The 121,896-nt window shown below is 35.4% G+C and overlaps 2 protein-coding genes, 1 non-coding gene and 1 pseudogene across 10 annotated transcripts; 2 read left to right on the top strand and 2 right to left on the bottom strand.

Annotated features, from left to right (window-relative positions):
- Positions 1-7,830: 7,830 nt before the first annotated feature.
- Positions 7,831-67,819, bottom strand: ARL14 (ARF like GTPase 14). Of its 5 annotated transcripts, none has more exons than XM_039857433.1 (2): positions 67,222-67,819; positions 7,831-8,985 (listed from the first exon to the last, which is right to left on the bottom strand). In XM_039857433.1, exon 2 carries the CDS (start codon positions 8,920-8,922, stop codon positions 8,344-8,346), a length of 579 nt encoding a protein of 192 aa, XP_039713367.1. In that variant the 5' UTR covers positions 8,923-8,985; positions 67,222-67,819; the 3' UTR covers positions 7,831-8,343. The 5 variants fall into 5 exon arrangements, 2 of the variants coding, with proteins under 2 accessions (XP_039713367.1, XP_039713368.1); XM_039857434.1 differs by lacking the exon at positions 67,222-67,819 and adding an exon at positions 31,747-34,808; XR_005651609.1 differs by lacking the exon at positions 7,831-8,985 and adding an exon at positions 51,137-51,222.
- LOC120598564 (40S ribosomal protein S2-like) lies at positions 39,174-40,103 on the bottom strand (annotated as a pseudogene). Its single transcript, XR_005651607.1, has one exon. The product of XR_005651607.1 is annotated as a 40S ribosomal protein S2-like (transcript).
- A 155-nt stretch (positions 67,820-67,974) lies between the features above and the next one.
- Positions 67,975-121,538, top strand: KPNA4 (karyopherin subunit alpha 4). Of its 3 annotated transcripts, none has more exons than XM_039857428.1 (18): positions 68,032-68,218; positions 68,793-68,930; positions 93,433-93,477; positions 94,302-94,391; positions 94,502-94,531; positions 94,624-94,676; positions 97,156-97,251; positions 97,775-97,860; positions 99,409-99,495; positions 101,280-101,449; positions 101,552-101,596; positions 104,486-104,617; positions 108,730-108,858; positions 110,204-110,308; positions 113,715-113,786; positions 114,915-115,077; positions 117,521-117,615; positions 119,519-121,538. In XM_039857428.1, the coding sequence occupies exons 2-18, from the start codon at positions 68,847-68,849 to the stop codon at positions 119,615-119,617; spliced, it is 1,581 nt and encodes a 526-aa protein (XP_039713362.1). In that variant the 5' UTR covers positions 68,032-68,218; positions 68,793-68,846; the 3' UTR covers positions 119,618-121,538. The 3 variants fall into 3 exon arrangements, with proteins under 3 accessions (XP_039713363.1, XP_039713362.1, XP_039713364.1); XM_039857430.1 differs by having other exon boundaries at positions 68,033-68,218; positions 68,793-68,914; XM_039857429.1 differs by lacking the exon at positions 68,793-68,930 and having other exon boundaries at positions 67,975-68,218.
- Positions 109,066-109,392, top strand: LOC120599223 (small Cajal body-specific RNA 7). Its single transcript, XR_005651833.1, has one exon.
- Positions 121,539-121,896: the final 358 nt, after the last annotated feature.

Genomic DNA, 121,896 nt, shown 5'->3' on the forward strand with positions numbered 1-121,896 from the left:
GGAGGATTACATGAAGGTGGGAGAAAGCAAGTCAAGGGTTGCATTATAGGATAATTAATAAGATTATATCCTTTCTTCAGGGTGGTTACCCTTCTTTCAGTGGTGTGTTAACCTAAGTGCACAAAAACCATGGACAGAGTTTGCTTAAGGCTAAGATAAACCTTTTACTAAAAAAGTTATATGCCTGGGATGTGATTATTTATCATGACTTGACCATTTAGGAATTTATGATCAGATCACCCCGTGAGGATACTTTTCATAAAACCCCTTTTTCATCCACAATAAGGTAGCAAATCTCTATTTTAAAATTATTTATTCTGTGCATATAAAATGTGGCCTTTTGTGTTAAGAAATAGGGGAAAAAATAAAATTATAAGTATTTTCTTATTTTTGCTATGAGAAAACAAAAGAAGTATAAACAAGAAACTAACAAAAATGGTTACAGGTTGGGGATAAATGGGAATGGCTAGCATGTGAGCAAGACTTCTCCGAATACACCTTTTTATGTAGTTTTAACTTTTAAGGCATGTAAATATTCTATGAATTCAAAGATTAATATTAACTCAAAAAGAGAAGAGTCAAACCTTAAAACTGAATACAAATAGCAGAAATCAACTTAAAATCAACATCATATTTATAACATAACCGCAGAAAAATAAATTCAGGTAACTTTCAAATACAGAAGAACCCTGAATAAGGACAGAACTAAAAAGAAAGAAATCTTGAACATTCCCGAGTGGGTTTATTAGAGGTAGGGGTATTGGTATAGTGATTCTGAAAATATTTTGTGTTGTAGCAAAGGGCAAATGAATACATATTGTTGACGTAAGAACATCCGAACCTGTAGAGAATTTTTGTAAAAATTTACTTGCGCCAAATAGAGGATATGCCTGACAGGAAAGTCTCAACAGACTGAGATAAATGCTTTCAAAAAAATGACAGTTTGCATCCTCTTTTACGTATTTGGAATTTAGGGGGGACTTGATCACATGAAAATTACATGAAGGTGGGAGAAAGCAAGAGGGATCGGACTCTAGGACAGTTTTAACAAGACTATATGCTCCCTTGAGGATGGTCTAGCTTTAGAGAGAGGGGCCTAAAAGGAGGCATTTCAAAGGTATGTTTACCTAGATGCGCAGAAACAATGGACAGGACCGTTTAAGGCAAAGATAAGCCTTTTACTAAAGAAGTTATATGCCTGAGGAGTAACTACCCACTATGACCTGCCCGGTTAGGAATTTATGAGCAGATTACCCTGTCAGGTTACTTTCTATGGAACCCAGTTTTCATCCACAATATATTGATGCTTTTTGGAACCAAAGTTCTTTGTAGGAGAAGAAGGATACAAATCAGGAATGGCAAAGATAAGGGGAAATCCTATGGTGTGGGTTCAGTTTGGAAGAATCAGTATTTAAAAAATTTATATTTCCTTGCTTTTTATACTGAATGGGCCTGTAAACAGGGACATACCGGTAACAGTGAGCACAGCTAGCATCATTATTTGTTTTCTAAATGTCATTCTCCAGTGAAAGGAGCCCGAGACCCTTGGAGAAATAGTTAACTCCAGGCCTGAGGCAGCCAAGTAGGGAAAGTACGAGGTGACTCAGTGTCTCTCAAACAAGGAAATACTCAAAGACTAATAGGGACATATTAACCAAACACAGTAGCTGGCTGAAGGGGCTTCACCTGGGAAAATTTGGGACAGTTTGAGCATCAGAAAGAATAACGACAGAAATTATAATAGCGTCAGTAACAACACAGATTTCAGGAATTTTCCCCACCCCTCCGCCCCTCAGATATAATATTCTGGTTAATAGATCTGAGGTGGTGGTTGAGAATTGACGTTTTTAAGCAGCTTGCAGGGGATACTGATGCTGGTGATCCATGGATCTCACTTTTAGTAATACTGGGTTATAAAACTTAGAATTTAAAAAGGGAGGGAAAGAGAAAGAAAGGAGAAAAGAAATAAAAGAGAAAGCTCTTCTTTACAAAAGAATGCCAGCTAATATATGTACAAGAAAAGACAGATTTAGAAAAAAAAAATCACCATTTTGTAGTTCCCAGTATAACTAGTTCAGGAAAAGATCATCAATGGATGCTAAAATCAGTAAGAAGAAAGGCTTTTGGGAAACAGGATATTCACACAATATCAAAACATCATACTTATTATATTAAATTATTTATTAAGAACAGAGGAGACAGTTGCATTTTTAACATGGGAGAAACATAGTGGACACTGCCATAAAGGAAGTGATCAAATTTAGCATCATCAATAACAAGATAAACTGACCCTAAGTGCCTCATAATGGATGCAGTGGAAAGTACGATATCACCTGTGGAATATTCTGGCCAAAAATGTTTAACCTAAATTCAGCCATGAAGAAATAATCAGACAAATTCAGACAGTGGGACAGGTTTTAAATTATCTGACATGGACTCTTCAAAATTTCTAGGTCATTAAAAAAAAAAAAAAACCAGGAAAAGGCAGGGAAGATATTCTAAATTAAAAGTGACATAACCAAATGTAATAGATTTGGGATCAAATAAATTCTATAAATAAATTCTGTTTGAGGGAATTTGATTATGGACTATTAAATGATATTTAATTAATGCTTAAAATTTTATGTGTAATAATGGTACTCTGGTATATAAGAGAATGTCCATTCTAAGGAAATGGATGATAAAGTAATTAGATGTGAAGTGTCAGGATAATTGTAATTGTGTGTATTTGTGTGTGTGTGTGTATGTGTGTGGAGAGAGGAGTGTGGGCAAATATTGCAAAATTGTTATAATTGGTGAATTTAAGTGTAAAACACACCAGTGTTAATTTGACTATTCTTTCAAGTTTTTTTTTCATGGGTTTGAACATTTTAAAAATAAAAAATTGAGAAAAAAATTTTTTTTTGTTCTGGGATGAATCAAATGAGGATACTAAAATGGGTATAGGGGGATATGGAAGAAGAGGGTTGTGAGAAGAAGAAGACTGAGAAAAGAAGAATTTTAGGACACACTGGAGGAGCAAGGAACATGATCCTAGTTTATTAGAGTAATTAACAGTGGTGGCTGCAACAACCTCCAAATCTCCATGGCTTAACACAGTAAAAGTTTATTTCTCGTTCTAGTAGAGAAAACTGAGACAGAGAGGTGAAGTAACCTGCCTAAAAGCAACAGCAAGTGACAAACCATAATTCCCATGCAGTTCGGTCTCTAAAGCCTATGTTCATTTCAGTCCCTACTCCTGAGGGAGGGAGGGACTCGCTGATGGTCCCTGAAGTTAGAATGAGACTGTCCTAGGCTCAAATCTGCCACTGTTTTTATTCTCCATTATTGGATCCATAGTCCATCCTGAGAGAGAGCCTGGGGCCCTAAAGAGACCTCCCGTTAGGGTTCAGACCATTCACTGGTGTTGTACGTATCCTTTAAATACCTTTTACATTCTCAGCGCTATTCCAGAATCCAACAGTGAATAAAGCTTCTGTTCCCAAGTTGCTAACCCTCTCAGGAGGGAAAGAAACGAGTAAACGAGTAAGTAATAAACTCCGAAGCCATGATAAATTATATGAAAAATAATAAAGCAAGGTAAGAGGTATTAGATGGCAAGGATGAGGAGATCTATTTAGATAAGGATTCAGGGAACACCTCTGAATATTTGGTTGGAACTTCGAAAGAGATGAAGCCATGAATGATTTGAAGGCCTGAAAAAAGTATTTTCTAAACTGGGGAAACAGCAAGTTTAAGGGCCCTGAGGTTATAATAAATTAGGAGCGAAATATGGACATTAAAGCAAGAGTGGCTGGAAGCAGGAGAGGTTGGAGATCTAGGAGACAGGTACCAGATAGGGTAAGAAGGGAATAAAGAATTTGGTTTATAGAAACAAAGAAACCTAATGGAAAATCTGTATGTGCCATATTATTGTTAAATTCATTGTATGATAATTACATTTTTTAAAAATCTTAGATATCAGAAGACTAGGTTCAGTAACTGCTTAATCAGCAACTCATATCATTAAAATAGTGTTGATAATATTTGTTATGTGTCCCCATGAGATTTGGTGAAAACAAAACATGGTAACATTTATGAAAATACTACTCATGGTTAAGTCATCTAATAACCGACTTTAATATTTGCATAGCGCTTTTGAGGTAAAATGTGCTCATGCTTAAGGTAATTCAATCCGTTAACAGTCAACAGTATGCTAAAAACCTGGTGCAATGAAACCACAGCAGCACCATATCACAAATTATGTTAGTCATTAGCACTACCAACGGAAAAGTCTCTCTGTTTTCTATTTCTCTGCCTCTCTGGAGAGAGAGCTCATGCAACCAGGAACAGGCAAACCCCAGAGTTCACAAGAGCCCTCCAGATGCTATCCTTTGGCTGTCCCTTCACACACTGAATGTACTGCAGCGTCCGTGTATTGTCCCTCTGTGCCACCCATAAGGGACAAGAACTTCAGGATTCTCCACGTGAAATTCCCGGTCTTCATTGGTTTGGCAGAACCCACTTTGTTCATCATCAGCAAACATCAGCTTTTTAAACTGACAAATTAATTTTAACCTATCCGTCACTGCTGCTGCTTTATTTATTTGCTGTTCTTTATTCTTATGCCCTATAGGGATTTTTTTTTTCACCTGGGAATACTTAGAAAATCAGATAGAAATATTTAACTGATATTTACCTTTCAAACTCTGTAAATCTTTGACCAAGGAACATTTCAAAAGTGTTCTGCTTTTCGTTGCTATAGATCTATGGCAGCATGCTATTTTTGATAAGTTAAAAGTTTTGCTTCATTACATATAGATAACAATAAATAAAATGCATGACAATAATAAATATCAAGGCCTCTTTCTTCTCACATGTTAAGGAATATTTTGCTATTGCCCACCTAACCTATTTCCCTTCCCTCACTTTTGGTCTTTATTAGTAGATCAAAGTGAAGAGTGCACAGATGTGTGTGTGTGTGTGTGTGTGTGTGTGTGTGTGTGTGTGTGTGTGAGGACATCAAGGAACATGCTAGCGAGAGAAGAAAGAAAATGCCAAAGAAAGATTGGTAAAATATACATTGAAAAGAAAGCAAGTGACTGATGGAAGAAAAAAATTAGACCCCAGGGAAGGAAGGAGGAAAGCATGAGAGTGTTCCAGTTTTTCAGAGAATATTAGTAGAGATTTTGAGGAATAGCTATTGTATGAAGGAGAGAAATTGAAAAGCTACTTTATAAGATTTGCTCTACATTAAGAGTGTATCTGTCCACTATGCCCATTACACACATCAGAGCTTTCTGAAGGGAAGATTTTAATTGCTTTCAATATTTTTTAGGGACTGTTTCTCTGAATTTTGCATTGTGCTTAGACTGAGCCACAAAGGACTTGACTTAATTCAAACTACCAAAATACTCAGGATACTGGGGGACATTTTTTATCCAGATATTTTCTATAGACATAGATTAGTGACTCCTAATTTTAAAATTAGAAAGATTAGTGCTTACAGCTCTCTTTGAATTTGTCTAATAGGTCCTCTAGTTTTTACACACACAAAAAAAACCCAGCCAGAAAAAAAAAAAAAGAGAGAGAGAGAGATTAGGAAGATTTAAAAAGGGAAAATGGCAAGGGATGATGCATTTTTTAAAGATGAATATTTGAGGTTTTAATCATCTTGTGAAACTTTGAAAAAACTCTGCTATGAAGCCTTTAACGTTGCCACTGCCCTGAGGTCTTCTTTTTGCCAGTCTTTCAGCATTTTTCTTATACCTCTGTTATTACACTCAATTTACGCTGTCTGGCTTGTCTTTTCTAAGAAACTTCGTATTATAAAAGTAATATATGTTGGCCTGGGTTTATTCTTCCCCTCCTCCCCCCACATCTTTATTAAAGTATAATTGACAAGTAAAATATATTTTATATTACATAGTAATAATATATTAAAGCATACAACTTGAGGATTTGATATACATTGTAAAAGGATTCCCACAATTGAATTAATTAACATCACTTCACATAGTTACTTTTTTTGGGGGGAGGGTGGAAATGCTTACCATGTACTCTCTTAGCAAATTTCAAGTATACAATACAGTGTTGTTATTGAAGGTCGCCGTGCTGTACATTAGATCCTCAGAACTTAATTCATCTCATGGAAAGTTTGTACCCTTTGCACAATCTCTCCCCATTTCCCCCAGCCCCTAGAAATCATCACTCCACTCTCTGTTTCTATGAATTTGGCTCTTTTAGATTCTGCATATAAGTGAGATCATACAGTATTTGTCTTTCTCTTTCTGGCTTATTTCATTTAGCATAATGCCCCTCAGTTTCATTCATGTCATTGCAAATGGCAGAGTTTCCTTCTTTCTGTGGCTAGATAATATTCCATTGTGTATATATATATACTATATCTTCTTCATTCATTTGTCAATGGACACTTAGGTTGTTTCCATGTCTTAGCTATGGTAAGCAATACTATAATGAACATGGGAGTGTAGGTGTCTCTTCGAGACAGACAGTGATTTCGTTCCCTTTGGATATATATCCAAAAGTGAGATTGCTGGATTATATGGTAGTTCTAGTCTTAATTTAACATGGATTTATTTTTAATTGTATGTTGTGAGCTCATGGAAGGCAGAGACCATATCTTATTTATAAAACAATATCATGGCAATTACCAGCACAGGCTTTGAAATCACCTAAGTTTGAATCTTGGCTCTGCCATTCCCCTCAGTTAAAATACCAAGTCCTTTTGTGTGTGTGTGTGTGTGTGTGTGTGTGTGTGGTTGTTATTGTTGTTTAACTGGAAGACCTACTAGTCAAATACAAAAACAGCTGTCAGCACTAATCTTCCTGATCTTTTGTCTCACTACTCTCATCTGTAAAATTGAGAAAATAATACCTATTTCTTTTGGGGCAGTTGTGAACTTTAAATGAGAAGACATATGAAAGTGTTTAGTGCAACACCTGGCACACACAAATAGTCAACCAATGGTAACTATTACTATATGTCTGCTTTATTATCTGAATCCTTACAACGTAGCACAGAAGTAGCTACTCAGATCTTTGCTGAACAAATCATGGCTAAGATGAGAGAAGAAAACCATGAAAGGAATCCAGGGGCTGGCACCCCTGGTTTATTGTACCTTTATTTTCCTGTGACCTTAAGATTTAAAGTCTCAGGGCCTGCTGCGGAGGCTTGAAACCTGCTTCTAGCCCAAATGAGCCTCGTTGGAGGTGGGGTAGGAGGAAAGGCCTCCCTGGGAGTTATGAGCCTCTAGGGGAATTCCGATTCAATCTCTAGTTCCTTGTCTCTTCCTGCCCTCCCCCACAGAGTCTCTAGAGAGTCTCCTAATGATAGTAACTTCCAGTGCCTAACCTGTACCTTTGTGGGATTCCCCAGGGGCGGAGCAGGGGGGGCGGGGGTTGGGGGACTTCTTAAATACTACCTCCTGCATAAAGCACTTTCTGTTTTTCCAGCTTAGAAAGAGTCTCTCCTGTTATAGCACAGCATTGATTGCCATATTCTAGCTTTCTGGTACTAGCTTTATGTTGTTTCCCTTTGTGGATTGTAAGGTCTCTGAGAGCAAAGTCTAGCTCTGGTTCCTGTTTGATCGGTACAGTGAGCTACACATAGTTCCCAAGTAATGACTGTTATATTGAATTCTACTGAAGCCAGTCTTGGGACTGCAGCCTCAAGATGAGCAGTAAGCCCGGGCCTTGCCTTGATCCCAAGAGCTTTAAGATGCAAACTTCTGCTCCCATGGGAGAACACAGCCTCTGGGCAACTAACAGCCTAGAGATCATTGTTTGAGTCATTGTAGGAAGTTCCAAGCAATAGATTTCAAAAAGCTGTCAGGAATCCAGAAGAAAATCTTTATATAGCGGGTAGATAGGGATTTACAAAATGGTAACATCAAAATTTTTCCTCTCTATAATTTAAAGTTCATTTTTTATACTACCCAGATATTACATAGGCGCGTGGTGGAAATTTAATACCTGTAACAGCTGAAAACAATCTGAAAGAATTCTGACTCTATTAGCAGACAGTTTACTTAAAATTTGTTCTAGTAGTCATATAAAAATAATAAAGCAATAATTTATTTGATCCCAAATATAATTATTCTGAACCATCTAACAAGCACAAAATAGTAAATTTTTCATTCTCAATTATCATTACCACACAGTTAGCTAACATGCCTGGCCAAAAATAATATTTTATAGATATTATTCTGAGTTGTTTAACTTAATTAGGTGAGATAATGTCTCAGGAAAAGTTTGCCACCTCGGTAACTTGCTTTTCTCATTTGGTGTGGGGGGAAAAATTACTCTTTCATCTTCATCAATGTCTCTTTCACTGCTTGGACCTCACTTCTGCTTGAAGAATGCTAACGTGTCTCCTCTTGTTTTCATGTGGCTTTTCACAAATTCGGTTAATTTCCTGAACCCCTCAGTCAGTCCGTCCCCAGTGATGGCACAGCAGGGCTGCACACACCAGTTCCGGTTACAGCAGAGCTTCTTCACTTTGAAAATTCTAGTGATGTCCTCGGCAGTCAGAGCTCCAGGCACATCCTGTTTGTTGGCTAATAGGACCACAGGCACATTTTCTATGTGTTCATTCTTCAAAATGTGCTCGAATTCTCTCCTGGAGTCTTCCAGTCGCTGTTTGTCGGTACTATCCACAACATACACCAGCCCATCGGTATGCTCACAGTAACAGCCCCACAAGGTTCTCATTTTCTCCTGTCCTCCAACATCCCAGACGGTGAGTGAAATACCCTTTCCCAGCTCAATCATCTCCACGTTGAAACCGATTGTTGGGATGGTCACAATATCCTTAGCAAGCTTTAATTTATAAAGGAGAGTAGATTTCCCGGCAGAGTCAAGTCCCAGAAGAAGAATATGGGCTTGCTTGGCTTTAGGGTTTTTAGAACTCAACAGACCCATTTTAAAGCTCCTTTTCCTTAAAGACTTTTCCTTTTGGCCAAAGATGATGTTTCCTCTCCAGGTCTTGCATAAAAATGTTAGGAGGAAAGAAGAGAGCAAATGCTTCATATTATAGTCTAAAAAGAGGAACTTACATGCATTTATGTAGTAGCTTATCGGCTCGATTATGGGCAGTGTTTTATTTGCAGTCCCAGCCAATCCTGAGGAATCTGTGGTGTAACCAGCCAAAGTCATAGTAGCTCAAAGGGGAAATTCTTTGTGAGTGAGTAGGACTTGGGAGAGGCCTGCCTGGGTGACGCTGCAGCTTGTTCTCTTCCAGCTGTGGGAAATCTAGGGTAACCGAACGTTCAGACATGCACAGGAGCGTGATTTGGTAGCAGAATAAAAACTTTACCAGTGGTTTGTAGAACTTCTCTAGTTATTTGACCATTTATCTTATTCCAGTTGTAAATAAGTAACCAGACTTCTGAAGTCATAAAGAGAGAGTTTATCTCACACTTCCCTAAGCAGTATCTTTAGCACTTTCCCCATGTCTAGATTACTCAGTGGGAAACTTTAAACCACCCAAGGTTGTCTGAACCTTACTCTCATAATCACATAGAAAATCACTTCTTGAATCTTCTAAGCAGAAAATTTACACTATTCACAAGACCAAATTTACAGAGAAGGAAGTTGGTAACATAAAAACTTTTCAAATCAAGCAGAAAGTCTGATTAAAGATTGCAAATTGATTTTTGGGGGGAGGGAGGAATTAATATTTTGGAAAATATTTTCATGTATTTATCTCCTCTCTTTCTCAAGATTCCACCAAAATGATGGTAAAGGGGAAAAAAGAAAATATAAACCCATATCAAGAAGACGTGGGAGGCCGTCAGAGGGTGAGAGATTTTAACAGAATTCTACCAAATAGAGTATATATGGAAGATGAGTGGTAACTGATACAGCAGGATAAAGCTGAGTCTTGGGATGCTGATACACAGGACACAGAGGGAAGGGGTGAAATGAAGGACTGGAAACAGAGAGGTCAACTAAAAGTCTGAATAGGAAACAGAAAAGACACACACATACACACCCACCCACCCACCCACACACACCCCTCTGCTGGGTGACATTTCAGCAATGAGAAGTTACAGGCAAAAAAATTGGGTTATTTTCTAAAGAAATTAAATGATGTCAGGGAAAAAAAAAAAACCTCCATGTTTTGGTATTTGGGAGTTTACACATCATAATACCTAACTCGACATTTAATTGACCTATAGTCAACCTGGCAGTTGGCAAACATTGCTCATGTACACAGAGTTCATAATCGGCTTTTCAGCACACAGAGGTTTCTATACTTAATGTATAAAATGCCTTCAATATGAATGAGAGAAAGATCAAAATAAAAATAAGAAGAATTTAAGAAAGTTTAAGTAGAGATAGTTCAGGGAACAGAAGAAAATTTTCAGTAAGTTCTAATTAATATTTTCTTAGAGATTTGAAAAGATATTGCTTCCATAAAACAAGAAATGGATGCTATTAAAAAGATGAAACAAAACTCTTAAAAAATGAAAACATGATTTCCTAAATTTAAAAAGATCAATAGTAGGTTGGACGGAAATCTTTCAGAAAGTAAATGATGGAAAATATGAAAGAAAAGATAAGAGATATAGAGAATCAATCCAGAAGTTTCAACATCCGACTTACAGGACTTTATTCCAGAGGAGCAGAAAATATGCAAAAGAGGAAATTATCAAAAAAATAATAGTATAAGGGTATTTTCCAAAGTTAAAGAATGAACTGTCCAGATTGCAAAGCTTCCTTCAGTTCTTAACAAGTTGATTTTAAAACAGCTATACCAAGGCATAGAATATACGTAGTTTATTTTTATTAAAACTAAAATTTTATTTTTAAAAAATTAAATAGACTATTCTGGGTGCAGAAAGTACACTCATAAAAAATTATTTGAAACTTTTAAAGAAACATTAAGTTCTTAACCAACTCACTGTATCTCAGAATCCAAAGATAAGATTTTTATTCATTTATTCATCCATCTATTCATTTATTCAACAAATATATATACATTGATTACCTACTTTGTGAACCACCATGTGCTAGATTCCAGGGAGGTCAAAGATAAATTAGGCCTGCCCTTAGGAGGCTTTCATTGGAAAGAAAGTAAAAAAAAAAAAAAAAAAAAAAAAAAAAGTGAACAAATAAAAATGATAATACAAAGTAAAAAAAAATTGTAAATACTATAAGAAAAGAAAAGCTAAAGTATTCTGATATTCAAAGATTATATCAGGATGAAGGGCATTAGACAAATCATCTAGAGAAGGTTAAACATTGAACTTGACCTTGTAAATTATAAAATGGAAGAAGGGCATTAATTAAAAAGATGGTCTGTGTGAGTGAAGTCTCAGAAATGGGAAAACATAGATGTATATGGAAAAGCAACAGGAATGTACAATCTATGCATGTGTATTTTTTTCCATATACATGTTTAACTGTCATGAGATACTACCTGTCACTATCACACAAGTCTAGATTGTAGGACATGCTACAAGACAACAGACCTAGACTCTTCAAATTATGTCCATGTCATGAAAGACAAAAAAAAAAAAAAAAAAAAGGAGGGAAAGAAGCAGGGGGAAGAATGTTCTAAATTAAAAGACACATGATTTCTAAATGCACTGTATGGCCTTTGATTGGATCCTTTGTCAAAAAAAATTGATTAAAGAAATTATTATAACAATTGGGGATATTTGATTAAGAATTACATATTAGATGGTATTTTTATCAATGTAAAATATCATTTTAAAAAACGTTTTAACCCATTTGCTTTATTTACTTATGCTTTAAATGATTTTTTATTTTTCAGGTTGACATACAGTATTATATTAGTTTCAGATGTATGACAGTGATTAGACATTTATATAATTTAAGACTTGCTAAATGTCTTGAGTACAATGATGGTATCATGGTTATGTAGGAGGGTGTCCTTATTCTAAAGCGATACATACTAAAGTACTTAGGGGTGATACTAGCAAGTTAATTTCAATTGATTTAGCAAACACACACACATGCATAAAGAGAGAGCACACACACAGAAATATAGCAAAAGTTAACAATTGGTGGAGTTGGGTATGGGGTGTTGTGTGTTCATTGTACTATTTTTTTTAACTCTCCCATAGGTTGGAAATTTTTAAAAATAATATGTTGAAGAAAAGACTGTACTTGAAATAAGGTAATTAAATTAAGATGCACTCTGGAGTAATGCAGAAAAAAAATTCAGCTTTACACATGTGGTAAGACTAAATTTCCAAAGACGAATTTAGGAACTCTGACTGCACTAGCACTTGAGCATACTTTCAGTAAAATATGCTCTGTATTTTCAATTAATAAATATTTTAAAGGTTTAACATTTACTTCATATTAAACTTGGTATGTGCTTTATGACATCCACTGTCGGTACTGGGGTAGTACTTTAATTGACTATAATGAGGATTATCATACATTTTTACCTTCACTCTGTTTCCTCTATGACCAATTATACCTTGTTTTCAGGGTAGCCAAGCAAAAGAGGGGTTAAATTCAGTATGACTATTATGTCCAAATGAAAAGATGACTTCTGTGAAAGGAAGTAAAATAACTATTTTCTCTCTGGTAATTTTCATGAAAAAGCCTACAAATGTTTCAACATCCTTTCCTATTGTCCCACAACATTTATGGATTCATTTGTCCCAGCCAAACCTGAGGGAAGGCAAAGTATTTGTTTTCTGTAAATCATTCTGAGATTATGCAAAAAAAAAAAAAAAAAAAAAAAAGGTAGGATTGTGAAAGTTACTGGCAGGCTCTGAGTATCACAGGAAATTTGTTTTAAAATATAGGAATAAAAAAAGGTTTTCTTTAATTTCTTACCATGGAGGCAGGAGGCAAAAAGCCCTAAGTTAGAAACTCAACCATGTACTGACCAAGTAAAGATAAAGAAAGTTATCTCTTGGAAGAAAGTGGCAACTTATTCCATTATCTTTATTATTCATAGATAAAGAAGAAAGAATCAGGATGTGGTTGTGTGACTTGCTTAGCTTATGCAGACTTAGAACATATCCTGTTTCTCCTACAATAACTTTTTTATTAGTCTTTTAAAAAAACAAACTTTTAGAAAATTAAAGAATCCCATACATACAGAAAAACACAAAAATCATAAATGTGCAGCTCAATGAGTTATCATAAATTAAAAATACCCATGTGACCACCACTGAGGCTAACCTTAATTTTTCATTTTTCATTTTTGTTGTGAGTAAAAATTCCAGACTTCAAGTGTTTCTACACCAGTTGTCAGAAATATGGTCTATTCCCGAACATGTAACATGAACAACAGGCACTCATTATCCTAATTGAGATTCTTTGATGCTGTGAAGAATGATATATTCCAATCTATAAAGCCATTTTTCCAGGACAGAACCAATATTTTATCCTTATCACCAAAAAGCTTTTTTGATACATGGGTAGACCATGGATCTGCATTCAAATGTAGCCTCTGGCACTCAGTGTTGAATGGTGATAAAATCAAGATTGTTGTGATAATTACTAATATACATAAAATAAATGTGAAAACACATATTGTAGAACCCGGTGCTAGATTAATGATAATTTTTTTCCTCTCCTCTTTCAAGTTTTGTATATTAGCTAACATTTAAAAATACCTGTGATTTTTGACCTTTTCCAGAAAAGGAACGATTTGATGATTACCATCAGAGTACTCCCTTGGCAGAATAAATTACTATGTGCTGAACTTCTTTCCCAACACCCCAACATTTTTATTCCCCACTCCCTCAAATAAGATTAACATGAACGAGAGACAATACAGTAACAAAGGGGCAGTCTGAGGGCTGCCTGGAACTTGGAAGGGGCAGTCACGCTCTTTTGCCTTGGCAAAGACGGGGATTCATATTATAATTGACATATGGTATTCTCTGAGTGTCTGCCCAGCCAGCAGCAAGGGCTCCAAAGAACTAGGGGGTGCAGCCTGACCACCCTTAACTTAATTGGTTCCCTTTTCACTTTGGAGATATAATGATCCAAATCACAGGTTTGCATAGGTCTCCATTCTTTATAGCTTCTCATGTCTCCTCTAACTTGTGGTAAATCTGTGATTATTCCTTCAACACTTGCTGAGTACACATTAAGTGGCTGGTGTTGTCTGTCTATTGTGTTCAAAATGACTGAGAGTCACCCTCTCAGAAGTAACTGAGGGTTTGTTTTTTAAAATCTTTCAAAAAGATGCTATACACAACCTTACTACTTTAAAAAATGTTTTTTACTTTAAAAATAATATTTAAAAAAATTTAAATCATCTGAGACATTTAAAAATCTAAAGCGATTATGAATTTCACTTTTATCTGTTTACTTCCTGTCTTCTTTTATGTACATATATAATTTTGACATACTTTATTCATTCACCAAACACAATTGAGCATGTAATATGCCTGAATATAATAAAGACACTGGTGATAGTGATATAATCAAAACAGTCTCCATTTTCAAGGAATAATAAGCTACTAAGGAGACAGATACCAACATGGCATGGATATTGCTATAAGTAAGGTAACAAGGAAGCACAGGAGTCGTCAAAAAGAAGAGTGAAATAGCAAGTCGTGTCCAGGAAACTGGGAGCAGTTTCATAACTCAGGGATTGAGAAGTGTGATGGCAAAGGAATAAGGAGAGAGGAGGCTATAGGTCTGTGTCAAGTAAGCATGGCTCATGCATGGGGCGCTCACATCATTTATCGTCCCAACTTGGACAGTTTTGAAAGTGGAAGGTGTACTTATAATCAGTATGTCAGAAAACAGGACTGTTCTGGGAAAACTAGGCTATGTGGTCACCCTAATATAAGCCACATGATACTTGCCTGGCTTCATGAGAAGAAGCTCGAGCTAATTTCAGGATGAAAGATTAGAGTGCTAGGTCTGCATAGCTTCTCAAATATGTCCAGTCACTCACTGATATTCTCCTTTTTAGTCTTTCTGAAGGATAAACTAAGAAATCAAAGTTGTAAGAGAACATGATGGGATGATAACACCTACTTGATATAGTTATTATTACTTCGTGCTGCCTCCAAGAATGAGCAGTAATGGGGAGGAGGTGGTTAAGGTTAAGGACATTTCATTTCTCTCTTTTCACCCTCCTAACCTCCTTCTAACTCCTTGTACTCTCCTTTTTCCTCTACCTTTTCAATTGATTTATTTCCCCTTTCTTCTTTTCTATCTGGTTAGGTTAGGTGAGTAAAGCGCTAGAATAGTGACCAGGAACAATTACCATTATTTTAAAAAGTGTTGAACTATTACTATATATTATAGCCTCGGTAAACAACTTTCTCATTTTACAAACTGGATTTTGTTTTTGTTTTACATTATTTATATAACATAAGCCAGCAGTAGATCCTTTCTTGAGGGCAATCAAGTTCCCTTCGAGCTAGACCTTATTGTTTCTGTCTCCAGCTCCAACCACAAGGCTATGGAAGGAAAGAGTGTCAACATTCCCTGGGTGTTTGCACCAATTAACTTTAAGTAAAAAAATTCTGCCCAAATTTGTAACATGGCTAAAAGGCATCAAGATAGAAGTTGAGGTCCGTCTCAGTTTCAAAATTCCATTTTGAAATAAAATGGTCCTTAATACAGTCATAATGGAAAAGCTCATCTTGTGCCATTTTTAATGTGTTACATTTGTTAAAAGTATGTAAGTAAAATAATTATGTTTGAGTGAAAGCTAAAACTCATATAAGCAATGAACTTTAGTATTGCCTTAGTCTTTCTTTCTTACCTTAAAAAAATAATCCCTTCCTCCTCTAATAAACATGAAAGTAAAAATGATGACCATAAAAAATTACTTAATGTGATTCAGTTCTCACCTCTATAAAAGATATGACAAGTATATGACCAAGTTAAATCCTTGTGTAAATAATTATCCATGTACTAATATATCCAGATAACAGTTTTTGATAAGAAAGTCCAAAGGAAATTTGAGTAAGAAGAGATAAAAGGAATGGTAGAGTAAGAAAGAAGAAAAATGTTATCACACTTAAAGTGACAAGTGACATAATAAGTCAGACCACCAAGAGATGGGGCAGACCCTGAATGTTCCCCAGGTCCTGTCCCATTGCTGCATGTTCTCAGGCTTGGCTTTCCAGGAATGCCAATCAAAGATCAGATGAGACGAAATCTTTTTCATCAAAGATTCCACCCTTGCACTTTTACTCTCCATTGGTAGCCCTCTTACCTCAAAAAGTGCAACTTGGGGCACACAATTTGCTCAAGTACATAGCTAAAAGTAACTCCAGTATGAGAAATTTCAGGGTACAGATTAAATACTCTAGGAGTAAATTAGAGTATTTAGCTTGGTACAGGCTTGAAGCATTAAACTTCCCAAGTTTAATTAGTCAAGCACAGACTAAAATCAGACAGACCTGGTTTCCAATCACAATTGCATCTGTTTTATTTTTTCTGTATGAAACTGAGCAAGTTACCTCTCACTTTAATTTCTTCTCTCTCGGGGTTATTGTAAGGAATAAATGAGGTATAACACAGCCTAGATGACACATGATACACACTCAGTAAATGGTAGCTGTTATGATTTTATTATTGGTCGTAGGATGAGCAGTTGAGTTTATATTTGCTGGCCAAATGAGATTTATTGTTATTGTTGAAGAGAGAACATAAAGTTTTATTTTGGCTTCATGAGAAAGTACTGTTACCAGTGTCTGTGTGTTAGTTTTGTGTGCCAACTTGACTGAATTAAGGGAAGCCCCGATAAATGGCAAAACATTACTTCTGGGTGTGTTTGTTGGAGTATTTCTGGAAGACATTAACACTTGAATCAGTAAACTGAGTAAAGAAGACCATCCTTACCAATCCACTGAGGGCCTGGTAGAACAAAAGGGTAGAGGAAGAATGAACTTGCTCTCTGCTTAAACCAAGATACCCATCTCCTCCTGCTTTCGGACATCGGTGCTCCTGGTTCTTGGGCCTTCAGACTCAGACTGGGTCATACGCCATTGATTCCCTTGGTGGTCAAGCTTTTAGGTTTGGTCTGAAATGACAGCCCCAGTTTCCCTGGGCTTCCAGCTTGCAGACAGCAGATCAAGGGACTTCTCAGCCTCCATAATTGCACGAGTCAATTCCTGATAATAGATCTCTTCCTATATATCTATATTTATATTTGTTATGTTTCTCTGGAGAAACCTGACTAATATAGTCTATTATGACTGTAGGAAGGGCATAGTACCATATTTGCCATTCTCAATTGCTAGTATCAGACACAGCATTATTCTCAAGCCCGTAATCCTTCCTCCCCACAGCTAAGGCCTTAGCTGTGGGGAGGAAGGATCCTCTTTTAGAAGTTAAATGTAGCCTCAATCCTGACCTGAGACATCAAGTTCTTAAGCAGCTCCAATTCTCCTTTCTATGACCCAATGCAGAGTCATCCTAACTGCTAACCTAGTCATAATGTGGTCTCCAAATTTTAACAACTAAGCAACTGCCTTTTAAAATTTAACTTTTTTATTTTTTACCTTTTTTAATAAGTCCTAGTCCCAACTGTTAAACCCAAGTCTGGTAACTAGATTTCTTGCACTCCAGTCCCTTCCTAAAATAGGTACTCTGACTCACATTTGCCATACTCTTTCTAAAACTAGCATCCCTAACCCTTGAAATCTAATTTTCGGGATAAAGCCTTTTCTTAGCCATTGAAAACTTCTCTCTTGTTGAATATGGGCTTTTCATTATGGCCCACTCTGTATTCTCCATCAATTTTCTATCCAACTATGTGTTGGGACATCTTGCTCCACCAAGCCTTTACTGAGTACTTACCAAGTCAAAAATATACACATAAGTTTGCATGAAAATTTTTATAGAAATCTCAGTACGAAATGTAAACACTCAGAAGTAAGGAAGATCTAAAGTTCACAGAAAGATGATAGAATGTAGCTTTCTCTTGACTTCAGTATACCAAATAAGTAAATTTGTAGTATAGAAATGTCATGAAATATTAATTTAAATAACATCCAGGGAGCCCCAAAATATAAGACAGTTATAAGACAGTCATCCAAGTCAGAGGGAAAGACAATAAAATTTATAGATGACATAACTGTTTACCTAGAAAAGCCAGAGAATTGGATGACAAACCAAGACTTACATTGTAGCCAGACACAAGATCAACCTGCAAAGATAAATAGCATTCCTCTTAGCCAGCAATAACTGAGAAGATTCCATTCTCAATAGCAATAAAAACTGTAAAATATCTAGGAATACACTCAATAATATATATGCATGGCCTGTATGAAGAAAATATTAAATCTTTACTGCTGATATTAAAAAAATAACCAAGTAAAGGAAGAGATATAGCATTGTAAAAATGCCAGTTCACGCCTAATTTAATCAGTAAGTTAAATTCTGTGTCAAGCAAAGTCAATCAGTAACAGATATTTATAGAACATTTAACTATGAACCAGTTACTACTTTAAACATTTGAGATGTGCTGGCAAATGCCACAGACAGTCTCTACTCTCAAGTTTACATTGTAATGCAGGGTAGGAGGGGGAGATAAACGTATAAACGAACAAGGTGCAGAGCTTCTTTTGTCATTCTGGGCCTAGACTAAAGGAGCAGTCACTACCATGAGCCCTGCTGGTCACCGTGGTATAGGGGAGAGATCTGAAGGCCCTTACATGGTTAATTAAATGCTCTGGGCCAGAAGTGCACTTACCACTTCCACTCACAACTCATTGGCTAGGACCAGTTTCATGCCCCATGTAACCACGAGGAGGCAGGAAGTGTCGTCCCACTGTACACCCAGAAAGGAAGCAAACCAGATCTGTTTGACAAGTAGTATGAATACCTGCTTCCGTCTATTGATGGTCTGGTATTTTTATCATTCTGCTTTTTAGGTTTAGATCTTAAATCTGTCTAAAGAGTTTTGTCAATTAGAGTTGACATTCAATACTATTTTATACTAGTTTCAGGTGTACAGCAGAGTGGTTAGACATTTATATAATTTATGGAGTGATCTTCTGGATTAGTCTAGTACCCACCTGGCACTATACATAGTGATTACAATATGATTGACTATATTCTCTATGCTGTACTTCACATCCCTATGACTGTTTTGTAACTACCAATGTATACTTCTTAATCTCTTTACCTTTTTCACCCAACCCCCCAACCCCCTCCCATCTGGCAATCCCCAGTTTGTTCTCTGTATCTATGAGTCTGTTTCCATTTTGTTTGTTCATTTATTTTGTTCTTTAGGTTCCATATATAAGTGAAATCATATGAAATTTCTTTATGAACAGTATATCTGGTTTCCAAATGTATAGCACATTTCCCCAATATTATTGATTTAAAAGCCCCCAATTTGTTAAGAAATGTTTTTGGTTTCAAGCAATAGATACCAAAAAACACCTAGTGGATTAAACAAATTAGAGGTCTTATTTTGTTCACACATTAAAAATCTAGAGGGAGGCAGTCCAGAGATGGTTCCTCTGATGTCCTCAGACACTCGGCCTTCTCCTGGGCACTTATATCTACAAAGAAGGGTGGGATATATAGGGAGTTTTTTAATGAGTTTATATCACCATTACCAGCAAATACATTTGTCTGTGTGATCAGATTTAACTGATAGCTTAAAGGCAACAGCCACCAGACTTACTAATGGATTAGATGTAAGAGAGAGCCCAAGATAACTCACAGGTTTCTGACTAAACCACTAGGAGGATAGTGATGCCATTCACTGAAAAGAGGGAAAAGAGGGCTTTAAGGAGAAAACCATACTTAAAATGTGAGTTCTTAAATGAAACATAACAAGCTAATTTAAAATTGATATGGAAGAAAAAATTGGGAAAAAAAAAAGCCAAAAATAATCATGAGTAATAAACAATTTTTAAAATGGAGATTAGGAAGTACAGACATAAGAGTGTATACACATACACACACAGAGACACACACACAATGAAAAGCTTTCCGTTAACTCCCAATGGACAGGTAGCATGAGCATGAAAATAAACAGATTTTTAAATAAACTACCAAGATTATATGTATGTTAGTGTTGCACAGCATGGTATATTCTGGTCAATACAAGGAGACAGGGTAAATAAAGAATGTCCCCAAACCATGGAATACTGTGCAGCATACACACACACACACACACACACACACACACAATAACACACACACATAATGAAAAAAACGGTGTCCATTTATAGGGAAAGTTTCTTAAGAGGTATTATTGGCGGGGGGGACAAATTCTAAAATAGTACAGTTAGTATAATATCACTTATATTAGCCCCACTCCCTCATCCTGCATGTGTCTAGTGGCTATTACATTGGACAGTATTGTGCCAGATTCTCCAAGCTGAAGAGAGAGAAGGTCACATCAGAGAAAGTGGCTCAAGGTATGGCAGAGGCTGACGCAGAACAAGGCAATTTCCCCGGAGCTAGGAGAGCTCAAGCCCTGCTAAGCATGAGAAAGATATTCAAGCACACACCAAAGTTAGAGTCAAAAGAAAAGTTTATCAGAGAAGGGGTAACACTCTATCAACAGAGTGTGGTCTCCTCTCTGAGTCAGAGAGTGAGAGATTCAGAGAGACAGAAACAATAGAGAGAGACAGGGACTGTGAGAGAGACAGAGTAGAGGGACTGAGAGAAAGATATTGTGAGAGGGACACCAGAGTGTTTGGAGAATTCAGTTTATATATCACTCTTTAGTTCCTGTGAATTGCAGCTTAAAGACCTTATTTGCACATTTTCTTTTGATATGGGCCTACAATGGGGAAAGATGAGTATGTAGCCCATAAAGTTAAGAATGTGTAGCATAAAAGGCCTGCTGACAATTCCCAGACTTTGATCCATAGGTTCCCTGTGGTTTTAGCCATAGGGAATGAATGATTTTATTTCGTGTAGGGCCCTGTTTTTAAAGACTCCGTTTTTCCTGTTTCCCTTCACTGTGTGGGAAATGGGTTGTTAGCAGATCCCAGCAGAAATCTTCCTTTGTTCTGCAGGTTTCCTCATGGTCTGGCTGCAGGGCTGATCAGCATATTGCAGTCTCTGAATACAGCTTGATTTAACATTTTAGTTCTCTTGCCTCCTCCCTACATTAAGGCCCTAGGGATTGTGAGTAGAGGAGGAATCATGATAACTGATAGAAACCTCAGGTAGGTTTGGGAATTTGAGAACAGAGGGACCTGTGCTCACTTCTCAGGCAGGGCCAGAGGAAAGAGGAAAGGGTGGAAGTGGTAACCAGATGTGCCTCAGACAGCCCCCAAGTCTTTCACATCCCCTCCAAGTCTCCAGAGTGGCACAGGAGGGCAACAGTTTCCCAGTCTCTAAGAAGGGTGAGGATGAAGCTCAGGTAGAATCACCAGTCAAAAGAAGGTTGCTGCAAGTGCTGGACTGATAACTGAAGACAATGGGAATGTGCCTGTCAGCCTGGAGGGGTATTGGTGGCTGAGAACCCAACACTTCACTCCATGTCCCCTAGAACGTAGATGCCACTCGGGGGAGATGGAGGGGAAAGGGGAAATTCTGAATTCATGGACTTGACCAGTAATAATGAAAAAACCCAGAAGTAAGCTTATCTACCATCTACTGACTATTTCTGATATCAGGCACAATGGAAGTTGGAAATAGAAATTCAAGTTCAGTTATAGATTTTTAAGTTCAGTTTTGTGAAATGCAAACATAGGTCTGGCTACCCTGGCCTCCATGCAAAGGGGAGCAATAACTACCAAGAGGATGAAAGGGTTTCTCAAAGCACAGGCAGGGCTTGAAAGCCATCTGGCAGGGGGGCCTCCATCAAAGACTCATGCCCAGGCCAGCAGAGAAAATGTTGACTTAGGAGGAGCCCCATAGCCATATATAATTCATTCTGATCTTGTCCCCCTCCCCCCGCCCTGCGCGCGCACACACACACACACACACAACACACACACACTCTTATTTCTACTCTACTGTCTCCATATTGATCCTAGAATTAATTGTTCCTTCCTCTTTGTGGGTGCCCTTGAGAGAGAGCAGAAGATTAGTGGGGGGACATTAGAAGTGAGCAACTGCTGGAATTTAGTGCCCTGAGGTTAGAGACAGTACAAAACAGGAAAAAAAAAAAAAAGAACTCCGCTTAGCTTTTCGTTTGATTTGATTGGCTTCTCCAACCCACATTGGCGGCTTGGAGATTCCCAGGTTTGTGGCTGGTTGTTTTTCTTCCTGGCACAGACCTTGTTAAGAACGTTTTCCAGGGCCCAGCTCCTGGGATACCAAAGTTGAGGAGGCATTCACTCTCAGCCTGCTCCTGAGAGCAGATGCCTCTTTAAATTTTGCACCCCAGGTGCCTCATTGCCTCACCCTAGACTAGACCCTGCGGCTTTCTCCTACCTGGAAATAAAACTTCCTGCCTTGGCCTCTCCTGTGATCTGTCTTTGTGGGCAGTCTATTTGTTTGCACCTCAGTGTCCCAGGTCTCTCTTCTATACCTCATGGAACAATGAAGAGATCACAAGGCAACAGCAGGTAAACTTTGTGTCATCCACTGGGTGGGACAAGTAGAAACTGGCCAGAGAGCTTTTCGTTTCCTTTAAATTGCATAATTGCAGCATTTGAGGCTTAGAAGAGACTTTAACGATCATATAATTTTATGTGCCTGCTAATATTAAAGATTCTGAGGCTTTATGTTTATTTATTTGTTTGTTTTACTCTGGAGTTCAGAAGGGCTATTAACAAAGGTGTTTCTGTAACAGGTGGTTTAGAGAGGAAAAGTCATTCCCAGGACTGTCACTTGTTGAGAAGACAGTAGAATCCATATAACCAAATCAGCTAAAAACTGGAGCTCCCAGCGATCAGAGCAAAGGTAATAAAAGAGTCAATTGCAGCTAAACCAATGTGCAGTGGAACTCTACATTTCTGCAATTGGGTTCAAGCAGATATCTCCCTGCCCTTAAGGATTAGATGGGACCAAAAGTTTAATACTAAAATAAATAATTTGAAGTTAAAATTATGAGATCTCTGTAGGACCAGTTTGAAAGACACCACAATAAATAAAGTCAAGTAGAGGATGTAATTCTATATCTATGCTACATTAGACTCTGACATACTATTGCAGTGAGTCTAAGATAGCAGCTTTCCTCCGAATGCCAGCAACTGGGCTCTATATTTAGCTAAGTAAGTTTCTCAATCCTAAGAAATCCATTCAAGCATGACAGTAACGAATGAGCAGTTTTTTAATATGTATCTGCTCCGTGTATTGTGATCTAATAACATTCAGGACTTGTAACCTTCAAAGCATTTTATTTGTACTTGATAAAATATTTTTCACCGCTCCATCTAAGTCTAAAAAATGTCATTGTAATATTTTATGGGGGAGGATCCGATATCAGACATTAGTGACTCAGTGTCAACATAGCCAGCTTTGGACCTAATCCTTCTGGGTCTCCAGTCCAGTAACTACTTCATATGGACAGCTCACTCCCTCTGCCAAGAAATGAGTCAATTAACTAATCTGGTAGCAGAAACATCATTCTACTAATTGAATTTTTTTGTCCAATTAATACTACAAAAACTAAAGTTCATCACACTGGAGCCATCAAACAGAAATGCTTCAATTTATGTTTATGTACATTTCCAATATACATGTTAAGTTTCTCAACTGCATGAATTTATTTCTACTTTTTCTGGATTTCCCAAGAATCCTGACCTTACATAAATATTTTTAAAGAGGTAAATTAATTCAAAAGATTAGATAAGATGGTTAAAATACCATCATAATTAATTTTAATTAAATATCCACAAAGGACAATTCAGAGAAAAATCAGTTGTGAAAGAGGCTGCCAGTATTTGTCAAGTAATGAAATGATCTGTCTTCTAAAATTTCTAATTATACTTCAGAGAATTAGTAAATATCCCACCTGTAAAATTACCAATAAATCAAGCTACAGATTATTGTTCAGATTTTACCTAATAGAATATACTAGTGCTTCTCTTATTAGAGTTTTATTTTTATGATTCTAAATGTACAGGATGACACAACTTCTTAAATAATTTCTTCTGATGTTTCATTTCCTTTGTAGCTATCAAAATTATTGTCCAATTATCATATAACCTAACATAAAATTTTCAACAAAGTTGGCATTTCATTTATAATGTGATGCTAGCAAGTCTACTTATTAACTACAAATTCAAAACATCATGAAATCGAATATAAAATACCACAGTCTTATTTATTAGCCATATAGCAAAGATTTACTGCCTTCTCTTAACTGTATAATTTTTCATCCAAACCAAAGACACTTTCATCCAAACCAAAGACACTTTCAGCTTTTTCATCCAAACCAAAGACACTTTCAGTCATCAGACAGGTTCAAAGATGAAACTCCTCTTTCTAAGAATGAACAGTAAAATGAATCAGAAAATATTGATTTAATAAGGGACCTATGTTCAGGTGAATCGGGCTAGAAGTCAAGTACGGGAGGACTTCTGTTTATGGGGAGAGCAGCAACTTCTCTCTCACACTTATTTTAGCATCAAGCCGTATGTTAATATAAGAATTTAAAAGAGCAGGCCAAAATGGTGGCAAGGAAGCCTACCATACAAAAAAATGGCCTTGTCTCTCATTTTGAAATCAAAAATTGAAGGTACGAATGAAGAGCTAAAGCAGCCTTTTACCAATTAACTCAAGGGCAAACACTTGAGAGGAAACTGGAACATAAGTTAAATCAGTTTGGGGTAGTAAATTGGGAACTCTAGATTTTTTCTTTTAAGGTACCTCTACCACCGATTCATTTGCAAAGTGGGCTTTCTGCAATTACAGGATCAGTGCAAAGTGTTAAATGTTATCATTCAAGAAGCAGAGTTTCTGTCCTAATAATCCAAGATTGCTTCGGCAATTTCGTAGAAAGTCACTGTCACTGTGGCCAAGTAAATTAACATATCTACATATTTTGCTTTTTTGTAAAATACTGGTCTCTATAGAAGCTGTTGGGAGCATTTACTAGACAATAATTGTAAAAAGCTTTACGAGCCTGATAGAGCAGTTGTGCTCTAAGTAATAATGATTATAAATGAGGCATCCTTCAAAAAGAAACTACTCAGGTCCATCTGAGAACGATTGAGACTCAGAAAGAAACTTTGACTCAAATATTCTTGAGCAGTTAGGGTGTAAGGGGGGAAAGTCTTTCTTTACCTCACTTTTGGAAAGATACATGGGAAAGACAGAATATGAAGGAAATTGTTTATGTCCTAAGTAATGATGCTTTCTACTAATGCCAGTGTGTGTGTATGTGTGTGTTTAAATAAGACTAGATTTTAACTGAGACTGTATTTTAAACTTTATGTGGAAAATTTGCTGGTTTTGACCACATCAGGATGTGAGAAATTAGTTCAGATAAGATATAGTTATTGTCATAAGGAGAATATCAGTATTAATTAAGTCCAGTGAGAGAGATCTACAAAATAGGTTGGGATGGAAGGAGCATGGACTTTGGAGTCAGACAGGCCTGAGCTTGAAAAATGGCTCTGCCACTTGCTGGCTGGATGGCTTTGGACAAATTACTTAACCTTCTGAGTCTCAGTTTCTTTGTCTGCAAAACAAATAATGCCTCTCTCATATGGCTTCTGTGAGGATTAAATGAGATTTCCTATGAAAAGTACCTTATTCAGAGGCTAGCTGTCCATTCGGCACTTAAAAATAGTAACTATTCTCTTTTAACTGAATCCTTTACCTAAGTGATCTTGTCTGAGAGAATCTTGTCCAGCGATTCGTTAGCACTTTTACATAATTGGAGCAGTTCAATACTTCCACCACTACTAGTGCTATAGATGACTCTTAAAGAGTAATTGTTCTTTTCATTATAGATTTTAAGGTTATATTAGTACTTCATGAATTTTATACAGGATACCCATTTTGTAAGTTTTCTCAAAGCAAAAATCGTTTGTATGTATATATAAATATACACATATATAATAAATATATATATTTGTTTATTATTTTTTTTTTTTTTTTTTAGAGAGAGCCGTTGGCTACTTGTGGAATATTTTATCTATTTTTAGGATGTTAACAATCAGAAATCTGAGCTCTCATCCAGTCTAGAAATTTCTCTTCGCAGCTGAGGAAACTAAGGCCCAGAGAGTTTGGATAACTTGTGTGGGGGCTAAAAAAAATTAATACTTTTTCTCTCACCTTCAAGTTCTTCTAGCTGAGCTAATAATCAAATAAACAGAGACAGATTAACAGAAGAAAATCAAATGTTTAATACGTGTGCATGTGGAATTCACATAAGTATAAAAATTCCAAGGGCAGGAGGCAACATTGGGTATATATGACATTTTTGGAAAAAGGAGAAAGGGGATGGGGGTAAACAGGGTCTTAGATTTCAGAAGTGAGAATGGGCAATTTACAGGTAGTTCAGGAAGAGCAAACATATATGGCAGGCAAATTCTTGGTGGGTAATTCAGAAACAATGGGAAATAGTGGGTATCTAACTAACAGGCCCCTGCCTGATGTCCTCTTATTTACCACACTTAATACAAATCAGGCTAAGACAAACATCCTAAGATTTCCTTCCTAACGTAGGTTTTCTACATGAATCTCTTGGGCAGCAAAGTGGAGAGGCTCAAAGATTCTTTCTAAGTCTTCTTTCTTAATAAACAGCTTAGAATCAATATCCCAAAAAAGCAGCATCAGGGTCGCAAAATTTTGGTTCCCTGCACTTGTCAAAAATAACACCGTGCTCTTGACTATCAATCCTGTGTTACTTTAGTGCCTTTAAATAAAACTCAAAAGGCAATACAACGTACTGCTGCTTTAGAAATAAAATTCCTGATCAGAGATTTGAAACTTCTCCTTGGCAGGAATTATATGTATACATTGTTGTGTTCACACAGGGCCTAGCAGAAGAGTGAATGCTCAGTACATATATTTCAAATGAATTAGTGGATTTTTTCTTAAGTGTGTGTGGCTTTTTCTTTTGAGGGCAGGTATAGTTCAACAAAATTGGATTTTGCTGTATATAATAATTAGAAGCTACATTCTGTTTGTGATGACATAAGCAAATGAATAATGGAACAGTTATCTGGAATTTTAAAAAATGATCTGGCATTATTTAAAGTAAGACTGACTGCCAGCATGGATGATACATACTAAATGTTTGTTTTTCTAAAGAGTCAAGATCGTGTTTTTGTATTTAAATGAAACAATTGCCTGAAATTTTCACATTTCTTTCCCATCTACACTGATTGAATCTTGGACTGTGTCTCTGTGATGAAAACTGGAAAATAATGTAACTCCATTAAGATATTGATGTAATTGCAACATAAATGAAAGAATCAGTTTACAATTGTAACCGGAGAAGTAATACCTATTGACTTGCAAAGCAATGTCATATTTACATGATAAATTTACACAGTAAAGCCATTCCAACTGTTGAATTATTGCACAGGCATTAAAATTCACGATCTTGAAGATAATGTGGCAACATGGAGGGAAATGTTTGTGTTCTGATATTCCACTAGAAAATCAGTATTCATTGTCACATAATTTTATAGAAGAGAATTCTGCACAGAAAAGGAACAAAAAGGAAATATACCAAAATAATAACAGTAGCTGTGTTAGGGTGGTGGCAGTGCTTTTTCTTATCTCTAATTAAATTACTTCTGTAACAGAAAAAAAAAATTTACAAGTACAAAGAAAATGCATTCTATAAAAGAAAGTAGACATCTGTTATTTATGGCAATCCCAAATCTTTTGGAGAAAAATCACCCCACAAGTTGATAGTTCCCCACTTTATGAATTCTGTCTTCCAGAAGTAAATTCTAAAATTTAACATTTCCTAATCTTCCTAGCCTCTGCCCAAGTCTAGGGTGAGGTCCTATAATTCAATTGCTGGCTCTCAGTTGCACCCGTCAGAAACTACCCGAAAAATATACATGGCCCAGATACCCATTCTGCTGACACTGGTAGCTTCAATATCATGGTTCTGGGGACAGCAGTGGGAGCAGTAGTTTCTCCATTGCAACAAAAGTAGTTTGGTTTTAGGATCAGTGGAAACTCACCGTAGAACCTGTTCCTCCAGCCTTTCCTATGACTACCTGGACTTCCTAATCTCCTTTAATAAGTCCCTTCTCATTTAAATGATTTAGAATTGATCCTTCTTTCTACAAATAAGAATGTTAACAGAAAAGCCTAACAAAACTAGAATTCACCTAAGAAAAGATGAATGTGGGGTGACATAATTGAAAATTATTTTAAACTTCAAAAGAACAATGTGATCAAATAAAAGACCTTTTATGAAGTAAATGTCATGAGTGTCACTTCTAGGCAGAGCATTGATGAGTTGGTGTTTGACCCTGCAGCTCTCTTCTGCTGCAGGAACTACGAGGGGCCTCCTATTTGAGCTGATGCAGCTACAAGACAACAGATTCCCCAAAAGCCCAGGTACTTGAGAGACTGTGTGGAAGAGAACTCCCCAGTTATCTAAACAGGACATATAATGTCAGCAAGAAATAATCTGTTATGTTAGGACACTGAGATTTCGGAGTTAATTTGTTACCATGGCATAACCTAACCTAGCCTGATTAATCCACAATGGTATCTAAAAGAAGATGTGTTTAATGCTCAAAATAAATAAACATGTAAGTTTAAAAGCCTTGTATGCGTAGAGAATATTTTATCTAATAAAAATAAGTCAAATAAAGAATAGATTAAGTATTTGCTGTCTTTTTGCATCAAGTAAAAATATCTGGGTTTACCTGATGACAAAAATATAACACATTATGAAAACCCTAAATATTTAATGATCTTAAAAACAACAAATAGGTTATGCTTTTCAGTTCTCACACTGTAAAAAAAATAGAATTTGTGACATATATTAATTTCCTTAAAATAACCCCCCAAAAAGCAGTATGTAATAAGAAAACCATATTTATTTATTGTGAAATTCTTGATTGCTTGCAGAGAAAATTGCTTCTGGCAAAACTAAAGAAGATGTGAATGCAACGCCCATTTGAATAGATTCAAAAATGTCTGCTTGCTTTTGTACCTCTTTTCCTTCTCAAATGTCTATTTCAGCCTGTACAACAGTAGTTTTTTTTCTGCTCAGTAGTAAGTGACCTTAATTTCATAATATGTATGATGTTCTTTCTCCTGAGATAGCCACTGACAAAGTTATTTTCTATTTGTCCATTATAATTTGCACCACCCTGTCTGCACTGAGTGATCCAGGCCACTGGGCCAACACTGGCAGAAAGAATTATCATCACAATTCTGTTGTTTAAATGTTCCCAGTATTCAAATGCCCTAATAAATGACACTCTACTATGTTTTAAAGACTATAAAGGGTTTTTGAAAGAGTTGGGATTTTTTGTTTTGTTTTGTTTTGTTTTTTTTCTATAGCACAGAAGATTAAATAAGAGAATGCGGGATTAAAGTAGGAGAGATTTCTATTGAACATAAAGAAAAACTTTCAGACTGCTAGAATAAAAAGTACCAGAATGGATTATTGAGGAAGAATGCCTGATCTTTTGTCAGGCACGCCATAAGAAAAGATGAACTTTCTAAAAATGGAAGACTAGGTCAGATACCTTCTCATACTCCTTTCTAGTTCTGTGGTTTTATGATTGTAAGACTAATATCTCATCAGAATTCTCTTGGCTTCTCTTGTTTTCATTTATATCATTCTGTGTCTCTCTTATCTGTCATTGATTGATGTCCCTGGCCAAATGAACACACACACACACATGAATGCACACACGAATGCACACACGCACACATGCACAGACACACCTGGAAGGGTAGGGCAAATAGTTCTTAACTCAGGTATTCCCACAGAGAGATTCCAAACTGTATGAGCCTAGTAGAAGAAAGAAGTTCACCTTTGCCCTCCTTATTGAACTGATTCATCTCTGAGCATGGTCCTTGAGCATGGGCCTCACTGACCAGACCTTGAGGGTATCCCCCCCACAGACGTTCTCTAGGCAATGGAATGTGTTCTCATAGACCGCTATCTCTCATCACACCGCTCCCTTCTCCTCTCCCCTCACTGTGCTTTCACTTACTTCTTTTCTCCAGCAGTGACCCTTCCCCAACATTAGCAAGTCTCTGTCCACCTCCTAAGTCCTAGAAATTTTCTCAGTCCCTGCCAGGGGCTATGAGTCACAACTTTTCTTTTTTTCCACCTGTTCCTGCTGCTGGATGGGAGAAGATGGGAAGGCTTATATCCTGAAGGTGGAAGTGTGGTTAGAAGGACATGGGCTGCAGAGATTTGTTTGCTATTTCTGTTCTTAACCCTCTCTGCTTTGGCCATCCCATTTAAAAATTCAGACATCTTGCATCATATTGTGACTCTCCTGCCGATAGCCCTCAACAGGTCCATATAGGGAGTCATAATCCCCTGGGGCTATAATTTAGGAACTTACCGATCAACGATCAAATGAGCCCCACTTTCCTCCAGGCCTTGTGTAACATTGCAAAGTCCTCTTTATTGGTCTTGGGACTAGCCATTGTCACTTACTAAAAACTGAAGGAAAGGCTACCTCACCATACATGTAAGGTATTATATAAGTTGCAGAGGTTGGCAAACTGTGGCTATGGCCTGTGAGCCAAATCCAGCCAACCACCTGTTTTATAAGTCCTTTTGTTGGATGTAGCCATGCCCACTATTGTCTGAGTGCTTTTGCTCTACAACAGCAAAGCTGAGTAATACAGCAGTGACCACATGGTCCACAAAGCTTAAAATGCTTAACTATCTGGCTCCCTATAGAAAAAGTTTGCCGACCCCTGATACAGTGTATTACATCTAAAAGGAATGCCGCTTCAACCAAAAGGGTTAATCTTAGCTGCTGCTTTTAAGGTCTTTGGATAGTTTTTTCTTTTTTTCTTTTGAATAGGAGACTTAGGCTCTGGAGAAGTTAATCCTTCCATTTTTCTCTCCCTATACTTTGCATGCCTTTATTGTGGCTAATAGAGTTGTCATATTTAAAATGGAAGAATCTATAAAATTAACATATTTTTGCCATGACCAAATATTTAACTTAGATGAGCAAGTTTATAAACATGAAACCTTGGAGTTGCTCTTGACTCCCTCTCCTCACCCCTCTATTCATATCCAGCTGGTCACCAAGTTCTATTGATTCTTCCTACTAAATGTCTCCTACATTAATCCCCCTTTCTCTATTCACAGTATCCTACTTGAAGCCCTTATCTCTTATCTGAACTATATCTGAATTACATCGATGGCCTCCTACTCTCCTGGCCTTCAAGCCATCCCATCCCTACTAAGTCATTCTCACTATATGTATAGATAGTGTCCACCTGCACCAAATCATTCACCATGTGTACAGACTTCCTCGACACACACACTAGTCATGTGTGGCTCACCACATTTATACCTCTGATCTCAGAATTAGGGCTTCCCTATTATTAAATAGCACCACTATTTACCTAGTTATTCAAGCCAGCATTCAACCTAATTAAGCAGCAAGTCCTGTCAGCTCTACTTTCAAAAATTTATAGTAAATGCTATCAGAGTTTAAAAAGAGTTAAATTGACACTTATGTTCCCAGGTTGATTTAAGAACCAACTGAAAGGTAGACACAGAAGTCACACAAATGATCAAAATATCACCTTTATTAGTAGTAGAGCCAATATTGATAGTTTATTCTCCTACCTGCAAGTGAACAAATTTTAATATTGTGAACCCACAACCAGACAGGCTTCCTACCCAGTCACAGGCCGTGGGTCACCACACAGCCTGTGATGTTTACTGCCCCTGTAAGACTTACAGCATGAGGAAAAGGGCAGAATACATACATGCAGCAGGCAGGCAGATCTCCAGCAAGAAGGAGTGAAAAGGTAGAGGAGTCTGGCTTCATCCAGCACTGCCTGACAAGCTCTGGGACGAGTGAGTGATGAGGAAAGTCACGGTGAAGAAGATTCCCTTCCTCCAACATTCCCCAGATTTTTGTTCTCTTATCCCATTCAGCTTAACCATTAACTAGCATGTGGCTGTCCTCCTTGGGAGATAAGGTTAGCGATCCACCCTACCCGGGCAGTCCTGGTCACACTGTCAAAAGATTATTCTCCCAAGGGCTCTTCTGGGATGCTCGTGGGCAGTGTTTTATTTTTAACTTTAGTCTAAAACAGGTCAGAATAACACATTAATTAAACTAATTCCAAAGCCTGCATCCAAAGCTAGACATTGTCCAACATAGGTCAACAAAGGTTTGGCGATGAGCTAAAATAACAACCTAAACATATTCCAATCATAAAAATGCCATGAACATACAAAGTTCCAGATTTGAATATTAACTGCTTTTTTAATGGATTTTCCTGGAAGGAAATTAAAGTTAAAAATTAAACTCCATGCTAATGAGTCCAAAGATTTTAGAGGTCAAAAGAATAGAAGTTCAAACTCATATTCTCTTGTACCTGTGAATTAAAAATCCAGATATTAAAATCCAAACTTTATCCTCTTCAATTTCTTATTTCTGCCCACTCGCAGCTAGAAGGGTCTTTGCTACTAGGTAGAGCCAAGATGCCTTTGGTACCTACGACCTGGGCTACCCTCTATGGAATGTATATAGGTCCTCAAGGGTACATACGAAATGCATCTCTAGTATGTCCTTTGTTTAAAGGCTCCAAGATTTACGAGATCTCAAAGGATAATCACAGCACTGGCCTCCAACCCACCAAATTTAGAAAACAACTCAATCTTGTCATCACAAGTAGAATTATGTGTCCAGAGGCTAGAGTTAGTGTCACAAAGACCCTAGTAGAGATTCAGTGGTACTGGATGAAAGAAGGTAAGACCAAGAAAATATCTTTGGTTAACTTCTTTGTGATGCCAGTGAGTCCAGGCTAATTATCTGAAGTCTACAATCTCTGACTTTACACTGAATCAGAATCAATCTCCCATTTGGCAGTTATTTTTGACACCATGCAGCTACATATGGGGTAGGGGTGTGGCTGGTGCTGGGGATATGCATATAGCCTTCTTTTCTAAGATAGCATTTGAGACATTACAATCTTCTTGCAAAGTAAGATATTTGTGTTGGTGGCAGCCCAAATGACCCTGCTTTGTTTTATGTGCTCCTGCCTTTCTACTTATTCATAATCTCTAATTTTCCATTTTCTCTTTAAGCTCCATGTTTCCGTCATCCCAGTGCTGAACCAATAAGCAGGCCTCTTCATTCCTAGGCCTCAGAGGGTACGTCCATTGCTTCTTGCTATGAAATTGCTTAGAATTATGAAATCTGTCAAGGAAAGAGCTTTTCACCTAATTGTCATATTAGATTCAACTGAAGAATTACTCTTAACAGATTCCTGAACTGAATTACTGTCGATGCTTCAGAGCTTGTGTTTCCTGCGGTCTGTGGGACTCTATTCCTCTCCAATGGTCAACTTGATTCTCTGTCTTTCCTTCACTTTTAAATATTCCAGGACTTGAATAGCATTTATTTCTGAGACATCTTTAACTGAAGTACTAGTATGTGCCTCTAGTGTTTTATTCCCCTCTGCTGTTACCTTGCTCCTTCCAGAATGACTCAGTTGAGTTTCTAAAAATTTAATCTACTTCTTACATTGGTTACTTTCTTTTTTTTTTTAACATATTTTCTCTTTACCTTCTAACCCAGAAAATTGATTGTCTAGCATATTCCTCTAGGTGTTCGATGTGTAGAGGTCCACCTTAGTGAGATATATGAAATCAAGAAATTCTAAGGCTACTAAAAGCTATACTGTTCAAACAAATCTTGGCCACTTTCTCCTACTCATGTTGGCTAGTACCCCCTTGAAGATATTATTCCATCAAACCAGCATCCAGTCTGGGCCAAGACTCAGTTGATCACTGTTCTCTCTGGCTCTCCATTTTTATCTTTCACCTCTACTCTGCCTTCCCTTAGAGTGCCAATTCTATAAATTTCTCTGACACATGCCCTCAAGGCACAGGCAAATCCTGCTTGCCACCACAATAACTATCTCCAAATCTAACCCATATAATAATTGTTTGAGTATGTTGTGCTTATCTTCCTGGTTTTTTCCCCTCTCAAATCTGTCCACATTCATTGTGACCATTTTGCATGACTACCCCAGTCTTCAAAAAATTGTTCCCCAATTGCTCTAACTGTAGATTATTCACCTACTCCTTTCACAGAAGCCTCTCAGTTTGCTCCTTTATTGCTGGGGATGGAGAGTCCAGGAACAGGTCTTTAAGTTTTTTTCTACCTCAGCCTAAAAATATTGCTTATTCTCTTTACGTTAAGGGGGGATGAATTCAGTCAGAGGTCTTATCTCTTTTTATTTGTTTTTTAATGGGCCCAGTCACCTGCTACTGAAGTAATAATAAGTAAAACATCTTTGCCTTTTCTAATACTCTCTTTATGAACAATTAGATCTGAGTGCACTTCCTATTCCTTTTATGTATATCCACCCTTGTCTCCAAGAGCTCATATTGATCTTCCTATAGGTCTAGTCTCTCCACAAAGCACTCATTCCGTTTCTACTATAGACTGAATGTTTGTACCCTTCCCAAATTAATGTTAAATCCTAATACCCAATGAGATGCTATGCGGAGGTAGAGTCTTTGGGGTTGATTAGGTCATGAGGGTGGAGCACTCAGGAATGGGATTTGTCCTTTTATAAGAGACCCCAGGAGTTTCCCCTCCCTTCCACCATGTGAGGCAACAGTGAGAAGACAGCTGTGTATGAACCAGGAAGTGGGATCTCACCAGACACTCAATCTGCTGACATCTTGATCTGGGACTTCTCAGCATCCAGAACTGTGAAAAATAAATTTCTGTTGTTTATAAGCCACCTAGTCTCTGGTATTTTGTTATAGCAGCCTGAGCGGACTAAGAGAATTTCCTAAGAAAAGTTTACTCTCCCTCTAATTAGCTTGAGTTTCTTTTTTCTACCTCAGCCTAAAATTATTGCTTACTCTTTTTACCTTAAGAGTTTCTATTCCTGCGTATGAGTTTTTTTAATAAAGTTTACAATCTTTTCATGGGAGATTTGCAATTTGGGTGTCTAAAATCTAAAGCCATAGTTAGAATTTGTATAATAAATCCAGAGCCACTTGCAGTCACATGGTAGGGCTGATTCCTGAGACTTTGGACAAGCCATGTGAATGTTAGTTGTATCACAATTTTCTCTCTTCAGCTCAAAACAATATAAAATGGAACAAAATTTCAGACAACTGATCAAACACTGCCTACTTAGAACTAGAGTATTCTTTGCTTTGTTCACTGCTATCAGCCAAGTGCTTAGAATAATGGCTGTCACAGAGTAGATGCTCAAAATTATATATATTTTGAATGAATGAATGGGACCTAGTTTATGTAAATTGGAAATTTAGACATTTTGATGGAATTTGAGTGCTAAGAATTACACCCGATTTTAAATAAGAACCTCAGAAACTCTATTCCTGGACTCACAGAGACCATGTATATAATCCCTAGGGAGAAGGTAAGAAACAGGAGGCGTGGAGAAATATTCTAAGCCTCCCTACTTTCCTGCCCAAGAAATTCGTATAGAAAAACTGCTTCAGGAGGAAGTCTTAGGATGTTTGTCTTGGACTAATTTGAATTAAGTATGGTAAATAAGAGGACATTAAGCAGGGGCCTATTAGCTAGATACCCCTGTGTCCCATTGTTTCTGAGTTGCCCACCAAGAATTTGCCTGCCATGTATGTTTACTCTTCCTGAAATACCTGTAAATTGCCCATTCTCACTTCTGAAATCTAAGATCCCATTCTCACCTTTTCTCCTTTGTTCAAAATGTCATATACACCCTATGTTGCTTCTCTATCTTTGGAATTTTCATACTTATGTGAAATCTCCATGCCTATGTATTAAACATTTTATTTTCTTCTGTTAATCTATCTCTGTTAATTTGACCATTAGCCCAACTAGAACTTTGAAGGTAGGAGGAAAGTATTAATTTTTTTTAGCCCCAACAGTACCTCACCATCATTTACAAATTACCCAGAGATAACATATTCCCTTATTTAAATGTGGAAACCATGATAAAACTGCCCAAAGTTTGTAAAATCGGCTATATAAATCTTGCAACATAATTCATGATTCTGTTTGTTCTCTCAGCGGAGAGTTGAGGCATACATGCTTGATCCGGGTACTTTGGAGGAGATCAAAGGGAGGATGGCTATGAGGCAGCACAGTGAGGTGTCTCTGTGATTGCAGCTCAGCCCAGCTTCCGGGCTTGTGCTCTGTTCCTGGAATAGGGCGATAATAAAGAACAGAGCCCCTGAAAACCACAGAAAAACACCCACACCCACATCTGCTTTGGGGCCCAGGAAGAGGGTAAGCAGGAAGAGAAGGTGGCATGACAGCCATTAAGAATGGAATTAAGGAGCAAGCATGAACATGTCTGTGTTAGGAGTGAGGGGTACGTGAGGGAAGTGGGAACCACAAGGTTGACATCGGGAGGGCAAACGAGGATGCTGGAAGCCAGGAAGATGCCCTCTGAAGCAGACACCCTAAGGCCTCTGTGAAGGATCTAAGGCCTGGGTCTTCACGTTTTGCTGGTACAAGACTGAGGTACACGTGGCTGTTTCATTAATTATAAACCAGGGAAATGTGATTACACATCTAACAGGGGACAGTGCTCATATTCCCTTATTCAAATACGGAAAATATCCTATTTTTATTCTGAGATGATCTATGAATCATATATGACAGAAATTAAGGGAAGCAACATCAGGGGGTGGAAATCTGTCACTGTATATTTTAATGACTTTGATCATCAGGCAAAAGAAAATGCTTACCTCTAAACTAAGCCAGGTGGAAAAAGAATGTGAAGATAATTTAGGTTTAGATTATCAAATGAGGAGAAAGGGTTATTAAGGTAGGAAAGAAAAAGCTTGGAGGGATGAGAAAGTGAGGTGATACAAAGAAATTAAAGTCTGGTTTAGAAACAATAACCAACATTGTGAAGTGGGAATAGAGTTTTAAGCTGCAGAAGATAGGGCTTTATTTAAAATCAGTTGGAACAATTACATTCAAAGTATTAAAAGTAAGTGAAAGTGATTTTTTGGAAGTTTAAATATAAGAAAGTGAGCAGAACATGATGTGGCCCAGCTTGCCCAGACACACTGAGGTAACATCTAGGGATGTCTCAGATCCTGAATTAGATGCATTTCAGGTAATAAGAAGGAACCTAGTGCTGGCTTGCACAGGTTTGGATTTCCGGAGCAGCCTGCTGGGTGGCCTCCACTGTCAAGCCATCCTGCATACTCCATCGCCTAACTAATGGGCCTGAAGCAGGCCTTTAATCACTATAAAACTTTCAACGCCTTCCCATGTCTTACTCAACTCCGAACTCCGCCTGGTCTCCTGGCCCCACCCAACCTATTCAATCTTTCTTCTTAGTTCTCTCCAGCACACACTTCTCTCTCAGGCCTGTCTCTGCAGACTTGTCCTGCCTCTGGGCCTTTGCCCAAGATTCTGCCTTGGTCTGAAACGTATGTTGTCTCCTGTCTGCCCAGCCAAATGCCATCTTTCTGTCAAGGCCAAGCTTACATTTCAATTCTACCATGGGTCTTTCTTGATTGCCCCTTTTTTTGAACTTCTAAAATACAATTGCTCAATTATATACTTGCCATATATTATTCACTATTCTTTTATACGTATTAGCACTAAGAACTAGAGGAAAGAGAAAAGAGAAATTAATAATGGAGAAGAGTGAAATCCTCATTTTAGATTCCGGTTTGGAGGTGGATTTGGGTAGAGGGTGGAAAAAGTAAAGCAGAGTTATCATAGAAGCCTTTGGTGCAGGAAAGGAAGTAGGACCAACTGTAACGAGCATTCTGCTTTCCATGTCACTTGGCAATAACTTAATCTTAAGTTTTAAGTTCATTATCATGAGGAGTAAGAAATTTATCTGGATGTTCTAGATAACAGAAGCTTACCATGTAAATTCTTGGGCTCCACTCCAGACCTACTGAATCAGAATCTCTGAGGATGGGACCCAGCAATCTTGTGTTTTAATAGCACTCTAGGTAATCCTGCTACACAGCAATGTTAGAAAACCACTACTTTAGAGCATAACAACTTAAAAGTTACTCAATATATGAAACTATTTCTATATAACATACTTCCTTGCCTTTTGGAACAGAATAGACTAAACATAAAGTGCTCCTTTCTTGTGGGGCTAAAGTCACATTACTTCTTGCCTTTTGCCACTGTAATGGGCTACACACTGGACAAAACACTCAAGCGCCACACTGCCGAGGCTGCAGTCTACCTGGTCACCTCAATCATGCAGGCAGCTGACTGCAACTGTCATTTGGGTCCACTCAGCCCTAATCATTATCTATAACAATACCAGAGGGGCTCTTTAGCTTGGGGCTTTGTGAAAAGAATACAAGGACTGATTGAAAATGACTGAATCACAGTGTAAAAGAAAATGCATCAGTTCACTAATTATACCCACCCCTAATACTACAGAAGGAGCACTGAGCAGAGGCATTCTGGTGTCATCTTTCAAAGTCTCCCCTAAAGAAGTGGTGGGAATTCTTAGGGAACTCTCAGGAAATGTTGCTGTTCTCAATTGGATTTCACTTCTTGCACTATCCAGGTTTTACTGATCCTCCTCCAAATAACACACTCTGTTCTTGCCACATACCCATTTGCCCAGGAACAACTGCTGGCCTTACAAATTAGTTAAAAGAATTCTCAAAATCTGCATTTGCGATTTCACAAATTTCGGATTTTACTAAGACATCTCTCAGGCCTATGGCTATGGAGGTCTAGCTTTCCCCGAATACACTGTGCTGAACCTGCCACTCTGGCTTCTTGCTGCTTGGGAGTGGCACCTTTGTGTGTATCTCTGACCAGCATCTCTGTGCTCTGCCCATATTGAGGTTTTCAGTGAGATTTATATCCAGTTCAGTTCCTGTGGGGAAGAAGTAACTTTTAGATTGATTCCAAACTGAACAGGCTTTCCTTGGACCTGAGGATAGATGAATATGAAAATTTGGCAGACACTGCCAAAATGCTTCTCAGAACATTTCTGCCAATGTTCCGCAGAAATATATTTTCTGAGGGTGCTTGTTTCCCCACAGCCCCACCGGCAATGATAAAAATTTCTCTTCCTGTGGATATCTTAATGTCCTATCACATCTTCCCATGACAGTCATCACTAAAAAACATCGCTCATTTCTCTTCAGATGCTGACCGCTCCTCTTGGATGCAGTCTGTTTTTTTTGTTTTTTTTTTAATAGACTTAATTCACTTTATTTCTCTTGTATAAAATTATGTGGTGACCACTGCTGGAGTCTGAGTCCTCTGCACAGAAACTCTAGTGTGAGTCTTTATAAGACGGTCAGTGAATTCCTGATAGGGAGACTTGGTGAACAAAGTCTCTTTCCAGAGGTTGGAGATGAGATAGCTGTAGGTCTTAGAAATGGCCTCAAATGTGGCCTTGGCAAAGTTGCCCAGGATGGCAGTGCAGCCCCTGGCTGAGGTGTAGCAGTAGTCAATACCAGCCATCATCAACACCTTCTTGGGCACAGGGGCTGAGACAATGCCAGTGCCCCTGGGGGCGGGAATGAGGCGCACCAGCACAGAGCCACAGAGGCCAGTCACCTTGCAAGGGATGGTGTGGGGCTTGCCGATCTTGTTCCCCCAGTAGCCTCGCCGCACAAGAACAATGGAGAGCTTGGCCAGGATGATAACCCCCAAGGATGGCAGTGGCTACCTCCTTGGAGCACTTGACACCCAAACAGACATGTCCATTGTAGTCTCCGTTGGCGACAAATGCCTTGAACTGGTTCCTCTGGCCAGCGCGGGTCCGCTTTTGCACGGGCATAATCTTCAAAACCTCCTCCTTGAGAGATGCCCCCTAGAAAAAGTCAATGATCTCACATTCCTTGATTGGCAGGGAGAAGAGAGAGATCTCTAAAGACTTGATCTTCATGTCCTTGACCAAGCGGCCCAACTTGGTGATGGGAATCCACTCCCTGTCTTCGGCCTTGCCTCCCCGAGCTCCGCGGCCCGGGTCTCGATCCCGGCCGTGACACCGGACACGACCTTGACCCTGGACGCCGCTGCGAATCCTCCACGGAAGCTGCTGTGGCCTCCCACCCCAGAGCCCCCGAGGCCTCCGGGCCCTCCCGCGGCACTGGCGTCATCCGCCATTTGGTGTTTTCTCAGAGAAGCTGCATGCAGTTTTCTTTGAATTGAGATCTTACTTTGAAACTAGTTCTCGCAAGTATAAAATCACAAAACTTGCAATCTTGCTATGATATTTGTAATGACTTCTATTCTTTTTCCCTTTGAAGATGAGTCAAGAGTTTTAAAATCGGAAGGAAAAGAAACCTGTAAATGGTCCAGCCCTTATTTGTATAAAGAGTTTGGAGTCTCATGGTATCTAACTCCATATCCCAAGATGCCTTTTTTATTTCCATTCGTAGAAAAACGCTGTTATTTATTGGGAGTCAAATTTTCCCCTATACACAGCACTGTCCTATTCCTCATTCCTAATACGGTCGAAGTTCAAAAAAGGTTAATCACTAATGCAGGATGATAATAATAAGGGAAACTGGGAGTGAAAGTGGGTAAGGAGTATATTGGATCTTTCTGTGTTTTCCATTAGTATTTTTGTAAACCTAAAACTGCTTAAAAATAAATATTTTTTTAAAGTAAAAACCAGAATAGGCTATGTAACAATATGCTCTTTTTATAATTGAGAAATGACATGCACAGAAAACAAAACGTATTTTACAAAAGTACATACAAAGAGAAGATACTCATTTAATACATTAATAAAAGATACTCATTTAATACATCTCTGGGGGTAATGAAAATGGATGTGGAGTATAATGACAAAATGGAATTAACATGAGAATGGGACATTGCATGAACCAACGATGATAACATGCCATGAACTGAGTATGATCAAATCTATCCCATGAACTTGAAATCCAAAAAGAAAAAAAAAGTAGTGGTTCTCAACTTGGGCAGGAGGGTAGAATTTAGAGAAACTTGCTTCAGCTCCATTTCAGACGAAATGCACTATAAACTCCACTATTGGAGCCCAAATTTGTGCATCTTCAAAAGTTCCTATATTAGCCTCATCATCTATAAATGTCTGCCTCATCATCTATAAATGTCCAGAAGTCCATAATGATATAAATAAATGATTGAAAATAACGAACAAAGAAGAGAAAAATTTTCCCTCTATTAGAATTCCAAGTAAGTTTCGTAGATACTCATTCTCCAGGAGGTGGAGCTTAATCTCTCTTTCCATTGTGATTGTGGGCTGAGTTTAATCATTTGCTTCTAAACAATAGAGTATGTCAAACACCACCTAAACTAAGTAATCAAGGTTGACATAACCAGTAATAAGTCATAATGCTAGCAGATTTCTTTGATGCAATAGGATCAGAATGGTACTTCACTTTCGTGGTCATCCTCCCCAAAACCCATCGCCCCCATCTAATCAGAGACAAATATAAAATTGAGACAAATCATACAAAATACCTGACTAGTACTCCTCAAACTGTCAAGGTCATGAAAAAGAAAGAAAGTATGAAAAACTGTCACAGATTGGAGAAGTCTAAGGAGATGTACCGACTAAATGTATCATGGTATCCTGGAAGAGAAAAACTAGTAAAAAAAAAACAGTAGAAAAACTAGTGAAATCCAAAGAAAATCTAGTTTAGTTTAGTTAATAGCAATGTGCCAATGTTGGCTTCTTAGATATGACAAATGTAGCCTGGTAATGTAAGATGCTAACAATAGGGGAAGCTGAGTGAAGGGCAGATAGAAACTCTGTAACATCTTTGCAACCTTCTTGTAAATCTAAAACTATTCTAAAATTAAAAGTTTGAAAGAAAACAAAACGTTTTTAACTTACCTGGTACTTATTATGTAATTAAAAAACAGAAATCAGAAAGGAGAAACATTGCATACAGATTCAGCAGAAGAGAAAATCCATATTGCTTATTTTTCACATGAATTGTTGTACACTTTCTTTTTTAAAAACAGTTCTATGATGGTGTTAGTGAAATATTGTAAATGAGGAGAGAAAGTAGAGAGGTAAAGGGGAGTTAAGAGGTAGGTCAGAGATTAGGGTGAAGGCTAAGGAAGTCCACGTGAGAGGTCAGAGGCTGCCGAGCAGGCACTGCAAACCTGCCCACAGTTTGGCTGAGCCGATAAACATGCTTGGCCTTGTCCCTTGTCAACGCCTACTTTGCTCAACACAGTGACCCACTTGGAATTGAGCTCAATATTTCAGAAAGAGACATTTTGATCTATGAGGGACGTCATTACAATCTGGTAATCTCCATATCCTGGATTGTCTAGAACTGTCTGGGTCAAAATCTAGACATTTGTGGGGGTAGGGAGAAGCTGAGCTACTGAGGGAAAAATTCAAGTGAGATTGTATTTGCTCTTTTCCCTGCAGAAGCTCACCATGGTTCTGTCCAATATTCTCAGACAAAAGGTGTTTAGAAATATACAAACTGTAGCATCATATTCCCTGTTATGAATGGTGGTACTGATTCATATCCAAAAACTGCTTAGAACAAATAATTACTCCCTTCCCCAATAACACTGATTTTAATAGACTCCCATAGCAGGAAAACACGAAAATTTAAAACTTGGCTTATATTTACTTCCATGTTACAAACAGATAGATCATCATATAAAGTTTATAATTCAAAAAAATTTTATTACAATCCAATGATAGAATAGCATTATTTCTACCTTATAAATGGAAAAAAAAAAAACCCACACATCATGAAATAAATAAGTAAGTAAATGGTTGAAGGGCATACAACGAGTAAGTAGCTGGGTAAGGTTTAGATGTTTAGAACCCAAGCTGTCCGACATCTGTTCTTGACCTGATGATGCCAGTCACTCCATATTCTCAGTCTGACTGGCATGGCCAGGTTCCTTTATAAGTTCAACGTTTTTAGCTTGAAGGGGGTGAAGGTAAATTCTGGTGATAACTTGTGCCTCTCATACTGGCAGGTGAGCTTTACCTTGCAGTTCACACTTTTTCGTTATATGTTGTCAAGCAATGAGAATTGGCTTTTTTCACAGCCACAGTTTTACAAACAGCACTGAGTTCCAGGGAAGGTGGAGGAGGTCTCTTACATGGCATTTAAAATGTCTCCAATGAAATGACATGATGTTTGAGATTGTGAGATTTGCTTTAAAATAATCCAGGCGGGACCAGAAGGGAAAGAGGGTAGCAGTGACATAGAAACGGCCATAAATATGTAGGAAATACACATACACATTGAAGATAGCAATCGCTTTATAACATGAATGTTGAAGTTTGGTGATAGGTACATAAGGCTTCATTATAAGATCTCCTCTACTTTTATATGTTTGAAATTTTACAGAATAAAAAGTTAATAAATTAACAAATACAGAAATAAATAACATTAAGACTAGGCTCTGGAGAAAAAAATTTAAGTATCTAAATTTTGAAGAACGTAATTAATTAGTTAGGGTAGGCTCACTTGTTTTAATCCATAGACTTTAAAAGATAATCACTCGAACATGATAGAAGCTTATTTCTCTGTAACAAAATGATTCAGGGGGGTGACCCAGCCTGGAGGGAAAGAGGCTCTGCTTCGTGAAGTCATTCAGGGACTCAGCCAGAGTTTGTCATCTTCAACATTTGGCTTCCAAGGTTACTCTGCTTGTCACCATCCTGGCCCAAGAAATGAGCACAACAACCATTCTCCTGAAGGCACAGTCCAGAAGGGCACATATTATTTCTGCTGCATTCCATTAACAAGAGCTTAGCCGCATGAAACACTGAGCTGCAAAGGGGTCTGGCATTGTGGCTCGTAGCTGAAAAGGCATGATCTAGTCAACGGCCTCTGTGGAAGAAAGAAAGAACAAATTTGGGTGGAAAACTAGCTGTCTCTGTCACAATAATCTAGTAGACTTAGCCATTAACATAGGTGGAGACCATAAAGCTTATAAATCTCAAACTTCTAGGCCTCTCACTTGCATGGGCCTGTATTAGTTACCAATTTCTATATAACAAATTACTCCCAAACTTATCACATTAAAACAATAACCTCATTATCTCAGTTTCTGAGTCTGGAATCTGGAATGGCTTCTCTGGGTAGTTGTCTCAGAATATCTCATGACATTGTAGTCAAGGCTGCAGTTATTTGAAGGCTTGACCAGAGCTGGAGGATTCACTTCAAAAATGGCTCACTCACATGGCTGTGGGCTGAAGGCCTCAGTTTCTCACCATGTGGGCTTCTCCACAGGGCTATCTAAGGATTCTCACAACATATAGAAGTGACACCTCTTCTACTATAGTCTATTGGTCTCACAGACCAATCCCAATACAATATGGGAGAGGACTTACACAAGGGCATGAATGCCAGAAGATAGGGATAGTTGGGGGAAATCTGCATAATGGGAGACAGGCCACGCGTTCCCATGTTTTTGTAGCATTTGCAAAAGTAAGATTTTTTATAATTCTTTCTCTTAATGATCCCCCTCCCACACTGTATAAGCTTTTGGCCCCACAAAGTGTAAATTGTTTTCTTATATGACCTTACTTGACACTTTTAAAATTGCTTTAGAATTTGGTGAAACTATTCCACAAATTAAAGTCATAATAACTAAATTCTGAAGGAAATGAAGTACTTTTTCAAATTGTGTTTGTTTTGACTACCGTTAATCTTATCTAGTGTGCACAATGCTGATTTATCAGTGTTAGATGAGAAGTTAGAAGATCTGGATTCCAATCCAGATTCTACCTCTCACAAACTGGGTGACCTTCCTTTCATAAGATGCAGCCTGATTTCTGGGCTGGCTTCTTTTGTCAGTATGACTAGACATAAACTGTGCTGGAGAGAAAGCAAGGAGTGCAATAAATGATGCTAAGGAAGCCAACCCATGGAAGACCCTGTAAGACCCTGTAAGTGAAGGGGGTTAAGATGTTATTCTATGTGTTCTGGATGTATTAGTCTGTCTTTGATGCGAAGAATGAACTAGAAGGAGGCAAGATTGGAGAAAGAGACTGGTTAGGAGGTTGTTGCAGTAAATAGGCTGGAGATGATGATATCTAAAACAAAGGCAGTAGATATGAACTGAGAGATATTTGGGAAGGAGAAATGGTAGGACTTGAAGACTGGTTGGCTAAGCAAAGGAAAGACTGAAGGTTGACGCCCAGTTTCTGGCTTGAGCAATCCTAATGAGTAATGCCATTTACCAGGACAGGGAATAAAATGAAGAAGTCTGCTCATTTGAGAGATGTTGATGAGGTGAGAGGAGGATGCTAATGAGTTCTGTCCTGTCAGTGCTGTGTTTAATGTGCTCATGAGCCACTAAGTAGAGGTATTCAGAATGCAGTTGGCGCTTAGAAGGGGTAACTGTCCTGAATAAGTAAATTTGGAAGTCAGTATCATACAGAAATTAATTAAAGACATGGTAGTAGAAAAATCTAAAATCACCCCTGAATATGTTGAGTAAGAAAAGAAGCAGACTTGGTAAAGAATGCTCATTTTTAAATGATCAGTGGAAGAGAAAGAAGGTCCCTCAGTGGATACTGAGGAGGAACAGAGAAACAAGAAAAAAAAATAGAAACTAAAGGAAGGGAGAGGTTTTGAAAAGTGTTGCATGGGCAACGGGGTCAAGTTCTGCTAAGAGGTTACATGGGGGGAGTCGTGGTGATCTTAACAAAAACAGTAGCAGAGTCGGTGGTTAAGGACTAAAAGAGGAGGTGAGAGAGTTATTGTATCCGATTCTCAAATATCTACCCCCTCTCTGAAAATGGGGAATCCTATTCCCCTTGCAATTGACTAGTTTAGAAATAGAGTACTAATTTCAGACAACGGAGTACACACTGGTTTAAGCATAAAGGAATTTATTACAGGGTGTTGGTTAGCTTACAGAATGTCTGGAAAGGCCAAGGGATCAAGTCTGGTTGTTGCACAGTCACTGACAACACAACCAGGAGAAAGGCCCAACTACAACATAGGAACTTTCTAGTGGATATGTCCTGCTGCTCTCACCTGCTCCTTGATACCCATGAATCCAGGATCAGGTCACTAGAACCCCCACAACAGCTGCAGTAGAAAAAACCAAAAGCCTCTACAATTGTGCTTGCCAGAAGAATCATGTGGCCTCTGTCTTATGATGCTCACTTTTGCCTGCCAAGTCTGGCAGGGGTACATCTGCCTGGCAGAAAGCATGAGTAACCCTTGCTAAACTTCAAGTGCATCTTGGAAATATAGTCTTTAGCTTTCCAGCTTCTAAAGCCCAGGCATGCTACAATGGATTGAAAAGGTGTGGAATGAGCCAATCGGTAATATTTGTCACTGTCCATCCCTTTGGCTGCTCAGCATTCATTTGTCCTTCTCCCTACACTTAAAATTCCAAACCACAAACTGTAACAATATGTCCCTGCCTGTCACATGAGATTATTTCCTGGACAAATGAAGTTACATTCATTTTCTCCCTTCAAGACACAGAATCTCATCAATAACTTAATTTACCTTTGGTTAATATTTTCGCCCTCTAGTTAAGTCATAACTCCATATTGATATCCTGAAATCTATGGACTAAATTGTGAAGTGAACCACAAATAAAAAGGGCAAGGGAAAAAAGAACAGAGCAAGGAAGAAAATAAGGTTAGCTACTATAGGGCATGGTGCTGTAACTGTGTTTATAACTTCCTTCTGCCACTACTTATTCTAGACTTCTTTTGCTTTCGGCTTAAATGGTTGGTATCATTTACCTGATGAGATGACTCAAATCTTCCTTCCTAAAAGGTCTGAGCCTTTTATGACTCTGACATATAGATTCCCAAGGTTTTCCATTGGCCTTTACCAATGGGCATGGTAGTAGCAGGAGGCAAAGGATGCTTTAGGTTCCAAATATGCTTCTCTTTGTCCTCACTGTATCCTAGAAACCTTATTTCTCCTTTAAAATCAAAATTAAGCACCCCTGACAATATAATTTCCCTCTCCTTCCACCCCTGTTCATGAGGCATGAGGAATCCAAAAAGACCAGGTATCAGTCTCAACCTCCAGTTCAATGTAACCACTTTTGTGTCTCCTGATGGACTCATTTTTCCCTTCAATAATACGACTGTTAGATCAGTAGAGTTAACAGTTGCAGTGGAAAAAGAGCAAAAATTTGGGGAGTACGTCATTAGGTTTATTAGTAAGAGGTGTCACTCCTACTTACATCCATTGGTTTCTGAACCCGTTGTACTGTGGCCATGGAAGATATGCATTTACTGCATCGTGACTGATAGCATTACAACTTCACAAAGTGTTGTTTCCCAGCTAGTACCTTAATTGGGTCTCCCAAAGGACCATCTACCTTTCTAAAAGCCCATCCACTTCTGGGCGATGGGATATACATGGTAAGATCAGTGAATCTCAACCGTTTTAGCTCAATGCTTTACTTCATTCACCAATAAACAAATTCTATGTTTAGACACAATAATTAATGGGATGCCATAACAATGAATTACGTACTTAGTAGGACAATAGATAATGATGCAGGTGAAAATTTGGCATGCAGGAAAAATAAACTTATATCTATAGTAAATATATGTTTACAATGAGAAAAAATTTCTGCCCTCTCTATGATAGAAAGAGGCCTATGTAATTAGTCTGCCACTAGGTAGCTGGTTGATATTCCAGTGCTGGGGAGGGGGATTAGGGCTGAGCTATTGGTTGCTGCTGCAGGTATGTTCGGCACTCAGAAGTTGAAGCAACCTAATCAGCTCCAATTCGGGAAGTTGATGTTGAATCTACATAATCTCCTTCCCTGCCACTGTGGAGACTTTTTAAATGAATCTGTTGAACAAACACTAAGATGCCTGGCTGGGGAAAGGCCATTTTGTCCACCTATTATTGAGAATCTCCTCTTCAGGAGTCCTTGACAAGCATCCACATGGGACACAGTTATTCTCACAGTAAGTATGAGAATGTCACCGATAGGTTCTGTGAGTTTAAGCAAAACAACATATAATGAAACCAGTTTCACCATACGCTAATTGTTATAAAGAATAGTTAAGCTCCTATGGCATCTTATCAACATTATAAAAAAAATGACATTGGATGAAACAATGTTATTCAGGACCTGCTGTACTCTGGGTACAATCTAAAGATATCCATCCATGCACTTCTTTCCCCACATCCTCTGTCACAATCTTTCAGTCTTTTTTCCATTACCTGACTCAGCTCTGCCCATGAATCAATACAGATCCACATATCAGCACATCTCCTTCCATACAAAATAGACCACGAGGTGTTCCTTCTAAAACTCACACATATGTATCTGCTTGGCAGAAAGTCACTGCCAGTATGAGAAAACTTTGATAATAATTTCTTTTCCCATGTGAAGCAGAGGCAAGGTCATTTGTTGAAAGCGAGGAAGAAAGTTACAGAGTCAGAGATTTGAGGAATTTAAAAGGTTTAAAATAGCCACATACATGTGTGTATGTGCACAAATACATATATGTGTATGTATACACAAAAAAGAATATTACTCAGCAATAAAAAAGAATGAAATCTTGTCATTTGTGACAACATGGATGGACCTAGAGGGTATTACGCTCAGTGAAATAAATCAGAAAAAGTCAAATACTATATGATTTCACTTATATGTGGAATCAGAAAAGATGAACAAACAAAACAAAAACAGATTAATAGAAACAGAGGTCAAACTGATGGATATCAGAGGGGAGGGGAGGAAGGGGGATAGATGAAAAAGTAGAGAGGAATACAGTCAATAATACTGTGATAACTTTCCACAGTGACAGATGGTTACTAGACTTAGTGTAGTGATTACATCATAAGGTATATAAATGTCAAATCACTATATTGTATACCTGAAACTGATATAATTGTATGTCAACTATACTTAAATAAAAATAAAATAAAATAGCCACACATGAGAGAGAGCTGATTTAGAAAACAAAAATGATTTGGGGATAGTTTTGAAAGTGTCAAATTACATGGTTATGTGATTTTTCTCCAGAAGCCCAGATTTTTCACCAGAAATAAGTCACTAAGAAGCAAAAATCACCACAATGGTCAAATACAGCACATTTACTGCAACCTCAAGACTATTCATTCACCTGTGTTTAAAAAGAATTGCTAGTTCACAAAATCAATTTACTGGTAATTCTACCTAAATGAGTGTTATTATTTAGATGTTAGATTTTTAATAGCTTATGTCTAAGGTATAAGAGTAATGTGTAAAAATTATTTTTTTCAAATAAGTATTACTTAGCATAACTTTAAAATCTATAAAATCAATCGATAACCATGGTTGCCTCTAGGAAAGGGAATTGGGGGGCTGAAAGACAAAAGTGAAGAGAGACTTACTTTTTACTACATACACTTTTGTAGATTTGAATTTATGGCTATACATAAAAGAACCAATACAGTCCTTGACGTGTCCAGACTCACCTGATAGGAGTACACTTCTCTGAAAGGACAGGGATCTGTACGACTGTGGCCTTTTGCCCGTTAGGTCCGCTCTATACCAAATAACACCTACCGGAGATTTTCTAAGCCATTTCTCAGTATCAGGTAACTGGAGGGATATTTTCCAAAATCTCTGTGGTGTGAATATCAATATCGCTGTGGTGAGACTATGAATTACTTATTTTTTCCTGTATTTTTCAAGCTTTCTATATTGTACATAGTCAGGAAAAATACATCATCATAAATATTTTGTCATGCATTTTCTTATTTATTTATCTATCCATGTATTCAATCAGTTTTTACTGAGTAGTCATGTGTGTGTATATGTTTTCTAAAAACTCCAATGTGTTGTGTTCTAGGAAATACAGAGCTAAAAAAAGGAAGCTTCTAGTTGCCTCAGTCTTTTTTAAGTGGGACAGAGTGCATATAAGAGTGATCCCTGCCTTCCAAGTATTTATAGACAGATATGTAGAAAAGTTCCCAATAAAACAGAATGCTATAAAAGCTATATATAACAAGCATTGTGCTATGGGAGTGAAGAAGAAACAATTCATCTTGGGAATATCAGGAAAGCTTTCCCTGAAACACACGTCACACACACACACACACACACACACACACACACACACTTTGAGCCAGGCTTCCCTTTGAAAGATGATTAAAATTTTAGAGAAGAAAAAGAAATAAAGTGCATTTCAGGTTGAGGAAACAGCATGGGCAAAGGCATGAAAACATGAACATGCATGCAAGTTTGGAAAAATGGTCTCCGCCCAGCGAGATAAAAATACGGTGTGCATGAAAATGCTTATGGGAGCAGAGTGACCAAAGAAATGGACAGATCATATTGCCTGAGGAATGCATTGGGAAGCCACTAAAAATGTTTGATAAGGAAGGAACAAGTTCCATTCATGTTTTAGGAAGATGTCATGCTTAGGCTGTGTGATAACCTAAAAATCACAGGCTTTGAAGTTAAGCAGACCTAAATTTGAATCTAGTCTTGTACTCACTAGAAGTGTCATTTGGGACAAGTCATTTAGCTTCTCTGTACCTTGATTTTATCATGTCAAACAAGAGTTGACGAATGGAAATCATCAATATTTGCATGGCACATAGTAGAGGCTAAAGAAATTATAGGTATTGTTCTTTTTATGGTAATGAGGAGGATGTATTATCAAATTAGGATATTGGATACATAAGCCAGTTCAGGGACTGATGCAGAGTCTAGGTGAGAGGTGATGAGAGCCCAAAATAAGTAATATAATGACTTATTAATGACAGATGAATATTAATATAATGAATATAATATAATGAATATTAATGACAGACCATGAGATACTGACATCTTGTGGGTAGGGGCCAAGGATCTTATAAGGTACATGACTGCTCTCAATAACAAAGAATTATCTGACCCAAAAGGTCAGTAGTGCCAAGGGTTCAGGAACCTTGCATTAATGGAATGAAATCAGAGAACAAGTTGTACAAGCTTTCCTCAAAAAGAATTTTTAAATTATGAAATATTTAAAACATACTTAAAATATAATAAACATCCATATACTTACTACAAAAAATTTAAGAGATATTCATAACATAGCTCTTCTACATCAAGGAGAAAGAGGTGGGTCCATGAGTCTGGATAATACTTGAGAAACATCCTCGCCCTCTATGACTGAGAATCAGTTGTATCTGATGGAAGAGTACTTTAAATATCTTCAGGTAAAAAGTCCCTCATTCCTCCTTCACAGAACTTTAAAATGGAAAGTTTCCAAAAGGAATAATCTGTTAAATTAAGAGAATTTTCCCTTTGGTTTGTTAAGCAATATTAACAAATAACATCAGGATACCTGGGAAAAAAAGAAAAATTGCAATGTCCTATCATGAAAACTTTCAACAAATGAAGCATAAAATTTCATGGAGACTTTGCTTAAATGGAATCAGACAGAAGAACCCAATCTAGTCTTACAAACCCCTCAGAGCTCCATCAAAATCTGACATTGGTGAAAGATTTAGTCTTAGTATGGGTATGACCTCAAGTCTGTATATTCCACTATGCATGTGATTTCTCCCATAAAATGCCACAAATATAAATGGTAAAAATTAAGTGACTCCTTTAGGATTTTAGTGAACATTAATGTTTACAAAGTAAGTAGAGAAATACAGACACAGAGAGGTCAGACAGGTTTACACACCAGCCAAGGGATGACCCCTATAGTCAGGCTGATTTAAATTCACAACGTAGCAAATTTACAAGAATCACTCTTGGGCAAGGTAATACTACAAATGTAAAATCTGCACATGCCAAGGATCCACTGTATATCTGTTTAATCGTAATACCTAGTATGGCTCTCTTCTTTGATCCATGCCTCAGATCTTATTATATTTACATGCATTTGTATAATATGTATTTTTAATCCAGAAGGATTTGGCCACCTCAAGTAGAATTTTATGTAGATGACTTTATGTCTGTAGTTTAACATGCTCATGTAACTATCTAAAGCTGTACTGTCCAATACACTAGCCAATAGGCACATATGGTTACTGAGCATGTCAAACATGGCTCATCTAAATTGAGACATGCTGTGAGTATAAAAAATATGTGGGGTTTTGAAGACACAGTTTTAAAAAATGGAAAATATCTCATTAATTTTATTACATTGATTCCATTTTAAAATTATACTATTTGGATATCTTGAGGTGAGTAAAATTTATTATTAAAATCTATTTTACCTGTTTCTTTTTACTTTTTAAATGTAGCTTCTAGAAAGTTTAAAATTAAATATGTGGCTTGTATTATATTTCTAGCAGATGGTGCTAACCTAGAGCTTACCCTACACATCTGGCCACTTTTAAGAACAGGTACATTTCAATTCATACTTCCAATATAATATACATAGTATGGAACCAAACATTCAGACATCTTTTCCAGAAAAACATCTTTAGAGTGTACATTCTTAACAAATGACATTGTGTTAGATTAACTCTGCTAAGAGTCGTCCTATTCATGAGAGATTTTTATCAAGGAAGGAGTAGCTTCAGCCCTATTTCCTTAAGACAGAAACTGGTGGAATCAATTATAAAAGGTATTACTCTGAATATGTACATATATATGATCTCTGAGGGCAGAAGGAACAATTTTATGGTTTTCTTAAGGCAAAAGGCAACTTGATTAGACATTTTTGGCAGGTAAATAATTATATGTAGGAAGAGGAACCTGTAATATCTATTTTCTCAAAAAGCTTTGACCAAATTTCATGCTGAAAAGTACTAATAAATGGTTGGGAAAAGTGTGTCAGAAAAGCATTTTAGTCAAGATGTATTTGTTATCTATTGCTGCATAACAATATTACTATAAACTCAGTGACTTAACACAGATTTATTATCTCAGTTTTTGTTAAGTGTTTGAGCACAGTGACTAATACAAAGGTAAATATTTCCAATTAGGTTTATAAAAGTAGAAAGTGAATCTATCTTGAAAACATCTATTGCTTTGTAAACTTGTATTCTATCAAAGGTAACAATTACTTTAAACAGTCATTCAAATTCTGTGACATTGGGGGAGGAGGAATATTCCATAAACTATAAATTAAAACGAAATTGTTTCAAATCTCTGATGAATGTTTCACTTATTGCCCTATGTTTCCATAGTTTGGTTTCTTTAGCATGGTTAAATTGTAACCTGAGCAGTACCTATTCAGTGATCCACAACAGGGTATTCTAATTTTTATTGTGCAATCGTTTATAAACTTTGGATCGTATCCACTTTACATGTAAGCAACACCAATGATGACTCTTAGGAAACCAATGCTGTGTGGCTCTTTCCAACAGTGCTGAGAATTATAGCCCAACATGTTTTTTGGTTTTTTTTTTAAGTCTTTAAAGGCAAAGATTGAGTTGCAACAGGATTAGTTCATCACCTGCTCATCAACTTCAGCTTCAGAAACTGTTGTCTTTTTCAGAGAGGAAGTAGAAGACTAGGGAGCAGATCTGGAAAATTTGGTTTTTACTGGATAGCCTCCTATTGTTTGATTTTCTGTAGGTATTTTTACTACTTGCATGTATTTTCTTACAATAATTACAAACCACAACTTTAAAAACAAAAAGTTAGCTACAGTTAAAAAAAAAAAAAACTACATAAGCAGTTTTTTGTATATTCCTTAAAGACAGTTGGTGCTTTCATCAAAGTTCCTTGGAACTTACCGATATTTTTACTATAAAATTCTCTATTTATTATATTATGTAAAAACAAAGATGAATCTCTATATAGTTAAGAACAAGTTAATTCTCTGTATTCTTAGAGTCATGATACCAAAAATGAACTGGAGTCTTCAAAATTCATATTTCTTTTTAATCAAATGTTTTTATCCCATCTCAACAATTTTTGTTAAAAGAAACAAAATGGTCTGGGTTGAATTTAGTTAAATTGTCTCTTATTTCTTAACCTCGAAGCTCCAGTGAATGTGCCATGTGCAGTGAAAATACTTTTTTAAAAAGGCATAGAATCTGAACAAGTCATGAAAGGATCCACTAACTGGGTAAGAAAGGGCTGCGGTATTCAGGTTAAGGTGCTAGGAAACAAAATAGGCAAAATCCACCTGGAGTCCAGGGTCCAAATTCACCCTGGAAACGAGCCCTGGAATAGATTGGCTAATGCCATCTGTGCTCATCTGTGGCTCAGTTGTACTAGTAAATTAAGTTATTAATGAATAGTGGGCAAAGAATTTTGGGTCACTTCCATTTCCATTCTTGGTGAGGTAGGCCCACTTAGGGCTCCAAAGTCCAGATCTAAACTTGTTTTGAAGAAGTCCACACCAGAACCTAGGACATCCATATTCATCAACAACTGATACAAAGATGTTTTTTTCTTCAGCTCTACATTGGTTCATAGAAACGGAACCAGTTATGTAAAACTTAAAAACAACTTGCTAACAAAGCCATCCATTTTTCTTGACAACTTTTCAACATTCATTTAACTTGATGGTTTTGTGCAAAAAAATTTCAGGGGTAGGAAAATTTACAGGATGGTCTATGCTAGAATACACAATCTCTGTACATAAACCAAATATCTCTTTAATTAGCCTTAATATTTCAGATTTGTGGTTTTCAACTAGAGCATGATGGGCTTGACCTATGTACTATAGTTTGGAAAATCTATTACAGTGATTGGAATATACCTAGTGTGCCCCTATCCACCTTCAGTGTACACATTCACATACATGCACACACATTAGGGTCTATGTCACTACATATCAGGTTTTTATCCTATTCCATTATAGTGCCTTCCCATGGTAGAACAACTACCAACTGAACAGATTTTATCGAGCTTAATTTTCTTGAGTTGTCTTAGGAAAACAACAGTCATATTCAACATACATTTTTAAATTACACATACTCTCCCATTCTGAGAATGACTGTTCTGAGTTTACCATTCAATTCTTCTGCTAACAGCACCCTTCTCTCAAACATATTCCTTACACCTTTATGATGGCAAACTTCCAATTTACAATAATACAATGTAACATTACAAAAGATTGCTCTAATAAATTTTGAGTAAGTTTCTACATAAGTATAATGCCTCCATAATATATTGTGACATTTGCTGCCACTTATTAAGTTCATTTTTATTGTTTTGGCTTCTAAAAAAGATTTTTTTACGCGCTTTTCACAAAATCACATTTAATGTAGTAAGGCACCACAGTCTTTGGATTGAAACTATAGGGCCTGATATCTAAATTATAATTCTCTACTGAAACAGTAAGAGAATTATACAATTATACAACAAAATTATACAATTTTCATATTTCATTTAAAATAATCATCTTTACTAAAATCACTCGATATTTATTTTAAAATATTTTAAAGCCATTTTTAAAAGTAAAAAAAATTCAGCAGCTTCGTTAATAAACCTGGAGGCAGCTGCCATGGGAGGGCTGTGGTGTGGCACTCAGCACTCGAACCCTGGAGTCAGGCTCCAGGCTGGGAACCTAAGTGTTCTGGTTTCTAATTCTGTCTTGAGTTCTGTCACTTCATTTTTGAATTCTAATTTATTTTGCTCTTTCATTTCCTATATTAATTTTCCTAATGTATTTTAGTTCATTTTGGAATAATATAATGCTTTAGATGTGCTTTTTTGAGCACATATTTCTGGAACGCTTTTATTATTTTACTTATTTTTTGTGTGAATTTAGCTTTCTTGAACTTTAAGAAGGAAGCTTGGTTCAGGTAGATTTTATAACTTATGGCAGCAGTCTTTGAGAGATTTTCTGACTGTTCTCTTCCTCTGTATTAGCCTGGACCTTCTCTTTCCTTTTTTGCTGGCTCTGTCCTGCTAAATTTTGGTTGTGCTCCCAGCCACTTCTCCTTAGTGTGAGGCCCTAGCCTTAAAGTGAAACTGATGGTTTCACTTCAGTTTTGAGAGTTCATGGGATTAAACCACTCACTCTTGTAGGCTTTCCCTTGAGATCCTCAGTTTCCTAGTCACATAAGCTGTGTGACCTTAGACAAATCGCTCTGCCTCTCTGTGCCTCATTTTCCCATTTATAAAATAGAAAATGTAATAGGATAATGAGTTTTCACTCAATGTGGTTAAAACACTGACACTCAGTGATCACTTTTTAAATCTGTTTAATAAGTAATATATCCATCTGCATTTTCTTTGTGAACTCATCTTTAAATTGCAGAAACTCTCAGGTCAGCTGATCACCACTATCTGAAATCTTTAGTGCCTCAGGAAGTCTATTCAAGAGCTAACTATAGTTAAAGCTTTAATTGATCCAATAAACATACCTCACACTATTTTAGTTATTAATAAAAGATTAAAGAGAAAGGAAAGCTGTTCCTTGTGATCCTACTGAAGACACAAATGCCCTTGTCTCTGGTGTTTAGTCATTTCTCATTACATTTGTTTCACTTTTTCCCCTCCCTGGGCTTTCTAAGAACTTAGAGGTAACTTTATTTGTATATAATCAAATAGGACTTTCTCAACACCTGGAACCATTAGCAAAGGTGGCAAACACTCTTTTTAGAAAGACCCTGAAGAAACTTTTCTTAAAAGTTGAGAGCATTTTTAAACGTTTTTGAAATTCTCATTTTTTTATAGCTTATGATTTACTGCTTCAAATTTTTATTACCTATAGTAAGAGTGTGATGCTTCTTTAACCTGTTGGATCATATTTTTTTCCTTTTTAAGCAACTTTGCTTTAAAACATATAAAAACCAAAAAAAGCTAACCAACCAAATTTTTGAAATTCAGGTTGCCAAAACAACAACCTAGGATTTATCTAGAAAAATATGACCAAAAAACCAAAAGTATGTGTTGGGGGAACTAAATGTAATGTGTGATTCTGGTTTAAATCCTGGACCAGAAAAATTTTTTTTCTTCTTTTTCTAAAAAGGAAGTTATTGGGGAAAATTGATGAAATTTAAATAATGTTTATAGAGAACAATTTTGTACCAATTTTCCTGACTTAGTAATTATACTGTGATTATATAAGAGAATGAGCTTAAAACATCTGGGGTAAAGAGGCATCATGCTTGTAACATACACTCAAAGAAAGAGTGCAGAAAAAGAGGATGTGAAAACAAATGTGGGAAAATGTTAACATCTGGGGACTCTGGGTGACGGGTATATGGGAATTCTTTGTACTATTCTCTTACAACTTTAGTGAAAGTCTGAAACTGTTTCAAAATAAAAAGTTTTTAAAAGTTGGGGGTTAAGAAGAAGAAAGATAGTAAGATTAATGTCCCTGAGGGTCTCTTTGAGCACTTGCAGCATTGTTAAATGTTACATGTAGAAGGCAAAGACATTATTTTAAAAGAAAAGTTGGGGACTTAGAGTGCTCAATATTTGGCTAGGAAGGCCAGTGTAAAATCACTCCCTAGAAAGTACTCACTTTGATAGGTGCACTGAAGTTTGATTCAATAAGCTGCCATTTCATATTAGCAGAATCCATGATATCCTAGTGCACTAATAACTCAGGCTAAGGCCATTAGAAATAGCAGGCACTATCAGATTGGAAAAGAGGAAGTTGAATTATTATGCTCAGTTAGCATGTGGGGTAATAATGGCGCTTCTAATTTGTTGGTGGGATTTAGGGTTTGTATAATCTAGTATAATCTTTTTGAGGAGTAAATCAGGTTGTATTTATTATATTGTAAATGTCTATACCCTTTGACTTAGCAATTCTACTTCTCGAAATTTATCCTAGTGAACAAAGATGTATATTCAAAGATGTTTATTCTGTCATAGCAAAGAACAAGAGACTTTATATGTCCATTGATAGAAGATTATATGTTATGGTTTATCCATAAAAAAGAGCATTCTTCAGCCATCACAAAGAATGAGATAAATGACAGAAAGCTATATCCCTAAAATAGTAAATGAAAAATCAGGTTGCAGAATAGTGTGCTTAGTATGATCCTATGTTATTTACATTTAAAAGATATATTACACAAACTTTTTTTGAAGATTGAAAGAACATACGCCAAAAAAAATTGTGGGTAGGTAATTAGAAGGATATATGCTGCATTACCCGTGGCAGACGACATAATTTGCAAGGCCTGGCAAAAAATGAGACTGTGGAGTCCCTCATTAAAAAATTAAGAATTTCAAGATGATGATGACAGAGTATTAAGCCAAGTGTGGGGCCTTTCTAAGTGTAGGGCCCTATGTAGCTATATACGTTTCATGTCCATGAAGCTGGCCCTATCTATGTACTACATTATACACTTAGTTTTTTGCTACACTATCCTATATATTACACAACAAAGTAAATGCTAGGATATATACTACAGTAAGGGGTAGTATATGGATGGGTGGGTGGAAATATACTTGCTGTCTACACCCTTACACACACACTTTGTTATTTTGGGTATAGTAATAAGTGAGATATTTTGTGATACATGCAATCCAAAGTGTGTTTAAATTATTTCTAAAAGAATGCTAAGATTAAAAATTTGCCAGTGTACCCTGGATCACTTCGCATGCCATGAGAGTGCCTCCAAGAGGACTGACAGATTCAACGAGGAGACAGAAATGTGCAGCTCTCAAAAGAGATTTCTGTGCAAATTTTAACTACTTTTAAAGAGGTTTCATGATAAATCAGGATAGATAAATGGTGCGTAATTTTTCCTCCTTTTATGTAGCAAGTAGAAGTATAAGAAAATAAGAACAAAAATTATAAATAGGAATTTCCTATCTCTAGAAAAAAAAATGGCCCTTCTAGGCCACCAAGAAATCAATATTTTTCTACTGATATAAATAGTTCTATAATGTCCTTGAATAACCCAATAATAGTATTACTAGTCATTAGTTGACTCGATCTGTCTACAAGTTAAATGTTTCCTCTGATGCTTTTATTTATAAGAACTAAAAACCTGGGAAGTCCAATTTGGGATCAGCATGGTAGCTTATGTTCTGCCATGTAGAACACCAAGGTTTGATTAGGCAGATCTTAGAGTTGTGGCCAAAAGGCAAGAGAACAAGACATTCTAATATCTAATGGGCTCTTAATAAGATAGTCTAACACTTACTAGGCTCTGATTTTTATTAGTCATGAGGACAGCAACTTTTAACGGGGTCTAATGAGTGTTGGGACAAGCACAAAGGTGAAAGGACAAGGATTTCCAGGATTCAAATGAGTGGGGAAGAGATGAGAAAAACATTAAAAGATTTGTTGCTAAAGAATTTTTTGAAGTCCATCATAAGGTAATGAGTAGTGACTAAGTCTAAATGACACACCAGGAGCTATAGACCTTGACTTCATAGGCATCTGGAGAATCTGTTGAAACTATGTGAGAAATTTTCCAAGAGACTTCAGGGTTTTGTATAACATAGTGACAGAAGTATAAACAGAAAGTTGATAAATCCTATGAGGTGTTGTGTATTTCAAGATTACTTTCTGTGCCTTAAAATGTACAATCTTGCACTATTTTTTAATTCATTTTCCAGAATTATATGTGTATACATGGTACCATATGTCACATATAATCTATGCTCGGTAATAGAGAAAAACAACTAATAAATACATCAGAGTCTTACTTATATGTGATTATCCAAGGAAGTCATTTGTCTTAGGGCATCAGTTCTGTCTTCATTAAAGTTATTAAAACCACTCATACTCGTGACATTTAATTTTCATTAGTTTGACTAACACTGCTATTCTCAAATTTCCAAATGGGACAATCATAGTCCAGGTGTAAAGTATTATGGAAAGAATCTATCATTTCCGCAAATGCAAAAAGAGCTCTATTTAATGCACTTGCCCTTTGTTATCTCCATAGATACTTAATTGCTTCCACCTTAAATATTACAATGACATTTTCTTTTAAAAGATATATGCACACATGTGTTTGACATGAAAAACTTTCTAATGATATCCTCTGAAGACTGAATGCGCTATGATTCAAGAAATACCGAGTTCTCCAGTAATGATTGTGTTGTACTTGATGAGAATGTTGAAGTGAGAATTCAAGCACAAAATAAGTGGTTGAACTGGATAATATTTGTGCTCTTTTCCAACTCTGAAACATCAGGAATATGAAACAATTCTCACAGGACTTAAACAGAGCAGAGGATGGTAGCAGGGAGAATGGAGAGGAGGCAAATGAGAGACACCAGGAAGATATCCTATTTATTCAGTATAATTTGCCATTGATTGATAATGGAACACAGGAGAAAAGGATGAAGAATCAAAAACACAGTTTTCAGCTCAAGAATCGAGGCAGAGTAGCACCACTGATAGAAATGAGAATTAAGAATTAACAGGTTTTTCTTTTTTCATTGTTTATGAAGTAATCCCCCTGAACAGAATAACTAAAAATAGAGAAGTTAACTCTGAATTTCTGTTTTGTTTGTTGGTATCAGAGATGGTTCCAAGAGATCAGTCCAGATGTGGCAGGAGACTACACTCCTGACTGGACCTGTGAAGGCATGGCCCATGGCAAGAGGCTGGTAGGGGGAAACCAGAATGCCTGGCAAATGGGCTGGAATTCAGGAGCAGAGGGAAAACAGTTAATAGAGATGCACTTTGCCTCTTTGGGTATTTACTCAAGAACTAGGTCAGGCTTGAGTCTTCAAGGAGCTAGAGAAGGCAAGGGAGGCCAGAGGATGTGAGATTTAAGCTAAAAACACAGAACTCAGGATAGACTTCAAAGGCTCAATGGAGCCTGTCTTTTAGAAGAATGTCAAGAAAATGCTAATTGAAAATACTCAAGAAAAAAACTAGAGGCAAAAAGGGACCCAGGAAAATATTGTATAAATCTATTCAGAAAGTAAAATGGAATTAGATATTATAGTCTGTCCTGAAACATTAACTATTCGGTACATTTTTTGAGTAAGAGTGATATAACCATTATGTTACATTTACAGTACTTTGAAATTTTGCATGACACAGTATAACTGTTATGCCTCATTACCCTTATTTTAACTCTGTCCTTACCTTAGGCTGAAACCACCTTACATGCAATGTTAGACCAGATCTAGTAGTCCCAAAGTATATTTCAGGAACCAATACCATCAACATTAAGTGAGCACTTGTTAGAAATTTGAATCTTCAGATGATGTGTCCCACTTACTAAATCAGAAATTCTGGGGATGGAGTCTGCCAATTTGGGTTTTAAGTCTTGCAGGTGGTTCTAAAGGCCTCTACAATTGAGAACTACTGCCTTAGGCATTTCAGAGATGGACTTCTTTAGAGCCTCTTTAGGAAAAAATACTCTTGTTTTCTGTCTACTCAGCATTACTCTCACTTCCGATTTCCAAATGTATAGTAGTTTTTTCCAACACCAAAGATTTCTGTGACCCCAGCTGGATAACCTACAATTTAACTCAGCTTTGATACTACCAGGAGATAGTGTCAGATCCCACAGGTTAAGGGCTCCCTGCCCCACTTCAGACACTAATCACAAGTTCAGGTGGTCACCTGTGCTTCTGACTGACCAGTTATAAACGGGAGGTTCATATAACCCCTTCCTGGGGTTCGATGAATTTGCTAGAGCAACTCATAGAACTTAGCAAAACAGATTACTTACTGGGTTACTGGTTTATTATAAAAGGACATAACTCAGCAATAGCCAGAAAGAGATGCATGGGGCAAGGGAATGGGGAAAGGGGCATAGAACTTCCATGTCGTGGTGAATTCTCACCATCCTCTCAGCACCTCCACGTGTTCGCTAAATAGAAGCTCTCCAAACCTGTCCTTTTTGGGTTTTTATGTAGGTTTCATTATGGAGGCATGTTGAATAGATCATTGGCTATTGAGTTAAACTCCAGTTCCTCTCCCCTGCCCAGACGTCAGAGAGGGGTAGGACTGAAAGTTCCAAGGCCCTAATAGTTACTTCCCCTGGCAACAAGTCTCCCTATCCTTAGGGACTTTCCAAAAGTCATCACATTAACATAAACTCAGATATGGGTGAAAGGGGTTTGTTATGAATGACAAAAGACATCCAATTTTATTCTGAAACTATTTCTGAGCTGAAAAAGAAAGATGCTCATACAACTCATCACTTCGGAAATTATAAAGGTTTTAGGTGTTATGTGTCAGGAACCGTGGAGGAAAACCAAATATGCATTTCTTCATGTAAATCACAATATCACTAAAGTCCAGCAGAGATATGTGTTATAGGCCAGGGAGGTAACATGATTGTTTTGTCTGTTCAGGCTGCTATAACAAAATACTATAGACTGTGTGGCTTATAAACCATAGAAATTTATTTCTCACAGTTCTGCAGGCTGGGAAGTCTAAGATCAAGGTGATGGCTGATTTGGGGTCTGGTGAGAACCCACTTCCTCAAAGACTGCCATCTTCTCACTGTAACCTCACTTGGCAAAAGGACGAGGAATCTATCTGGGGCCATTTTTATATGGGCATTAATCCCATTCATGAGGGTTTCACTCTCATGACCTAATTACTTCCCAAAAGTCCCACCTACAAACTCCGTCACACTGGATATGAAGTTTTAACACATGAATTTGTTGGGAGGTGTAGAGGGGGGCTATACAAACATTCATTCCATAGTAATGGTCAACTAGAAATGGTGGGGGTTTTGCAGATAGTCAAACTGGGGCTCCAGCACTTGTTAATTGTGTAGGGTCTTGAGCAAGTTGCTTAGCCTCTCTGAACCTCAGGTTCCTCATATCGAAAATGAACACTGAAGTTTATGTACCTACATGGTAATCACGGGTGCTGGCTCTGGTGTCAGTCCCATTTCAAATGCCACTTCTTCTATTTACTGTGTGATCTTGGGCAAATCACTAAACCTCTCTGTGCTTCAAATGTCTGATCTGTAAAGTGAGTAATAATAGACCTGTTGTGAGGATTCAATGAGTTAATATGTATCGTTTGCTTAGAAGACTGCCTACCACATAGTTACTCAATAATTGTTATCTATTTATAAGAGTAGTAATACAAATAAAAATGATAATAATACTTATCATAAATAAAACACCTAGACCTAGAATATGGTAGGTACTCAACATGTGGTAACAATTATTATTGTCATTATAAAATTCTTCTCATAAAGCATAGTTATAAGAAGTTCCAGTATATAGGTACTCCCTGATAATTTCATATATTCTTTGTATTCTAATGTTTTCCCTCACCTCTGAATAAGCTCTATGGATTACATAAATACCAATTTCCTGGTTTTGATAGTGTACTATAGTTATATGAGATGCGATTATGGGGGGGGCTGAGTGAAGGGTATATATTTTTACACAATTTTTTTTGCCAACTCCTATGAATCTGTAATTATTCAAAAATAAAAAGTAAAAGAAAAAAATAGGGGTAAGGAATTTGTCTGAAGTAAGAATATTGGGGTAAGAGGTTGGATTTATAATCCATCTACTCCTCAGTTCCTTTTTTCCTAGTCCCTAGAATCCTCACTTCCCCTTTACCTTTTTAGGCTACTGGAAACCATGGGAGCCTGATTGGTAAGAGGTAGTCCAGGCTTCCATATCAGGTAAGGTATGAATTTGCAGAATATCTGATCTATGGAATTCTAAGTGTAAGGAACAATGTAATCTATGTAATTTCATCACCTAACAGTTCCTGGTTATCTGTTATATAATAGTAGAAATGCAAATAACGACAAAGGAGATGTGCTCCTCCTGACCAACGTTGTAAATCCAAATATTTTCCTCATAGAAATATTGTCACACATGACTAGATTCTACGACCTACTCATATAAGTACCTATTCATACAGGTACTGTTCATGTAAGGATCTTAAAGATTAAATAAACTTTCGTAGGCTAACCTGAAACATCTATCCTCTAGTCATGATCATTTTCTTATATGTCAAAGAACTAATCTGTAATCAAACTTTTGAAATACCACCCATTTGTAAGTCACTATACTTGGTTGATGCTATTAACACAAATTTTTTAATTGAGGAAAGATTGCGATCTTTCAAGGCTCACAGATTTCATGTTTCCATCTAGTGTTCTACTTTACACTGTCTCAAAGTTCTCACTACTCCCCCATCCCCAAGTTCCTCAAATTGTTAGATCAAGGAAACCTTTTTTTAAGGAACACTTATTAATATCTAGTTCTTGGGAACTCTGAGAAACACTGCTCTAAGTCATATAATCAGTCTCCTTGACTATTTGGCTTAAGTGGATCCTTCTGTGATATTCATATTTAAAAAATTAAAAATGAGTAGTGTATATATATGTGTGTGTATATATAATATATATGTTATATATATAACATATATAATATATATGTTATATATAACATATATATGTTATATATAACATATATAATATATATGTTATATATATAACATATATATGTTATATATATAACATATATATTATATATGTTATATATATAACATATATATGTTATATATAACATATATAATATATATGTTATATATATAACATATATATTATATATATATATATATATCTTTCATTTTCCAATATCTTAGGCCCAAATATAGAGCAAGTGAAAAAGACTTAAGAAAAATCTATGCATGTTTGCCTGGTGGCAATATAAATAGATATTAACCAATAATCAATGATTTGTACACATGAATTATAAGTTTTTCTCCAATTAATTAGTTTAAACTAAGCTTAAAAAGACTAAGCTAAAGAAAAACTGAGTGGTTCACCTCTCTCAATTAAATTAATATTAACAGGTAGGTTTTTAAATCATCATTTCTTACCAGTTAGGAATTTCAGTCAAAATAGTGCTTTTTTCCAGACTCCTCAAGTTGCAAGTCAGAAAATTTTTTCCAATAAAGAATAAATGAAGTCTCACAATACCTGATAACTATGTTTCCTATGAAAATAAAGGTATACTGTAATACTAAATACTGTAAAACTAAAGGTCCAATGTTTTTCTCTAAAAAAAAAAGATCAGTCCAACTATAAAAAACAAAAATTACACTTTAGTTAAGATTTAGCAACATGTAAAATTGCTTCTTGTTTCAGCAACTAATACTTAGAGTTTTGCTCAAGAAATCACACCTAATTCCCCAAACAGTAATCAAAACTATAAAATCCATAGTCTAGATAAGGATTCCACAATCTTCAAGTTAACAGATATGTCATGAGAATACTCCAAACTGCTTAAACGAAATAATTATCAATTATAATTCTTTTTGAAATTACATTTGATCAACTAAAACTCCATGTCAAGCTTCACAAATCCTCTCACAAATCTGTGCTGAAGAAAGTTTCTTTATTCAGAGAGTGACTAAGACAATTTCATGACACATTGAAAGCAATTAGCTCCATAATACTTTAGACTTTTCCTATATCAAAGTAATAACAAGTCAGGATATTAAATTACTTGACATTGAATATCCTGTCTGAAAACAGGTCTCATATATAGGCATACCTCTTTTTATCATGCTTCTCTTTATTTCACTTCATAGGTGTTGCATTTTTTACAAATTGAAGGCAAGACCTTCCACTGGCAAAAAGATTACAACTTCCTTTATTGCAATACTCACTTTATTACAGTGGCCTGGAACCGAACCCACAATATCTCTGAGGTATGCCTGTATAGGTTTTATCGTGTTTGATAACTATATTTCATATACACAAAAACTTGTTAAATAGTCTATGTTAAAATGGTATTGGTGGCTGCATTTTACTACTTTCTTAGTTCACCAAGTTTAATTTCTTAAATCACCTATCTACAGTTAGAGCCACCATGTATTGTCAATTAGGTTGCCAATCTGCATTTAGAGCTATTACTGAATACCAGAACAACTTCTTTACCTCTCTGATAAATTATGTTTCTTCTATCTGAGAACAACTGGAAGTACAGACACCAAACATGTAAACTGGATGGCAATGGGCAGTGATAATTTCAAATGAAAAATTTAGTACAGCAAACAGACTACCTAAGCATTATAATTAAGAATAACTGTTCATCTTAGCAAAGTGCATCACAACTACTTTTAAACATGTAGGGGAGGTTTGCTCTGAAACCTATGTCTGGTCTACTCCCTGAACCTTAACCCTGGAATGTGCAAGATACCAAGTTAAGAATTCTTAGAAGAAACCCAGTGTAAATTAGAAGCAATAACAACTCAAGCCACATTTTTAATCAAGAAGTGTTAGCCTGTTTTTAAATTTGTGGAACATACTCTCAAAGTAGCTTAGATTCAGGTCTTGCATTTGACAAGTAGTCACTGACAGCATGTAAAGCGCCAAGTACCACTAGGTGCTGGGTATACAGAGAATAAAACGAATATGGTCCTTGATTTCAGAGAGCTTTTTGACTAAAGAGGAAGACAGACCTTGGACAGATATTAAACAAATAATAATAATAAAACAACTGAAATTACAAGTTGTGGTTATTTCCTGTTTGTATTGCATCTTATGCCATTTTAGGAGTATTCTGCAGGGAATCTCAAGTTGTTTAATGATTAGAGACAATCAGTTGTAGCTGGGAAACAGGAAGACATAAACGTAGACAATTTCATCACCTTTATCATGAGAGCTATCATGGAATTTATTCCAAAGAATACAAAATATCCATCTATACATACATGTTGACAAGATAACTTCTAACTATAGGGTGGGAATTCACCAGTAATTTGTTTTCTTGAATTCTGCTCAGGACAAAAATCCATGTTGGTGGAACACACACATATTCCAGCTTTTCAGCTGAATTTCCTTATCCTAACACATTCTTCAAATATCAGTGCTCCAGTGCTTATCATTTAAATTTAAAATTGGCACTGCATTTACATTCGAGTTAACCTTCATGTGCATTATTTCCAGGTACAGCTTCTGTTTGCATAGGCAACTCAAAGTGTACAAAATATTGAGGACTTTATAAGTATTATTCTCATTTTAAACGTTTTATCTCTGCATGTTGTTCTACTAAAAAATATACCAGTAAGGAAGTGGGAGGGAAGGGGATGAGGAATGAAAGTTCCCAAAATAGTCTGAATCAGGGTCTTCTTCCCCTATCTCGCCAAATTTTAACACATCCAAAGCTTCTACACACACACACACACACACACACACACACACACACTCCTTCCGACTTCAGTTGCTGCTACTTCATGTTTCTTGCACATTTGACGTGCTATTAAGTATATTTTAAAATTATTTTTCCCTCTTCTGAAATATGAGTACGTTCTTTTGTAGCTTGTCTAATTTCTTCCTCTGGCAATAATATTCCTGGTGAAGATGTATACCCTTGGATTTTATTTCCTTTCTTAACAGAATTACAACATTACATTACTGTGTCAGGTACCACGGTCCCCCTCTTACTGAATTTAGTACTTTGTGGCCAAGTAACTTCCTTAACTTTCTAGGACGTAACACCTAGGCGGTGATCTTCTTCACAGGATCATCAGCGCTTCCCAAGTTCCTACCTGTTGCGGGGACTTGGTCAGAGAGGTTGAATCAGACTGGTCTAATGCGTCCTTATCCTTTTCCGCCTACGGTCCCTCCTCCCGCTTTCTGTTGTGCCTCCTGAACGCAAGTCACCCCAGCCAGTCCAGGGCCCAAGGCCCGGCCCTGGGACGGGAGGCACCTTCTGCCAGGAAACAGTTAGGTGGGGACAAGGGGGTGTCCCGACCCGAGGCGCAGCTCTCACTTCCTCTAGTAAAGCCAGCAGAGCGCGCAAAGAAAGGCCTAGAAGAGACGGCACTTGAGAAGAAAAGAATGTAGTTTAACTCAACCCTATAACTGGAGCAAACCAAGTCCTTCCGGCCCTCTCCGTCCCCTTCCCACCTCTTCTCAAGTCTAATTCTTTTTCGCTTCCTCCCCCTCGCTCTGGAGACAGGTGGTCTCTCCCTGCCCTGCCCCCGCCGCGCCCCTCCCCTCCCAACCTTTCAGTCCTCTAGCCCCTTCCTCCCAGCGCCGCCCGCTTTCCCTTTTCGTTCGCTCTTCCGCCCCAGCTCCCCATCATCCTTTCTGATTGGTCGAGCGCACCGGAGCCTGGTTGGCCAATCGGCGAGCTGGGCTGGCGGTGATGGGCGTGACCGCGGTGCCGGAGCCCTCACATCGAGGCTGCCTCCCCCTCTCAGCCGGCAGCACATTCCGCCGCCGTTGCCACCGCCCGGCCCCGCAGTTGTCTTAGTCGGAGCTGCGGTCGCGCTGGGGTTAGGGCGGGGGGTGGGACGGGCGGGGAGAGAAGGAGAAGGCCGCGGCAGAGGGAGGCGAGAGGAGGAAGGAAGCGGCGGCGCAGCGAGCACAGCAGCTCAGGCGGCGGCCCGGTTCCTGGGAGTGTCGGTGCGGCGTGGTGGTTGGGGCGGATCCCGCGGGGCCCGGGCGGGGGAAGGAGTCACCGGCCCGGCCATGGCGGACAACGAGAAACTGGACAACCAACGGCTCAAGAATTTCAAGAACAAAGGCCGCGATTTGGAGGTAAATTCGGGGACGCCGGAGAGGTGGGGACTGTGGATCTCAGGCGGATCTCCGCCGGGACTTCGAGTGTGGGGAATAGGGGCGGGAGCCGCCGCCGGGCCGCGGGGGAATGGCGCTGGGGGCCAGCCCGCCCGTGACGCCTCTGCTAAGGCGCCGGGAAGTTTGTGTCGGGCCTGGTCCGCCTCCGCCGGGGCGCGAGGTGCCAGGGCACGGCCAGCGCGGCCTAGGCCTGCCCGGCGGAGCCGGTCCGGCGCGGGTGCGAGGGGCTGGGCGGTGCGGCGGGGAGGCCGGGCGCGGCGAGTGCGGAGGAAGCGTGCGTCTGCCGCGCTGCCCCAGCCCCGCTGCGGCCCTCACTCGGCAGCCGCGGAGATTCCGGCTCTAGCTCCGGCACCGGCGTCTGGCGCCGCGGGAAGGAGTGCGGTGGGAGGTGGGGGGCGGGGGAGGCGAGCGTGTGGCGACCGAGTGGGGCTCGGAACTTCCTTAGCGAGGCCCGAGGCGTCTCCACTTAAAGGCATTTTTTCTGGTCTTCCCGACTCCCGCTTTACCCTGCCTCCCCCCAATATCCGAACTACAGGAGTCAACTTCTCCGTTGAAAAAAACACCCCCGACGTGAGAGGCCATCCTGGTGATGCTAACAGTGCCTTCCTGCGGCCTGTGTTTTACTATGGATATAGCTGATTCAAGATGTGGCTCACGGTGTGCCCTCTTCCAGGCAAAGGATGCCCCTTATTTCAGCTTGTTCACAAATCTGTTTACCCCTTCTTGAGAGACCACCAGCTGCATTCTTACATATAAAGTCCAAAGGGTTATACAAAGCTGTCATCCTCTAGTCTACAGTATCCTTTCCCTCCACCTGCTGGTGGTGGTAGTGGGGGATGGGGTGGGCTATGGAATGGCACCGTCGCGTTTTATTATTTTAAGATAGGGTGAAAAAGAGCTTCATTATATATAGCTGCTCCCGAGGTGCTGAGGCTACATAAAGTGGGTGGGGAAAATACACGCACGAGCGCGCGCGCGCACAAACACTCCCCGTGGATTTTTGATAGAAGACTCTTCCCTTCAGTTTTAAGAGTCTAGGTAGAGTTTTTAATCCATTCTGCATCTAAATAAAAAGTTTAGCTTTTAAGAGAAAGTGGTCAAATAGTATTTTTTTTTTTATGTTGTTCTTCTGTACTTTGTTATACTGAGATCTTCAAATTCCTATCTCGTGTTTCTGAACTTTGAGCATTTGTTGATGTAGTAACTATATTTCTGGCTTTCCACGAAGCCATTTAATCTCTAAGGTAGTTTGCGCTTTCTTAGTGAGTTTCATAATTTGAAGGACTATTAAGTGGCTGGGGCTGGCCTGTTAATTCTCTGTTTTAATGTTAACTTGAGACATTCTTGTGATCCTTTTTTTAATGAAAAAATTTTAACAGCTTTATTGAGAACTCACATGCTTTAGAAATCACCATTTAAGTGTACAATTTGTGGTTGTCAGTAAGTTTATTATTTGTAATGTGATAATTTTTTTTACTAAGATGAATATTTAAAATGAAAAAATCATAAATGACAAAACTTAATAAATGCCACAGTTACAAAATCCAAAAAAATAGGAACTAGATGCTTGACAAAAATCGTTTTTCTTCCTTTATTTCTGGCAAAATTTTTTTTAACAGCTTCATTGAGACATAATTTTCATACCATACAGTTCACCCATTTAGATTAGAGTGGCTTTTGATGTTTTCACACAGTTGTGCAACCATCAGTACAATCAATCTTAAAAATATTTATCACTCCAAAGAGAAACCCAAACTCATTAGCAGTCACTCTTCATTTCCCAGTCCCTCATTATCTTTTCAGATTTGCCCATTCTGGACATTTCATGTAAATGGAGTTATACAATATGTGATCTTTTGTGACTGCCTTCCTTCAGGTTGTATAATGTTTTTAAAGTTCACACATGTAATAATGTATAAGTGCTTCACTCCTTTTCATGGCCGAATAATATTTCACTGTTTGGATATACCACATTTTGTTTATCCAGTCATCAGTTGTTAGACATTGCATTATTTCTGTTTTTAGCTATTAAGCATAATGCTGTTGTGAACATTCATTTACACATTTTCCTGTGTTTTCATTTCTCTCTGGTTGTATACCTAGGAGTGGAATTACTGGATCACAGGGTAACTTTATGTATAACCTTTTGTGGGACTGCCAAACTGTTCTCTGAAGTGATCCTTTTTAAATTGTTGGTCCCCTTACTGTGCACCTCTTATTACTTTAGTCAAAATAAGGTTAAGTGCTGACTATATTGTAACAATATTATAATATGTGATTTTTATAAGTAACTATAAATACACATTAGGCAGGGTTTTTTTTGTTTTTTTTTTTTTTGTTTTTTGAGAAGTTCATAGTGCTTTATGGGCATTCTCTGCTAACTTTGATAACCCTGTATGTACATTAGGAATATTTTCACTTTTCTACCTAAGGAAATCACAAATTACTCTAATGGAAAGTTATACTTTCTCCTCACTTCTGATTTACTCAAAGTCTTACATACTTGCAATGAGATGGAAACATCTTTTATTATCCTTAGAGAACACTAGAATAGCTTATTAGTGTGTTAATTATATATATACACACACGTATGTCCCTCAGGACACAGTATACCCATTTCCTCCATCTCCAAATATAGTTACTATGTTTTACTACAACAGATTCTAAGAAAATACTGGTTTTTGGTTTGGTTATGACATTTATTTCATTGGGAGGTCTTTGGAAAGAAGTGTGGACCAGTGCTGTCCAATGAATTTTGATTAATCCAATATTTCCAAAATACCATGGTAACATACAATCAATGTAAAAAAATTAATGAAATATTTTGTATTCTTTTTTTTTTATACTAAGTCTTCAAAACCTGTCTTGTATCGAGCCTGTCTCAATTTGGACTAGCTACATTTCAGGTGCTTGCTTAATAGCTGCAGGTGTCTATTGGCTACCTTATCGGACAGCACAAAGGATAGCATTATAGAGTGAGGTAATTGCAGCATTTTTCAGTTTGCTTTAACATTGTTTGATTCAAAATTATGAAGAGTACAAAGTCATAGAGTTTAGTTTAATCTCTAATTTTGTGTGGGACCTTGGGAGAATCAGTTAGACTTAAGGCTCTTTCCTCTGTAAAACTAGAGGTTCTTGACATCTGCTTCATGAGTGTTATATAGATTAATATGTTAATGTTAGGAAGATGCCTAGCAGTTCTCCAAGCATTGTATCACCTTTAGTTTTTCTGTTTAGGAAGGAGATTTAATAGGATTCAGTGTAATTTTTTCTTAAACTCCTTTATTTGTAATTGGCTTTTTTCCTCTGTGTTCATTTATAACTTAAGTTGAACTTACAGTTAATGGCGAAAGTTTTTAAGGTAGAGATATGTCATTGCTCATTGAAGGGTAGTTTGGGCTGGGGCATTAGCGACCCTTCTAAAGTCATATTTTCAAAGTGTTAAAACTTTGTTAAAACTGACTCATAGCTTCTGATCTGATATTCATTCCTATCTTTCATTCTACCATTCTGATTCCTCTAAAATGTGGTCATGCTAACTTCTTGAAAAACATCAAAGAAGGCATATGTCAGTATCCATTTAAAATAATTTACAGAAACTCTCAGGTGATATTCAGTGCTTGGCTTTCATGCAGTGTGTTAGAGGATCATCATTATTAATTTGAGAATAGTAACCATAGAGAAGGTATGCACAATGCAACACAGGAAATGGGTAGTGACCAAACTTCAAATAAAAAATTTGTCAGAATAGGGCAAATTAAGCTCATTTGGTTTATGTATAGAAGTTCTCAGAGTATCCAGGTTGAATAGAGCATAAGTTATTTTTGAAGAATAATTAGATCTTAGAAAAACACAACTTTGAGGAAAAAAACATACCCTGAAAATAAAAGAATATTAAAATATATAACTGGAAACTTATGATTGTCCATTTAACATAAAATATCAAGTAAGCTTGAAGTTAAAAGAAAAAATATTTGCTTGGTTGGCAACAGTTTAATTAATTGATCAGCTATTAGAAAAATGATCAGCTATTGTGTCATTTAGAAATGGCCTTGGTGATTTGTTGTACTGTACAGAGTGAAAAGCATTGTTAAGCTATTAAGTCTTGTTAACTTTTAGAGACTGACCTCTCTCATCACAAATCTTGGAACATATCTACTATACTTAAAATAACTACTGTCTAATTTTTCATAGAGTAGTCCAAGCATGTGACAATATGTAATATTTGATAGCAATATAGTTGGGAATTAAATAATTGTTTTTGTGCTTCCTGCCAACTTTTCTGCTTTACAAGATAACCAATTTCACAATTGCTTCATTGGTATTTTCTTAGAGATATCAAGATGGATGTCTTTGTTTTTCATACTCACTAGTATTTCAAATGAATATATAAGATTGGGAAGAATTGTAGGAATGATTTAGGTTTAAAAGAATGAAAGTACTTTAGAAAAAATGTGTAGGTAGATTTTAAACATTGATTCCTAATGCCTAATAGTGATTGTTGTAGGTCCTTAAAATATTTTTTAAATGTTTACTAGGGCAGCATTCATCTATGTGAGACCTGTAATCAATGAGAGCTTGTCAAATCTAACTTTAAATGATGATTTTGGTCCTCACTGGTTTAGTTTTGGAAGAGAGGAAAAATAGGATTGAAAGGAACTAACTCTTGAGTACTTGCTGTACATGCTTTTAATTGTATTCTCATTTTCTTCTTATAGAAGAAAAACTCAAGAGACTTAATAGCATAACATTCAAGGGAGTGATTTTAAATCAGGTGTGTGAAAGTCTATCCTGTTTATACTGTGTCATATTACCTCTCTTTTAACGTCTCATAGCCTTTGTAAGAGATCTCAAAGTTGACCAAAAGGTTATATGTAAAAGCACCCAGCATAGTCCATGTGGTATAATATTCAGTGTTATATGTGGTATAGTATTCAATGTTTCCTTTTTTTTTCCCAGAGAGATTTTTAGAAATTGTGTATCATTTGTGGGCTTTAAACTCCAGAGAAACACAATCCATGTACTATGCTTTACAGATAGGTTTACTAAAAGACAAGGCTGGGGAAGACTCCTTTTTTCTACAGTTAATGTGAGAACAATATTTATATTGGCACCTACTAAATAAGGACAACGTACATGTGCTTATAATGACCTTAGTTCAGAAGTCTTCAAAGCTTTGGAACTCAAGACCTGTTTATGCTGTTAAAAATTGAGGATCCTCAAAGAGCTTTGTTTGTGGATTTCTACCAATAGTTACCATTTTAGAAATTTAAAACTAATAATTTTAAAAATATTAACTCATAGATTGTTTAGATTGAAGTATATAAAGAATATCCACCTTCACATACAGTAAGCAGTTGGAAAGGGGAGGAATGTTTTAATACCCTTCAGATATTAGGGAAATTATTCTTTGATACTATATCATAACTCCACAAATAGTTTCTTAAAGGTTAGTTGCAATGTGGAATCTGAAGCCACCTTAACTCTGTTACATTGACATCCATTGGTCTTTCTTGCACTTGGAATGTATCTTTTACTCAGACCCGATTTTGTAACATCATGTATTGGTCATTTGGAAAATATTTGCTTACCGAGTTATGTAGCTCTTCCAAATGCTGGCACACTTTATTATAGAATGAAAATTCAATTATTAGTGTCACTACATAGTTCATCAGAAAAATCTTAAATAGTGGGACTCTGTCAAGCTCATAGTGATAAATACAAGTTTTCCAAAATTCTTATTTTCACTTGAAAGCTCAAATTTTATCATTAGCAGCAAATACTGTAAGTTGTTTTCCTCAAAGCCGTAAACTCACTTTGCTCATTTTTGTGAGAACATCTGCCATACACTGTCTGAATGACCATGATTTGTCTGTCAGTCATTCTTTCAAGTAAAAATGATGTTTCATGAAAAAAGTAGCTAGTTCAATTCACAACTCACACAATTGCACAAATACTTTTTCCTTGAGACAGTCATACTACTGCAGAAGTCGGTATGTTGCAAAAGTGGTTTATGTATAATCCCTACTTTATGGTTTATGTGTAATTCCTATTTTATGACAAAATTTTAGAAAGGGCCAGTTTTTCATCAAGGATGTTCTTACGTGAGCTGGCTTTTTTTTTTTAACTGAAATACAATGACTAATACTAATAAAACTTGGTGACATTGCCTTAATTCAAGCTAAAAGAACAGAAGTTTTACCTACTGCGTTGTATTGCAGTGCAAATGTTAACACAGTAAGAAAGTATTAGTAGTGATACTGTGAAAGTAGTTTTGATCTTGTCAACCCTCTGAAAAGGTCTCAGTTGTCCCCGTAGAGGACACACTGAGAAGCACTGTCTTTGTTATTGTTGCTTCTGTTACAGGGGACTGTCTCTTTTAATTAATAAAGGCTCCTAAAAGGCTTTATAGTGTCACAGTTAAAGAACATGGACTATGGATGGAGTCACTTACATCTGGATTTGAACCCTGGTTTGTCCATTTAATAGTTATGGAAATTAACCTAATTTTTCTAAACCATTTACATGCTTAACAGTTCCTATAATGCATATACAGAATGAAAAGAAGCTCTTTTTAGTTTACCAATTTGCTTCATCATACACTACCTCCAAATAACCCCATGTGTTCTCTGTCAGAATAACATTTCGTTCACAGTTCCTTTTGTACCAGTGTGCACCATAATTAAATCGCATCACATGAATTGGGGAATGCTTCCTTTTTTCCTTCTTTAGCAGTCAAGTCAAAGCCTTCTTTTTCCTATGTGCTTCAACCAAATTGTTTCAAGTTTCCAACTTCATTTTTCTAGTCCTGTGTTGTAAGTGGGTTTGTAAATACTTCATGTAGATTTTGTAACCCAGAAAATAGCTCTAATTCTCACTATTTAGTATCCATAATGAGAACGATTTAAGGTCCTAGACATTTGCTGGTAATACAAGATTAGCTTAATTATTTAAAATGCTAAACTTTTTTCTATTACTATTTACTATTAGAACAACATTTGATTAGCTTTCACTTTTACCCTAAATTTAATTTACATTCAACTGAAAAATTACATTTTCAATAATGGTTGTATTTTGGCAAACCTGGAATTTCATTAAATTTTTGTTAACAAAAGTCAGAATCCTAAGATAATATGATGTTTCATAATTTGGTGATAGAATATGATTTGTTTTCTAATAAAAAAATGTCTATCTCAGTTTCCTTTTCTTCAGTGTAAATGTTAGTTGTCCAGTATCTACTCTTAATACTTGGTTAAGTTTTTATAGCATGTCTGTGGTTTCTTAAAGCAGGTGTTATATAAAGTTATTTAGTTATAGTAGTTGTATCCTGAAAGCCTTACAGGTAGTTTCTACTTGATCGTATTAAATGACCCTCTCCTGTTTGCCACGCATCCTATCTCTTTATCCTGGACCTTTTTAGCCATTTTCCCCAGCTGTTGGTGGTCCAGAAAAACAAGCAAAGATTTTTATTTAAAATTTTCAAATAATCGTTACATCATTCTTGGTTCTTTAGTAAGTATGAAACCTAGTATTTTCTGGCTTTCTTTAGGACAGCGGCTTTACGGATACCATAAACTTTTTTCCATAATTTTGGTATTGAAAGTTAGGTCTGATAGCTTTAGGCTGAAAGATCTGATTTTTTAATATTGTGTAGTTATGTTTTAGGGAACAGAAACCCAGCTCAATTAGTTTAAGCATAGTGGGGGAATCTGGGTCTCATAACCTGGTAAGTCCTGGTGGCATTAATTATAAGAGTACTAGTGAAAGTCTAGAGAGGACTCTGATCAGTCAAGATTTGAATGCACCCTTACACCTGAATTAATCACTGTGGGCAGAGGAATATGGTGCTGTGATTGGCTAGGAAAAGGTCTTGTGCTATGTGTCCACCTGTGTTTATGTGCTTGCACGTGTGTGTTGTAGATTGGGAAGGGTGTTGGTAACTCCACTTAAACCAGATTTGCCAAAAGAATTAAGAGTCCAATAGAGTAAGAAGAAAGGAAGAAGAAACTTTTTGAGGACAAAATTATAAAGCACTACTATCCAGTAGTGTAGAATGTAGAATGGTTCCTTATTTTGCCTTTGAAAATTATGTGGAGATGTTCATTGTATCGCAAATATATCTGTAGAATTGAGCCCATTGTTGATCAACTTTTTTCTCAAACATCTTACTTAAGTATTCACATTTTTTCCTATCAATATCTTGAATAATTTTCTCTTTTGTTCTCCATCTTTAAAACAGTATTATCTTTAAATGATGAAAAAGCTTATTTAGGACTTGTAAACAAGTAAAAAATAGGATAAACATCATTAGTCATTAGGGAAATAAATCTCAAAACCATAATGAGATACCCCTTCACACCTACCAGGATAGCTGTAAACAAAAGGACAGACAGTAAACAAGTGTTGGCGAGGATATGGAGAAAGTAGAACCCTCATATATGGCTGATGGTGCGGCCACTTCGGAATGCAGTTTGGCATAAACTCAAAAAGTAAACATGTGACCCAGCAATTCCACTCTTAGGTATAAACCTAAGAGAATTGAAAACAAGAGTCTGCACAAATCTTGTACATGACTGTTCATAGTAGCCTTATCCATAATAGCCAAAACATGGAAACAACTCAAATGTCCAGCAACTGATAAAAGGATAAACAAAATGTAGTACATTCATACAGTGGAGTATTATTCTGCCATAAAAAGTAATGAAGTACTGCTACATGTTACAGTATGGATGAATCTTGAAAACATAAGACTGCCTGAAAGAAGCCACTCAAAAGATCACATGTTCTATAATTCTTTTATATGAAATGTCTAGGATAGGCAAATCCATAGAGATGGAAAATAGATTAGTGGTTGCCAGGGCCTGGGACAAGGGAAAATGGGGAATGACTCGACTGCTAATGGGTATGCGGTTTTTTGTGGTGAAGAAGAAAATCTGGAATTAGATGATGGTGATTGATGCACAGCTTTTGAATGTACTAAAAACCACGAGTTGTGCACTATAAAAGGGCGAATTGCATGGTGTGTGAATTATATCTCAATAAAGCTGTATGTTAAAAAAAAATAATAAACTTGCATAGCTTAAGTAAGTGGGGACTGTAACAACTTTCTACTACCAGAGGATCGTAGGTGAACGGACTCTTAATAGCACTTTTTTGCTGACTTCTGTGTCTACCCTCCCCTGTATAGAATTCATTTGTTCAGCTTCTGTGTCCAAGGTTCTTTTGTAAGCAGTGGTGATAGAGCAATGAATAACATAGGCTAAATTCCTATTTTCATAGTTTACATTCTGTCATGTCAAGGTTTCTCAGATACTTGCTCTGAACTGATCCTGTGGGGGGTATTCAGCCACTGTAAGCTAGTGTAATAGATCCCTTATCTTTCTTTCCTAAACTCAAATTTACAATAAATAATATACCTCAAATTTGAAGGGAACGGACATCCTAAATGTTTGGTGTTCAGTAACTCTTCCCTTGAGATTTGTGGAAAAGCTGGGGTTTTTTGAAGACCTAGGATTGCATCTCATTAGCTGTACGCCATTAGGAAAACTTAATTTTTTTAGCTTCAATTTCTGTAAAATTAAAATCCTACCATAGTAGGTGCTTGTTTTGATGAAGCTTTTAAGAATGCAAGGAGCACTTGTCTTCAGACTAGGTCAAATAAGGGTGGGGTGTTAGGAAAATTAAGGAACCGTTTCTCGCATCCAAGATACTTCAGGTAGGAGTGTCTTGGTGGTAGAGATTCATGGATTTTGCTGTACTGCTCTGTCAGCCACTAACTCAGCTACTGTTTTATTTTTCCAGATGCTGTCTTAGGCGTTATATTTGTGTTAAATTACTGAGAGAATCTGATTGAGCTAATAAATTCAGCCCAAGCTGAAACATTATTTTTACTGCTGGCCTTATAATGGTTTGGCTTTCTCCTTCACCCCTACCACCAGTCAGCTGTGATATTGGGTGTGGGGGTTGGGGGGTCACATAATGCTGAACATCTTTTGCCTGCTTCTGCAGCAGCGTCCCTGGAAAGAGAAGTTTCTCTTAGGGTTGAATATTACATTATTTAGGTAATGTCACTCCACTCTTTTCTGTTAACTTTTTACTCACTTAAAATCTGGGACAAATCATTATTACCTGTTATCTCCACAGTGGTTGCCTTATTTCTACTATTGGCTCTTTTCTGTTTTATGAAATAACAAATATGGCTCTTTTAAAAAATAAAGTAAATTAAATCACACCTCTCCTCTGCTTCATTAGCTTCCCACCACATATGGCTTTCAAACTCCTTACTGAGATCTTAAAGGCCTTGCCAAATCTAGTTCCTATCTGTTCCTACCTCTCTGAATTTATTTTCTCCCTTAGTTACTATACTCATCTTTTAATCCCTCTAACTAATCCATGGATAGCCCTCTCCTCTTCAGGCCCTTCATACATGCTGCTTTTACTGTCATAATGCCCTTCCCACTTTGCGTTAATCGTTAATCCCTTTACCTTCGTCCCCCTTTTTTTCACCCGTCTGGTTATTTCTCATCCTTTGAATCTTCAGTATCATTTACTTAGGCCATCCCTGAACAAGCTAATTGAAACCACCTATTGTTTTCCTTAAGAACACTGATCAGAATTTGTTAGTGTATTTATTCAATGTTAATTTCTCCCATCAGACCGTAAGTTCCCTGAGTCTGTGGACCTTGTCTATTTTGTACACCTCTCCTAATTCTTATCATAGAGTCTGGTATATTAGTGGCACTTAAGTAAATACTTGAGGGAGTTAAATGAAACTTAAAAAAGAACAGGAGCGTACTCTGATTACAATTTGTGACTAAATTAAATTTTCTAAGTCAAGTTTTCTCTCTTGAAATGGTGATGGCATGGTAATTATAGAAATTCTTTAGAAAAATGGAAAAATAAAATAATCAGCCATAATCTTACTGCTATTAATCTTTTAGAATGTTTTCTTTCTATTTATACATTTTTTCTAATATATTTGAACTTAATTTGGGTTCTCAGGAAAATAGCTCATAGTTGATAACAGCAGAGTTTCTCAGCATTGGCACTATTGACATTTGGGGCCAGATAAGTCTTGGTCTGTGGACTTTACATTGTAGGATATTTAGCAGCATCCCTTGTCTCTGCTCTGATGCTAGTAGCACTGTGTTCCCCCAGTTGTAACAACCAAAATTTGTCTTCAGAAATTGTCAAATGTCCCAAGTGGCAAAATCATCCCAGGTGAGAAACACTGAGGCGAAAAAGAAATATTTTATTGCTAAAAAATGCTAACTATCATCTGAGCCTTCTTTTTGCTGGTGAAGGGTCTTGCCTCAAAGTTGATAAGAATATAATATCTGTAAAGTGAAATAAAATGAGATATGCCTGTGTATGACCAGATTAATTCTTAACCTTTTTAGTTTATAATTCCCTCATCTGTATAACGTCATCTTAGACTCTTCTCCTGCATTTCCAGGTTGAATTTAAGCGTTCAGGCTTCAGTTAAGTTTTCCTTCATCATAACAATTAGTGTTATTCCTTTTATTGAACTTTTAGAGTAGTTATTTTGTACTCATATTTTGGCATTTCCACATGTAAGATGTTTTTACTTGTCATGTGTTTTATAGAGAAAAGAGTTGCAAAAAGATATGTATGACTTACACACCAACAAATCAGATAACCTAGATGAAATAGATAAATTGCTAGAAACATAATCTACCAAGACTGAATCACGAAGAAGTAGAAAATCTGAACTGACCTTTAACTAGTAAGGAGATTGAATCAGCAATCAGAAATCTCCAAGCAAAGAAAAGCCCAGGACTAGATGTTTTCACTGGTGAATTCTACCAAACATTTAAAGAAGAATTAACATCAAATTCCCCTCAGACTCTTCCAAAAAAACTAAAGACAAGGGCACACTGCCAGACTCATTCTATGAGGCCAGTATTACCCTGGTACAAATGCCAAACAAAGACACTACATGAGAAAACTGCAGACTGCTATTCCTGATGAGTAGTATTGCAGAAATTCTCAACAAAATACTAGCAAACTGAATTCAACAGCATATTAAAAGATTATACACCATGACCAAGAAGGATTTATATTATTGGAACGTAAGGATGGTTTAACATATGAAAATTAATGTAATATACCACATTAACCGAACAGACAAAACCACATAATCTCAATATAGAAAAAGCATTTGACAGAATTCACCCTTTCATGATAAAACTCTCATCAAACTAAGAATAGAAGGAAACTATCTCAGCGTAATAAAGACCAAATATGAGAAGTCTAGCAGACATCATACTCAATAGTGAAAGACTGAAAGCTTTTCATGATCTTTTCAAGACCAGGAACAAGAAGGTGTGGATGCCTGCTTTCACCAGGTCTGTTCAACATGGTTCTGAAAGTCCTAGCCAGAGAAATTAGGCAAGAAAAAGATCTTATATGTGGAAAACCCTAAAGATCACCACCCCCCCCAAAAAAAACTGTTAGAAAAAATAAATGATTCAGCAAATTTGCAGGACATAAAATCAAAATACAGTAACAAGGAACAACCTGAAAAGGAAATGGAGAAACAAATCTATTTATAATAGCATCAAAAGGAATAAAATACTTAGGAATAAACAACCAATGAGGTGAAAGACTTTTACACTGAAAACTGCAAAATGTTGCTGAAAGAAAGAAAACACAAATAAATGGAAAGATCCTGTGTTAATAGATTGGAAGACTTATTGTTAAATGTCAGTGCTACCCAATGTGATCTACAGATTTAATACAATCCCCATCAAAATCCCTGCAGTGCTATTTGCAGAAGTAGAAAAGTTCTTCCTAAAATTTTTATGCATCTTAAGGGATCCCGAATAGTTAATAGTTTCTCTTATTGAAAAAAGAGAAAGTTGGAGGTCTCATACTTCCCGGTTTTAAAACTCAGTACAAAGCTATGGTAATCAAAACACTGTGATATTGGCATAAAGTCAGACATTTAGACCAGTGGAATAGAATAGGGAGTCTAGAAATAAACCCTTGCATGCGTGGTCAAATGATTTTTGACAAGAGTGCCAAGACCAGTCAGTGGGAAAAGGACATTGGTGCTGGGAAAATTTGATATCCATAAGCCAAAAAAATGAAGTTAGACCCTTATCTAACAACATATATAATAATTAACTGAAAAGGATCAAGGACCTAATGTAAGACCTAAAACAATGAAACTCCTGGAAGACACCAGAGACATAGCTAACAAAAGATAACTGAACTACATCAAACTTTAAATTTTGTGCATAAAGGACCTAATCAACATGGTGAAAAGGCAACCAGTGAAGTGGGCGAAAATATTTGCAAATCTGTTATGTGGATGATATCCAGAATATATAAAGAACTACTATTCAACAACAACAAAACAACCCTATTTAAAAATGTTCAAAGTATTTGAATAAACATTTCTCCAAAGAAAATATACAGATAGCCAAGAAGCATATGAAAAGATCCTTAACATCACAGATCATTAAGGAAATGCAGATCAAAACCACAACGAGCCCACCTCACACCCATTAGGCCATCAACTAAAAAATAAAATAACATGTATTGAATGTGGAGAAGTTGATACACTTGTATACTGTTGGTGAGAATGAAAAATGGTGCAGCCACTATGGAAAACAGTATGGTAGTTCCTCAAAAAATTTAAAATAGAATTATCATATGATCCAGCATTTCCACTTCTGGGTGTATACCCAAAAGAATTAAAAGGGAATCAAAAAGGTATTTGTACACTTACGTTCATAGCAGCATTATTTACAGTCGGCAAAAGGAAGCAATCCAAGTCCTTCAGTGGGTGAATGGACAAACAAAATGTAGTATATACATAAAATGGAATATTATTCTAACTTGAGGAAGGAAATTCTGGCACATGCAACATGGCTGAACATTGAGGACATTATGCTAAGCCACAAAAAGCAAATACTGTGCGAAATTCTAGAATAGTGAAATTCTTAGAAACAAAAAGTAGCTTGAAGATTGTTGTGGGAAGGGGGAAATAGGGAGTTTAATAGATAAAGATAGAGCTTTAGTTTTTTTCAGATAAAAAGTTTTGCAGATTGGATGCACAGCACTGTGAATGTACTTAGCACTACTGAACTGTACACTTAAAAATGGTTAAGGTGGTATTAGGGTATGTGTATTTTACCACAATTTAAAAGAAAAAAAAGAAAACAACACCAGATGCTGCAGAGAATGTGAAGCAACAGGAACTCTCATTCATTGCAAGCAGGAATACAAAATGTTACAGCCACTGCGGAAGACAGTTTGGCGGTTTCTTACAAAACTGAACATACTCTTAACCATATAATCCATTAATCACACTCTTTGGTATTTATGCAAATGAATTGAAAATTTATGTCCACGCAGAACAACTTTATTCATAATTGCCAAATTTGGACGCAACCAAGATGCTTTTCAGTAGATTAATAGATAAATAAGGTGTGGTACATTCAGACAATAAAGAAGACATAAGCTATCAAGCCATGAAAAGAATGGGAGAACCTTAAATATGTATTATTAAGTGAAAGAAGCCAGTGCAATAGCATACTTACTGTGTGAATCCAACTATATAACGTTCTTGAAAGAGCATAACTATAGAGGTAAAAGTAAAAGATCAGTGGTTCCCAAGGTTTATAGGCAGAGTACAGAGGAATGTTAAGACATTGAAACTAATCTGTATGATATTACAATGGTGAATACATTTGCCAAAATACACCCTAATATAAATTATGGACTTTGGGTGACGATGTATCAGTGTAAGTTCATCAGTTCTAACAAATGTACCACTCTGGTGTGGAATATTGATAGTGGTGAAGGGAAAAGAAATATGTGGGAACTCTCTGTACTTTCTGTTCAGTTTTGCTATGAACTTAAAACTGCTCTAAAAAATAAGGTATTTTTAAAAAGATGGATGGCATGATATTCATGTAAAATTCTTAAATATATGAAATTTATAGATGTGGTGACATGCAGTAAAAACACCCATAAGAGTTAAGCATATTCAAAAAAGTGGTTGCTTCTGGGGAGAAAATAAAGGGGAAGAGGGAGAAGGTTGAGGTGTGTGTGAGATTTTAGTAACATCTATAACACTTTGACATTTTTATTTTTAAAATTAAAGCTAATATGACATTAAATAATACATGGGCATCAATGACTCTATACTTTTTTAGGTATTGGACATATGGTTGAAAGTTTTAATTTAAATTCATTCTTGTAGAAGTGATTAATTAGGAATATATATATGTTAAAATGCAGTCTACCCCATTGACTCAGTATTAATAGAGGGGAACCCTTATGGCCAGTTTACACAGATTTAGTCAGTGTTGTCTGTTGTCCCAGAAATATTATGACATAGTCAGAAATGGGACTTTGCTGAGTGACTTAAGAAAAAAAGAGCTAGAGTGAGTTTTGTTTTTATTTGAAGAAATCATGTTTTGTACATACCGTAGCTCGCTTTTCTGTAACTTAACTCAGGTACAATACTATAGCATGGTAAATGAGAATGTGAGTTAGAAGCTCTAAGTCTTGAGTAGTATTTTTAAGTTTATTTAGTGTCTAGGGATGGGAATACATGGTAACAGAAACAGACCAGAATTCATAGTAGATGGGGGGAAATATTGGAACCTTTGTTTGTCTAATGCTGTTTCGCTGTGTTAAAATACTTTATGAATAAGTGAATATTCAGTAATCCAGTGGTTCTCAGTCCTAACGTTATTTGACCTGTCAGTACCATTTGATATAGTTAATTATACTTCCTTGAAAAAAATAAATTTTTTTGCTCGATCTTAGATTTACACAGATTTCTTTGCCTTCTCTCTCATTGACTGTTCTTTCTTGGTCTCCAACCTTTTAATTTTGGAGTGCTTAAAGTTATTCTCATTCCATAGGTAATCCCATCAGAGCTCCTGATTTTCAATACTGTTTATACACTGCCAACTTTCTAAATTGGTATTTTTAGTCCTAACCGCTTCCTTGAAATCTAGACTCAGTTGACTACTTGACATCTCATTTTGATTCGTTATAAGCATATTAAACTTAACATATTCAAAAGTGATATTATTCCCCAGACTTGTTAATCATTCAGTCTGCCCCATCTCAGTAAATGGCAGTTCCATCTTTCAGTTGCTTGGGCCAAAAACCTTCTTTCACAGTCCTGTCCAGTCCAGCATTTTTCGGTTCAATCTTCAAAATATATCCAGAATCCACATCTCATGATCTCAACTGCTATCACTCTGGTGGTCCAAGCTATTATCTCTTACCTGGAGTACTAGTTATCATGCTCAGAACCCATCAGTGGCTTTCTATCTCAATGAATAAATGCCAAAATCTTTACAGGGCCGTCCACTTTCTACTCCTCTTTGTTCACTGCATGTCACCTACCCTGGACTCCTTGCCTTACCTTTTCTTCTCATGTCTGAGCCCTTTTTACTTGTTAATCCCTCTACCTTGAATACTTTCTGCCAAATATTCACATGGCTTGCTTGCAAATATTAAAAGAGATCTTAAAATTATTCCTCCTCTTGACTTTATATTTTTTCTCCAGTGTTTATCACTAACATACTGTATATTTTAGTTTTATTTATCGTCTCTCCCCACACTTAAAATGTAGGTTCCATGAAGGCAGGGATTTTTGTTCCCTACTGGACTCTTAGCACTGAGAACATTTTGGCACATAGGTGGTCAGTAAACATTTGTTGGGCTAAAGAGTGGCTTTCTATGTAGATGTACACATCTGTTTAGAATGTAAGCACAACTAGAGTTACGCTTTTTAAATGGTGCTTTAGTAAAGTAATTCAATAAATTGGCTTTTTTTAAAACTTCAGTTACAGTTGACATTCAGTATTTTATATTAGTTACAGGTGTACAGCGGAGTGGTTAGACATTTTTATAATTTATGAAGTGATTCTCCCTGTTTAGTCTAGTACTCACCTGGCACTATACATAGTTATTACAATATTACTGATAATAATTTGCCTTTTAATGAAGATTTTTCTATTGCTTATGTTGAAGTCTTTGAATATAAGTTCACAAAGAGAATATTTTGAAAATAAAAAGAAGGAAAGGTAGCTTATTTGAAGAGATATATAACAGAACGTAGACCTAGGATGAAAAGGTAGGGTAGGGTAATGTAGTGTAGTATAAACAGCATTGGACTGGGGCCAGGATAATCTGATCCTTGCTATTGGGGAAGTCACTGGACTTCGGTTCCTTTCTTTATAAAATGAGATAGTTTAAGTGATTTCTTTTCAGTTGAAAACCTTATAATGCTATTTGTGTAGATTTTTCTGTGACAAAACCATGAATTTGAGTTATGTTCATATACAAAGAAAACATTCCTTAATCTCTTGCATATTTCATTTTATTCTGTTATTTTATAAATGGAAGAAAAGAATTATTTTTTCTCATCTGAGAAAGTATCAGATAAGCAGAGAAATCAGATTTCTTTAGCAATGATGTAAAGCTTGAGCTCTACTGACTTAATTTGGTTGAATCTCATTTTGTTTCTTATTCTCTGTAATTTTTCCCAGTGTCTTTCCCATGTGTTGAGTTTTTTTCAATCTGTCCTTCCTGAAATTTTATTTCCTTTGTAAAGTACTCAAATCATTTGAAGAGAAATTATCTTTCTTGCCAGCATTTGATCAGTCCCTTATAATCCATTAACTCTAAAAGGTAAGGGAGTACCTTCCCTTTTGCTCATATAAAACATAATTATGAATTTGTTTACTATAACAGATTTTTCTATGTTGTCCTTAATCACTTTCTATAAGTGATTCTGAAAGTTTACCTTGGCAGCTTTTTTCATCTCCGAGGAGGTTATATGTGTCTCACCAAACCTACGGTCATTTCTTAAGCATTTTTTTTCCCCTACCGGGAACCTCCTTGCCAGCGCGCGCGCGCGCGCGTACGCACGCACGCACGCACACACACACACACACTTACAATTTAAGGCAAAAAAAGGTGCAAAATGTGAAAACACTAAGCAGCTATACCAGAGCCACAAAATAGCTCTTCATTATTTACAATTTTCAGCTATGGCTTTTTCAGGATTTTTAGCATAGAAGTTATTGCCATGCACAGTAACTTGTACAAATGGCAATTAAATATTCTTTAACATTGTTTTTTGAAGTTGATAAAACTGATGCAGTTTTTGAGGCATAAAAGATCTGTTTAATTCTGTCACTTTACAGATGAGTGAATTATTGCCCTAAAACATAACTTGCCTAAGATTGTGTTAAATGTAGAGCTGGAACTTGTGGAGTAGTAAAGCCATATAGTAGTAACTCTTAGGAGGAGATATATATATGAGTGCATATATTTTATCCTGTAATGTCTGTCTATCCATACACACACCACACCTCTTGTGTAAGATAGGCGAATATAGAAAATGCAGGAAATTCCACTTTTTCTTGTTCTTCATATGTTTATTTTCTAACTTTTCCCAATAGATAGATATAACTTGAATTTAATACATTTCCCTATTGCTTCAATATGAGTGGATAATGGAACTCTAGTGTAATCCCATTCCTTGGAGTTAACAACTGTTAACAGTTGCTTACATTTTTGTCATTTTAAAATTATATTCTTGCTAATAAGTTTCAGTGCTTATAATTTAGATGTGGATCATTTTAAAGCATGGTATCTATAGACTAAAATTATTTCTTAAAACTGCCCACTATCCTTGCCAAACTTAAATCTGGCCTTCTCTGAATTTACTTTCAAATTCCTTTAATCATCAAATCTTTTTACTCATTAAAGAACTTGATTCTGCTTATGAAGACTTTTGCTCGTCACGAGTAGTGCGAATTAAAACTTTATTACCACTATTAACAAATACTATCTCTTAGAAATAAATCCACAATATTTAACAATAAGCATTCAGAATTTCTGTTTTATCGTCATAAATGTAAAGTTGGGATTTATTTGCTAGTCACATGCAATTTGACAACATATATACTATTTGGCAAAGGCATGAATAAGCACTGTGATGGCTGCTGCAGAAGAGATCAAGTGAAGATGAAAGGAGAGAGAAATAGGAAAGGAATGGGAAAACAGGCTTTCATAGTTATATATTTTTAGCATTTAGTTTACCATATTTATTGGATTGAACAACTATTATATTTACCAGGTATGTGTAGGATGCGATGACTATTTGGGTTGAAAACACCAGTAACTCACTTTTCTCTGAAAATGTGTCAGTTAACTTTTTGTGACATCGATTTGGCTCCTTGTCTACCTTTTTTCATTCCTGAATTCTGACATTCTTCAACAGATCCTGCAAATGCAATCTTTTATAATTCTCTCTTTTTGTTATATTTTCTACCTGGAATGCCTCGCTTTAAATGAATTCCCACTTAGTCTTAAGGAAGCAGCTTACATTTCACCTTTATTACTTAGTCTCTCTACTGTCAAAAGCAGTATGCACATTATAACACATTACATTTATTAAATGAGTAAAATTAAGTAACATTTAGAATGGTATTTGGCAACCAATGTTTTCTAAATGTTAGGCCTTATTACTACTTTATCGTATTTCTGTGTCATACTACCTTGTTAAGGCTTTGGATATGCTATGTCTTGTCGATTTTTGTACTTTTTAGTGCTTAGCATATAGGTGATTAATTAATATTTGAATGATTGCGTGAATGCTTTCCAGCAGGCTCTAAATAGTAAATAGTAGTAATCCATATTACTACTATATGAGGAGGAGGATATGTATATGTGGATATATATACCTTTTTAAAATTACTTTATTGTGATATAATTTACCTTGCATAAAACTTACCTATTTTAAGTGTACAATTTAATGGTTTTTAGTAAATTTTCAGAGCTATGCAAACATTGTCACAATCCAGTTTTAGAATATATTTCATCACCTCATAGAAGATCTTATGCCTGATTAATTTTAAAAATTCTTACTGTCTTTGTTTTTTGTGCTATAACCTAAGGATTAACATTCATAGAGTATGAATGACAGGCTGGATGAAATAAAATTAAAGCATTATATTCCTTATCTTTTGTATGACTAACTTTAGAAAGAACTTCTTTAAATATTTTTCTCTAGCAAGATTGAGTCCTTACTGATCTAAACCCAAACTTTTACTCAAAAAACTTTAAAACATCCAGATTTCATTCACTTTATTTTTTAAAATTTATTGGGGCAACATTGGTTAACAAAATTATATAGATACGATTCAGTAATATGTCATATATTACATCATATATATACTGCATTATGTTCACCACCCAAAGTTAAATTTCCTTCTGTCAACCATATATTTGACCCCCTTACCTTTGTCTACCTCCTCCCTACCCTTCCCTTTGGTAAACATTAAACTGTTGTCTGGGTCTGTGAGTCTGTTTTTCTTGTTCATTTCTCGCTTTCAATTTTATATCCCACATATGAGTGAAATCATATGGTTCTCAACTTTTTCTGTGCGACCTATTTCAGTTAGCGTGATAATTTCAAGAATCATCCATGTTGTTGCAAATGGCAGTGTTTCATCTTATGTCTGAGTAATATTCCATTGTGTATTATGTACCAGTCTTCTTTATCCCATCATCTCTCAAAGGGCATTTTGGTTGTTTCCATGTCTTGGCCACCGTGAATAATAATGCAGTGAATATTGGGGTGCACATATCTTTACATATAAATGTTTTCATATTTTTTAGAGAGATACCCAGAAGAGGGATTGCTGGGTTATATGATAATTCTATTCTTAATTTTTCAAGGAACCTCCTTACTGTTTTGCATAGTGGCTTTACCAGTTTACATTCCCACCAGCAGTATATGAGGGTTTCTTTTCTCCCACAACCTTTCCAGTGCTTGTCCTGTTGATGAAAGCCATTCTGACAGGTGTGAGGTAGTATATCATTGTGGTTTTGATTTGCATTTTGCTCATAGCTAGTGAAGTTGAGCATCTTTTCATGTCTGTTGGCTCTTTATATATCTTCTTGGGAGAAGTGTCTATTCAAGTCCTCTGCCCATTTTTTAATTGGATTGTTTGTTTGTTTGTTGTTGAGTTGTATGAGTTCTTTGTATATTTTAGATATTAGCCCCTTATTGGAGGTGTCGTTTGCAAATATCTTCTCCCATTCAGTTGGTTGCCTCTTTGTCTTGTTGATGGTTTCTTTTGCTGTGCAGAAGCTTTTTAGTTTGATATAGTCCCATTCATTTATTTTTGCTTTTACTTCCCTTGCTGTTGAGGTCAAATTCATAAAATCCTTTTTAAATCCAACACCCATGAGTTTAGTACATAAGTATAAGACCTGAAACAGTAAATTGGAAAGAAGAAATCATTCAGTTTATTATCATATCATTATGTCTTAATAGTTTTTAGAGTTTTAAATAAAAACTATAGATTAGTAAAAAGTAACTTGGAAATTAAATAGCCACTAATTAGAAATTAAATAACTATAATTTGGAAAGAAAGCACTAGAGCTATACCCCATTAGAGCAGAGAAAGTGTTTAACCCCTAGAACCTAGCACAGTGGTGGACACATAGTAATTTTTTAAATTAAAAAACTGCATTTTTTAGGTAGAAGTAGCATTCTATGTTCTATAAGATTCACTTGTTTGAATTTTTTAACATCATGTCTTATTTTGCCCAAATTTAGAATTTTGTAAATGTATTACAAAGAAATATAAATGTATCAAAGAAATATAAAAGTTCTGTTTTATAAATAAAATGTAATGGGAAGAAAGAAATTTGGGGTATAAATATATAGGCATTAAATATGCAGTAGTTGTTTTGGATTTATTTCATAGTTTTATTAAAAAGTAGTTAAAGCCTATATACCTTAATCCTGCTTTTTTAGTTGAAGTAGTTACAAAAACTTTTAATTCTTAGACTAGAAATATCTCTGTCCTTCGGAAGTCTACATTTTATTGGACAATCTGTTAAGTAGTGGATTTTACAGATTTAATTTCTTTCGTGAGACATAGGACATAGTTTTTTCGTTATCGTTTACTTAGAGTTATTTGTTGTTTTTATATTGTGATACACTGCAAAGCCCATTGTCTGGATAATTGTACTTTTTCAGTGTGAACCATAGTCTCTAAAATTGGCTTGAACTCTCTTTCAAGACTTCTGAGAGAAAATGTGCCTCAGTGGTTAATTGGCTTTGTATGAGACTGTCTGAATTCTGATCCTGGCTATCCCACTTCTACTTATGTGGCCTTTGGCCAAGTAATTTAATTTCTCTAAACCTCAGTTTCCTTATTTGTAAAAAGAAATATTTCTTATCTCTTAAGGCTCTAATGATTAAAATAAATGAATGTTGAAACTCATATTGTAATACTTGACTAATTATTTTTATTCATTTTGCAGCCTGTCTTACTTATTAGTATATTTTTAAATTGAATCATAGTATTTTTAAATTCCTGCCTGTACCAAAGCTCAAATGATCACCAAAGTATCACTTAACAATAGAATAAATTAGTTTGGTCAAAAATTGGCGTAAAGATTTCTTCACATATAAGATTAGCCAGTACATTTTGAGAAAGAGTAATACTTATTCTTTATATAGAAAACTTCTAGTGAGGGAGGAGGGCACCAATAAGCAAATTAAGTTATATATAATACATAAGAATGTGATAAGTAGTATTGAGAAAAATAAAGCAGGGAAGAAGAATAGAGAGTATCCAGATGGAGAGGTGCTAGATGGTTAAGAAGGGGGAAACCTTACCATGGAGGTGATATTTGGAAGACTTGAAGATAAGAGGGAGTAAGCACTGCTTGTAGTGGGGGAAGAGCATTACATTCTAAGGAAATAGCAGTAGCAGTAATAATAATAGCTAACACATACTGCTACATGCCACTTACATATATTGATTTATTTAACCTTTAAAGTAATCCTATGAAGTAGGCATTTTTATAGATGAGGAAACTGAAGCATAGAGAGCTAGTAAGTAGTATGGCTAAAAACTGAAGTCAAGCAATTTGGCTCTGGAGTCCATCTTCTTTGGAGTTGCTGTGTAGGGTATTAGTGAAGGCTTTAGGGAGTATTTCCATTGTGTTAAAGGGAGAGCAGAATTAGAATACAGCAGAATGAGTGGAGAGAATGATAGGAGCTGAGGTCTGAGTGGTGGTAATTGAGGAGGGTAAAGAATTTTTATAAGATGTTATTTGAGCCAAAACTGATGACAAGAAGCAGAATCTCAAGTGCTCCAGTTAATAACAGTTTGCAATTTCTTGGAATTAAAGTGGGAAAATAAGATTACGTGAAGGTGGGAGAAAGCAAGGCGGGGTTGGATTACAGGATCCTTAACAAGATTATGTGCTCTGTTAAGGATGGTTATGCCTTTGACGGGTATTACTTCTGGCATTTCAAAGGTGTGTTACCAAAATTCACAGAAATAGTTTTTGTTTAAGGCAAAGATAAACTTTTTACTAAAAAAGTTATGCCTTGGGCGTGACTACCCACCACAACCTGCCAAGTTAGGAATTTATCATGAGATCATCCCGTGAGGTTACTTTCTGTAGAAAACCCCTTTTCTGCCCACACTTCACTTAATAAAGTAGCCATAAAACCTCAGTATTTATTAAAGTTACCTATGACTTTGTTGCCACCAATAAAAATCACATTATTATTATTATTGTCAGATATGAAATAACATTTTTTATCATTAATTTGAAATTATGGTAGTCATTAGACCTACTGCTACATCCATTTAATGTGATAATGAAATCCGTATATTGTCATTTGTGTTTTCATATTTATGTATTCTGACAACTATCAACATAACTGGTTTTCTTTGTTGTAATCTTACACATTTATCTTCTGTATTTAAAAACACTATCCGAGAAGATATCCATTGATTTCACCAGTCTCCCAAAGGAGTCCATGGAACACAAAAATTAAGATTCCCTGTGAGGATTACTTTGGTTGCTATGATAAGAATGGACTGGGAAGGAAAATGGAGGACAAGAGTAGGAGGGATACAAGTTAGGAGAGTTCTGCAATAATCTAGAACAGCGATAATAGTAAATTGGACCAGTGATATGTAGTTGGATTTCAGATAAACTTTGAAAGTTGAACTAATAAGATTTGCTAACATCGAATGTGTAATTTGAGAGAAAAGAAGAATCAAGGATGGTTCCAAGATTTTTGGTCTGTGCAACTGGAAGGATGGAGTTGCCATTTTATGAAATTCTCTTTGACCTTATTATAATACTGAATTAATACTTGGACCTTAGTAAAACTGGATATATCCTAATATTTTTAAACAAGAACATAAAGTATCTTATAAAAAACAAAGGTACAAAGAATAAAAGAACTCATAATCTTACTCATATAAACCATATGAGATGGGATAAAATACGTGTTTGTTAAAGATCAAAAGTTTGGATTTGGACATAAATTTGAGATAGTTATTAGATATCTATGTATTTATGATTTACTCTTTCCACTTAATATGTCTTGGCATGTGCAGTCATTAGAATGAGGTGAATTCAAACATAGAAAGAACTTGAACTTTGACTGTTTTATAGTGAGAATGTATCCATGTGTTAGGTGATTTTAAAATGAGAAAAACATGTTTAAAAATAAGATATGGTTTCAGTACATGATAGAATAGTTATGTGGTTATTAGGAAGAAAGAAATAGATCTGCATATGCCACCATGGAAGATCTCTAAAATCTATAAATAAAGTTAAAATAAGGCGAAGAACAGAATAAATACATAAGTGTGTCAGAATCACAGTAAATCTAATAGTGTTTATTTTTAGAGAAAAAGACGGGATGAGCAGAAAGGCTCCTCACCTTTTTTCCTAAAGCAATTGAATTTACTAACCTTGTACATGTTTTACTTTTTAACTTGTCTTGGTTTATATGGGGGATGAGATTATTGGTTCTTTTATTCTTTGTATCTTTTATATTTTTAAAGTTCTTACATTATAGTTTTTTAAATTTATGATATTCAGTATTATAGATCTGTTAATTTCAAAGAGATTTTCAGTATTTGAGAATACGAATGTGAAATGAAGATAGAAAATCTTCTGTATAATGTGATCTTTATTATAAGTAAAATATGACCTTATTACTTATATGACTACAAAAAAAGATAAGAGGTACATCAAAATGTTAATAATGGTTTTCTTTGTGCGATGGAATTTGAGATGATTTTTTAAAAATGTTTTTCTTTAATTTCTTGTAGACTATGAGAAGACAACGAAATGAAGTTGTAGTTGAATTAAGGAAGGTAAGTGATTAATATTGGGTACTTCTAAGCATCATTCTAACAACATTACAGCATATATAGAAGATACCAAGTGTATATTAAATCTCAAGTGCTTAGTATTTTTTTCTTTTGAAAACTGAAAGATTTTGACTAAATTTGGCAAGCCATTGAAGTTGCCAAGATATATCTTGACCAGTATCCAAAAACAGAGATAAACAAGTTATCAGATGATTTTTTTCTTCTGCAATTTGTAATGATTTACATAAAGTATAAGTCATAGGTATTCAGTTATACTAAATAGTTCTGCTACTTACACCCCGAAAAGAGCTTGTTACTTATAAATTTCATCAACTTTTCAGATATTAAAGTTGTTGAGAATATCTTTTAAATTTGTCCCAAACGTTTTAAGTGAAATTCAAGTGGGCCTTGATTTTTGTTAAGGCAATGTTGATTTTTTTTTTTTGTCTGATTTAGAACTGCCCAACTTTTTTACTTTGTTTTTAGGTGATAAAGAGAAGCCTCCAGATGAATTTTAAAAGTTTAGTACTTTTAAATAAATATATGTGTTTGGTTCTGGCTAAAACTATACACTCTTTCTTAATCAATTTTTGTTGTTGTTCTTTAGTTTGTTTTTACATAGTTCACAGTTCATTGAAAATGTAATATTTGGGGTTTGGGGCTCAAATTGGTGTTGCTTAAGTGTTTAGTTTACAATTTGGTTTATTTTTCTACATTTTCATTTTACTTCTAAAAGACACTTCATGTTTCAGTTTGTAGGCCCAGGAATGCCTAACCTTTGTACAAAAGTATTTATCTTTTTTTTATTTAATGTCCTTCCCTTAAAGAATAAAAGAGATGAACATCTCTTAAAGAGAAGGAATGTACCACATGAAGATATCTGTGAAGACTCAGATATAGATGGCGATTATAGAGTGGTAAGTTATTGTTATTCTGGTAACTTAAAACTACCAGTGAAATATTTTACATAAACATAGAATTTTAAGGTGACTTTTTAACTTAGTTTTCTTTTTAACTTTTTTCCTAGCAAAATACCTCTCTAGAAGCTATTGTTCAAGTAAGTTGAGTTATTTTTGCCTCTTCTCATTGCATTTCTTAGACTTAACTAGATATTGTGTATCTATTTCAAAACTGTTTTATTTTTTATAGAATGCTTCAAGTGATAACCAAGGAATTCAATTAAGTGCAGTTCAAGCTGCTAGGTAAGTTAAATTTGGAGGACATATATACATTTTATAACTTAATACAGGAGTTCTGTTTTGAGTTTTCACTATATAGTAGTCTTGTCACTCATTATAACTTTGACGACAAACAATATAGAACAGTCATAGACCAACTAAAGCTACTTTTAAAATTCTCTGATTTATAGAATTAAAATTCGTAACAATTTTTTAAACTCACAGATACTCTGAAGCTTTAGTGTACATAATATGTAGAGATGCTTAGGGAAAAATTGGTTTAACAGGTTATTGTTATAGAGCAATAAAACATTATTTATAAAGCTTTACCTTTTACTGATTAATAGGTTTAATTTAATAAAAACTAAGATTGTTCAGATCTGCCCAGGTAGCTAATCCTTCTCACAATGCTCATATTGATCAAATAATAAATCAAGTTATAAGCTTACTATAGCAGTATATATGCAAGTAAACATTAAAATTTAGGGCTACAAAATTCTCATCTCTTTCCAGGTACTAATACTAAGTTAATCTGTATATTTCTGTTGTAAAATTTGTATATTTCTGTGCTGTCATATTTTAAGGGAAGAATCAGAAAAAGTTATTACCAAGACCTTCGTATTTATTAACAGTTTGGGGGAAGACACAGTTGTATCAGTACAATACAGTGGTTACTTTGTGTATTTATAAATAAAAGAATAATACCCTGTATTGTGATTAGCAGCAGATCAGACATGCATGAAAGTGATCTTAGTTACAGAATTTTAAAGTGGAAAAAGATTTCACAGGCCCATCTAATATCCATTGTATGAATCCCTTTATGTTTATATTTTCTTACTTTTGTGTATTACTTTAAATAACCTAGAACAGATAGGGAAATTACAGTGTTGTCCACAAAGGTAAAGAACTTCTTAAAGAGGACTTTGTTTTGTAGGAAAAAAATCACAGACGTTTTCATATCTCAGAATGGCAAATTAATGTTTACAGGAAGAATGATTAAGAAATTGACACATTATGTTCACCATTGTCAGAGTTGATTATTTTATAGTTTTGAAGCAACTCTTCTCAATATGAGTTCGTCAAGATAATTAAAGTCCTATGGCAGGGGTTCTCAAAATCTCTCTAGGAGATCCCGTGACAACTTTAGGGGATATATATAAGATTAAACATATTTTCATAGGCAAATAAGGCTTTATTTGTCTGTTTTCACTGCGTTAACATTTACATTGATGTTGTAGAAGCAACTCTGGGTAAAACTGCTGGCACCTTAGCACAAATCAAGACTGTGGCAGAAAACTGCTTTTATATGTTGTATGTATTGTTAGCACCATTGTACACTCAAAGAAAAAAAGGCAGTTTCTCTTAAGGATGTCTCCAGTGAAGTAGTAAAAACAAATTTTCTTTCATTAAATTTGGGTTATTTAATGAAAGGAAAGACTAGATTATTTCCTACTTTGTGCTAAGAATTGTGCTGTGTATTACAGAAAATACAGTGAAAAGGCTTGTATAATTTTTGCTCTGTAAGAAGTTTAGAACCTAATTAGGAAGGCAAAACTATATAAAATAGTGACACTCAACAGCAAATGTAGGTGTATGCTGTATAAATATTCTTTTAGTAATTAAGAGAATTTAGAATTCAGAGAGGGTATTATGAAGATATAGAACTTGAAATGGACTTTGAATAGGTAGAGTTTGAATAGATAGAAAAGAGGACATTCCAAGCATGGAGAATAAGATGGTGAAAGGCCTGGAAATGAGATTGAAATGGTGGGATAGACAACTGACCTATTGTTGAATTACAGAAAATGAGGTTAGTTAGGTAAATGGAGCCAACCTGAGTGGTTTAAAGCTAGTTGAAGGAGTTGACATTGATAGAGTAGTAAATAAGTCACCATCACTTGGTTTACATAGGCAAATGATCTGATTAAGCTTTCTTAAACATTGCCCTTATATACTAGAACAGAGGATTTAAATGGATCAAGATTTGGGCTAGGCCACATTGAGGGCTATCAGATAAACCTACAGTCTACCACATGGTAAATGGTCACTAAGTTTTGTTGTTTTACCCTCTGAGGTCCATGAGAGCAAGGATGTGTCTCTCTTGTTCACCTTAATATCTCCAGTATCTCTTGGATATTTTCCTATGTATTGCTGTGCTCATTTCATTTTTAGTTACTGAGATGAGAATGTTGAGATTTTATGACCTTTGATTTGGTGTGTACAATAGCATGAAATATTGGACACTATTATCAGCTATAAACTTGTACCAGTAGCTTACCTGCTTTTGCCCAAAAAAGAGGTAAAATGGTTCATGTCTACCATTTCCCCTAATTAATAACCTCTATAAATTTATAAATGAACCTTTTTATAATAGAGAAAAGGTTGCATTATATAAATTTAAAAAGTAACTTTCAGAGAGCGTATTTGTACCAAATATTCAAATTTTATTATAATCTCTGTATCAGTTATATATGATTAACGAGGGTATGTGTATCTCTTATAGGAAGCTTTTGTCCAGTGATCGAAATCCACCAATTGATGACTTAATAAAATCTGGAATATTGCCTATTTTAGTCCATTGTCTTGAGAGAGATGACAAGTGAGTACATTATTTTAAGAAATAATTTAGAATGTATCCTTTACAAAAAATAAGATTTTCTAGGTAGTTTGATCTTTAAATGAAAAAGAAAAGGGCTTTGAGATGGAGTTGAAAAGCCAAAGTGGAAAACAATGTAATGTGTCTTTACACCAAGAGATGAAGGTAAAGGCCAGAGAGGAACTTGAGACTGATACATGTAACTTTTAAGCTTTTTTCAAAGTTGCAAGAAATAGTTTGACTAAATAGGTATTTGAGAAAACTGTTTGACTAGTAACATGTAGGTATCTTAATAAAGAGTTCCTACTAAAAATAAGGATTCTTGAAGAGGTCATGTGTGCTTTTTATACTGAAGAGATATTTTAAATAGTCATTGGAGGTTTAAAAGAAGAGCTGAGTGCATAGATACCTTTTGAAACAAAATAGTCAATACTTTTAAATGCTCTAGAGTGAAGGAATAACCTGCTGGTAGGTATTTGGGCCAATGTAAAATTCCCTGCTGTTTAAAATTATTTGTTTTTTGTAGTCCTTCTTTACAGTTCGAAGCTGCATGGGCTTTGACAAACATTGCATCTGGAACCTCTGAACAAACTCAAGCAGTAGTTCAGTCCAGTAAGTTGGTTATTAATAGACAAAATTCTGATTTAAAAAAATAATAAATTAGCAAAAAATAAACAGATTCTACTAAAAGAATAGAGCTATTAATACTGTAAAATAATATTATCACATAACCCCAGTATCACATAAGGAGGTTGAAATAGGCCTGCGTAAATATGTTACTTTGATCATCTTGTACCAGTGACTGACATTTTCTGTTTCCAAAATTCATTTGATTCTAAATCTGACATTTCCTAATTATGGTAGTTTGTTGTAGTTAACACTTTACAGGACATCATAAAAATAAAGGTGTTTTTCCATTGCCATACTGCCTCTGGGCCTCTTTTAATGAGATTTCTATGGTATGATTTAGAGAAATCTTTTGTAAAGTTATCCTATAGAAAGAATGCCTTGAAATTTTTTTTCATTGTTATTATAATAGAATTGTTTTTCTTTTGTGTTCCAAAAGATATGTGGGAAATTATTGAAATAACCTGAATGTGTTATTTTCATGAATACTATTTGATTCTTTTACCAAAGAAATTAATGATCTTGAAGAAAGTACTTTTAAAATCCTCTTCAAGTGTGTAGGCAGTACACTAGTCTGAACTTGTTAAAATCTTAGGCACTACTACATGATTTTGAAGGGGAACAAAAATATTATGTAAGCATTTTATTATATTTGTAATATTATATAGAAACAATAATTACCTTAAGTCTTAATAAAATTAGTTTAATTGTAGGTGCAGGTGGTTTTATTTTTGTTCTTTTGGGGATTTTTTGGTTTTGTTTTGTATGATTGACTGTTTAGTAAATTTTATAATCCCAAGACAGTATCTTAATCCCTTACTCTCTGTTTATGTGTTCTTTAAAGACTAGGAAAGAGACCTAGAATTTGTTTTAGCACCACTAGTATGTCTTAATATACCAAATATAATGGATAAATTACTTTTTATTATAAGTAAGCATGATTGAGCTACATGTATTTAAATAGCATTTTTCAAAGATACCAGAAGGAAGAAAGGAAATAGAAGAATTATTTGTTCAGTGCAGTATTCTGTTCAAATACAAACCTTTCTCTGTGTTTCCCATCCTTATTGTTGGGTAACAGAATCAATTTATGATTCAGAAGGTCTCAAGTGGCACAGGAATCACTGGCCAGTCTAAAGACCCATGTGATATTATTTTAAATTTGAAGATATGCTTAATATATAATGAATTAATCTTAAAATTGGAATTAAATCCAGGTTTAATTGTGAATGAAATTTTACCACCTTAACTTGACATTTGTGTGTTAAAACGGTCATTTTTATTTTAAATAAGTAGTCTGCTGGCCAAAAATTTTCCACTGCTGTTATTCTAATGAAAATCATGTAATAAAAATATATTTCAAATTTATTTTTGATAGCTTTCTTTCTTTTGAGGTTTCAGTGAAAAGACAAGATTGATTTTTGGTTTAGATTATAGTATCTTCAACCTTACTCCCCACCCCCAATTTTATTGACATATAATTGACATCTAACTATGTTTAAACTTAAATAATTTTATGTTTTCCTTCTTCAGATGCTGTGCCACTTTTCCTGAGGCTTCTCCATTCGCCTCATCAAAATGTCTGTGAACAAGCAGTGTGGGCATTGGGAAATATTATAGGTTTGTCTTAAACTTGTAATACTAGTCCAACAATTGTTATCATATACTATATAATAAAAATGACTACTAGTAGTTGAAAAGAAAAATGTTTGTCTTTTTCAGTACTAGATTTTGTGAAATCATTTACAGAAACTATAGCTGTTAAGTATAAACCATAGTAAACAAAATGAACATTTGTTGCATATGATAACCGTAGTATCTTTAAATAGTCAATATATTTAACTTTTTAAATAATTATGAAATATGTATATGATTTAAATCTTCCGTTCCTCTTTTATTATGTTGGGATCTGTTTTATTCCTTAGCTTTTTTTGCAATTATAGAAAGTATGTAATGAGAGAAAAGGAAGAGGCAAAACTTAAACCAGAATTTTTCTCCATAATGGCAGTTCTGAGAAGAGTCTAAATTAAAATTTTTATATCTCTTGTGGGTTTTGGTACATTAAAATATAATAATGTTATCCATTATCATTATGATGCCGTCATCATAAAGAGGAGATATCTGTAACTTGTATAGACAGTCTCATTTAAATGTTGGACATCATGATTATCATACTTTCAGGTTTTCTCTGATAAATGATTCCAGGAAGAATAATGAAAGACGATTCTAATATTTCAAGGATTTGTTTTTTTAACTAGAGCCTACATTTTACCCAAACTCAAAAATTCAAAAATCTATCCTCGGTGGAGAATGGAAAAAATCTGGGGTCTGAATTATATTGTGTCCCTAGATATTAAAGTTTATTTTTACCACAGATTCATTGTTGTTCTTCCATAGTAATCAGAATTGCTTTGATATACCTTCTCTTTATTACCCTTTTGAGGACCAAGATGGAAGGCAAGGGATGGTTAGTTTCCCACAATTATGAGTTTCAAAAGGGGGAATTTCTCTGTAAACTGTTCTTGGCATACAATATATTGCTATTAGGAATACTGTCATTTGTGTATCCAAGGCCCCTCACTCCTTTCCTTTTATACCAAATTTTAGATTAAGAACTGTTAACACAGCACCTTAATATTTGGTTTTTAGTTCAGTGACATTGTAGAGTTAATTAGAATACATGGATGCGAAAAGAATAAGCATTTTATCACTAAATATCATAGTGCAAAGAAAAGTGTTTTCACTTACGGAATATAATACTTCAACATGACTTTCATACTAGAAGTTACAGTGACAGTCTAGATACAGAAATTAAATTTAGAAGTTGCCTAGGGCAGTGATTTTCAAACTTTAGCCTGTTATAAGAATCAAATGAAAGACTTGTTAAAACACACAGTCCTGGACCTGCACAGTTTCAGTTTCAGCAGATCTGGGATTGAGCCCAATAGAGTATTGGTTCTTTGCTGCCCCTTTCTCCTCGACATAATTTTCTAAGTGTATAGAGTAATTTGCAGTTAATACTCTTGATGCTGTGATATTGGATCATCAATATAAATTCTGCAAATATCGTTCTCTCATACAGAAAAAAAAAAAAGCAACAGTTCTCACAAAAATATTTTAAAGAACCTTTAGGCTTCTAGTGTTTAGATGGCATAAAAACATTTCATAGATGAGCAGCTATTTATAAACCTGAATATGTGAATAATGTGAAAAAAAACTTAGTACCTTAAGTTGCTTCTCTTGGCTCAGGGACGTAAAATGTGAACTTGGTTATTACTGTCTAAAACTTATATAAAACTAAATAGTGTAATTGGTTAAAATATAGGAAGCGACACATTGAACCCATTGCTTTGTTTTCTGAATTGCCTACTGTATTTTATTGAATTAATAAATTCTTCCTGTAGGTGATGGGCCACAGTGTAGAGATTATGTCATAAGTCTTGGAGTTGTGAAACCTTTACTTTCCTTCATAAGTCCATCTATTCCTATAACGTTCTTGAGAAATGTTACTTGGGTTATGGTCAACTTATGTCGGCACAAAGACCCACCACCCCCAATGGAAACCATTCAGGAGGTAAACAAGTGTTTCTGTTTTTATTTTTAAACTTAAGTAAATACCATTATGTGTATGTGTTTATCTATGTATGTTTTAAATTCTGTATATTTCTTTCTCCAGATTCTTCCAGCTCTTTGTGTTTTAATTCATCACACAGACGTAAATGTGAGTAAATGCTTCCTATCATATTTTTATATGTGTTGTGTACATATGTATGCCTAGGGTTCCCCCTGTTACATAGGGGAGAAAATGTTATACTGGACATCTTGTCAGTGTACTCTATCAGATTTTTCCATTTCAAGAGCTGTAATTCACATTTGGTATTTTTATATTTATTCTGTGCTTACCGACATCACTAAGTGTAATTTCAGTAAAGAAATCAAGCCTCTCGTTTTCGTCTGGGTAATAACGTGTGTGTATTAATGTTGTAAAAATTCACATTGGAAGTTCTTTAATTGTTCATGACCTTTTAATGGCAGCTCATTTTGATAGCCTGGCCAATGAGAGAACACATATACCTAGTGGTATTTTTGGTTTTTTTGAAAGATAAAAAAGAGAAATGTATGTGCCTTTATGCATGACTTTGTATTCATATACATACACCAAGCCATGGACATCATTTGCTCTTTAATTTCATTTCTATTCTATTTCTCCATTTATAGTGACTTTGGAAGTGGCTTCAGTTATTATAAAGATAACTCTTAAATATTCAGATGATAAGGGGAAAAAAATCAGTGCAGACTAGATTTTAAACATAATAAATATATCTTACTTATTCTTATAACACAAATGGCAAAGGAAAAAGCAGTTCAGGAAATATGAATATGAGAACTTCCCTGACTGTTTATAAAGCCAGTTTAGCCTTCACTGTGTTAGAAAAGCTAGGAATATATGTAATGAGTAAAGGAAGTCACATGAATAAAGTGCTAAGCAACAGTCAAGAACTTGTGTGTTTCTTTAAAAAAACAGTTTGGTATGATGACCAGTGTTTGATAAGCTCCTTCATTCCTTTACAGTAAAGTTTCTAGAGTAATACTTTTTTGCCAGGATCTCTCTAAAGCATATGCAACGAATTAAATTAATTAAAATTATGCTATAGCAAGCAGTGACATAATGTACAAAATTCATTAGATGAATATAATCTTTTCTATAATGATATATTCTGTTAGCTCCAGGTAGTCTAGAATCTTTAAAAAATACATAAGCAATTTTTGGTTTTGGCTCCTTATAGCCAAAGTCTTTGATTAAATTATAAATTTTAATGTTTTACTTTTACAAGATTTCCAAGAAAGATTAATCTCAAAGTTTTTATCTCGACCAGAAAACCAGATATCTCGGTTGACCGTATTCAGAGATGTATTGTGTTCTTTACACCTGTTTACAACAATCCAGTTGAGAGTATAACTTTTATTTTACTTTTGATATAATTTCTCAAGCCAATTTGCATTGTTCTTTTTTAGTAGCACATTTACTAAGTCATAATGTTTACTAAAAATAAAAAAACTTTCTTAGGTAAACACTTAGCAGCAAATTCTTAAATCAGGCCTTCCAGAACTAAAAAGTAAAATAAAAACAAAACTGCTTCCACAAACCATAAGAGAAACATTGAAATTATACTGTAATTGTAATTTGTAAGCTTACCACAGAATATTAACTTTGATATAAAAAGTATACATGAGATTGAGTCTAATTTTGATGTGAGCGTATAAATGACATGTTTATTATTGGGCCTTTAAAAAAATGTCATTTACAAGTAACTTGAAATTTTTTGCCTGTATCAACAAATTTTGGCATATGTTGATATTACAGGGGGAAAAAAGTAAGTTACATTTATAAGTTGAAATTTAGTTGTTTCACATATTTTGATACCATTGTATATGTATGAATTTTCTCAGTCATCTTCTTTTTAGCAAAGCTGGGGATATATGTAATGGGTAAAGGAAGTCACATGAATAAAATGAGCTTTCATAGAGCTTTCTTAAATTCCTGAAAGGAGCAGTAGCAAAGTGCTGTTTTCTTCTAGGAGCCTCTTGGCTGTTTTAAACATATCATTGGTTTAGGATTTAAAATGTTTCAAACTTTTCTGGCTTTTCTTTTTGACATAGAGTCCATATTCTTAAAAGACTTTGGAAGTAAATTTCCAGGCACAATTATCGTTCCTGTTATCTTTGTCAATAATTGTATTATTTATGTAGCAGTTTAACAATTTGTCATATGTCCTTTTGGCCACAATTTCTAATTAATACTTAACATGCAAAGAAAGATGAAACACAATGGCCTGATATACTTTAAAATATATCATTTAAAAATTACAGGCGTTTTTTTTAGTATAAGTTTTTTGGGGTTTGTTTTTAGTAAGTAGTTTTGGCAGTTGGTGTAAATTATGTGTTTTCTTTTTTTTACCTTGAACATGGTTTTTGATTATAGATTTCACAGGTTGCTTTAATGTCTGGATCTGCAGCTGTGGGAGATTTCCACTATTTGGGAAGTTGCCTCCAGTTTTATAAGGCAAAGCAAAGTGGTTGGACAAGATGAAACTACTATAATCCTAATACTAGAGTATTGGTTTTAGACATACCTGCCTGGTACTGATGATACTAGAGAACACCTTGAATTTTCCATCTAGCCCAGATGTTTCGAGCTGGTGTGTATGTTGGATACATATGTTTTTTCCAACTATATACATTTACCACAATGTCCTTTGGCCTGTTATCCCTCAGTATGAACATTCTCTTTTTGGGAAAGAGAATGTATTTTTCTCCTATTTCATGTGCTATGTAGTGTGTTTGTATCTTAATGGATTAAGATTGGATACTAGTCTGTGATTGGGATCAAACTTAACCTAAATATTCTGAATGTGACTTAAAGATGTACGTATTTGATACAGACATTCATAGATGATGATATTTAGTATAATAAAGATTAAGATTCCAGTGAATTGAGGTGAGAGAAAAAGAATGAAGGTAGTAGAACAATCATAGATTAGTCTATATGGTTGAGAATTATTAAAGTAAAATATTCAAAGACTGTTTGAATTTTTATTTTCTTCATTAGATATTGGTAGATACAGTCTGGGCCCTCTCTTACCTTACTGATGCTGGCAATGAACAGATACAGATGGTAATAGACTCTGGAATAGTCCCTCATTTGGTTCCTCTGCTCAGCCATCAGGAAGTTAAAGTTCAGGTGAGTTTGTTGTTGATAAAAGCATAAGTTTTTCTTACCACTAATTACTTTAATCATGACATTCAAAGAGGGACAATTTCATTAGTTTAAAATTTTTAGCCTAATAGCAACAACATATTTGTGATGGAAAGAGTGAGTTACATCCCCATTTTAAAGGTGGAGAAAATAAAACTACTACAGGTCAGCAAGAAACCTCCCCCCTCTCCCAACCCATCCCCGATTAAAAAAAAAGAAAGGCAAGTCAACTCCTTTGTAAATTACTGATTAATAATGTAGACCAGGGCAGTTCATTTAGCAACTTGGGTAGCATCAGAAATGAGTATCGATACTTTTATTTTTCTACTCTTCCTGTTCTCTTTTTTTTCTTCTACTCTCCTAACTCTTCTTATTTTTCTTCCCCATTATCTTTTTTTACTCTCTTCCACTGCACTGGCAAGTTTAGTTAATGCTTAGCTTCACTGGCACTGTGATAACTTAAATATGCTGCTTCCTAAATTGTTTCCTGTGAATTATTTTAAATATTTTTCTTTAATTCTGTTTTATTCTTTTATTATTTTAAAACTCTTCTACATATCCAAAAATTATTTTTAGTTCATTGCTTTATCTCAAAGAACCTGCATCTAGAAAGAGCCAAAAAGAGAGAGAGTGAGAAGTTCAGACAAATGTTATAAGAAGTAAGTGTCAGACTACAGTGGTAAAGGGAGATGCAGCAAGCTCTGCCTACCTTTCTGAGGTAAATAGTATGCTTTAATCTTATAATGACTGAGCATCTACAAAGCCAAATAATAGCATAAAGAAAACTATTAACCTAATTCACTATTTCTCAACCCTTCCTGGACATTGAAATCAACTGTGATACTTAAAAAAAAATTTTTATATTTCCCTTGCTCAACCTCTAGAGATTCTGTTTCAGTAAATCTAGGCTATTTCCTAGAAAGCTGGGCTTTAAAAAGCTCTTTAGATGATACTCACGTACAGTAGAATGGAGACCTACTGCCTTAAATTTTAAAGCATTTTAAAGATAGAGGGAGTACTTCACTAAATTCAGAAAGCATTTTTTTACATTAAAAAAATTATTTTTAATTATATTTAATTATTTATTTTTTATTATGGTGATGTTGGTTAACGAAATTCAGTAAGTTTCAGGTATACCATTCAACAGTGAGGCATATATATATTGCATTGTGTGTTCACCGCCCATAGTTAGATTTCTTTCTGTCACATATTTGACCCCGTTTACCCCATCTACCTCCTCCCCCGCACAACGCAGAAAGCATTGATTAATAGAATAGTTTGTCATTTAGGGGTATCCGTGGCTTATTTTAAATATTCATACTAAGCATTTATTATTAAGTTTGCATTTCTTAATAGTGGTACCTATATCTTGGTATAGGTTTTTTGTTTGTATTTTGTTTTTGTTTTTTCAGAATATATCTTCAGTTCTAATACTGGACTTAATTGAGAAAATAGGGCTTGGAATTTTTCTTTAGCTTGCTCTCAAAGAAAGTTAAAGTTCTATACATTACCCGATAACTGATAGAGATTTTTAAAAACATTTTCAACTTTCATACCATAATTTGGGAAAATAGAATAGTGTAATGAACTTTCATGTGGGTTTCCTCTGTACCTCTGCTTACTCTCCACCCCCACAAATTATTTTGATGCAAATCTCTGATATGTAATTTCATCCAGTGTGCATCTCTAAAAAGAAAAGCTATTTTTTAACATAACTATAATATCATTAGACCACTTTAAAAAAATGTTCATGTTAAAATCCAGTCAGTATCCAAATTTTACTGATTGCTTCATATTTTCTTTCATAGTTTGACCAAATCAATATCCAAACAAGGTCGACCATTGCATTAGGTAGCAGTGTCTTTATGTTTTTGTTACTCTACAACTTTCTTCTTTTTTTTCTTTCCTCTTCTAAATTTGTTTATTAAAGACACTGGGACACTACCAAACATTTTGAAAGAAGTTAAAGAAGACCTAAATAAGTGAAAAGATGTCTATGGATTCATGGATTTGGAAGACTTAGCATTGTTAGGATGCAGTACTTCCCAAATTTATCTACAGATTGAATGCAATTTTTATTAAAATCACAGGTGCCCTTTTTTTTTTTTTTTGCAGAAACTTAAATGCTAATCTTGTAAGTTTCTACAATATCCATATAGAAATACAAGGGGCCCAGAAATAGTCAAAACAATCTTAAAAAAGAACAAAGTTTGGGGACTTCTCACTTTTAAAACTTAATATAAATCTAGAGTTAACAAGACTTTGTGATACTGGCATAAAGGTAGACATATAGATCAATGAAATAGAACCAAGACTCCAAAAATAAACCCATACATTTATGATCAGTTGATTTTCAACAAGGATGCCAAGAAAATTCAATGAGTAAAGAAAAGTCTTTTCAACAAATTGTGAATCTTCAACAAATGGTGTTGACACTACTGGTTTTCCACAAGTAAAAGAATGAAGTTGGAGCCCCACTTCACACCATATTAAAAAATAATAATTTAAAATAGATCAGACATCTAAATGTAAGAGCTAAAAGTACAAACTTCTTAGAAGAGAACATAGGTGTACATCTTTAGGACTTTGGATTAGGAAGTAGTTTCTTAGATATGACACCACAGTAACCAAGGGAAAAGATAAATTAGACCTTACCCAAATTTAAACTTGTACTTATAAGGAAATGAAAAAACATACTATGGAATAGAAGAGAATATTTGCAAATCATATCTCTGAAAAGGGACTTATATCCAAAATACATAAAGAACTCCTTCAACTCAGCAGTAAAAAGACAAATAACCCAATTTAAAAATGGACAAAAGATTTAAATACAGTTTTCCAAAGAAGGCATATAAATGATCAATAAACACATGAGAAAGTTGCTCAACATCGTTAGTCATTAAGGAAGTGCAATATTACTGTATACCCACCAGGCTGGCTATAAATCAGGAAGACAGTAACAAGTGTTGGAAAGGATGTTGAGAAAGTAGAATCCTCATGCACTGCTGGCGGGACTGTAAAATTGAACTCTTCGGAATATAGTTCAACAGTACCTCAGAAAGTTAGACATAGTTATATGACCTGACACTTTCACCCTTGGGTATATACCCAAAGGAACTGAAAACACATGTTCACACAAAAAGTTATACACAAATGTTTATGGCTGTATTATTAATAGTCAAAAAGTAGAAACAATCCAAATGTCCATCAACTAATGAATAGTTAAATAAAATGAGGTATATCCATACAGTGAAATATTCTTTGGCCAGAAAAGGGAATAAAGTACTGATACATGGCTACAAAATTGATGGACTTTGAAAGCATATGTTAAAAGAAGTCAAACACAAAAGGCCACCTACTATTTTATTTTAATTATATGACATGTCCAGAATAGGCAGATCCAAAGGGACAGGCATAGTGGTTGACAGCAACCTGGGAGTGAGGATGATGGGAGTTATACTAGTGAGTACAGATATCCTTTTTTTGGGATGATGGAAATGTTCTGGGATTACATAGTACGGGTGCACAACTTTAAATATACTGAAAATCACTGTGTGTACTTCGAAAGGGTGAATTTTGTGTTATGTGAATTATATCTCAATTTTAAAAAACTGGGTTATTTGTCTTGTAGAAGGAAGAGTTAGCCACAAAAAAACTCTTTAACTTAACAGAAAATAATACAACTAAAGAAAAATAATTGATAACTCAAGTTGATGTGATAGTGAAATCTCATATATTAAATAGATTTCTTCAGAGTGGCACTGTTTTTTTGGTTAACTTATTGAAACACTGAATCTGAAATCAAAAGTACTACCTTATTTTCTTTATGGCCCTAATTATTATCTAAAATTATTCTTATTTGTTTATTGATTGACTTCTACAACAGTATAAGATTCATAAGAGCTGGGATTTGTGTCTGACATATTCATTCACTCTTCTGTTTCTAAATCAGTGCCTGACACAACTTGCTCAAAAAAGATGGGTTGGCATGAATGAATGAATGGAATATATCTTTTATAACCTTCCTAAAACATCTCTGTAGTAAGAAGGAATATTTCACATAGTACAACATCTCATTAAATCTTTTCATGTTTCAGACTGCTGCACTTCGAGCTGTGGGCAACATTGTTACTGGAACTGATGAGCAAACACAAGTAGTTTTGAACTGTGATGCTCTGTCACATTTCCCAGCCCTTCTGACACATCCCAAAGAGAAAATTAATAAAGTAAGTATTTTAAAATACTATCTAATAGCATATAAAATATCAGTAGCTTTCATTTGTTAAATTAGGGACTAAGAACTATCTATAATGATAATTAATATAAGCTGTCATTTAGACATTATGAGAAGATAAAATATTTTACTCTTTGTAACATGTCTTAGTATATGATTTTTCATAAATCAGTTGTAAACAGCACACATTTGGCTCTCATGGAAATGATGAAATAGAGATAATTGGGTGTCAAATGTATGATTGGAAATTTTTAAGATGTAAGTTAAGTAATCTAGTTTTAATATTTTATAGATACTTAATAGAGTGTGTGTGTGTGCATGCATGTGCGTATTTGTGGAGGCTATGGAAAGGGGGCACTGACTGGTGATGCTGATATTGGAGTGCATCTGAGGCTGTTGTAGAAATACATGGGTTGTTGATTACAACATTGCCAATGATTATAACCCAAGAACAGCTCACCAAAGTAGCCTGGCACCCTAAAATCTCTAACAGGTTCATTAAATGTGGTCCTGTGATCTGATCCAAAAGAGCCTACTGCACACTAGCTAATACTAAGTTTTTGGAGTAAAATTTGCTTTACTAGTTTCTTAAAATGGAGAAAATGTTTCAATTTATTAAGTTTGGAATATTATAGTAAAGTTCTACATAGGATGTTAAGTAGATATTTTGCTTTATTTTATGCTAACTGGTTTCAGTGTACATTTATTATCTATGAAACTTGTAAAAGACTTGTAAACGTCTTGGCGAAAATAGCACCATTGTGGTGAAAAGGGTAGCATTAAAAGATCATTAAGGTAGACCAATAAAGCAATCAAACATCTGGTTCTGCTTTAGCTCTTGAGAGAAGTGGTGCAGCAAATGACAGTTACAAATAAGTATATTTAAACAATACACTTTCATTTTTCATATCTCAGTTATCATATTGAGATTTAGCTGCTTTGGTTAAGACTCTTGATCAGAATATAATAGAAAATAAAACATTATGTGAAGGGATGCTGAATCTTGCTTACAGTAGTTTTAGAATTTGTATTACAGCTTATTGGCTCCTTAGTATTTATTTATTCAGCCAACTTTCTTTTGAGTTTTAGTGTTTGAGAAATTGCTTTCAAGAATTTTCTAGAAGGATTAGTTCTCTATAACTTGGATTAGGGCCATTAGCAGTTTGTCCAAAGAAAATATGAAAAAGGCATAGAGGAGTTGAGATTACTAAAACTTTTATTAGGGAACTCATTCCATAATAAATCATTCGGACATTGTAGTGAACGTGAGTTTTTTTTCAGTTCAGATGCAGATTTTGTTTTTTAATGAGAAATATTGAAGGGATCTTGTTCTACAGGAAGCAGTGTGGTTCCTCTCTAACATCACCGCAGGAAATCAGCAGCAGGTTCAGGCAGTAATTGATGCCAATCTTGTCCCAATGATAATACACCTTTTGGATAAGGTAAGAAAAATCATCTTGTATGTATCTGAGTAAGAGTACAGGGGTTTAAATTTAACAAATTATGTGACTATATTCTCTTCATTTATTTAATTAGAATCTGTACAGTTGCATGAATATTACAGCAAAGTGGTATTACTATTAAAACTCTTCAAACCCAGCAGTTTTTATATACAAGAAACATTTCAGGAACCCCGGCCCTTCCTCTGTATCTTTCTTTTACCAAAATTATCATTATCCTGGGATTTTTTAAACATTCATATTATACTACTGATTATACATGCTTGCATATCAATAATTTAATACAATAATTTAATACAATAATTTAATACTGAGCACTTTAAACATATTATCTCATTTAATACTATGAGTTAAAAATTATCCCCATTTTACAGATGAAGAAACTGGTATAGACAAATAAATTGCCCAAGATCAAACAGCAAGTATGCTGTTTGTTCATATGCTGTTTATTCATATGGTGTATCATATTTCATGTATACATTAATGTTTGGGAAAGAGACAATTTAAAATGTCACAATCACAGCATGAGGGTTTTTTCTGAATACTGATCTGTAATTAAAGAGATAATATCTATCTTATTTTCCTCCTTGTTTACTATACATTGGTAGTAGAAGCTACTTTCCTATAACCTGATAGATCAGGCTTAAGATTTAGGCAAGAATGTTTAAGCACTACTCTGTGTTTCCTAATGATTCACATCAGGAGACAGGTAATATCTGTTCTATATCTAGTGATATTAAAATTGATGAGTGAGCTCAGGTGTTCTCGGCCTACTGCAGCTGCTTATTATAAAGTTACCCGTCAATCTTTCTAATGGTTTTTAGGCATTCAGTGATGATCATTGCCTGGATCCCTTATTTTACTACAAAATGGCGACTTTCTAACTCTGTTATTCTTTATGGATTAGCCATTATTCTTCAATCAGGAGCTTTTTCTTTCCACTATTGGTTTATACAGAAACATATTTCATATAGGGAAAGCAAGATTAACGCTTAATTCTTGCTCATTATCACAATCTCAAAAGGAGACTAGGGTAGAGTTTTTAGTGTCATTAGGAAATTATGGATTTTTTAATATTTTTTTGTAAGTTTTAGTTTGTTATAGTTCTTTCTGACACTTGGGTTGTTCCTTGACCAATGGGAACCTCTTAAATTTGGTATCTGTGGGGTTTTTTTTTACGTTACCCAAGTAGTTTTTGAGAGCTTCCTGTCTTTTGGATATGACTTGATTCCCAGGCTTATCTTTTACATTTTCTGATCTAGATCTTGAGTAAACTATTTCTCCCAGGTGTTCGTTCTTGTAGCAAATGATATTTAAGGATCATAGTTCAGGTGCTAAGGATGATCAAAGTTGTCATTGTTTCTAGGCCTGAGAGAACAAAATAGGTGAGTTTTTTTTTTAGAAAGTGAAAAATATATTGTAATGTGAACATGAGAATTTGTAAGAAACAAATCATGAATGAAAGGAAGCTGTTGGATATTACCAGCTATTTATGATAACCATGTTTTTATTTTCACTTCTTTGATATCATATTTTCATCTCTTTTGTGCTGGAATCTTCCTAGAAAAATTGAGGATATATTGAGATATGTAATATAAAATCTATCAAAATAACAAGACCACATTGCCAGTAACATGACTCTGTCATTTCTGAGATTTCTTTGAGGGTTTTTGTCTTTGGCATATATTCCATCAGTGATGTACTTAAAAATAATGTGACACTTGAAATAATTCCTGTATGAATGGTTAAACCACCAACTTGATATACAGTTAGGTTATTTGTTTTTTATTTGGGAAAATAACTTTAGCTTTTTTTTTTATCTAGTTTCTGGTTATATAAAGCATTTATATGGTTTCCAAGTAAAAACCATGTACCTTATTTTAGGTATGGACACAGAGGTCTCACTTATATTTCTGTCCGTTTCTCACTGTTGTCTCCATTCCTTTACAAATGATCATTTTTATTAGTTTTTGGTTTATTCTTCCATTCTTTAAGTATAAGCAAATGCCTATGTACATACCTAGTCCCACCCTTCCTTACACAGAAGGTAGACTTCCATATATTCTTCTCGCATTGCTTTTTTAAAAATATTTTTTTAAAAAATATATCCTGATCACATGTAGAGAGATCCCTTATTCTTTCTTTTTTTTTTTTTTTCACTCCCGTTACAGCTGCATAGTACTCCACTGTATGGATGTGCTATAATGTATTCAACCAATTTATTATTTTATGATATTTAAGATGTTTCTAGTGTTTTGCTGTTAAGTAGTACTTTAAAGAATAGTTTGTAAGTTTTTTCCATGTTTTTTACCAGGTTATATTTGGAATTACTAGATCTACAGATAGTCATATATGTAAATTTTGCTATATAATGCCCACCCCCCTCTATAAAGATTTTGCCAGGGAGCAGAGGGAGGTAGATAGAGGTAAAAGGGGTCAAATATTTGGTGGCAGAAGGAAATTTAACTTTAGGCAGTGAACACAACACAATATACATATGACATATTATCGAATTGTGTACTTGAAGCCTGTTTGATATTATTAAACAGTGTTGCCCTAGTAATTTTAATTTTAAAAAAGGGCTGTACCATTTTGTACTCTTACCAGCCTTACTGACAGATATTTGGATTTGATGAGTAGATATTTCACCTGCAGTTTTAATTTTCATTCCTATTTGCATACATTTTTTTCTCAGTATATCATAAGCATTTTTCCAAGTTGCTTGTCTTCTTAATATTTAATAACTGGTTATTATTTCATTCAGTAGATTTACTGTAATTAGTAAATTATTCCCCTGTTGAGAATTTGAGTTGCTTTTACTTTTTAACTATTAAGTGCTACTAAGACATTATATGATAGAAACATAATATTACTTTGTTTTAAATTATTGATAAGTTCTCAAAGGTGAGATTACTAAATCATACAAATGACTTTTTAAATGATGTTTAAATATATTTTTCAATTTGTACTTGAAAAGCAATATATGAGATAGTGTTTTATCAAAGTCTTAATTGAGGGCATTATCATTTTTAAAGCTTATATGTTTAAAAGAATATTTTAACTTGATATTTCTTTGATTAAAGTGAAATTGTACATTTTCTCATTTTTTTTTTACTAATTTTATTTTATCCCTGACTTCAATTAATCTGATATTATTGAACATTAATACATATCAATCAATTTGGTGCTAGCAGACTTTACAAAAACAAGTGCCTTTTGTTGAGGATAAATTGGGTCCAAAGACTTATCTTAATAAATAAAAATTATGTGTGCATATAGAAAGGCTAGAAGTAAACTTGAGGGGAAAAGCAGTTGAAAAATCATTTCAGAAAACATTTTTCCCATTTATCTTATATTGCAGTTTATTTCCTTTGCTTTGCTTTTACAGGGGGATTTTGGCACTCAGAAAGAAGCTGCTTGGGCCATAAGTAACTTAACAATTAGTGGAAGGAAAGATCAAGTAAGTTCAGCTTTTATTTATTTCTCAAAACTGGTAAAATAACAGTATAGGTGATTGAAGATTTAGGTTTTAGTAAAACATAATTTAAAATAATAGCAACAGACATTCTGTAATTTTTTTTCAGAAGAAAGTGTCACCTTGACTTCTTCGAGTTATATTACGTAAATGAAATACAAGTGTTCTCTTTTCAATTTGGCCTACAGGAATTTTCTAATCCATTGTAATATCGAAGCACTTGTAGTCAGGGTTGTTTTTTGTTTTTGTTTTTGTTTTTTCCTTTAACAGTATTAAGGAAAAAAACAGGACTTTTTAGGTGAATTGAGCAGAATGAAACTGGCTCACAGATTCTCCTAACAAATTAACAACAAAATTTACCAGGCCCTGTGTAGAGACTAAACTCAACAAAAAGACTTGGAGCTAGAGTGAGGAATGTGTGGTGCCTAGGGCATAAAATTTAAAGAGGCATTCACTCTTGAGTTGGGCAAATGACATTGTGTCAACTGGCAAAAGAAAATGAGTTTTAAAGGTCCCAGGTATGTTTCGCAGGTAGTTTAAAAAGATAAATTTGGAACTGATAAACAATAAACTGACAGTTGTCACAAATAACCTGTTGACTGATGGTGAGCATTGAATCCACTTAATTACAGATAAAAAGCAGACTATAAATATAATACATGAAAATAACAAAATAAAAAAATGATAGAAAAATATTATGAAAATATTACCTAACCAATTGAAGGTGGCCAGGAATATGAGGCTACTAAAGAGCTAATGGATGTACTGACATTGAAAAATTAGTTTTTTAAAATACCATCCAGCCTCTTAACTAATTTTTTAATTTCTTAATATTAAAGAGGAAAGGATCTTTGAAAGTAGTACTCCTTGTGGCAAAGAAATGTTTCCTATAAAGTTGAGTTATTCATTTTCAACTTTATTTTTTCTTCTAAGTTCAAGATAAATAAATTTCATGAAAAAGAAATGAGAGTTGGGTTAGTATAGTCTAACAGCATGTGAGAGATGAGGTCATATTTCATGCTCAAAATTTTAAAGTCAGAATTTTTCCAGTGAAATAATATGATACACAGCGTTCACTTACCTTTATTATATCATAGTGTTTTTGTTCTTCAGGTGGCCTACCTAATCCAACAAAATGTTATTCCACCTTTTTGCAACTTGCTGACTGTAAAAGATGCACAAGTTGTACAAGTGGTACTCGATGGATTAAGTAATATATTAAAAATGGCTGAAGATGAGGCAGAAACCATAGCCAATCTTATAGAAGAATGTGGAGGTAAGTTTATCATAAGCTATTATTACACATTTTAATGCTTTTTTAACTACTTTTATTTTCTGACTAATATAGCACTTCTGTATTTTTCTGTCTTAGATAATCAAGTAACAGAATAAAGTAAACACTATGTTCTATATGTACAGTTCTGCTCAGCTTCTTGCATATGTTTAGGTAACTGAATTGCTGCCATATAGAATAGGCACTGTACTCTAAGGTACTTGGAAAATGTGGTAAACAAGACACAGTTCTTCCATATAGAATAGGCGCTGTACTCTAAGGTACTTGGAAGATGTGGTAAACAAGACACAGTTCTGCCCACAAGACATGTAGTCTAGTCATGGAGATAAATATGAACTGATTTAATGTGCTAATTACCCTAATAGAAATATACAACAAAATGAAATACCTAATCCATCCTGGAAGAAGCAGGAAGTGACACCTGAGCTGGATTTTGAGAGATGAATAAGGATTAATAAAGTAAAAAGGGATGAAAGGTGTTCCAGGCAGAGATAACACCATGAGCAAAGTCTGAGGTGAGAAATAGCATTCAGCAAATTATAAGTAGTTCAGTGTTGCTGAATCACAAAGTATGGTGTAGAAACTGCCAAAAGATGAAGCTTAAGACATAGACAATAAGCAGGCTCCTGCAGTCTTATGAGCTCTGTTGCACAGCAAATACTTTATTCTATAGGGCAGTAGTTCCCAAATCTGGCTATGTACCAGAGCCACCTGGAATGTAAACAACACGTCTTATTAGCTTTCTAGAATTGACAAATACATGTAATGTGGCTGTGGGACAAAATGTAAATGTTATCAACCCAGCTAAGCATAAAAGTAAAGGTATTTCTGAGAAAAGTTGAGAAATAATGAAGGGAGAGGTAACAATAAGAGTAGGAGAACCACATCTTCAACTTACTTGGTGGAGGAGTTCAGAGGCTTGAAAATAAGTAAGAAATAAGTATTTTTAAAGTTATTAAAATGACATGGAATAACAAAAAAATAATGTGTAACTAAGTTAAGAACAGAAGATGGAGAATAGTGTTAGAGAACTAATTAGATAGTGAGTACCAGAAAAATTTTTTAAAAGTATAGTTAAAAATAGTTTACTTTTTTTATCATGTGAACATTTTAATTATGAAATTTTTATTTTTACATATTAAAATTAAAATATAGATCTTGAACGTTGCCTAACTCACTAGAGGCGAGGCCCAGAAATCTATATCTTATAAGCTTCCCAATGGATTCTGCCATAGGGTATGATATGAGAAGCCACTGCAGGATTTTATTTGGTAAGCCATTAGTATGTTTAGATGGAGCATGAAAATCAGAAGAATGGGACTCACAGGAGACAGGAGGCAGGAAACTAGTTAAAGTATATAGTGGTTGGACCACAGTAAATGAAGGCACTGATGATAGAGACAAAGGGGAGATCACAAGATTCAAGAAATGGATAGACTGAAGTTTTTGAGATTTGATTGTAGAGTATTGAGGGAAAGGGGAACTTAGGTTTTCTCTCAGATTTCAAATTGTTGTTATCACCAAGTAAGCATAGAGAAGAAAAATCATTTTGAGTAAAGGCAAATAGCAAATTGTGTTCTGGACAGTTCTAGTTTTAGGTACCTGGTAGAATTTCACATCCTGGTAGAATTATCATATAGACATTTAAATTTTATACATCTGAAGCTGTAGACGAGCAGTCCTCGGCCTACATTAGCAGCTAAATTTTTTAATCGAAGGGCCCAATAAGTAGAGTGTATAGAATGAGAAATGAGCCCAAAACAACTTATGCCATTTAAGGAATACAGGAGGAACATTCATGAAAGGGCAATTTCACTTTATTTCAGAGACCTTAAAATTATTAGTCCTAAAAAAAGCAAAGCAAGATCTAATTTGCATATCAACAGGTTAAGTTTATGTTTTTTGTGTTTTTGCCTATGATTTAATAAACTCATTAATGCTTACAGGGAAATTTTATTTTCTCCTGAAATACTGTGATCTTAATCATTTTACATTATTCTTAACATATGTCTTAACATTTGTATATATTGATCACCAGTATTTTAAATTTTTTTCATACATGCTGACTAGAAAAACTTGGCAGATACTAGAAAGAAACAATCTGCTTTTAACAAAGAGCAATTTTACATGTTATTAATCCTTATAAACATTGGTTGTATATAGTATTCTGCTGAATAGATACATGTCCTATTGCTAACTTAATCATTTATATGCATTTAAACCACTCAGGTTGTTAAATTTTTTAAGTTAAATATGCTATATCTCTGCATAAAATCTTTTTATTTTAAGATTCACCTTTTTAGTAGATTCCCCAAAATTGTAGATTTGCAGTTCAAAAATTGTATTATTTAGTTCCAAGATTATAACTTTTTTATCACTACTTTTTAAATACTACCGTTGTTTCACTTCATAAAATCTCTTGCAGGACTGGAGAAAATTGAACAACTTCAAAATCATGAAAATGAAGACATCTACAAATTGGCCTATGAGATCATTGATCAGTTCTTCTCTTCAGATGATGTATTTAATAACTTTCTAGTTTTCTTGGTCTTATGTATAAACTTAAGTCTGGATGAAATAATATAGTAAGCTAGGACATACATGTATATATTTTTGGAGGGAATAGAATTAAAATAGATATGACAGAATTGTCACTTATTTCATAAACAATTATTTTAATACTTTAGAGTCTCGGGGCATTCAGAGGAGTACTAACTCTAATGGCAAAAAAGTTAAGGATTTTTTTTGACACAGGACAGGTCAAGCTTTATTTTCAACTTGTCTTTATCGTTCTTACATTTTATATTTTTAATAGCATAACATGTTTATAAACAAAATGGTGTTACTAGTATATCCTATAATAAATCCTTTATGACAATAGTTAATATTTGACTATATCCTGTTATTTTTAGTTGGTGACCAGAAACAAATATGAAGATAGATAGATAAAATCAAAATAATAAATCATGAAGAAATATAAGTTACTATATAACATAAGGTATAGTGTACAAAAGTATCTTCAGGTTGTCAGTATATGGTAGTTGAAATTAAAACATTAACTTATTTTTAGTATTGCCTCTTTGGAAAAGTTAATTTAAAATTAAAGCAATTATTCCTCAGAAAATTTTAATCATTAAATACAGCTACCAGTAAATTTCTTAAATGATTTTCTCAACTCTTTAAAGAATAAGTCTTATACCACAAACTTTTCCACATTATCAAAAAAAAAATGGAATATCATTACGTATTTTGTTAAGCATGTATCGTTCAAACATTAACCTGACAAAATACGATTTACATGCCACATAATGACATTTCAGTCAGCAATGGACCACATATACGAACCTGGTCCTATAACATAATGATGGAGCTGAAAAATTCCTATTGCCTAGTGACAACAAAGCCATCACAACATTGTACCACAATGCATTCATTACTCAGGTGTTTGTGGTGATGCTAGTGTAAACAAACCTACAGCACCACCAGTCTTATAAAAGCAAACCACATACAATTACAGTAGTGAGTTATATCATCTAGGTTTGTTTAAGTGTACTCTTTGATGTTCACACAATGATGAAATCACCTAACAATGCATTTCTCAGAACATATCCCCGTTGTTAAGCAGCACGTGACTATACTGGAAAATTGTTGAGTCTTAGAGAAGGTCAAGTTATCTAGATTATCAAGTCCGTTAGATAATCAAGTCCTATTTAGAATATAATGCAGATAAATCAAATAAAATTTAGAAAAAGCATATTTTTTCAGGGTGGCTTTTATCACACATCTTAAAAGTTGGATTTTTGGAAGTCCTAATTTACAATTACATATATACAAGGCCTTCTGATTTCTAATACATCAACATGCAGTTCTTTGTTATTCTCTAACATTGTGAAAAGAATAATTCAGATGATACACATATTTATAGGAACTACACTGTAGGCTCATAATTTTATGATATTTCCAAAAAGAACCTGTAGAAATAAAACATATAGGATATTATTTATCCATTGTTACAGAGCTATTTTACTATTTTAAACCCAAATGTCATTTGTCTTCAATTGCTATTTTAAAATTAACCAAAGATTACAATTTAAAAGTGGTAGCATTAATTTTATTAATGTCACCAACTTTATTTGCCCAGGTACAAGGGAAATTATAGTGAGCATCCTCTCAGTTTAAGATGGAGACCCATCTCCAATTTATTATTTCTGTTTCATTTTTTTGGAAAATATCCATATTGTTTCCTCTCATTTCGGTGGCCTTAAGAAGAAGCCTTTACAAAATATTTCAGCTTTCTAAAGGGATGGTAGGACAGTGTTGGCATTCATCACCTCTCTCATACTTTTTTAGGGGAAAATAGGATATTACTATAATGCTATTTATGTATACTTCAAAACTAATCATCTTTTTTTCTCCCCCTTAGATTGATGAAGATCCTAGCCTTGTTCCAGAGGCAATACAAGGTGGAACATTTGGTTTCAATTCATCTGCCAACGTACCAACAGAAGGGTTCCAGTTTTAGAAAAATGTTGTGGAAGTTAGGTACAATGCAGCACTGAGATATATATATATATACATATATATAAAAAGGTTGATCCATCAAGCTTGGCTCATGGGATCTGCTGCTGCATTAAATCGGGAAAGAAAATGTGAAGATTTCATTTGGAATCACAGAAAAGGCCCAAATGAGGTCAAGATGGCGAGTGGGTGCGAATGAGAATGAGTGGCAAAATGTAACGAAAACTTTACATGAATGCTTATTTAGGTTGTTCAAGGTAAAAAGGGCTACAGGTCACAGATCTTCAGTGCCTGAGAAGGAACATTGATTGACTTACTCTATCAATTGAGAGTAAAATGCAGTACTGTCATCTTCAAGCCTTGTAAGCATAAAAGAGAATAAGATGCCCATATAAGTGAGCCAAGGCCTTGCTATGAAGCAGTGTGTGAATGGACAATGTTGAATGAATGTCTGGCTCAGTGATAGGGAGCCAGGTTCATCTTTCAAATCTAGGGCTCTTCACTCATGAAGCAGACTCCTAGTCCTGGAGTGACTGTGTACGAGAGTATGGTTGTGGTGCTGTATGTGAACGCATGCAAGCTTGATTCGCCTTCAGGGGGCTGATAACCTAGTAAATCATCAAAATGAGATCATAAGTGTTAATGTACACTGGACACGAAAACAAAGACCGGTTTAGCAGCAGACATTGGTTTACTCTGCAGCCTGTGTTTTCTATTACCCCTTCCCTTCTCCCATCCCCCTCCTTTTTTTTCTTTTTCTTTTAGGTTTTTTTTCTTTTTTCTTTTTTTTTTTTTTTTTTGTTTGTTTGTTTTTAGTTTTTATCTACTTTACCTAGTATGGCTTTTTAGTTGCTTCTCAAGTCAGAAAACTTTTCAGGAAGGTTTCCCTGTGCATTTGCACCAGATGAATGTTTGATGCTATGAAAAGCTTTCCATATCATCAAAACTAATTTGTGTAGATTTTTGCATGGAAAAAAATCATAAATTTCCCTCAAAATAGAATGTGTTGCAGTACACAAGTTGCCATAATAGTATAAAACAGTAAAATGTGCTTTAAAAAGCCATCCTTTTCATTTTCAGAGATAACATAAAGATCTTTGCATGAGGTAAATCTACAGCATAGTTCATTTTTAGATTTTGTTGAGTCCTGTAAAGAAGAAGAAGAGTTTCAGTTGTGGTAGAATACCGTGCTGTGTTTAAATGTTATTTGTTTTCAAACTTTGTTTTCTATGAAAATGATATGGAAACTTCTAAAATGGAATTTGGTGCATATGTACTGCTGAATAAAGACCGATGAAGAGGTTTGAATAGATGTACAAATCAAGTAATGGTTTGAACCTTTAATAATATGCCTAATCTGTTCAATTGTTTTAGAATCTTTTTATCTTAGATGTAGGCAGCCATGAACAATCTATTTTGAGCCACTTTAGGGAGAAAACTTTGTATTTTTAAAACTTGCATAAAAGTTATGCAAGTGGTTTTTATAAATTGGAATAATACCTCAGTTTTGAGGTTATGCACACTAAATTAAATGTGACATAAATTAATTTGTACAAAAAGAACTCTTTATAAGGTGGCTCATTGTAGGAAATCCTGTGCCTTCCCCTTTGAGCACAAGTGTTGCATGAACAACAGTTTGCTATAAGAAACATACCAGATTAGCCACCATTAGCATCTATATCTACTTTGTGTTTAAAAATCAACTGGTAATTCTGAAACACTGTAGAATGGATAAAAATTATTTTGTGATCATAACTCTTTGTTGAACTAGAGTATTTTTGCAGCATTCCTTGTCATCAAAAACATGGTTAAAGTTTAAAACTAGAAGCAGCAGAAAACTAGCTTGTAAAATTTATCCAAGTAGAGTGCAGGCTAGGCTGTCTTGGGGAAATAAACATTAAAACTTAAAGCAATGTTTTACATGAGGTGTGTGTGTGTGTGTGCTGTCTGGATTTTTTTATACGTATTAATGTCAAGTTAGAGTATAACTCAGTGGATTATATTAGCTTATCTCTCTTACGTTTTTGACCTAGAATCAACATAACAAGATAATTCTTAAATTCTGTAATATCAACATAGAACTAATATTCTAACCCACTGAATTTGTTCAGGTGACACCATCCGTGCTTCTGCTTTCTCCCAGTCCAAACCAAGGTTTTGATCTCTCTTCATTCTTCCACCAAAATGGACTAATATAGACAACTCGAGCTATATTTTGAGTATATACTGTAACTTCAACATATGGCTCCAAATACAGATTGCATACAAAGCATGGGTTTTATA

This window comes from Pteropus medius, unplaced genomic scaffold (assembly GCF_902729225.1).
Source record: "Pteropus medius unplaced genomic scaffold, Ma_sr-lr_union100, whole genome shotgun sequence".
In the NCBI taxonomy this organism is placed as follows: Eukaryota; Metazoa; Chordata; class Mammalia; order Chiroptera; family Pteropodidae; genus Pteropus; species Pteropus medius.

Bases quoted from the DNA above. Each gene is read 5' to 3' on its own strand.
- ARL14 (XM_039857433.1), bottom strand. From the start codon at position 8,922: ATGGGTCTGTTGAGTTCTAAAAACCCTAAAGCCAAGCAAGCCCATATT.
- KPNA4 (XM_039857428.1), top strand. From the start codon at position 68,847: ATGCTAACAGTGCCTTCCTGCGGCCTGTGTTTTACTATGGATATAGCT. The intron at 68,931-93,432 runs GCAAAGGATGCC...AATTTCTTGTAG, and splicing joins CACGGTGTGCCCTCTTCCAG to ACTATGAGAAGACAACGAAA. The intron at 94,677-97,155 runs GTAAGTTAAATT...TATCTCTTATAG, and splicing joins AGTGCAGTTCAAGCTGCTAG to GAAGCTTTTGTCCAGTGATC.